Source organism: Hemicordylus capensis, chromosome 1 (assembly GCF_027244095.1).
Source record: "Hemicordylus capensis ecotype Gifberg chromosome 1, rHemCap1.1.pri, whole genome shotgun sequence".
In the NCBI taxonomy this organism is placed as follows: domain Eukaryota; kingdom Metazoa; phylum Chordata; class Lepidosauria; order Squamata; family Cordylidae; genus Hemicordylus; species Hemicordylus capensis.
Genome location: NC_069657.1, coordinates 194,966,593 through 195,110,771, shown reverse-complemented (window position 1 = coordinate 195,110,771; position 144,179 = coordinate 194,966,593). Strand labels below are relative to the sequence as shown.

Sequence of the window (144,179 nt, the reverse complement as noted above, 5' to 3'; positions counted from 1 at the left end):
GTGCTTGGAACGAGGCGGAGGTGGTTCAATGGGGGGGGGGCACTTATCTCTCTCTGCTCTTCCTCTGCCGGCGGAGGGAGGGGTTAATGCAGCAGTCTTAAAGCAGCAGCCCCCCACCATCAAACCGGCAGAACCAGCCGCCACCTCCACCGGTTCTGTGCACATCCCTACCCAGCCTACCCTACTGCTAGGATACTGCCACAGTAATAATGGCTTACCTGTCTTCATCCATCGATACTCTTCACTCATCACAGCGGCTGTTCAGGAACTGAGAAGGTGCTCTCTTGCCAAAAAATAGCAGTTGTGCCATGTGTGATTTGGCAGAGCCAAAGAGTGCCTCACGGAGCTATGGATTCTGTGGGGGTTACTGCACAGGTGCAGAACCTATTTTGTGAGGGAACATGGATCACCTGTTTTGTGAATTTGAAAGTACACAAGGCAGGGCAATAACCATTAAATGTAAATTTTGGAATTCAAAGACAGGACTTTGGGAACATTCCAAAAACTATTTGCACTGGATGATTGATTTGTTGGTCACTGAAAAGACTTCAGAAAATTGTTGGGATACACATATATAAAGCGATTAGATACAGGGAGCTAAAACAGGTGCATCACTTCCGTTAAAACCACCATTTACTCCAGATGACATATGATAAGCATCTGCCCATGCCAGAAGCATACATATGATCAAAGTAAACAAGAATTTACAACAGGATCATTCACACATATTCAAGATTTTTACTCAACTTTAGTTTAGATCCCTTCAGCTAAATCCATTTTGCTACTCCCTGTGCAGGCACTGGGCTTCTTAATCTAAAATTGTTCAGGGTTGCATTACTGAAAACCTCAGGGTCACATGGTTAACCATCACAATAACTTGCTTTTCATAAAAACTTCTGTTCTCAAGTAACTATAGTGGCTGACACGATGCACAGTACTTTCCAGAAGACATTGGAAGCAGCACTGAGAGAACTGGTGGTAGCACTACAAATGGTACCAACATTTGCTCCCATTCTTTCGAGTGTTCTGCAACCCTGTCTTGTTCTGCAACACTATTGGTGGTGTTTAAACACATGCAGAAGCATGGGCAGAGCTCCAACCATCCATATTTTGCTGTACAATATGTCGGCGACTATCAATCAACTGTCTTTCCTATGTGAAACTGCTGTCTAACCATTCCATGCCTTTACTATTCATTCCTAGTTTGCCATTAACATTCTGAAGAATGCGTATTGCTAAAGCAATATAATTAAAACTGGAAGTCTAAATGTCATATTTAAAGAACACAGTTTAGCACATTAATCAATTGGGTAGCACTGGTTACATATGTCATTTAATTGTAGTTATTGCTGAAGAAAATGCTTGCCATACAAAGTTTACATGTACATTTCCTGTGAGTATTGACAGTCGCTTCAACATAACTGTACAAGATGAGCGAGTGTAAATTTTGTGCCAGCAAAACATCCTGGAAGACTGAAGCAGTCAGTGTGTTCTGTGTATAAAAGCACAGTAAATATTCCACAGGCAAAAACCTGGAAGGACTGTAGTTTGTATTGCCAAGCATGGTTTGTTTCTTAGTCAAATTCCATTTTATTCAATGTTACAGCAGAATTTACTTCAAATTCAAACTGTTAGTAAAAACGGGGGGAATTTTAAACACCCACAGAACTTAGCAAATATTGAAGGCAGATACATCAACAATGTAATGTATAATTTTATCAGTTTTGTACAGGGTAGGCTTACACCTCAGAACTAGGCCATTAAAAAATCATTCCTTTTCGACTGTCTAAATATGCCTTTCACTTTACAGCTTTGACAACTTAAACAGATTCAGGCCAACAGAGAGACACGAGGCTCCAGAGGCATAGCGAATTTCTTTCAACATGCCACACCACTCTTTCTTCTCATCGTCATATCTGCAGGGACAAAAGTTAATATATACCAGGCACGTTAGATCTCTGAGCAAGCCAGTCCTCCCCTCAGTTATTTTTAAAGCCTTCCTCAAAGAGTACATACTAATAAGCTGTGTGTTTCAAGGACCTCAGGGTTTCTGCTCTAGCCTTCTATCTTACAGCAAACACAGCATGCCACCCATGGAATGGGGATGCAGGTGCGCTGGCTCCATGTGGGTTCAAACTGTGTCCTTGCTTCCACTGAGCTTGCAGAGCCGAACTTCATCGGAGCTGCAACAACCCTGCTCCCTTAATTCCCAATGGGGACAGGGTTGCTGCAGTTGCCAGCCGATCGCCACCGCTCTAGGTGGCGTGGCTCGTTTGCCCCAGCCCCCTATGGAGGAGCACGTGACACAGGGAGCCAGCTCCCATTGGTCAGGCGTTCCTCTGGGGGGCGGGGCCAGAGCAGGCCTATGGCCTGTGCACTGGCACCCGCTCAGAGCAGGGGACGCCAGCCCAGCTATGTGTTGTGGACCGCTCACTGGCATGGGCTATATATGGGGTGCCCAAATGTAGAATAAGTTTAGACAGGGCAGAATAAGTTTAGATAGGGCACGCCACACTACAGGGGTGATGGGGTACTCCGTTCACCCGAGGGGATGTCGGGGAGCTGGGATTGGCAGTGGTCCGGAAGGGCTTGTGGGGTGCGGGGCGTTAAGCTAGGCTAACGCCTGCAGTGGCAGGTACAGTGCGTGTAGAAAACTCGAAAATTATCGGTGCAGCACCTTAGGTAAGCGTTTGGCTTCAACTAGGAGGCGCTGATCCCCTGAGGCTTGACAGATCGGGGATGCAGCTCAACTCCTACCCCGCTCTAGGTGGCTTCCTTCCGTATGGCTCGACAGCGTCGGATGGATAGCGCCTGTAGCAGGGACCTGACATTAGGTCGGCTAAGAAGGGTGTTCCCGCTTGTCAGTGGTCGAATTGCCTCGAGCCAAGGTGCCAGCGCCATAGGCCTTTGGGTAAGGCGGCCACGCGCGTGGCCGTCCTGAAAGTTCCCGCACTGTGGGGGTGGAGCGTCAATCCCAGCTGAATTCCTCAAGTACACTGCAATTTGAAATATTAATAAAATGGCCAATTTCACCAAAAAGTATCTGTGTCCGTGTCTCCTTGGGTCTGGGTGCAATTGATAATGGTCACGGTTTTAACTCTGTTGGAGCTAGAGCATGTGCATCCCCTTTCCATGGGCTATGCTGCATGTAAGCCCCAAATTAGTTGAAAACCGCCACCTTGAGCTTGTTGAAAAGGTGGGATATAATTTTTTTTTTTAACATAAGCTTGTGAACCCAAATGTGTTGAAGCATGATACTGCACAAGATAGATACTGCACAATATCATGAGCAAGGAGAAAACTCAAGGATGCCATTTTTGGTAGCAGCCCATCACTTCCATCAGATGTAGCTCCACCCTAAGCTTTCTTCAAATTCACACCCTCAATCCCTTTGCTGCTGCTTTTTTTCTTGCTAGGGTAGTATGACTGCTTGAACAGGATAATCAAAGGAACTCTGAGAAGCTCTCTGGTTAATGCATAGCCATGATCTTAAAACTTTCCAGAATCAAGGAATGCTTCCTACATTGACTTGTCTGCCACACGACATCAATGCATTGGAGAGGCTTTGGGAGCATGTTCCAAGTTACATAGTCAGTGCAGGTGGAGCAATGGCCAGGCTTGTTGGGTCTCATTGTTGCTCTATATGAAGAGCAATTTTAGAAGACACCCACTCAATGTGACCCTACAGACTTTAGGGGAAGATCTACAGTGGTGGGCACAATGTCTGTCTTTCAGGAAGCTAGTCCTTTATGACTGATCATCTCCATGAGGAAGTTCCCTGGAACATGTTTTGAAAACCACTGGCTCATATCATGAGTCCTTCTGCATTTACAAATACCAAATACCAATAATGAATTAGGGTCCAAATATAGAAGGTCAGTTGTGGTGCTGAGTTTTATTCATGTTGTTGACTGAGTGCTTCATATCACTATGGCCGATCTTAGCCCTGGAACTGTTTGCTGTGTCCTGGATGCCCATGGTCTTTTCCCTTTAAGTTTTCATTACCCCCAAGATCCTCTATCTTCTCTTCCATGACTGACTACTCAAATCAGCTCTGTGGGATATTCCATTTGTAGCCTTTTTTGTCCAAAATGCCAAAAGCAATGCCAAAATGGACTAAGACAGTCTAGTATAAATCCCTGGGCAAAAGACAGAAATATCTATCACCAGCCCCACCAAATATCTATCACCAAACTTGCCTCTCTGCAACCCAAATCACAATGTACTAAAAGCATAGAGACAATGCTAGCTCAACCAACAGAGCTGAATAAACCAACAGAGTCTGGGCTATGTGTGAGGGAAGAGGTTACCCTTCACTTAGATCTAGAAAGTAATTTGAGTGTTCAGTAAGTGACTTCATGCCAGGTTATTAATATGGGCTGACATGATGTGCAGTGTCTTAGTGACACTATGAATCACGCTGGGGCTGCTGTGCATGCGTAAGGCAGCCCTAATGCTGTTGAAGATGAGTGGTTGCACAGGCAGTACTCCTGCTGTTACTTGCATTGCAGGGAAGTGGAGTAACTGCAGCAGTGCTGCTTGTCCTCAACAGCACTGGAGTTGCCTTTAGTGTCCAAACCAGCCCTGATGCCATTTGTAGCACCACTGAGACACTGTACATCATGTCAGCCACTATTAAGCAATCTGAAATGTATCGTATTTTGAAGCCAAATAAACTGAATGAGCACATTTCATGTGAGGGATTGGCATGACTGATTTTTAAAAAAAAAATTAAATGGAATGCATCCAAAACTTAGATCTGTGATAACAGAAGCTGCTTCAATGAACAGAAGTATAGTTACTATGAGTCCTTGTGAAAGTAACTCTCTTTCCATTCACAAAAGGAACATCTGTTGTGAGTGCAGTGATAGGTTTGGAAGCCTACATCATTTATAAAAATTGCTGTTCGTCACTGGACAATGCAGATGATCTCACATTAGGAATACTATTAAATATTTGTCTCCCAAGTTAACAAAAATAGTAATATTTAAATAGAACTTACTTCCAGATGTCATTAACCTCGTTAGGTGCAAATTCCTTGGATTCAAGTTGAATCATAGCAAAACCACCAATAGCATACAAGGAGCCAGCCAGTTCAACTAAATTGATAGAGCTTCTCTCCTGTGGAAACTCTGGCATAACCTCCCATCTGTAATGTAATAAACATGATAATCTGTTTAAAACTATGACTTACTCATACATAATCCCAGAAAGAAAGAAAAAACAACTTTGAGGTATGCTGAAAAAAATGTAGTAAAGGTGGAGTGTATTTGTACCTCTGGTGAAATTGCCTTACAAAAAATTTTGGGATGCAAATTCACAGATAAAATTGTGCGTGTCACTTAGAAACCCTGCTGTTGACATTATTGTTGGGCTATATTAATGTGAAAGAAAACTTTGTTTTAAGAAAACATGCAAAATATTTGAGTACCTAGAATGATTACAGTTCAACTGTGGAAAGAAAGACTTTAGGTATAAAACAAAATTTAAAATATGGGGTTCAGTTACTGGCATATGGATTCAACTTGCTATTAAAATGACAGATACTGGGGCGAAAGCATCTTAAGCTCCAACTGTTGTAGACCTAATAAAGAAACACCCATATGCTGTGTTAGGTCAGTGAATTAGAATAAAGTATTTCTTTTCAGAGATGGCCAAGGTATCCTTCCTGATTAAGTGTACCCTGAAGTTTTGGGAGCTTGGCCAAGGAATTCATTTTATAAGTGTCCCAGTTGCATTTTAAGCTATTCGATCAAGAGTGATCTATTCACTTTTAAAAACACACACACACACACACACACACACACACACACACCCATTTAACTTTGAACACAAGAAAGAGTTCCCTCTAATAACTCAGTATCTCTTCGTAGTTAAGGCATAACTAATACTGCCTACAAGCCTAAGTTGTACATATGAACAAAAGAGGAGGAAGTGTGGCATGGGGAACAGCAGCTATAAGGGAGAAATGAGCAGTGTCTTTTGCTCATGCAAGAGCACCTTTGAATCTGAACCACTGAAGATACATCCTTCATTTCTACTTGGACACCAAAGAATGGTCTTGATTTTGAGAGTGTCATTCGGTTTATAACAGGAGAAAGAATAATATGTAGGATGATAATATTTGCAAAACTCAGAATCTGATATTGTGATTCTAAATACAATCCCTACTATCCAATGAAATTTAATTGCTTTTGCCTGGTTGATTTCATCACCATTTAATTGAAAGTAACAGAACACTTAAGAAAAATACCAAATAGCAAAGGGAATAAAAATGGGCAGTATAGTATATATTGATCCAGGGCAGCTCCACAAATGGCCCTCCATAAGCCTCTCCTACTTGGATGGGTCTGAACAGTGTAGTTTCTCCTCCACCACCACCACCATGCAAAGGCACAGAGATTGCATCAGAGATAAGCAATGAGTTTTTCTGAGGTTCCTGGCAGCTGCCCAATGATGCTAATCATGACATTGGCCCTGCATTGTCCACTGCTCTTACACAAGAGAGAATGTATAAGCACACTAACTTGTTACTGGTGAGATCAAATGCTTCAACAGAAGCCGAGAGGCCATCTTCAGTAACACCTCCTGCGACCACAATTTTGCCTTTATACACAGCAATACCAAACATAGAGCGAGCCACTTTCATGGGGGGAAGATCACGCCAGTCTCCCCTCTTGGAATTATATATGAATACTCTATTAGTGCATTTTCTGCAGAGTGAAAGAAATAACATCAATAGTTTGCAGAAATCGGCAATCACAATAGAAAAATATTAAGCAACCAGTTGCTAGACATTTTAATTTAGATTACCACAGCTTTTCGGACTTGGAAAATATTTCCAACAGAAAACCTTATCTAATTTTGATACACTAAAAACAAGATAACACTTCCAGACAGGGCCAGCCTTAGGGTGGAGGCAGAATGGGTAGTTGCCTCACAGTGCCTACCTGAAGAGGGCTCCAAGCTGGGCTTATTCAATAAAACACAACCAAACTGGACCTTTATGGATTGGAACATGCTAGGAAGGCACTAACCCTCTTGTCTTGCCAGGGTCTCCATCTAATTCCCTCTTCCATGGCTGCTATTTGCTTTGGAAACATATTGATAGCAATGGGAGAAAGCGGTCATGGGATAATGGTGAGGGCAGAATGTTAAGCCTCCTTCTCTTCCATGATGGTCCCAGTCAGGCTGCTATTTACTGAATAAAATACAGGCACACCTGCTCAATAACATGCTTACAAGTAACATCTTGTTTAAGCCTCAGCCTACAAAGAGACTCTGCTCACAGACATTCCAAGATTTTGGCTACTATACAAATAATGTTCTTTTAAAATGCTAGGATTTTCAGGATGCCAAATTATGTGTTTAAAATGGGACTCCAGTGCAGACTGAATAGAGTCCTCCTAAGACTTTCAAATTAAGAAACATATAGTGCTTAAATATTGCTAGGTGTTGTACAACCTTAAAATGAGACAGCTCACAACTGAGATAAGTGAGAAGTGATTAATTCTTCCATAACTTTAACTTAGTTTTAAGTGAGATTTATTATGTAATCTATTCTATACACAATGATTTTTTTAAATCCATGAACCCAATTATCACTTTCCTTCTGTGAAGTGCTATAATCATTCATTCATCAATGAAATATCTATTCTTCTTTTAAATGATGCCTTATTTAATTGGCTTGCAAGTGTTCTGCCAAACTGCCTTATTCCCACCCTGCCATGTTGTTGTGATTTATGACACATGGTTTCTTAACCTGTAGCCACCCTACAGTTCCATGGTCTTGCATACATGTCATTCTGCACAGTCAATTTAGTCCTGAATAATCCTAAAACTATGGGCCAATTTAGGTGCCACTTGTTTTCTAGTACAGTGACACAGTTCCCAATCCCTTAACCATGGTTGGGGGATCAAGAGTAGGCCATGGGATCATGCACTCCTTTCTTTTCTTCTCTGTTGCAACCCCTACTGAGCTTAACTACAGGTAAGTACACTAGCGCAAACCTTAACTATGGTTAATGCTAAATTTAGTGTTAACCCCAGGGTATTGAACAGAAGAAACTGCCTTATAGTGGAGTCAGACCATTGGTCCAACTAGCTCAGTATTTTCTCCACTGTCTGGCAGCTGCTCTCCAGGGTTTCAGGCAGGAGTCTTTCCCAGCATGACCTGGAGAGAACAGGGCAAACTTGGGGCCTTTGACATGCAAAGCTACAGCCCCATCCCAGGCAGAAGTGCAAACTTTTGATAGTGATTTCTTTTCCTGGAACTTGGGATACCTTTGAAGTTCTCAGATACTCACTTATCATCAGTCTTTCCCCCAAGACAATATATCATTCCATTATGTGAAGTGGTAGCATGACCGTACACTTTGAGAGGGAGCTTTTTGACCTCACTCCATTTGATTGCTCTGGAATGAAAGAGGACATCAGGAGGGCATTTTCAGCATAAATAAAATGAATGAAAAGTCTTAATAAGTACAAATGTCATCAAGCCACCTACATGGGATCATAGCATAAGACTGAATCCAAAGACTCCTCAGTTTGGAGGTCCTTGCCTGCAATGACATAGATTTTGTTCTCCGATTCCCCCAGTCCAAAAAGGCATCTGGCTGATGGCAGCGGAGGAAGACCAATCCATTCAGAAGCAATGGTATCCAGCTTTCAGAATTCAGAATAAAGAAGTGTTAGCAAGGAGGTATGTAGAGCAAACGGCTCTTTGAGAGCAATTCCTAGACATCTCACCCGTTTTAAAACTTCCATACATATGACCTGGAAGTGAACTCATATAATCCCACTACTGCCACCTTCATGAAAAACCCTCCCCTGCAGACCTTTGTAACACATTTCTGAAACACATCTTTTAAGAATCATTGTTCTGTGCCAAACATCACCAATTGACTTTTGTTTGTTGCTATGCTTTTTTGCTCCTTCCTTGCACTGGCTAACTTTGTGTACAAGAGCACATTAACCTGGTAAGGTTGCATTTGAGGAATTTGCATGAATTCAAAATTAGTACAAATTGTGTTACACAAGAATAAGCCCTGTGGAAATTTAGTGAAAAGGGACCTCTTTTCTGCAAAACATTTTACCCACTGCAAAAGAAAGCCTCCTATTATGGCTATATGTCATGGATGAAATATAGGGAGACAAACAGGGATGAAAATGTTTGCTCCTTTAAACAATTACCTTAAAACCCAGTATATATTACCAAGTGTTTTGCCAAAGAGAGAGGTTAGAGATTTTGCCACAAAAGGTGCCCCCCCCACAAGGAAGCACTGTTCTTTCAGATAAAAACACGATGTTCTCCAAAATGTCACCTTTTGCTGTGAAAAATGGATACCAAAAGATCCAGAGCAGCCTTCCTTGGAGGCTCAGATTACAAGAAGAAAGGGTTTGACATAGTTTTCTGCCTGACACCCATTTTCCTATGTTCAGGGCATTTTTTGTATGGGAAGAGCATTCTATCATGTCAGCACCATGTTGCTGGGGGTTAACCCTTTCCTCCATGCCAATTTCTCAATTTAATTTGCCTCCCAAAGCTATTTTTCCATGTGTGCAAGAACATACAGCTACCCTTGTACAATACCTTTATATTTTATTCTGCAGAGTAAATAGTAAATTTGGGGAACATTTAAATCAGGAAAATGGCGGGGGGGGAGGCTTAACTAGCTCCCCTCACACAAGCCCAATTCAACTTTAATTAACAACAAACTTGAGGAGTTACTGTTCACAGATCTCCCATCACATCTTGTTTCAACCCGAGAACTAGGTCTAAGGCGACTTGCACATACAATTGTAAGCATAATTATCAAGGTGGGCCAAAAAGATTCTCCCAGCTGAAACGGAAAATAAAAACAAAACCATACTTCTCATAGGGACACATATTGAGCCATGGATGAATTGACTTCAGATAGATGATAGTCAGGGCAGTGTATATATTGTGCTACAGGTCTGAGATTGGTATTAAGCTAAACCATGTTCTGTTCTGAGAAAAACTTAATTCTGTGGCCTGTACCAATCTAGAATGAATAAGTTTGCATATATGGGTCTATAGCATAATACATCCTACTTCTGATATCAATAGGGAGAGGTAAAGAGCTATGCAGGTCACACAGCAAAAATCTAACTCACCACCCACCCTTGGCTTCCTAGATGCGAGCTACAATTTGTGACAGGGGAACATTTTTCTCACGTTGTCCTGAACTGAATAAAGATCACTCTTCTCCTTGTAACAATTGCTTCCTCCAAAGATGTTACATGTATAATGTTTCCACATCTCATGAGTTCATTTCTACACCTAATTAATGGGGTGTGCAAATGTAACACACACATCTTGACCAAGAGGCCCACATATAGCCTAACTACTCATCAGTGGAGGAAAGGAATTGAATCCATGTGAGCAAAGGAATGTCCCTACAGAATCTAGTTCCTCCACTAAAATAAATGGGGAAGCCCTTGTAATTAGAAGTGCAGCAGAGCAGAGTGTGTCAGGGTGCCACACTATATCAGTCAGTGGGAAATATAAAGAAGACATGCAGAATAACTATGGTACTAAGGCTAACATTAAAAATCTCTTTATGAGGTATAGCATACATCATGCCACAGCTTCTATCATCAAATAGATGCAATTTAATTTTCATGACATGTACATTTCATAGGCCAGCCCATTGCATCTGCAGCATGAAAAGGTACTTTTTACTTCTTCTTTTTTAATATAAAGTTGGGGTGGGTGGGATATCTCACTTTGAAATTAGAGCTTACAAAGAGTTATTGCACTGAAGGTAATCTAGAAGGAAGGATGAAATAGAAGAAATGTAAAAATTATGGACTAAAAGGTTAACGGTTTAATACTATGCATGTTTACATGGAAGTAAGTCTCACTGTATTCAATCAAGTTCACTCTCTAGTAAGTGGTTGACATCCCGTGCAACACTCTGTCTGCCCTGGAATGTAGTGTTTATGCAGTTGCCCAAGAGCACTCTTGCACAAGAACACAAAATGGTGCAAACTGAGTTTCGTTATAGAGAGCCATGATTTCCTGTGGCTCTCCACCATGCAACTCCATTGGTGCAATTTTGTGGTCTTGTGCAATTTTGTTATCAAAACACTTAGCGTGGTCCTGAACTAGAAAGAGACTAGAGAATGTACAACCTCTAGAGATTGACAAGTGGCGCACCAAAAAAAGCTGCTTACCAAAGATACAACATAAAGCTATGTTTGTTAGCACATGGAGCTAAAAAATGATCTTATATTATCTTCCCCACTGAGGTAACCTAACAAACAAGACGCTTATACCTGGAAAAAGTATGACTGGAAAGGTTGCTCCTTGTTCTCTTCATCCACATACAAGCCTCCTACTACAAAGACCTGTTTTTGTTTAGTGACTATGCTGGAATGATTTCTGGGAATCTGTTCTGACAGAGCTGCCAGGTAACATTCATTCTCTGTGGGATCATAAGCCACGGAAGCAGTATCATTGATGAGAAGAATGAGGTCTTTGACAAACATTCCATGCCTTGGAATATCATTTAGGTAACCAGGGAGCAAATCTTCATCTCCTACATCACCATTAACCTCTCCTTTGGCTGATTTTCCTGCATTTTTGGTAGGCTCGGGCAGTTTCCCAGCAAAGGCATCTTTAATAACCTTGATTTTTTTCATAACATCTGGGTTGCTTTTGATGATATCATCCTTCTCAACATGATCCTTGAAATACTTCTCCTCCATCAGGCGAAAGCGGATGCAGTCAAACACTTCTCCAAGACCTTTCGTTCGATTCTCTTTATCTGACCGCACCCATCTCATCACAGCCTCAAAAACCACTTCCTCCTTTTCAACGTTCAAGCTGTCCGGAGAAATAACTGAGATGAGTTCATGGGGAGCAAGTTGGATGAAGTCCTCCTCTTTGCAAATCTGCACAAAGTGGTCCGACACAAAATCACGGGCCGACAGTGCAAGTCTTGGGCAGTCAAGGAGCAGACCTAATCTAAGGATGGCCAGGCAATTACCAACAGCAAGTCTCTTCTGAAGGTAAGAAACACACACAGTGAAAACAGAGGGAATCTGAAAACGGCTTGCCAAGGCAAAAATATCTTGTACATTCGAATCATTGAGGTCAATGCTGGCAGAATAAAGGTACTTAATAATCATATCCAGGACGATAGGGTCAACATTGTCTAGAACGACCTCCTTCTTTTTCTCCTCACTTTGCTCAGACAAGAAGTACTCACGGAAATAAGGACTACAGGCTGACAGAATCAGTCTGTGACAAGGAAGACTTTGATCCCCAGCTTTTAGGGAACAATCGATAAACTTTTTTTCTTCCAAAAGCTCCCTGAGGCCATCCTGAAGAAGAGTGGATTGATAAAGTCGAAGCTCTTCAGTAAGTTCCATTTTGTGGAACGCTTGGGCAAGGAGGTAGAATAGAAAGCCCTCTTGTCAGTACCTAGGTTTGCCTGAAAAAGGCAGATCAACGTGCTTTGCCCAGCCCGAAGCCTCTGTAATATAATCTTGCCAGCTAAATATAGGTACAGACTTTCACAAGCTGGAATTTAGGATAGATGGTGTGGAAAGAAGAGTGGAGCTTGCAGCTGTCATGGGTTGAAAGAAGCAACTGTTGTATTTAGTCACTAGGGAATCAATTTTACTCGGTTACACACACTGAATCACCAAGATTACTTGCAGAATATAGTTAGCACGAGTGGCCTAATTAGGCCAGAGACGTTCCTATGACATAAGTCTCTAATACATTCATGTTATTTTCCAGCTCTCAAAAGATGGAAGTCAGCATATGGAACTATGATGGCCATTCATTACAGATTAACTGAAAACCTTTGAAAGAAGATTGTTTCACAGAAATTATGCTAGTGCATATGTCTAAGAAAATAGGCTCCCATTAAATGTCTGTTAGACATATGAGAATGTTATTTTGGTTTGTTTACATACTCACCTCTTGTACTGCTGTCTAATGTTCACCAGCATTTCATCGAAAATATTCTCAACATTTTAAAAACAGTGTCAGTGACTCATTGAGTGCCTATATATGGACTAGAAGTGCATGTGTAGGCAGGTCAGGCATGCATTTCTTATAATTTAAGACTTTAAAAAGGCTTGTTGGAGATAAAGAATATGATCTAGGGAGCATACTACATAATGGCCAATGGGCACAATCCTGCTACAATTCAAGTCAATACACAGTTCTGAGTTCCTAATGGATCAGGATGGCGCTCAAAATTTGTAGTTTGATACAGTTCATTGAAACTTACCTTTGTAAATTCAATATAAAAGAGATTTCACAGACATTCTATGTTTAGAAAAGTGTAAAGGGGTTTCTGCTTAATGTATATTCAAAAGATTAAGTGCTAAAAGAACAGCTGGATGGAGAGGTCATTTGACATTTTTCCATTTATAGAAATCATGCACAAGGTCTTATCACACTTGAAAACATAGCAGCTGCTACCCTCAAACAATAAATGACATTTAATTTTGCATGCAACACACTGTTGACTCACTGAATGCAAAAATCATGTTGCAATACTTTTATTTCTATTCCTTTTTGTAAAGGGGGTAAACGATTTTCACAAAAACAAAATTGGGCTTGAGTTCTTGGATGAATTATAGTACTGTGAAAGCTGTTTGATACATATTGAATTCTGCTTGGGACTCCCGCAAAGGCCAAAATAAATGACTGGCATCCTGAATACCTCCACAGAGTTCAGCAATGCAGAATCGCATTGCATACCCTAGGGACACAATTTTCACCGATCCTCCCATGGACCAGAAACACTTCTTGAGACCTGGAAGTAGGTCCCTCAGGATCATGTAGCCTTCTTTAGGGTTACTAATCTGGATCGCAGGAGGTTCTTCTGGGGAATGATGAAAATCACCCCCCACTGCATATACAGCACAACTCTGCAATAGTAAACGCTGCGGAGGCAGTTTGGATGCTGCACTTCTGCTCCATTAGTCAGGATGTCAAACAATGACAGCACATTAAATGTATATCTGAATTCAGCACATTCCCATGTTATATTCCTTTCCAAGACAACACTGTATGACTGACCCCATGTACTCAATCTTATCAACTTATCTGAATACTTTGAACATCCCATTGACTTGAATTAGATTAAAAAATAGAATGAAAAGCAACTATATAACACATCATATTCAAATTCAATAAACATTCAAGTAAAACAGTAAAATACTAAATTCCCAAAACCCTCTACCAACATAGCTGAGTAGAATGAACTAAGAATAAAAACTATAAAAGCCAAAAACAAATATTTCACAGCAAGTATTTTTTAAGAACGCAAAAAAATTAAAATTAATTACTATAATACAAATACAAAACATGTGGTTGGCTGAATTATCAGTAGAAGAGAATTCCAGAGTTGTGGGACAATTACTGTGTGTGTCACCCAGAATTCTCAGTATGATGTGGTGCACAGATAATGACTTCAAGAGGGTGCTTCTGAACAATCTTGCATTCAGATCATAAGCCACACTAACCTGGAAGTAAACAGCACTGAAATAAATCTGACTGATTTCTGGGTTAATAGCTTCGAATATTCTGAGTGTTTATCTTTCTATATTTACCAGTGGTTTTTAGATTGTTTATAGATTTGTTCTTTTATTGCTTATTTGCTTTTGTGAGCCATCCTAGGACACTATGACATTGCAGGATATAACTTTTTAAAACTAAAAAAAAAGGGTTGTGGGGTGATGGTAGTTTTCAAGATTGCAACAGGACATAAAAGTGGAGGTGAAGTATAAATATTCATCATCATCTACCACAACTGACTAAAGCTGATAGATTTGGTGGTGTTGGCAAGGCAGAATCACCAAATCTATAGGTCAGTGAGCATCAGATAAGCATCTGTAAAAGAGAATCAGAAAAATATTTTATAGATAAAAAAGCTACAATGACAAGACAAAGTGCAAAATTTGTCAAACCACTGGCCAGATTTCACAAAAATAAAAGGAGTGCAGGTCTACCTCATTTCTGAGCAGGTATCCGAGGTTAAGAATAAGATTTAATGACAGAATCACAACTGGAAAATGTTTTTGCAGAGCACTATTGGTACCACAATGACAACAACTGTTCAGAAATACACATTATCTCATTTTATTCACGTAATTGACAGTGATGAGCAAAGTAATACACTTTTCTAAGTAAATAAATCATTTCAGATTAAGAAATCAAGTACTATAAACAAATATAAAGACATTACATTGCATAAATATGTTACAAATATTAGAGACTACCACATGAGAACTATATACTGTACATCATTTGTCCATTCCTACCTTTAATAGTTTATTCTAAATTAAATAATTTCCATAAAATAGATTGCTGTCAAAAAAGTAGTGAGGCATGATTTGTAGAGCTTAAACTTATTGTTCAAATTAATGTCAGCCCATTACTTCCCAGAGTCCTTGCAGTGTGAATCCATCTTTTAGTCTTTCTATAGCAAGTCCTAGCTCTTCAGAAAAAACAGGTTCACGGTCCTGTTGCTTTTTCAGGAGATCAGGAAGGAAAGAAGAAATGCAAACAAAGAAAGTTATGATTGTGCATGATGAATTAATATACCATTACATTTTACTGAAAAGAATAACATTCTTACCTTGTTCCCATCAGCAAAATAAGCCTACAACAGAAAAGTAACAAAACGTTACAAACTCTAAGAAGCTAAATATTTTCCTCATTTACTATCAAAAGTCTGATATATTCCAACACAAGCACTAAAAATCTCAGTTCATTAAAAAGCCTCCCATTATGCTATATCTAAATTGTTTTGAAAACCACATTCCATCTTGCTTTTACCTTAGTACTATAGTATTACCTTCATTTTATAATTCATTAAAAAGTTCTTCTCCGCAGCAACCTGTCTTTTTGACATAGTATTAAATCAATTCAAGTTTTTCTATTCCTTCAATACAGATGTTTTTACTTGTTTGTTTTGATCATGGTTTTTGATTGAGGTTCCAATTTGCTGTTTACCTTTGTGGGACTGCCTCCTCTTTTGTGGTTGGTCAAGTGAGCATCAAGCAAATATTACATTTTTACTAATATTCCCCTCCCCCCCGTAGGAAATATCTATTCTGCTTTAATGAAAAAAGAAGAGAACCTAACATGCACTTAGCAAATTCATTAAGCATTTTCAAAGTATATCAAAGTAAACTGGACATGTGACCATATTTTGATATCTGAAACATCTCCCATGATCATGTAGGTAGCCAATACTTGGCATAAAACCTTTTTGTACATATTATTATGCTTTGCTATACTTGAATTTTAAAGTATTATACAGTTTTATCTTGTTTGTCTTGTCATGATTAAGATAAATTATGTGGGTTCTTATCAGTTGATGATGAATTTTCACATTGTTGGACCACAACAATGGAGCAGCTTTAGAGGCGATATTAGCTCAAATGAAAACCACTCTGCTAATCACTTAACAATATTCAAGAAAGCACATTTTTAAAAATGAGTGAAACAGAACAAACACAAAATGTTCTATGAAATATAAAGTCATGTCTGATCATTCCATAGGATCAGAAATCTTGTGCAATACAAACTGACCCCATGCATTTTTACTCAGAAGTTACGACAAGTTCAATGAGACTATCTACCAAGGAAGTGTACAAAGGGCTGCAGGCTTAGACGTAATCATTAGAAGATTATTACTTTTCCATAGAACCTTACCACAAAGGCATCTGTCTGCTCATCTGACTCTATCTCTACATCATCTTGAACTTGTTCCACTGTCAGGTCTTCTAGCCGCTGAGGCTGAAATTTTACCCAAAGAAAGAAAAACATTAAACTGAATCGATTCCTTAATTTTATCACAGCAGCAGTAAATTTAATCTTTTTGAAAAAATACGACTACGTTTGGATACCTTCTCTTCCATTTCATAATCCACTCCAAATATAGGATTAACTGAATAGACTTTGTGAAGTGAATTTATTTCTTTTGCTGCTTCCTGTAGTTTTTCAACTGGATCAATCTTAAAGCCAAGCACATAGCCTCCAGTCTAAAAGGGAGTAAAATGTTAAAAACAATACATAAACAACACTATAATTATCCAAGTTGAGTAAAATATCTTTTGTTGATTTTTTAAAGTGTGCATTTTACAGGACTATAAAATGCTGCACAATTTTTACAGATAATCCAATGAGATATACAGGTTTTAGAAACTCAAAAATCTAATATGAATTTAAATCATGCGTAAGTATTTCCATTCAAATACACTGAAGTAATTTTCAGAAGTACAGCAATTGAGTGCATTTTGCATTCAATAATATACATTTATGATTAGTCATAATATTTTTTGTGAATGGTTATCATTTTAAATATAGTGTTACAAAGATGACTAAACCATTCAAGGTTTAGAGCTATTTTTAAATACTAGTCTTAGCATGGGAAAAGTAATTGGTGATGACACATTCTAAGCTATATTTCTGAAGCATTTATACATCAACAGTCCTACTCAGAAGTAAATAATGCCAAGTCTAAACTTTCACAGGAATAACATGCTCAGAAATAGTAAGTGACCAAGTTGATATGCTTATATCTCATTCACAGATTTGATTAGTCACCTGGTGTTCATTTATCATGGTCATGATTCAATACACTAACTCAGCTGTTCCACTTTCAAACATCGTATCAGCATGACATCTTAATCAAAGTAGCAATTTCCTTGGAGTTAAAAACAATAAAGTAGAGGTACTTGATTCATGACTCATGTGAGAAAGAGCTTACTGGACTTTCAAATGGCACAAATAGAGTTAAAAATGGGAGGTAAAATATGTACTAGACCTTCTTACCGCCTGAGAGCTTTCAATGACAAGCGCCAAGCCAAATCTTGAGTCTCTGATCTTTACTGAGCGCTGGGAAAAAACAAAGGTTCTTTTGTGGGTGGGGAGGAATTGCATTCATTAATCAAATGCAATTCCTTAACAGAACTGACTGAAATTATTAACTAATTCTCTGAATTACTCTGTTTCCAATTGTAATTATAAAATCACATTTTTATTAGAGAACACCATCATCACTAAAGGCTGCAATAAACAAGTGGGAAAATTCTTTTCTGTGAACTTCAATCAGAATGTGTAGTTCATATGCCAATGAAAAAATAAAACTTTTGTGCTCAACTGACAATACAGTGGCTGACCTTCTGTGCAGAGTAATGCAGGTGGTTCTCAACCACCTGCACTGCTGCAGGTATCTAAAAATACCTGTGGTGTTGTGAAAGAGAACTCTTGTTCTAATACATAAAACTACGTAATTGTACGTGTGCAACACTATGGCCGTTGTCTTAGATATCCACAGGAATACAGTCAGTTGAGAACCACCTGCATTACTCTGTGCGAAATGTCAGTCAATATTACCCCCCCACACAAAAAAAATCAACTGGCCATGCTTTTAAAGAGTTGGTGTACCATAGTGATTAAAAGTAGGGATGTGCAAAAAATTTCGGGCACAGAACGATCTGTGCCCGATACGAGCAATTTTGGGTGATTCGGGGGCCGAACCGAATCACCCCCGATGTCCCCCGATATTTTTCGGACCCGAGCCGAATCACCCGAATTTCGGGCATGAAAAATTCGGGTGATTCGGTTCATGGTTGATTTGGGGGGATTTTTTGAAGTTTTAGTGACTTTGGGGCAGTTCGGGGGCATAGCATGGGATCTGGGCAAAAAGAGTGGGGTGGCATGGTAGTGCCTAATGGGTGCAGGCTACCACCCCAATTTCAGGGGGATTGGGCAAAGGGCTGATTTTTGGGGAATTTCTGAAGTTTTAGTGACTTTGGGGCAGATTGGGGGCAGAAAGTGGATCTGCCCCAAAGGAGTGGGCTGGGCTGGTAGATAGTGCCTAATGGGTGGAGGCTACCACCCGTCCCCAATTTCAGAGTGATTGGGCAGAGGGGTGAATTTTGAGGTTTGTCTTCATAAGGTGAAGCGTGGTAAATTGATTACTTCCTCATATTCATAGTAAGTGTGAAAAAGTGAAAGTGGGGTCATGAGAGTTGTCTAATTGAAAAAAATCTCATTTGCTATGATAGAATGAGAATTCACACCTCAGAAGTTTTTTCTGAGGTGTGAATTCTCATTCTATCATAGCAAATGAGATTTTTTTCAATTAGACAACTCTCATGACCCCACTTTCACTTTTTCACACTCTCAATTACTATGAATATGAGGAAGTAATCAATTTAGCACACTTCACCTTATGAAGACAAACCTCAGAATTCACCAAAATTCACCCCTCTGCCCAATCACTCTGAAATTGGGGACGGGTGGTAGCCTCCACCCATTAGGCACTATCTACCAGCCCACCCCACTCCTTTGGGGCAGATCCACTTTCTGCCCCCAATCTGCCCCAAAGACACCAAAACTTCAAATATTCCCAAAAAATCAGCCCTTTGTCCAATCCCCCTGAAATTGGGGTGGTAGCCTCCACCCATTAGGCACTACCACCTCACCCCACTATTCTGCCCCAGTCCCCACTTTCTGCCCCAATATGCCCCAATATGCCCCAAAGACATGAAAACTTCAGAAATTCCCCCAAAATCAGCCCTTTGCCTAATCCCCCTGAAATTGGGGTGGTAGCCTGCACCCATTAGGCACTACCACACCACACCACTCTTTTTGCCCAGATCCCATGCTATGCCCCCGAACTGCCCCAAAGTCACTAAAATTTCAAAAATCCCCCCAAAATCAGCCCTTTGCCCAATTCCCCTGAAATTGGGGTGGTAGACTCCACCCATTGGGCACTACCACCCCACCCCAAAATTTTGCCCCTGGGCCCCTTTTTTACCCCCGAATCGATTCGGATTCAGATTAAATCCGAATCCGAACCGAATCAAGGGTGATTCGGGTGGCCCATATTCGGGCACAAAACAGAACAGGGGTGATTCGGTTCGGGTCCCGAACTGAATCACTGAATTCCCGAATTGCACACCCCTAATTAAAAGCCCTAAGCTAAGTTCAAGTATTAGCTTAGCTATAAATTCACTGGGTGGTCTTAGGTGAGCCACTTTCTCTCACCTCCCCAGCTGTAAAGTGGGGAAAATACTATTGGTCTACCTTACAGGCTATTGCAAAGATGTGAAGCTCACCAAGCACTTAGAAGAACAGTGAGTGTTCTCATACTCACGAACAGTGAGTATTATTTGATTATGGATAATCTGTAATTATTGGGATCTTGGAGGAAAAAATATCATCCATGTTTTCTCCTGGAGCCTCTAGCTCAACCAAGCATCGAATCACCAGTTCAACCGCTTCATCATACTGAATATGAACTACATAATAAGCCAATTTAAAATACATAATGCAACCCACAGAAAATTCATTCAGGGCAGAACTTTTATACTGAAGACACCCAGGGGCATCTTACTTATTTTATTTATTTATTTATTTGATTTCTATACTGCCCTTCCAAAAATGGCTCAGGACGGTTTACACAGAGAAATAACAAATAAATAAGATAAATAAAATGGATCCCTGTCCCCAAAGGGCTCACAATCTAAAAAGAAACATAAGATAAGACACCAGCGACAGTCACTGGAAGTACTGTGCTGGGGGTGGATAGGGCCAGTTACGCTCCTCCTGCTAAATAAAGAGAATCACCACGGTAAAAGGTGCCTCTTTGCCAAGTTAGCAGGAATACTAACTTCCCTGATGAAGGAACCAGCAAAGAACAAGTCTACTGGGTAAATTTAGGCCAAGGCAAAGATAAACTGCACTGTCACTCAGTTGAAAAACTTTACATTCCAATCACTTAAAGAAGCACACACATTTCCAGTTAATGTTAATATTATCAAGTTACTAAATACTCATAAACATTTGTCAGGTAAACTATGCTATCTGGATAAAAATATTTAAATCATGTAACCCTTTAAAATTAATATTTAGGTTTGACAATGTTCATTTTAATGTTACAATACTTACAATTTGTAGATATGGCATACTGACATTAAAGCTGTCATTCATATTAGCATGCCAAACTATTCTCACATTTGTAATGAAAAAAGTACCCAGATTTCCCTAAAAAAAGAAAGAAAGGTCAATCACTACATTGGTCATGTTTTATTTATTTACACTAAAATACAACACCACATTTCATTTAGTAAAACTAATACTGAAATAACTACAAGATAGACCTGCAACAAAATATTACAGTTTATCCCTTGTGTGCATGCATGTATTACTGAGCCTGTGTATGAACATGGTAAAAGTTTTAGATATCTTTCATCTCTCAGAAGCAGACCACGAAGATGGGCCTGCCATGTGGGCAGCAGACAGAGCACACGGTGCTGGAGTGCATTGTTCTGGAGGAAAAGCTTTGAATGTCAATGTTGAAGGAGTACTTGTCTCGGAATCTAGTATGGAGAGCAAGGCGCAGGCAGTGGTAGGATCCAATAATGTCTCCCTGTTCTCCTCTTTGACATCAAATGTCAGTATTGGGGCTTGACATGGTGGAGACACCAATCTCAATGTTGACAACACTGGAGTATGTAAAGTAGAAACTGTACCTTGCACGGCCAGTGTTGATGGAAGACACGACAACGTCGATGGAGATTTTCAATGTCCACTGGGGTGGGGGCTGGAGATAGAGAACGGGCCCTTGATGTTGACAGTCTTGGTTCTAAGGGAGGTCGACATTGAGTGGTTTCTCTGAAGCCAGTCGCGTCTCCTTCATCATTGTCCAGGTTCTTGATGTCGAGCGGTGGCGATCGATCTCAACTGCTGGCACCAAGGATTTTGGTGGCAAGCTTTGTAAACCTGATGGGGATTGCATTCTCTCTTTCGTCAAATCCAGTCTGACTTCTTAGGTTGTGAAGAAGGCGAATGGGTATCTGACCTAGAACACTTTTCCTTTGACTTTGGATGTCTCTGTTGATGTTGGAGTTGACTTCGACGGAGCCTTTGGGCTTCTAACAACGGTCCATGTCGATGGTAGTGTTGGTTTCAAGGAAGACAGCCTAGGAGTCGACACCAGATCTTTAGAAGCCAATGTCAAAGTTGCAGGGTGGGGTTCTCCAGGCGTCAAAGGGGTTAACACCTAGTCATAAATGGCGGCACAAAGCTGCAAAGCCCAATTTTTCCACATCTGCTTGGAAAATGACAAGCATATCTTGCAAGAGGAAACATTGGGTTCCTCTCCTAAGCAAATCAGACATAAATCGTGATGTCTTTTGAAGGGAGATTGGCATTACAGCCTGTACACCTTTTGAAAGTCCGTTTCTCCTCAGCCATGTTTAGATATCCAAATTCATAGTTTAAGTCAATTCAAAAAGGTCGTATTAATGCCAATAAAGTCCAGAAGCTGTTCCAAGTCAAATACCAAAATTAAAAGTCCGTTGCTTGTTTTAAATAGATGAACTCACATGAAGAAATTTACCAAGGAGTGACAGCCTGAGGACTGAATGCAATGGCAGACGGAAAAGAATGGAAGAACATGGTGTACAGCCCGCCTTTCAATAGCATGCTGTAGCTCAGTTGCCTTGATGAGCTGCAACATGCAACTGCGAGGGTCCTGCACAAGCGCATTACTCATTCTTATGGATCTCAATGGATCTCAATCCAGATTTATGTATTACAAATAATATTCTGCTGAATAATATTCTGCAGTCAGTTTTGAGAGGTGGTCTAGAACCTTTTCATCACATTTTGTAAAATAATAATCACAATAAAGCACATTCTTTATACCATTTAATGTTTAGTTGTTTATTTCGGCCCAAGGCCAGCATATTAAAAAAACAGCAAGAATAAATACATAAAATAGATTAAATACATTTAACATAAAATGGATAAAACATTAATGGCTCCCGATACCGCACATATAGTCAATTCCATTCAAATAAGCCAGTCAATCTAAAGTGCACAGCCCAGCATCTTGTGCCTCCATCATTTATACCATTTAATGTAAGTACTACCTTGTCTTGCACTATACCTGATCACTAGATAAATTCCAGACTCCGTTTATTTTGTCATATACTTGTTCTTTCGGTAACAGTCTCAATTGCTTGTTTTGAATTAGTGCACACCTCAGTTTAAGATCACGGTACATTTTTGATGTTTCATAAGCTCTAGGAAGAAGGCAATACATGTAATTTTAAGATTTTTAATCTTCCTCACAGTTTATTTAATCAAGCTATACAATATTAAATATTTCTTTTGATGTTGCTATACAGTACTGAAAAGTAATTTGAATAATAATTCTATAGCTTTTCAAGAAAAAAAAAGATGAAACAAATATGTTTGACTTTTGAAGTATGTTTTGCCACCATAATATAAAATTACTGAAAATAAGTCTAAAGTCTTATTTTCTAAAGAAAATAAGTCTAAAGTCTTATTTTCTAAAGAAAATAAGTCTAAAGAGATTTACATTAAAGTCTAATATAAATTTCATTTACATTATGGGATCAACTACTCTGTTATGGAATCAGCTACTATATTCTACTCTTTTGAAGTCCCTTCAAAAATTCTGAATTCCAACTAAAATGTTTCAGTGCTTGCAAAGCCATCTTCATTATGATAAAATTTAAATTAGATCTTCATCACTTCTCTTCCTTAGGAGAAGGAGAGTATGGGCATTTGAATTGTCACCCCAATCCAGTCCTCTTCCTCTGTGCACATTGTGTGTTTAGAACAATTATCAGGGAAATACAATATTCTAGGAGATTCTATGGGAGCTCTCTGTGGCCAGAAAAGAAGATGCACTGCTCTACCTTCCAAGTGTGGATAACTGCACAGGATCAGAATGTGCACTGGTCACAAAATTATCTTGTATTGACTGGCACAACAGATCTTTTCCAGAAATGTAGCGTGCAATACAGATAGGAGTAAATCAGTGTTCTCTCTAATTTTTTCCCCATCTGTGTGTGGAATGAGTTTTGTTCTGGGCGGCAGTATCAAGGCAGTGTGTGCAAGTGAATTCAGAGTGGGGCTTTCCTGATTCAACCTGAGCGGGATCTTAAGAGGGGACACTGGAGTAAATGCATATCTGCACTTTAATACAAATGCAAACACATACCATCATCAAATTACTGTGCATCATATGACTTGCCCATATCTTTTGAAATGTGGGCACTTCTGGATCAAATCCACTGATATTTTAAGTCATCTATAAAGTAGCTTTTTAAAAACAAATAGGATAATACTAAAAAGTTGCAAATAAGGCAAAACATGCTTTCCCAGTCACAAACAGGAGCTGACCACATGAAAATCTAATCATTCGTTTTTTAGATCTGGTTGGATCTCTTATAAGGAGATTTTTTTTAATGATTTTTGTTGGGGTAGCTTAGTAGAGTGGCATGACTGCAGAGATAAAGCTCCAGGATTAGGCCTTGTATCTCCGCTTAAAACGCTTCAAACAGCAGGGTTAAGAAAACATTCTGCTCAAGACTCTGAAGAGAGAGACCATTGGACTAACACTGTTCCCACAGTTCTTGTTCTAGGGAATAATCCATGACTTTGTGCAATGGGAAACGTTCCTGTTGGTCTGTGTTCAAAATGAATTATTTGCAGTAAAAGCAGGATTAAAAAGGCCCCCCCCTTTGCCCCCGGGAGGACTGCTGGAGCCAGAAACCTCAAATCCTATACATAACACTTACTCACGCTATATTTTAAACAGAGCTAACAGAGCAAATTCATAGATTAATGTATTAGGGACAAATATTCATATATTTTAGGAAAATGTTTCTGAGGTTAAACCCAGAAGATATATTTGCAAACTAACTTTTTTTTAGCTCAAGTACCTGTGTACAGCAATAACTGAGGTGAACAGTCTGGGGCTTCCAAGAACCACATTAGTAAATATGAATTCAAAATGTGTATTGTTACATTTGGTTAATATATAAAGTGCTTCTGTCTGGCCTCTTAATTTCTGTAAGAGAAAAATATGAAAATGATACTGCAGGCTTCAACATAAATCAAACATGCAAATGAATATAACCATTTAATATACAACCATTTCCCAAACTTGGAACTGCTTTGGTTGCCCTGTGGGATGACCTATGCAGAGAGAGAGACAAGGGGAGTGCAACCCTGTTAATTCTCTTGGATGTCTCAGTGGCTTTCGATACCATTGACCATGGTATCCTTTTGGATAGGCTGGCCGAGTTGGGTGTGGGAAGCACTGTTGGAGGTGGCTTCGCTCCTACCTTGAGGCCGGTTCCCAAAAAGTGATGCTGGGGGACTACTGCTCAACCCCTTGGCAGTTATGCTATGGGGTTCCACAAGGTTCAATTCTTTCCCCTATGCTGTTTAACATCTACATGAAACCATTGGGAAAGGTCATCAGGAGATTTGGCGTGAGCTGTCATCAGTATGCAGATGACACTCAGCTGTATCTCTCTTTTTCATTAGACGCAAGTGAAGTTGTGACTGTCCTAAATTGGTGCTTGGATGCAGTAATGGACTGGATGAGGGTGAATAAGCTGAGACTCAGTCCAGACAAGACAGAAGTACTGTTGGTTGGTGGTTCCTCTGCCCGGGTGAAAGATGTTCAGCCTGTTCTATTTATTTATTCGATTTTATTTATTCAATTTCTATACCGCCTTTCCAAAAATGGCTCAGGGCGGTTTACACAGAGAAATAACAAATAAATAAGATAGACCCCTGTCCCCAAAGGGCTTACAATCTAAAAAGAAACATAAGATAGACACCAGCAACAGTCACTGGAGGTACTGTGCTGGGGGTGGATAGGACCACTTATTTTCCCCCTGCTAAATAAAGAGAATCACCATGTTAAAAGTGCCTCTTTGCCAAGTTGGCAGGGGTTGCACTCCCACTGAAGGAACAGGTTTGCAGTTTGGGGGTGCTCATCAATCCAGCACTGTCACTAGAGGCTCATGTGGCCTCTGTGGTTTGGAACACCGTTTATCCACTTCAGCTGATATGCCAAGTGCGACCTTATCTAGACAGAGATAGCTTGGCCACAGTTACTCATGCTCTGGTAACTAAGGATATGCAAACCAGTCCGGGGGGTCAGGGCTGAACCGAACCCTCCGCCCCTCGTTCCATCCAGACCAGAACTGAACCCCCAGACAAGTCCGCAATTAAAAAATTTTTTTAAAAAAGAATTTAATTTACCTTCAGCCCCTTTGGGGGGCTTCCTGTAGGCCGCGGGGGGTGTCTGCCAAGGTTCCCCCTCCCCCCACTGGCCTCTCACATCACCGCCATGGCGGTTCGGACCTCCATAAATCTGCACGGCAGCCATTTTGGAGGCCGCCGTGCATGCACAAATGGCCTGTGTGAGGCCTGGCATGGCCCAGGGCCTCACAGAGACCATTTGCGCATGTGTGGTGGCCATTTAAAAAAATTTTTTAACTCCCACTGCCTCCATGAACTCCCCCGAGGGGAGTAAAAGGTTAAAAACAAAATTAATTTGTAAAAAAACAAATTGCGAACCCCCTGAACTTCGGGGCGGGTGTTTTTCGGTCCGGGCCGAACTTGGGGGGGGGGGGCTGTCGGTTCGACCCCAAACCATCGAACTCTTGAACCAAACCCCTGAACTGGTTCGCACATCCCTAATCCATACTGGGATTGCAGTGAGGCTTTGCCCTGCAACAATCGCAGTCTGGATCACACCCCACCTCTATCACTGCTATTTGTTCCAGGAGAAAAGTTTATGTTAGCACCAATTTTCTATTTCTAACATTCTATTTATGATTATATGAACAATCAAGTGCCCTATCATGCAGCAGGCATATTGTCTAGTGTGGCAATATTTTTAAAAGAAAACAAAAAGTCAAATTTACACTAGCTGGAAGATGGTGAAAGGAAGAAAATAAGAGAGAGTTAAATACAAAAATTAACCTAGGAGTAGGAAAAAAACAAAAAAAGTCAAATCCTACATGCAGAGAGAAATTCAAGAGTGATAAGCTGAGTTTTAAATAATTTCTTCAGATACAAAAGAGGACAGCCATATATTTAAAGAGACAGAGTTCTACACATATGGGGCCCACAGGTCAGAAGACCCCCCAGATGATCTGCTGACGGTCATTATTTCAGCTTGCTCCTGTTCAGTCCATGGCCACTGCCAAACCGTAAGAACTGGAGCTGATGTATCAGGCACAGCAGTAACATTACTGAAAAGTTCGCTAAGACTTGTGATGTTGCACAAGTATGTATATCCCACCCAAAGCATTTTTATGAATATGTATATCCCACCCAAAGCATTGGCACAGCAATTCTTAAGGATGGGCTGCAAGTCTCATGTCATAATACACAACTTTGTTTCCATGAGCTATATGCAAACAAGAGTGACCAGGAGGAAGGTTGTGAAAAGAGATTTCCCATCTCCCTCCTCTCCGTGACATCCATGGTCCTCCATGGCAGGACCATCCTGGTCCTGAAAGCTCCTAAACTTTAGAAACACCATTTTGTGAAGTGCAGAGGGATGCAAAGGGAAGGGGCTAGAAAGTCTTGTTTCATGACCTTCTTGCCACTCATGATTTATTAGGATAGAACCCAAAGTATCTCAAGTAATTTCAGTATGATTGCATTTCTATGACCAAAGTACATTTGGAGACTGTTACTTACACTATGATCCTAAGTACAGCTTTCTTGGAAAAACCACTAGAACCCACAGGACGTGTTTAGAAAGAAAGACAGGTTGCTCACCTGTAAGCATTGAGTTGGTAGTGATCCATTTCAGTCGTAAGAATGGGTTCTGCGCCGGCTTGGGACCATTCGGGCAGAATTGACTAGCTCCTTGAAGCGCTTAGACCTGCCCCCTGCATGTGGTGCACTTGCTTAGTTTGGGCAGGCTAGTGTTTTCTCCTCAATTCCTGAAGGACCGACATTTGGATGCAATCATCATATGGAACCAGTCCATAGTTCAACAAGGTAAGCAGTACTGCATGTTCTATAAACATACGTAGCAAATAACTTCACATAGTGTAGCAGGGCGGGCAGGAGGGTCTTATGACTACAATGGATCACTACCAGATCAATGGTTATAGGTGAGCAACCTGTTTATCTGGATCGTGATCCACTGCAGCCACAAGAATGGATGACTAATGAGGTGCCAGTCTGGAGGTGGGTGTAGTATGCTAAGATAAGACGTTTTTCAGCACACCCCTCCCAGAATTGGCTTGAGTTGCAGAGCAAAGGTCCAAAGTGTAATGCTTGATAAAAGTATGCTTAGAGGACCAGGTAGCTGCGGTCCTGAGCTTGATGCCAGCCATATGGGCCGCAGAGGTAGCGTAAGCCCTGGCAGAGTGGGCCTGTATAGTTTTAGGGGGCTCCACCTTCTGATGTTTATAGGCCAGGAAAATGAGTTCCACAATCCAATGTGATAGTCTTTGTCTAGAAATCTGGCAACCTTTCACCTTGCCCTTGTAACCCACAAAGAGGCATTTTGTTTTCCTATAGGGCTTGGTCAGCTGCAGGTAGAACAAGAGCACATGCCTCACATCCAGGGAATGCAAAGAACAGCTCCAGAGTTGTCCAGAAGGTAGGCAGAACAATGTCACTGTTGATATGGAAGTCAGTAACTATTTTAGGCCTAAATTAATGGTCTAGGCAAAGCACTACCCTGTCCTCATAGAATTTAGTGCAGGGGACATCGATGCAGAGGGCATTTAGTTCGCTAACTTGATGAGCTGATGCTATGGCTAACAGAAAAGCCATTTTTAGTGTTACAAGTTTAGGAAGAGCCATAGCCATGGGCTCAAAGGGAGGCTCTGACAGAGCAGACAAAATGAAAGACAGGCTCCATTGTTCAGTGGGCCGTCGAATAGGAGGGTAGAGGTTATTGAGTCCATTTAGGAATTTCTTAGAATCTGGTTGTGAGAAAACCATCTTTCCATCCCATCTGCGGTGACGAGCAGAAATAGTGGCCAGATGAACTTTGATAGAAACATTGGCCAACTTCTGCTAGTTCGAGGCTGTAAAGTACAAGTAGCACTTGGCGAGAAGTGGCGGAGTACGGTTGAAACCCATGCCTCTGTGCATACAGCCTAAATTGCTTCCATTTGCTGTTTTAGTTGACCTGAGTGGATTTTTGCATTCGTTGGGTAGGCTATCACTTAAGAGCCTATCCTCCAGGCAGTCAGACTGAGAGTTTTGAGGTCAGGATGATGGAGCCTTCTGTCCTCCTGCATTAGAATATCTTTGCGTTGATGTAGATGTCTGTGGTAACCCTTAGACAGTCTGAGTGCCTGTTGAAACCATGCCTATCAGGGTCACCACGGAGGTAAGGTCTGTGATTTTGTTGGATTCCAATATGAAAAAACACATCCCGTAGATCCAACATCACAAACCACTCCTCCCCAAGGAGGAGAAGGATGCTCTGTAACATTATCATGCGAAACTTGCATATGTCCACATTATGATTCAGTTGCTGGAGATCCATAATTGGCCGTAGGCCACCGTCCTGTTTCGGGACCTGGAAATAGCAGGAGTAAAAACCCTGCCACTGATCTGTCCACAAAACAGGCAATATTGCCCTTTTGTTCAAGAGAGACTGAACTTCTTCCATCAGAAGTGGGGGAAGCAGGAGTATATTTGATCCCACTGAAAGATGGCTGGGACGTGAATTATATCACATAGCCCATCTGGACTATGTGTAGGACCCAGCAGTCTGATGTTATGTTGCACCATGCGAAGGCACAACTTGCCAGCCTGATGCTGGAGGCAGCTAGGATGGAAGGCAGCAGAGGAGTTGATGGCAGTGACTCTTGGGCTACAGAATTCAGTGGACTGGTCTGATAATCAGGTGCTGCTTGCCTGCATTGGTGGTTTTCAGGCAGGAGCCTTGGGTGTTTCTCGTTCTCTGATTATAGGACTTTCTATTAAAACACTGGTACTGTTTGCGAAAGTCCCTCGTCTGTTTATGTGTAGGAGTATTGCCTCTTGCTGAACTGGCAGTACTTGGAGTTGTAGGGCTATGAAGAGACCGAAAAGGTCTTAGCCGTAAATTTAGACTTTTTAATGGATTGCAAAGTAGTGTCTGTACTCTCACAGAAGAGACCCTTTCCATCAAAGGGCAAATTCTCCACACAATCTTTCATATCAGGCTGAAGCACAGTGGAGTGAAGCCAAGCATGTCTGCATCATGTGATGGCAGTCGCCAATGTACAAGATTCAGTCTCTGTCAGGTGTCTGACATTGCTGAGCTGTTGTCTAGTTAAAAGAGTGACTTTGGAGTGGATATAATTGAATTTGGCTAGAAACTCCACTGGTAAAAAGTTATTTTGTTATTGAAAAAGTTCATCCCGGAGGGAGGCAGTATACTTAGCAAAGCTGGCAGTGTAATTAGCAATTTTAACTGCCAGGCAAGAGGTTGAGTGGATCTTTCGACCCAAAATGTCCAAATTCCAAGTCCTGGTGTGGTATGACGCCTGCTGGTCTTAGATGATGAATCACAGTCCACCACAACAGAGTTGGGGGGAAGGGTGTTTAAGAAGAAAGTCATTATCGTCCTCCTGTATCCTGTAAAAAAATTCTAATCAATTAGAGATGGGAGCAGAGGTCTGAAGAGCTTCCCACACAGATTTTGCAGCCTTGGAAATCATCAGTAGAATTGGCAGGTACACGGGTTGAGTGGGGGCAACAGAATTAAATAATTTGTATACAGGGTTGGCTACATCTTGAGGTTGCTTTTTAAACTGCATGCCAAGTGCAGAAGCCACTTCAGATATTTGTTTGTGATAAGAAACATCACATCGCATCTCCTCATTTGGCAACCCGTTATCACCCGGCACCAACTTAACTGGGGCAGGGTTCATCAGGATGATAAGAAGAAGAGGTGTCACTAGAAGACAAGTAAGAATCATAATCATCTGTCAAAATGACAGAACAAGGCCCCGAAGGGGCTGATCCCTTGTCCCTAAGGGCTGTTTGAGTCATAGACATAGTCGTGGTATGTGCCGTTGTTTTGGTGGGCTGGGTTTTTTGAGGACGTGGTTTAGGTACTTCAGCCATTCCTGTAACAATACATGTCAAACAAACAGGATGCCTAGGCATTGAGGAGTCCTCCTCTATTCTTGGTGGTGTAACCTGTGTTGGCATCAAACCCCCACTGTGGTCGGAATGGGTGGAGGAGTGACTTGGGTTGACATAGAGACTATAACGGAGGCAGGCTTAGGCAACTCTGGTGGAGGGGTCATTTGTGTAGCAATAAGGGCCATCGACACCAAGGATTGATAGCGGGTTTTCCAAAGTCTGTATTCTTGGTAATCGGAGGGAAGCCCAGAGGGGCTATGTTGAGCTTGCAAAGCATCACCCCCTCTGAACACATGAGCCAAGCCTTGTGTGGACACATGGTCAGGACTTTCCATGGATGTGGACAGGTTTGCATCTGGAATGGATGAAAAGCCGATGGCGTCGAATGAGTGGAGAGTCAAGCTCGGGGTGGCGAAGTTGCTAGGGTCCTTGGTATTGAGAATGAAGTCTCAACCTCATCGGCATTGAGCCTGTAGCCTAAGCATCTGTAAAAGGTCAAAGCTGATGGGGTACTCTCAGTGGAGTCCAGCATGTGTAAAAGACGTTGAGCAGTACCCTGTCCCAAGTCTGGGCCGAGTTTGACACAATCAACCTTCATTTCTAAAGAAACCGGGAGTGGGCGACAAAGTGGCAAATGCAGTTCAATGTTGGCAAGTATAAAGTGATGCACATTGGGATGAAGAATCCCAACTTCAAGTACATGCTGATGGGATCTGAGCTGTCGGTGACTGACCAGGAGAGGGATCTTGGGGTCGTGGTGGACAGCTCGTTGAAAGTGTCGACTCAATGTGCGGCAGCTGTGAAAAAGGCCAATTTCATGCTAGGGATCATTAGGAAGGGGATTGAAAATAAAACAGCTAATATTATAATGCCCTTATAAAAAACTATGGTGCGACCACACTTGGAGTACTGCGTACAATTCTGGTCACCACATCTAAAAAAGGACATTGTAGAACTGGAAAAGGTGCAGAAGAGGGTAACCAAGATGATCAAGGGCCTAGAGCACATTTCTTATGAGGCTAGGCTACAACACCTGGGGCTATTTAGTTCAGAAAAAAGACAACTGCGGGGAGACATGATAGAGGTCTATAAAATCATGCATGGTGTGGAGAAAGTGGATAGAGAGAAATTCTTCTCCCTCTCCCATAACACTAGAACCAGGGGTCATCCCATGAAATTGATTGCCAGGAAATCTAGGACCAACAAAAGGAAGTACTTTTTCACACAACACGTGATCCACTTGTGGAACTCTCTGCCACAGGATGTGGTGACAGCCAACAGCCTGGATGGCTTTAAAAGGGGGTTGGATGACTTCATGGAGGAGAGGTCTATCAATGGCTACCAGTCGGAGGGCTGTAGGCCATCTCCAGCCTCAAAGGCAGGATGCCTCTGAGTACCAGTTGCAGGGGAGTAATGGCAGGAGAAAGGGGACGCCCTCAACTCCTGCCTGTGGCTTCCAGCGGCATCTGGTGGGCCACTCTGTGAAACAGGATGGTGGACTAGATGAGCCTTGGGCCTGATCCAGCAGGACTGTTCTTATATTTCCCTTAGGGGATGGAGCCACTCTAGGAAGAGCAGAAGTTCCCAAGTTCCCACCCTGGCATCTCCAAGATAGGGCTGAGAGAGAGTCCTGCCTGCAACCTTGGAGAAGCAGCTGTCAGTCTGTGTAGACAATATTGAGCTAGATGGACCTATGGTCTGACTCAGTATATGGCAGCTTCTTATGTTGGTTGAAGGGCGTGCTGGGTACGGAGAATGGCTGGAGACAGTGTCTGCACCGGAGTCACCGCAGGCGATATGGAGTGTTTACAGCCTCAAGCAGTTGGTACCATAGTCAGTATCGAGTGTGCCGCTACTGATGTCAAAGTAAGTTGTTGAGCTGTGGGTGAAGAGGAACTAAGCTCCACAACATCCGATGTCGATGGATGAGATCGAGGGGTAGTTGAGACCGACTGCAGAGTTGTTGGAGAAGGCATTGCTCATGAAGGGGCAGGTAAATGATCACAATCAGTCTTGGCACCCTTTTCACAACGCTTCTTGGGAGGTGGCGCCCTTTCAACATCAGCAGCCCTATGCCATTTTTGGTGGGTCGAATCAGAGGGCGGCTTAAGTGTTTTAAAGTTATCGGGTGATGGCGTTAAGGCAGTTCGCATCGAGGTTTTAGATTGCATGGCAGCAGATCCTGACGTCAACTTCAACACTGAGCCCAATCGACCTCGGTACCATACCTGATATCGAGGGTACAGGCGTGTCTGCTGGGGACCCTGGCATCGGCGTCCCAGGGCACAGGGTGTCATCGTACAAGGCAGCTCACAAACAAAGGGCTCTATTTTGGGAGGGTCTGATGGGAAAAGGTGAGGCAAATCTTACAAGTAGAAGTGTTGTGCTCTTCACCCAGACAAAGTAAGCAGAGCTCGTGGTCATCTGCTGAGGGGAGTTTTGAATTACAGCAGAGACAGCATTTAAAGGTCTTTTTCTTACCCATAATGAGTAAATAAAGTAGAAATAATACTCAGAGCTGAAGTTAATTCTGAGAACAAATTGATGTAACAGTCAAAAGTCGAATCCGAGAAATCCGTCCGTATGGTAGAACAAAACTGAAACGTAAAGAGTAAGAATAGTCTGGTCCGCTCCAAGTTCAGAAGCTAATAATAACTGTCCGTTTTCTCTCTCAATATTCACAGGAAAATAATCGATCCGAGGAGCAAACTGTCCAAGGTGCCTACACAATGGCAGTCAGAAAGGAACTGAGGAGAAAACACTAGCCCGCCCAAACAAGGCAAGTGCACCACATGCAGGGGACGGGGCTAAGCACTTTGAGGAGCTAGTAAACTCTGCCCGAATGGTCCCATGCAGGCGCAAAACCCATTCTTATGGCTCCAACAGATCACAATCCAGATCAGTAAAGTTATGCAGTAAACAAGAATATAATACAGATTTTGAAAAATGTTCTCATCGATTTAGAATTTACTTCTTAAACTTACCGAGTTGGCAGTTCTTGTTGTCAAATTCACAAAGCAATTGTAGCCAACAGCTATGTAAACAGGGAAAAGTAAAGTCATATTTATAAGTATAAAGTTACAGCTCATTCAGTTCCACATCTTGCTTTCATAGAGCATGAAGTCACTGTATATTAGTGAAGTATTAACAAAGATGTTTCATGGAATGTGTGTTGTCTCTCTGAAAGTTCTGGAGTATTTGCTTCTTGGGAGATTTCAACTTTAAAGTCTCTTTTCTGTTGTGTCAGGAACTCCAATAAGAATGCAGCATAGGGTGCATAAGAATCAGGATAGGATAGCTATTGAACTGATTCAAGATTAGCATCCAACAGTTGTATGATTCAAATAAAGGCCAGGGTATTCCTTCCTGATACCAAATGCTTGTCAGTGTTCTGTCTCCTGGCCTCAACAGGAAGCCAGAGTTTCCTACAAGGGGGTGGGGAGAGAAGAGGCTGTCTGCTATTATGTAATCCTTACAGCTTGACAGCATTCAACATGCATTCAACATAGATGTGCAGATACAGCCTTCCACTTGGATCCTAAACTTGGAAGTAAGCCCCAGTGAAACTGCTGGGATTTATTTTGGATCAGAGTGTTAATTTATTTCTCTTAAAGCAGGAGTGTATCAGGAGTGCATAATGTATACATACATACACTACATATACTTGTATCAGGAGTGCATAAGCAAAGGAGATCTTTTGGCTGACTAATAATTTTTTAAATGGTACAAGGTTAGCATTCAACTAGAAAGGAACACAGAACATGCATTATGGAAGAAGCAATACTCACAGAGGTTGACTCTAGGCAGTGCTATTGAGTGCCAAATAATTCGTAAATTTGTTACTAAGAGTCTACCTGGAATTTTTAAAAAAGAAGAAACATTTACCAAATAATTTATAAGAACACTGGAAGGTCAGAAGAGACTTAAAGGCCACCTAGCTCAATCTAGGTCACCTACCCCATATATTCCAGTATGCCCCAAATCCATAACAATAAAAACATATAACAACGTGTCATAAATTACATATCACGGAGGATAATCAATAGTATAAATTATTAACATATTGCTAAAAAGAAATAGCATAATACTCTGCATGAAAAAAGCAGAAGCAAGCTGTAGTCCACTGCAAGTGCTTGTAAGACAAAAAGTTGCACCACATGCAACATTTTCCAGGGTCTAGGTGTCAGTCAGGAGAGGAAAGGAAGAGGTACAGCTAGATGGTTGGTGGGGCATGCGGGAAGAGATTTAAAGACTACTCCAGATTCATAGCAGTCTTGGACCTCAGCACTTGCACATCTGCCTTGCATTCACGATAACTCAGCTGGAGATCTGGAGAAAGACATTTGGGTACTCTCTGTATAGCAAGACATGTATGCTAGTGGAAAACAGGGGCATAGTTACAATTGAAAAAGGTGAGGAAAACAAATATCCCTGGGCACCTAAGGTGTGTGGGCGCCAGGCTGGGAGACAGCTTGCTCTTTGCTCCCCCCCACCTCTCTGAAAAAGGTGGGGAGTGGGCTGGGGCTCGTCTTCACTTTTTGTCCCAGTGCCCATTTGAACCTTGCTACATTCCTGGTGGGAGACTACATATTTCACCCCACAAAAGGCAATGTTGTGATGGCTGCTTGTATACAGAGATGATCTCATTCTCAGGGCTCATAATTATGGTAAATGAAGACTAATAGGCTACCTTTGTATTGCCATTGCTGTAAGCAGGTAGTGTCAGAACACAATGGAATATGCTGCTGGAGTTGAAATATACTACACAACACATCAGTAACTCACCTGTCACTCCAATTCTACTGAAGTACGAGACAGGCAAAGAAGCACACATAAAGCTAACTGCAAAGGCTTATTCTGAAGATTTTCTTCTATTGAAGAAATGAGACCAAAAAAATCAGGCTCAAAAAAATGCCTGATGTGAAAAAGTTTTATTCATCAGAAATAGGTAATTGCTTCGTCCCATATTCTTATTATTAACATTTATATCCCGCTCTTCCTCCAAGGAGCCCAGAGCGGTGTACTACATACTTGAGTTTCTCTTTCACAACAACCCTGTGAAGTAGGTTAGGCTGAGAGAGAAGTGACTGGCCCAGAGTCACCCAGCTAGTTTCATGGCTGAATTGGGATTTGAACTCGGTTCTCCCCGGTTCTAGTCCAGCACTCTAACCACTACACCACACTGGCTATTCTCTCAGTTAAGTTCAAGTGCACTTGCTTAGAACATGTAACGTGCATCTAAACCTAGTATTTTGAAGATTGAAGAAATAGATATACTGTTCTATGTGGGTTTTCTTAGTCTTAGATAAGTGGCTGAACTTTAATGAACCTAAACCTTTCCAACTTGAAAAAGCAAAAAAGAAGAGGACAACTTGGTTGACAAGCCAGTAATACAAACTATAATGTTCATAATCTAGAAACCTACAACTCCAGAATTACCTCTGTCTCCATTGTTTCCTTTGGTATCTTCAATAGAATCCAAGCAATCAATAAGAACTTCTCCTGGTCTCATTTTCATTTGCCTACAACAATATTACATGTTTACATGCACACTTGTTGAAATGGTTAAGCATCTGCAAAATGAACAACTGTGCCCCAAACAACTGCTTGTTCTCCATTCTCATTCAGACACATCTAACATTTTAAATATGGTTTAAATTTTTAAGAGAAAAATCAAACTACCATACAGATGGCCTAATAACCCACGTATACCCATCCCTATCCAAGACAGAAAAATCAATAGATAAATAAAAATAGAATAAGCAGAGTAAAAGATTTTTTAAAAGCATCAAGCATGAAATCCACAAGGGATCTGAACATGGGCACTGAAAGATAACCAGAGGAAGCAAGTGCACATGTAAGGACAGCTTATGTAAAATACTGTACAGCTTTTGCTAAACTACTCTTGGGTTAGGTAGCTGAAGTGCAGAGAAGACGTTCAGTGTTCAGGGACTGGAGATGGTAATGCCTCTTAGGGCACAATTGTATGACCCAGATACGTCGTCCATTACAAGTTACACTACACATGCAAAACATATATGAAAGTGAACAGCATCCAGACTAGCTAGTCATGACTATGCATCACTGAAACCAATGAGACAAGTTAATCATGCCTAACTTAAGCCTCATTAATCCTGACCCATATACTTATATAACAGATATACATACACATGCACTTACACAAAATCTCTATATCGATTTACCTATCTATATATACATACACAAATGACCAGGCTCAAACTATCATACTTCGGACATATTATGTGAAAATCCAGCTCCCTTAAGGAGTCCTTAATGCTGGGAAAAGTTGAAGGAAAGAGAAGAAGAGGATGACCAGCAGCAAGGTGGATGGACTCGATTACAAAAGCAATGAATGCACCACTGAGGGACCTTAAAGGCCAAGATCATCCTGGAGAGAATCTATCTATGTGGTCGCTAAGAGTAGACACCGACTTGACGGCACTTAATCGATCAATCATACACACACACACATCTCCGCGACCAAGAGCCTGCGAAAGCCCAGACTTTTTAGGGGTTTTAAGCCTGGAAACTGGTTAGTAACGGTCCTGGGTGACCAATTCCATCACACCCAGGAGGGCGTTGGTGGGCTGAAAGAAAACGGAGCACCCGCCGCAGGAGCGAGGGGTCCCTTTTCAGCTCGAAGGCGGGGCGGACCAGGCGCCGCTTGGCGCGGGCCGGCGACAAGACCCGTCTCGCGACTGCCGCCCAGGGGCTCCCTCACGCCAGCGCCCCACTCACTGCACAGAGATGTCGAAGCGAACGTCCCTGTCCTCCCAGAGCGAGTCCGCAGTCGCAGCCGCCGCGGCGGCCATGACGACGGCGAGCCACTTAGCGGCGTCTCTCCACTCTCTTCCTTGGCAACTTCCTGACGTCAGGGCGCGAGGGGGGACGAACTTCCTCTGCGCGCCTGCGTCGGGCGCCTCTTTGCCTGGTGGTGGCTGGGAGGAGGGCGGTCGGGGAGTGAGGCTGGTTTCGGTGCTGGCGGCTCTGCTCGGCGTTTCCCGAGTCGGACGCCCAACCCGGCCAGGCTTTCCGTTGTACAGAAGGGCTTCTTCTCTTCCTTCTCTTTGCCCGCTTCACCCCCCCCCCACCCCCGCTCTTTGCTTGTTTCCCCTTCATCGCGCTCCTCTTTGCTTCTCTCAATGGGCCGTAATGTAGACATCTCTGCCCTGCCCTGCGCTGTCCAAGGCAGTGAGTTACTCCCTGAGAAGTGCGAAGCGCCGCCATTCGCTTCGTAACTTGACAGGTCCCGTTTCAGGGGCACCACCAAGTTGTGTGTTAAGCAAACAATTCCTCGTCGTATATCTCTGTTCAGAGGGTGGAAGCCCCTTCCCGGAATCCCAGCGGCATACCGCCGAAAAACCGCCTTCTGAAATCTCACTGCCCTTGAAGTTCCATTCAGGGCAACGGGCTTCGGAGTGTGCGTTTTTCTAGTCGAAAGCCGCTGAAAACAAGACAAAACAATGGAGTCGCTCTGAAATTTCAAATTCTCTCGTGTTGTGTGAAATATTGCCCCTCAAATCTCTATCTCCCCCCCCCCCCGAAGAATTTAGTGTACATGAGCAAACTTTAAGTTTGGTATCTAAGTGTATGACAGCCAGTTGGGTAGAGAAGTGTGAAAGTTTAAGTTAAAAATTAGTGAAGCAGATCTAGCAAAATATTCGATCACTTACAATGTGCTTAAAGTTAAGGCTCTTGCAGCCCTGTGACTCCTGCATACTTACTGAAGTCTCGTTGATTTCAATGGGACTTAACCCCAAGCAACCAAGCACAGATTGCAGCTGTAATGTTGTATGGAAAGCCTTAATACTGTATTTGTAACATTATTATTGTTAACCATCCAGAGACAAAAGTTTGGGGTGGTGTACAAATTTGATAGATAGATAGATAGATAAAAAGCACTGAAGGGCCTGTATGGAAGAATTAAACATGGGCCCCATCAGATAATTTCTGGTGTACAAATTTGATAGATAGATAGATAGATAGTTAGATAGATAGATAGATAGATAGATAGATAGACAGACAGATAGATAGATAGATAGATAGATAGATAGATAGATAGATAAAAAGCACTGAAGGGCCTGTATGGAAGAATTAAACATGGGTCCCATCAGATAATTTCCCCAGAGGGATCAATGTGAAACTCAAATAAAAGATAATTATCAGCACTCTCTCTCCAGACTAGAATTCCCAGGATACGGCTGGTATAAAACATACATACACATGCACACACACACACAATTTGTAGTGTAGGCAGGTGCCCACCAGTTACATATGAACTCAGTGCTGAAGGATGACACTTTGCCCCCACTTCTGCAGGTGGCAATTATGACATTGTCTGTGGTTTCCCTATTATGATGTGCTTATTGTCTCCTTGGTGATAGCTAAACCTTTAGCCATCAAGTTTTAGCCTTCAAGGTGTGGAGAATGCAGGAGAAGAAGCATCTCACAGGGGTAGCTTGGTTCTCCTCCTTTCCAAAGAACAGATGGGATAATCATGGCAAAACAGTGTCCCTTTTAAATATACAAATGAGTAGCAAGGCTGCCAGGTAACAAGTATCTTTCTGTTCTAGAACAGGACAGGAGTTTGTAATGGCTGGAGGCAGTTCAAAACCAACTGATCCAGCAGATGAGCCAAGTAATTTAGCATCTCTAAATGCCAAATGTTTCACTTCCTTTTTGTTGTTGTTTGGGTGTGTAAATAACATTTGCCAAGCTTCATTCTAGAGACAGTAGGAGAAAAGATACTATGTTGCCTGAAGAAGAATCTTCACCCTGGAAGTAGAGCAACTTGAACAGTAAATGACAGATATTTATAAGACAACCTTGGTTTTGAGAATCCTCTGGAAAAGCTTAAAAAAATATTCCACCAAGTTTAAGAAAATAAACTCATTACAAAAACTGGGACGCAAGGTAAGGAACATAACTTGTTGCACTGTTTAAGGAAGCAAAACACTTTAGATATTAACATCACCAACACAGAGGTAAGTGTTTTATTGCTAAAGAAAGCCGTCACAGTTTCTTTCCTAGAGAATGAGAGGCAACACCATCACAACATATTTTATTAGCAGGAAATGGCTTGGCTGGAAATGCATGGTTTTCAGTCAATTTAATTAAGCAACAAACTCATGACAAAAAGTCTGATGATACACATTGTTGCACTGCTTCAGGAAGGAGGAAGTGTAAAAAATCACGTGATCACCACCAACATGGAGGTAAGTCCTTTCTTGCCAAAGCAAATGGCTACTTGGTTTCTTTTTTAGCCCACTGGCCTTTTCAAACTAATCACAGAAGTCATCTATCATGGTTAAACGTTGACCTGATCATTTTGATTACTGTTTTGAAGACAACAAGATAATTTTCCAGTTTACAAGGAACTGCAATCTATCTGTTTTTTCAAGGAAAAAAAAGATACTTCAAGGAAAGTAAAAATATACCTTTGTCTTGTATGGGAACAGACTTGCACAGAGAACTGGGTGGGGGGCAAACTTTATTTGCAGGAAATAACTTGGCTTGGCTTGGAAAGCATAAAGATATTCATAGTTTCCCACAAGCATAAGAAAGCAACAAACATAACAAAAGGTCTGGTGTAAAGTAAGGAACATCAAAATTGTTGCTTTGCTTAAGGGCATGTGAAAGATCACGAACATGGCTCGTTTGGTAGTGACTCAAGACTGGGCCTTTTCTGTGGCTGCCCCAGGGCTTTGAGATATGCTCCCTGTTGAAATAAGAGTTTCTCCTTCTGTTTGCTTTTAGTAAGACCCTCAAGACCCACCTGTTTTTCCAGGCTTTTAACTGAAATTAATTTTGATAACTTGTTTTTGTTGTATGAGATTGTTTTTATTGTGGTTTGTGGCATTTTAACTGTGTTTACTCTTTTAATATTGTGTTTTAAATTTTGTACACCACCTAGAGAGGTACATATCAGGCGGTTTAAAAATAGATAGACCGATAGATAGATAAATCCTTAAGAAGCAAGTCATTTATTGCTTATGAAAGTAGCTGCTTGGTTGCATTTCAAGACCACTGGTCTTTTCAAGACCACTCCCTGAAGTAGACTTTCAAGGTATTGGTTTACTTACTTAATTTTAATGATTTTTAAAAAAAGTTTCTAAAATTGTTTAAAAGTGTCATACTCAAAACTGCTGTGTATCATGGCAGAAAGTTACAAAATGTTCTGGCATTTAATCTCCCACTCTGTCCATCATTCAATTCTCATTTGTAGGAAACTGCTCCTTGCTTTCATATAAAAGTAGTATCCTCCTTTTTTGGTGTATTATAAATCCAGAATGGCTGGACAGAAAGTTCTCAAAATTCATATGGGTGTAGCACATGATGGTAGCATTAAATGTGTTGATGTTGAAGGAGATCGATCCACTGTTCATTTTTTAATGAATTTTTAAAAATTCATTTAATTTTTAAAAAAATCATTTTAAAATGAATTTTAAAATTCATTTAAAAAATAGCTGACTAGGAGCTCCTTTCCCTGCTTTCTCGAGAAGGCAGGGAAAGGAGCTCCCAGTCAGTGATTCCACAATTATATTAAAATTACTTTAAAAATCAAAAAGTGGACTAATATCCTTGAACATCCACACATTTAATCAGAGGAACATAGGAAGTTGTCGTATACTGAGTCAGACCATTGGTCTATCTAGCTCAGTATTGTCTACACAGACAATCCTACAATAATATATGAACACCCAGGGATGTAGGGAGCTTGGCCATGGTTGAAGTCCTCTGGTGGCTACCCCGCCCCTAGGATTTACAATAACAAGTCATGAACTCTGCATCTTATATCAGATGCAAGGGGCGGGGCCCGTCGGCCCCAGCAGAATTTCCCTTCCTCAGTCAGCTGTTAGTGGAATAGCTGGCTAGGAGCTCCTTTCCCTGCTTTCTCAAGGAGGCAGGGAAAGGAGCTCCCACTGTTTCATTGAAACACTGGCTGTGCTGGGAGAAAAAGTCCAGCCAGCCAATGTTTTAATGAAATGCTGACTGGGGATGGATGGGAGAGGGTCCGAATGAACTCTCTCCTGGACATTGCCCCCGCCCCCTGCATCTGACATCAGACATATGGGGGCAGGGCCAATGCTGAGGATAGGGCCCATCAGCCCCAGCAGAGCTTCTTGAAACACTGGCTGGGAAACACTGACTGGGAAGAAGGGTGTGCCTCGTGCTCCCAACCAGCCAGTGCTTCATTTACCTGCTGGTGGGGGGCACAAGGGGATGTCCAGGGTACTGGGGGTGCCTTGGTGGACCCCCAAACCCTGGTGGCCAGAGAACAATAATCCCTCCTTGTTCCATGGTTCCTATGCCCCTGGGAGCATCATGTGAAATTTTAGAGCTTTTTGCCCAACCATTCAGGAGTTCTTAATATCTTTTAGTTTTCCATTGATTCTTATGGGGAATTTATGATTTAAATAGGAAATTCTCTTAGTGGCTGCCTGTATTCATTGCACAAATTTGTTCAATTGTGGATCTACTCTGAATGTTATATTGGATCAAAGAATGGTATGTTTCTGCTTTTCCACACTGGAAAAAGTTGTATGGCCATAGGGATACTGTGAATTGAACAAGTACATGGCCCTCATCACATTTCCTCCTTGAAAAGAGGTGATCATGTTCCACTTAAAAAAAATTACTTTCAGTTCTAAAATCTTTCCACATGAGACCTGGTGAAAAGGAACACTCTGATTTTTAATTATCATGGTGAGAGAAGACATGCATTTTGCAACACAATTCTCAGATTTTTTTGGCTGGCATAGAAAAAACAGAAGTCTTCTAGTTTATATATTTAATAAACGAAAATACATCTCACACATTTAATGCAGATATACACGAGGCTCTTGCAAAAAACCAGGAAAACAAAAAGGTATTTAAGGGCCTATGCTGCATTTAACATTATTAATAGAAATTAACACCCCATTTCTAATTTGTACTAATGTATCTGCTTGCAGTGCTAGCATACCATCATAGTAACACTGGCCAACATCATGGTTTTGTGATGCTATACAGTGCACACCTTTTTAGTCACTCACTTGCTGACTCAGCAAGCTTTAGGATTGAACCTTATTACTATGCAGTTTATTTAGGCATCTCATACATGCCTTGCAGCTAATGGTGTTTAGCTGCAAGGCATGTTTCCTGCATGCTAATATTAACACACAGCACCATGTCTAAACTGGTAAGCCTTCTGATCAGACATATGACTTCTGTTGTAATTAAAGAAAAAACTTTCATCTATTTCATCAAGTGCCAGTGTCTACAAGTAAAGGGAATGACATTGTTTTGGCTAAAACAACAACACACACCTATGAAGCATTTGAAATCCACAGTTGTAAAAATTCAAAAATTGTTCCATAGATGAACTAGTTTATGAGCCAGTATGCAAGGCCTTTGTCCAAAGCATTGACTGTGTATGTTAATTTTGAAGGCCATGCATAAAAGAAGAAGTTGTTAATAGTTTTGGTAATGAACTAGTATGTCTGGGATAGGAACTGAAGTCACATAACTTCTGAATCATCGTCGTGACATGGTCTCATAACAATTCTTTGTGGAGAAGAGGTGTTATCCCATTTTAGCTATGGGCTGCTGTCAGAAGTCACATTTATTTAATTGCATCAAGAACCATCATAGCATAAGTAAGTACTGCTTAGACACTTCATGGTGTACACATTAGGACACTATCATGGGCTTCATTATGGTTTCATCTGCTTTATTAAGGTCTTTCACAGACTGAATATCTGTGTCAGCGTTTTGCACTCTTTTCTCTCATCATACAATAATTCAATATTGTTCTCTCTCTTTCCTCCCACCGCCCGGAAGCTAATATAATAATTATTTTGAGACAGAAAACGTATCTTAGTTCTCATCAAGGGGTGGCATAATTAGAACACTATGGGGTGTTTCACTATTAGTTTGTCATGATATAATTATGATAACTGAAAACTGACAGTTTGTATCAAAAGGAGGCATATAACATTCCCGAAGTTATGGAATAATTAGTTTTCAAAGTGATAAAAATGATGCTAGTTGTTCTTTGCTAATGTTGTAAGTTTTTCTTATTCCACTTGTAATACAAGAAGGAATAATTGTGAAGGAAGTTCCATTTTGTCCAGTGATGCTTAATCCAAGTAAATGTGTCCATTGTTTTATGCATATCTGATTTCTGTCCCTGAGATTGGAAATTCAAACATAAATGACGATTCTAAACCACTTACTCCAGAATAGTCACAAACAAAAACTTGTAATAATTGTGGAGAGGCTTTTTGTGTATGTGCCTGGAAAAAGGAGGAACCACTCTTAAAGTGCTGCACCCCTATTGCAATAGTTCGGAGACCCTCCCATACAATCTATAACATCTCCTGTAGCTTTCCTAGACAACAAGCTTTAACACAGGTTTACTGCGAGGCTTTATTGCAAGTTTGAATTTCCCCAAAAACACCACTGCAAGAAGCGGATTTTTTTTTACCCTGGACATAAATCAGGCTACATTCCAATGTGTAATAAAAAACCCAAATCATGTGTGGAGTGCTCCCCAATAGCTTGCAGGGACTTGGGCGTAAATATAGATGATTTGTGAACACACACCTGCCCTTTAGTAAAACTGCCATCTGGGAATGCTCCTGGGAAACCTAGAACCAGGGCAGCTTCCTAGATACCTAAAAGGGAACAAAGTGTTGCAAGGAAAATACAGGGTTCCTAACCTCATGCTTCCCTCATAAAACAAGCTCTTGCAGAGGCAGATGGAAAGAGAGTGCTTAACTCTTCCCTCTACCTGCTAGTTCTTTCTTGCAAACACCATGCTCCATCCATTTTTAATCATTTTCACCAGTTGTGGGGGGCGGGCTATGGAACTTCAGGTAATTCCAACTGGAGAGAAGCCTACCTCAGTGGCGCAGTTACAAGGTGGGCATGGGCAGGGTTAAGCACTTCTGCTAACCAATTCTTTCCTGAAAGGGCTGATCATTATCCCTGTTTGCTGGGCAGCATCCAAAGTAAATTATTCCTGAGTTGTCCTCCTGAAATTAAGTAGATCTATAGAGTAATTCCTGAGTAGTAGTTCTGGGCAACTTAGTCTGGATGCTGCTCAAAGTTCCACACCTTCCCAAAGCTCCTGGAGTGGATTTAGCAAACTTCAAGTTGGTAGTCTGCCTGATTTTATGTGAGTGAGATGCAACTTAATCCACTGAAAGCCCTTTGGTGGCGCACCTAAATTTGCAAAGGATTAGGCTGTAAAGGAGCTAACAGGTTCTGGGAGTCAGAAGATTGGCAAGAAGTGTGTTGATCCTTTTTGAATGTGCTGGAATATGCACTCTTCTTCAAGGTTACTTTGCTGGGCATCTTGCTCACAGCCAGGTTAGCATGCAGCTGTTGCTCCTGGCTTCTGCTTACCAGGTGGGTTTGCATATTTGCTACATCCCTTCCTCCTCCTCCTAATACAGTAATCTGGTTTGTGAAGCTGAGTGAGAGAAATGGATCACAATAAGCACATGCCCCACTGACATTTGATTTGAGCTCCCCCTGCTGGAGTTTCTCTTACTGGATCTTTAGCAGAACCCACCTTTGATCACTTCAGCTCTCTCTTGCAACTCACATGTCAGTTGTCGTCTCCAATTCCGAATCATCTGATTCTCATGAACCATGGGCTACTGTAAGCTTACTTCAAGTGGGTATGTTCATACTCCAGCAAGAGCTGTGCTACTTATTGGCCCTTGAGAATGGAGCATTTGCTCTTTTGTGGGCTGTAGAGGCATATTTGACACCCACTCCATTTTTTTCCAGTCTACAAAGTATGACATTTTATTTTAGCCCCAAACCCAATCTGTGTGACTGCAGTATGCATTTTAAGTTTGCATCTGCACATAATCTTTCAGCTTCAGAAATAGAATTATAGATTGTACTACAGGTTTCGGTAGGAATACACTGGAATAAGTAGTTTGACAATAGCAATTTTTGTTTTTGTTAACCAAGTAATTTCAAAATATAAAAAGATCTTTATATATATGCATAAAAATCTCTCCTCCCTTGGCAAAAAAGTTTTTTCTTTTCTCCTTAGTGGACATCTCTGTTAACGTTGTTCTTCAGACATCTGTAAAACAGGGCAAATTATGTAATTGTAACCAATAAATTCATTTTGTCAAGACAAACTAAACCCAGCGGTGTTTATTAAACCTACTTAGGAACTTCCAGTTATTATAAATATAACTACTTTTCTAATGTAACCCAGTGAGCTATTAGAATCCCATTTATAAGGGATTCTAATCACTAATCTGCTCTAATCACTTTGGAAATTTTCTGCTGACATTTGGTCTTAAGAAAAAATTGATAATGTAATTAAAAGCCATGGCCACTAATCAGCAATGGCTGAGTTCCAGATCCATCATGATTAATCTAAAAATTTTATTAACTTTTTTTGTCCCACCCCCTCCAGTGCAATACTGCGCAGGGTGGCTCACAAAAGACAATACAACTATATAAATAAATAAATAAAATTCAGTTAAAAGCAAGACCCAATTAAAATGAGATTTGCAAATACAAATCTATTAGAAACAAAGTATAAAAACCAAAACACCTCTCTTAAAAATGGGCTTATCATGATGTTTCAGCATCTCCCTGTATTGAATATCCAAACTGCCTTTTACCCTACACCAGCCTGGGAGTTCAGCAAGGGCAGTTTTTCGTGGGAAAATGCCTTGATAAAGCCTGATCCAGGTTATCACTTGTATGCATATATAAGCTACACACATTAGATCAGGACCAATGACTATAACTTAGTAGCCAGTTATGTGTACTTAAGGCAGTTTCCCCTTATTCTTTTGAAATTAGTTCTTCCTTCTAAACATGTTAAGCTACCTGTATTAATGTTTTGGCTGTGCTTTTAAAAATATTTGATTTGAGACCTCCATATATATATATATATATATATTCTTCAGAAGTTATTTAGAAGAATTGATTCTGGTTTTGGTGAGCCAGGTCGAAGACCTCAATAACATAAGAATTTACAACTTGACAAAGGAGACTTTGTTTTCCCAATCTTAAAGCCTGGCTTTACTGCAATGATTCCTTGCTACCTTACAGCCCTCACCACATTTTAGCTATGAGACCTGCAGGGGCTTGAGTGAGACTTGCAGTGAGGAGGTGGTAAAGGGGACTCACTTGTATGGCAAGCTAAAAAGGGAAGGAGATAATGAGGGGAAATGGGACTGCCACCAGTGCCAGGGGAGGAGCTCGCAATGCCCACTTGCTTGGAGGATTTGGGAAGTGAAAGCTATCCTGTCCAGGTATGCTGTGCAAGGAGGGGAGGGAAGATGAGAAGAAGTTAACAGGACAGCTCAGCATGTTGAAGGCATTGACCCAAAGGACAGAGACAACTCCTCCTTCCTCCAGAGTTCCTGCTTGGGGGTGGGGGAGAGAGAGAGCTGCCAGATAATAATCTCCAGCCACTGTGTGCCTTCTGGATCTCAGCACTCATGAAGCCCTTAAGTGCTTGGATAATTGGGACTGTTTTAACTTTCAGCATAGCTTGCTTTCAGAAAATTCAAAAGATTTACCCCCTGCTCACCAGACAAAGAGGTACCTCTTAAGGGCTGGCTATTTAGCAGGAGGAGAGCAACCTTTGCCTAGTCATCCCAGCATATGCCACTCCCAGTGGCTGTTGCTGGTGTATCCCTTGTGTTTCTTTTTAGTTTGCAAGCCCCTTGGGGATGGGGAATCATCACTTTCCTGTGGTTCTTTTTTGTATCCACCTTGGGGACTTTTTTTTTCTTTTCGAAAAGCAGTATTTAAATATTCTTGGTAATAATAGTATAATAGTTTTAACTGTAAAAATGGTTATTGATTCTTACCTCCACGGAAAAATACACAGGTTTTTTTACAGTCATCTTCACTATCAAAGCGATTTTCATTTCCATTGCAGCCACCGTACCAAAACTGAGCACAAGAATTGGCTTGCTTATCATAATACCATTTTATTATATACACACGGCATGGACCTTGATCTAGTCTTAATTTACATTGTGGAGGATTCAGCATATTTTCTAAAAACAAACAAATATCATTCTCATTGTCTTTTACAACAATAATTGTGGCAATAGACCTCCAATTAAACACGTTTGAAGTTAAATATATAGAATTGGTGCCAGAGGCTTAAGAATTAAAAATAGAATACCGGGTCTAAGGCTGGATTCAAATGTAACATAAAGCCATAGTTTATTTGACTATGCCATGGTTTGTTTCAATGCCTGAATCTGAGCCTGCCCAAAACCATGGTTTGGGGGGGTGACAAACCGGAATCTGAAACCACAATTTGAAGCTATTTTGCAAATCACAGTTTATGCTAATTCTGGTCTGATTTTATTATGAATTCACAGACTATCAACAAGCCACAATTAAGGCCATTGCTTTGCCTTAAGAGGCACAATGTAAATGGGAGTGAACATCTGAGGTTCACTCTGATTCCTGAGCTGAAGGGGAAGAAAGGTTACTTTGGATTTGCTTTTATGCATTTTATGATGGTGATGGGTTTTTTTTTTTAATATTGTACCTTTAAATGTTTCTTGTAAGTCTCCTTGAACTCTTTTAAGAAAGGCAGGGTATTCATTTTTTAAAATACATAAAAATAGTCAAAAACCTTTAAGACATGGCTTGCCTGTTGCACACCTAGACTGGAAGCTCAAACCATGATGTGGATTCTAAATGGTGGCTAGCAAAATCCATGATTTTATGGTTGGTTGTCTCCAAGTTTGAGGGCCTTTGGCAAGATGGTAGCAAAGTTCTTCTTGATGTTTGCACTTTTAACTCCCAACACCACATGACTGGGTTGCTTCATAGGATAGGGGAATGATGGGTAGGAAAAGGTGGTGGCCACAAGAACAGCTCTGCTACCACTACTGCTTTGTCACCAAAGCACCTCTGAACCTTTGAGGGGACTCATCTTTGCAACAAGGTGGAAGTGATAGCAAAGCTCCTCTTGGCATCTTCATTGCTGACCACCATTTTTTACACCCACAATGCTCTTGCGCCAAAGCAGAGTCCCATGCATGTAGCACTGAAGGCACTGTAAAAAACCTTGGTGGCCACCATTGTAGCCACTGAGAATAGCATGACAGTCCAGTCCTCCCTAGGGAGGTGAGATCTGGAGTCTGGTGCCTCTGCCTGATTTCTGGGATATTCCCTTCCTCATATGCTCTGAGATACTCTCCTCCACCTCATTCTATCCTGTTCCGGAGTATTCCCAACTCTCTGGAGAGGCTTTCCAGAGGGTCTAGGGCACTGCTGTCAAGAGGAGAAGTGGGGTAATTTCCCTGCAGGAACTTGCTTTTACATATGATCCAACCCAAAGAGTTTGCTTACCTCATACAACAACCAGGGATAAAAAATCACTTCACTCTGACTACACAAAGTAAAAAAAGTGATTCCTGCCTCTTCTGTTCTCCCTGTTTCTAGACTATTTTAAAAATTTATTTTCAGTGCACTTCGGCACATAATAATATAGATGCTAGATCAGTCCCAATGTGGAAGCTGCCAGAGTACATGTCATCTTTCTCTTATGATTGTTACATCTCAGAAATGCCTGTATGAATTGGCTATGAGTTACCACAATACAATGAACACCTAACTTGTCTTTTAATTTCAATGGGACTTCTGAGTAAATTTAGTCAGGATGTCAGCCATTGTTTCCACATATGCCAGAGTATCATGACTAGGATTCTAAAATGATGAGTTTGATCAATTTGCTTTCCTATAGACTGCAGCGTTACTAAATTATGCAAATATAAAATTGACTGTACACATAATTAGACTTTGTTTACTTATTTTAAGTTTATATGTATACACAAAGGAAAAATGTAGAACGTTGATGTGTGTAACAACCTGGTCTTGGTGTAGGTGCTATGGAAGAAGCTGATGAATTAGAAGATGAGAATGCTTTTCCTGCTGATAGAGATGGCAGCGGTGGTGGTGGTGGTGGTGAAGATGATGATGGCAATACTGATGGAACTACTGCAGGATATAATTTTAAAAAGAGAACATTTAAGAAACGGTTTTTCTCTGGTCTGTAAGATGTGGCCCATTAGAATCAACAAAATGATGAAAAATTGTTACCTTTGGTATTTACTGGAGACAAAGATGGGAGATCATCTCCATCAGGTTCCATGTGATATTCATTACGAAATATCCTGGGTGATTCTTTAGCCTGAAACAAATTCAGTTTTGTCAGTTTTAAATTCTTATGAACTAACCATGTTTCCTTCGATCAGTAAAGGGCATCTCTCCTCATTCTTACACAGATGTTTAACAATCCCCCTCAATTTTATCTCCATACTCAAAGACCCAAATTTCATGTGTAAGAATAGTATTTAGAGCCCATAATTTTGGAATAACATTTCCGTGAGCTATAGAACCATGAATATTGTTAAACGTGTTGGAATTAACTTTGATCCTTTGTTGGCATAACTTTATATCTAACAGTGATGTACAATAAGAATATATATTCAGATTCAAAATATTGGGCTGCAACGCCCAGTCTCTAGACAACATTTTTAAGGGCAACCCATTACTGCAAGTAGAAAGGGGAATTCAGAAAATACCCAGTTTTTTCTAATGTGTACCGGGATTAATGGTTCAGAAAGCTGGCCAAGATTTATGGAAACCTCTTTCACAGATGTTTCATATCCTTTTGATGAAACTGATGGTCCATTATTACTGTTTGTATGCAATACGTAATGTGAAGAAGATACTGAGTGAATGGACGGTCCATTTATGCTTCCTCCATTTCCAATGCGGTTATATATTAAGGCGCCATGTTCATCTTCGCAAAACTGGTTTACAAGTTTAGACTCCAAAGCTTTAAAAAAGAAGGAAAAAACCCACAAAATGTAATATGCTGAAAACATGCAAATGTTGGGCAACAAATAAGATTATGTGTAAGTATTTTACCAAGTTTTCAACAAACATAAAATAACTTTGCTACAGCCACCTAATGGCTCAGCAGGGAAATGCTTGACTATCAAGCAAGCAGTTGCCGGTTTGAATCCCTGTTGGTACACCTATATTGGGCAGCAGTGATATAGGAAGATGCTGAAAGGCATCATCTCATACTGCGTGGGACAAGGCAATGGTAAACCCCTCCTGTATTCTACCAAAGACAACAACAGGGCTCTGTGGGCACCAGGAGTCGAAATCAACTTGATGGCACACTTTACTTACCATCTTGCCAAGGGCCCTCTGACACTTGGGGACCATGAAATCATGGCAACCATTGCCCAAATCTTGGCAACCATGAAATTTTGCTAACTATCGTTGAGATCCACATCATGGTTTGAGCTTCCAGTCTAGATGTGCTACGTATAAGCAGTCTTAAAAGTGCTTGACTATTTTTATTATTTATTTATTTGGTGTCTATGTAGCCTTTGGAATCTTATTTTCTTCACCTCTGGCACACCGCAGCACAACTATTTATGACGTATCTGGTTTGTAAAGCAAGTGCAATATCCTTGCATGTCAGATTTTATGGTGTTGTGCTGGTGCAGTAGTTGTACATTCTGTTCTAAGCATTTATTTGCTAGTGCAGCAAGTCTTAGGATTGCCCCATAATTCTAATTCTTATTTGTATCCTCTCTAATAAAAGGCTTGGTGTCCGTCCGTGGACGGACACCAAGCGTGTGTCCGTGCCTCCCTGGCCTCTTCTGGGCATGCGCGAAGCGCATGGCCAGAAGGAGCCAGGGAGGCAGGACCGCCAGCACCCGGCGGCCATCTTGGGCGGCCAGAAGCGGCCGCCCCGAAGAAGCCGGGTAAGCGGCGGCGGGGGACACTGGCCGAGGCGGCGGCAAAGCCGCCGCCTCGGCCAGAGGAGGCGGCGCGGCCGAGGAGGCGGCAGAGCCATGGCCGAGGCCTGGCCGTGCCACCACTTACCCGGCTTCTTCGGGGCGGCCGCTTCTGGCTGCCCAGGATGGCCGCCGGACGAGGCGGCAGACAAAACAATGCGGCGGTGGGCCCGGGCAGCGGTGGCCCAGGCCGGAGCCGCGGTGGGTGGCGGGCCCAGCCGGAGCCGCGGGCGGCGGTGAGTGGCGGGCCCGGCCGGAGCCCTGGGCGCCGGGGGGTGGCGGGAGAGGGAATGGCGGCGAAAGTCTGGAGCGCAGAGCTCCACTAGCGCCCGTTAACCAACGGGCTACAAAACCACTAGTTACTAATACTACAGAACAGAGTGTTACATTGTGAAGTGTTACATTGTTACAAAGTGTCTCTTCATTCTATGCCCAGGTTGACAGAGGTTTAATTAGTATTCTCCCCTTTTGCACCCTGGCTTCTAATTCCTGGAAGTTATTCAGACATGCCTTCATGCCACAGGGTATTTGAAGAGCAAATCTGCTTCGCAGCAGATTCACAGATGTTTAATTTGGGGGATGAAATGGACAGTTCACATAGGGTTGGCTCCTCTCCGCAATCCCTGCAGACCTTTTTCCTGTGTGCATTCCCACATCTTGCTTCGGGGTTTTTTGCCAACCAATCACATTCCAGAGGAGGAGGTGAGAGACCTTTTTTGTTTTTGTTAGTTTGACAGTTGGTTACAGAAGACTGGCGAGACAAGCTGCCAAGCAGCCGAATCAAAAAACAGAATGTTTAACCTGATCCTGCCAAATCTGACCCAAATCTTTGCTGGTTTTTATAATGAACTTGCCTTTGTGACTGCCTTCACCACCTCATGTCCCCACCCCCACCCCAGACCATTTAAGAGGCCATAGGAGTTTAAGGAAGAATCATTGCTTTCTCTCTACGATGAAGGGAAATGCAGGCTCATGCACAAAGGGCTCAGGTTACATCAGCTTCCATGAATCCTCCAACAATATCTGCATATGTAAAGTCTATGTTCCTATGGTGACCAGTGTAAATTTGCAAAAAAGCCAAATTACTGGCAATGATCCCAACACACATCAAGGAAGAAGTGGCGGGGCATACCAGAAAGCTTGGATTTCACCCCAAAAGCTGCCGCAAATGGAAGATTTTTTAACCCCAGTCATAATCTGAGCCAAGCTAGAATGTGCAGCAGTAATTTGAGGGAAAGCAGAATCACATATGTATTGCTCCCTGATAGCTCACAGGGACTTCAGGGTAAATCCAGCTGATATGTGGGCTCACATCCTCCATTCCAGAGGTGATGCAAGCTAAAAGCCATGTGTGTAAAGCTCCCTGCTTGCCTATATACTGGGCCAGTCACAAACCAAGAACAGTAAAAAGCTGGCCCAGTATATAGGCAAGCAGGGAGCTTTACACACATGGCTTTTAGCTTTGGTTAAAGTTTTTAACCAAATAACAGATACACTGCTTTCCAATGGTAAGTTGTTCACTAGAGGCGGGCCACACAAAGGCATGAGAATGAAGTAAGAGGAGGTTCCTTAGGAACAGATGATCACTGGATTCCAGCTGGAAAACCCTGGATACTGTATGAAGTCCCTTGGCAGCCAGTTACCTAACCCTGTATTAGGGATTGCTAATTTAGAATGGAAGTGCTGTACCAGGATGTACAACTGTGGATTAGAGATTAATTAAATCCCAGGAGTTTTCTGGGCATTGAGGGAATGAGTAGCTGCAGTCTGGCAATGAGCACAAACAGCTGCTAGCTGCTTTGAATCTTTCGTTTTTGAAGGAGCAAAAACTGTTTGCTCCCACAAGACCTTGAGATATGGTTCCAGGAAGTGGTAGTGACAGGGTCCCAGCAATTTATTTATTGACCATGAGTGATAAGGAGGCATGCCTATAGACAGACATTCTAAGTGTAGTGGAAGGCATTTGAACATACATTATTTGTCCTTCAAAGTAAAAGCTTCACAATGCAGTGAATGTGTATTTAAACCAATTCCACTAAACTGTAGAATGTATGTTTGTATTAGACTTGTTGTATGAGGCCTATCCATCTGACAAGCATTTGTTCACTTTCTCTAGGCCTTGCCTGGCCCTGCACTTGGATCAGACTGATAAAATGGATACAACTCAAGTTATACAAAACAATTTTTTAAAGTAGCTGACTGACATCCTGACTAACAAAGCTTGTATGTTTCAAATATCTGCAGGCACATAGCAGGAGTCCCCACACAACCTCCCCCGTCCTCTAGCACACATGCTGTTGTGCAAGAGCCTTAATGTATTTGAGCTCTCTCTGGAAGCACTCAGTAAGACCACAGATGTGCTGCTGAGGGTCAGTGGGTGTTTGCGATCTTACAGAGCACTTCTGGAGCACAGGCAGCACTCAGAAGTATTAGGGCTCTTGATCAGTAGTGCATGTGCTAGAGGACTAGGGGAGTTGTGCGAGGGCTCACACTGCATATGCACAGAGAATCGAAGCGCACACACTTTGCACGTTAGTAAGTCAGCCAGTGTCTTCAGTGTAAATTTCTGTTCTGCATGCCAGGTTCCTGTTATCCTCAGCTAGTGTATGCAATAGATGGTATTCACTTTACATACAGTGCATCTGCTCCTGTCTATACTGTTGTGATAGTGTTTAGGTGACTTCTACTGGTAGCAGTTTTGCTCAACCCTGTGTCTCCCTTCTAGTCAGAAATGCTTGATGGTAGATATGTAAAATATGCACTTCAGTTATGTATGACCACTGAGGTGCTTTGAAATTATGGACACACTACCTCCATTGTGCCTGTTTCTAGACCTTAGCCACTGTGAGGGGTATTCTTTGAATGGAGGCACCAAAGCACACTGGATGTCTTAACTTAAAGAATAGATAAATATTTTCAGGGTCAGAGTTATACACTCACCTGGAAGAGTATTAAAATCATCGATGAGGTACATATGTTCTCTGTCTGGGTCTGATGCAATTAGATTCAGCTCACGTAAGAATTCAACTTGTGTTGGGTCTGAAGTGTTCACAATTCCTATTGCGTACATTTCAATGTTGGCTGCATGAGCCTCTCGAACAGCAATGTCCAGCTTAACTGCTTCTCTCTTATCTGCTTGGCCATCTGTTAAGACTATTGCAACTTTCCTCACACCAGTTCGAGCCCCCAAAAAACCTTCTTGTGTTGCTTTGCGGATGGCAGTTCCTGTGTAAGTGCCTTCTCCCATATATAACATTTTCCTGATTGCTTGTTTCACATCCTGTTGGGTTGTATACCTATTAAGTCCAAATTCAAGCCGAACCTCCAGACTGTAGAGGACAAGACCAATTCTAGTAGCATTTCTTCCTACAGTTACTCTGTCTACTAAAGCAGTGACAAAGTCTTTGATTATTTCAAAGTTTTCTGGGCCAACACTTTCAGAGCTGTCAATCACAAATACAAGCTCCATAGGTATCTCCTTGCATTTAATACCACAGCCTGCAAAGGAAAAATAACAAACCAAATTCAAAATATTTAAGATAAAGCAACCTATTTGGTCAACCTTCACAATATTTAATGTATATGAGCACCACATTGTAAGTAAATCACATAAAATAGCTATTATGAATGCCTTGCACTCTTTATGGACAGGACAGAAGTATGGTAGGGGAGGAAACAGAATTGGGCAAGATAATTTTTGGTTGCAATGGAGGACTTCATATTGACTGAAATGTACAAATCATCAGATGCTAATCCTAGACTTACAGTGGGAAGTGGAGCTTTGGGCATTGCTGGGGGAAGTGCAAGTTTGTTTGTTTGTTTGTTTGTTTGTTAATTAAAATTTCCATATATACCACCTCCTCCAAAGACTCCAGGTGGTGAACAACAATACCAATACCAATTAAAATAATAATAATAATAATAAAAGGGCAAATGCCTGGCGAAACAGGTGGGTCTTAAGAAGGGCCTTAAAAGCAGCCAGGTAGGGGGCTGAACGAATCGGGGGGGGGAGTGTTCCAAAGAAGGGCAGCCACAGATAAGGCCCTCCTATGGGCCCTGGCACCACTCACTACACACTACACCAGTAGAGACACTAAGGAGGGCCAGCTGAGAAGACCTCACAGGTTGGAATACAACTGCCCAAGAAAGGTGACCCCGGAGATATACAGGTGCTAAGCCCATAAGGGTTTTATAGGTGAGAACCAGCACTCGGACCCGGAAATGAACAGGCAACCAGTGCAGTGACTGTAAAAGAGGTGTGACACTATCAAATCTACAGCCACCCATGAGGAGGTGGGCCATTCCATTCTGGACTAGTTGAAGCTTCCAAATCATTTTCAAAGGCAACCCTAGGTAGAGCACATTACAGTAATCAAAACAAGAAGTAACAAAGGCATGAGTTAACCCCTGCTAACTTGGCAAAGAGGCATCTTTTAACGTGGTGGTTCTCTTTATTTAGCAGGGGGAGAGTAACTGGGCCTATCCACCCCCAGCACAGTACCTCCAGGGACTGTTGCTGGTGTCTATCTGATGTTTCTTTTTAGATTGTGAGCCCTTTGGGGACAGGGGTCCATCTTATTTGTTTGTTTGTTATTTCTCTATGTAAACCACCCTGAACCATTTTTGGGTGGGCAGTATAGAAATTGAATTATTATTAATAATAATAACAATAATAATTAATGAGTTACTGTTGCCAGGGCCTGCTGGTCGAGAAAAAGCCGTAACTGGCGAACCAACCAAAGCTGGGTAAAGGCACCCCTGGCCACAGCCTCCACCTGCTGTTCAAGCAGGAGCCGCAAGTCCAGAAGGACCCCCAGATCATGAACCATCTCTTGCCTCTGGAGGAGGCAAGTTCCTACTCAATCAACAAAAACGCCTTATCTGCTCCACAGACTATCTCAAATGATTTTGGGATCTAGAATTAGCTGTCTGCTAGTATCTGCATCTGGACTGAGAACAGTCATAATTGGACAGGCTCAACAATCTCTCCAATTGAAGCTGGGTGGCTTTGCACGCAGAGGCACCGTTAGGCCCAGACCTCTGGTTGCAAGTCCAAAGCCCTGGCCTCCCCGCACTCCTGGAGGACCCCAGCAGTATGCCTACCAGCGGTCAGTGCTGGGAAACTTCTTCCCGGACAGCCACTGGTGCAGGCTCTGCAATGCCTCTCCTCCATGTCCCGCACACAAGCTGCCTGGTGCTGATAATTGAGAGAGACTGCTGCTGCTCCCCCACTTGCTAGCTGTTCAGTAGGTGGTCAGGGCTAGCACAGAGGCCTCTGCCTGCCTCTTGGCTTTTCAGCAGCATAGGATGGAAGGCTGCCCAGCAGCAGAGGGCTGAGCTTGGGAGGCAGCAGGGCAGTGCTGCCAGCCCCTAGACTTGTGCAAGCCCTCTGCTCTGCCTCCTCTCCCATTGCCTGCTCGTCTGCTGTGCCTGCCTCATTGTGGGAGCCATCCACAAGGTGGGTGGGATTACATGGGGCTTGCATGGGTTATTTCCCTCCCCTTTATGTATTTTTGAGATGCCCTGGCTTAGGGATTTGATATTCAGCACAGATGAAGGGCAGAATGTGAAGGCTCTGAATATTTAATTTGAAGCAGATTGCTCAATCTATTTATTTTTAATAACGGGGGGGGGGGGATTAAGCTTTTAAAAAGTCCTATAAATGACTTGGGGTTTGGCAGATAATTAGATGATTACAAGAACTTCTGGAACTAACCCCCCCCACCATCATTCCACCCCCATGTGGAAGAATATGCTCTTTACCTTCATAAAAAAGGGGGAAGGTACTCCACTTTCCTGCCCAGCCCTTTAGATCTCCTGGAATGGCTTGGCCTAGGACTTTGAAATTGGGTACAGATGTAGGGCAGGATGGAAGGGCTCTGCATATTTAATCTGAAGCAGATTGGTCTATCTATTGATTTTTAATAATTTTTGAATGTGTTGTAAACTTTTAAACAGTGGGAATTGTGTGCTCAAATATGCTGTGTGAAACCATGGTGTGTGTGTGTGTGTGTGTGTGTGTTTGTTTAGAGGATGCTGATTTTGCAAGGGAGATCCCTGTAAGCCCACTAGGTCCAGGCTCCAAAATTACCTAGCTGCCCCTCTGTTTGCATGATCACTCTTATGCACAAAGTAAGTAGGAGGGAACTGGAAGTTCCTGTGATGTGTGCACTCCTGGTGGGCATGTTGTCCAAACCTGCCAACACACCCAGTTACCCACTTCTGCCCAAGATTCTCCCAAGAATGTTTGCCCAACTTCAAAAGTTTTGAGGTCAGGCGGAGAGTCTTGGTAGAATCTTGGGCAGAAGTTGGTAAGTGGGCATGTTGACAGGTTTGGACAACATGCTTGCCAGGTGCACACACATTGTGAGAACCTCCACTTCCACTTATTTATGGGTGACTGTATGAAGTCACCCTCTCTATCTTAAGTTTCAGAGTGCCTGCTATTTAAAATTAACATTGTCATCCCACCTTTGGGGTACTGAGCAATCGGCAATTTAAATGTGTATTTCTTTAAGTAAATTTGGCATCTGAAAATGATCAGTGACCTTTTAATTTTCTTTTGGAGTTGCAGTTTCTGCATTTGGGAGAGAAGACATTTTCATCTTTGGGAGATGAGTAAAGGGTCAGAATATATTAACAGTCTGAAAGATAGGTTTGCTAAAAAAACAACTTACCGCATATTTCTTTAATTAACTTAATGATATCTTCTCTCTAAGTTAGAAAATAAAATTAATTGTACATACACATAATCTAACAACTGCTTTTTCTCCCGCCTTTTAAAGCATGGTCTCTGCCAAGAGCATCTGAAATTCCACACATATGTTATCCTTAGAGGAGTTCCTAATTTCTTTCATGTAACTCAGTTCATGAGTTACACTGAAATATTATTCCATTCAATCAGTGTTTTTTTAGTGCATCCTGGCTTGAAAACGTTAATAGTGCATACAAAGCACTCATAGGATGTGTACACACTGACTTGGATCCAAACTTACTGCAGAGCTTGTGGAAGTTCCTTCCATTCAGGATGGAGAGCTGCATTTATGAAAGGGGACCATCTGTGAGTGCAACTCTCCTTCCCTGAACAAAAGAAAGAGTTTATGTGAATGCAGTGGTAAGTTTAGATCCTAGGCAATGGAATATAATTCCAACCAGGTGTAGCAACACATTTCTAAACATGTTTCCCCTTTTAGTGCAAGCACCTCACATTTCTAAGATTAACTCCACTGCAATAATTTCTGCAAGACTGCATGTGAGAACAAACATTAACATTTTGTGCTTTAAGTTGCTCAAGAGTAGAGGATGTCTTTGTCATCCCATTTATAGAGATGTATTAAGGCAAAGGAGTAGGCTAAAGCCCAGCTGTGGAGCCTTGTAGGTGAAACAATGTAGGTGAAACAGCAAACAGTCAGCTGTGGGTGCTGAGGACAAAGCAATATTAGCAACTAAGCCCCTATATCTCTTCTCCATGCTTTGTGATTAGCCAATTCCTCAGACCTGCAAAATTCCATTTGTGAGCCCCTTCATATGACAAGATATTATCTGTGCTTACCTTCTATTTGCCACAAAATGACAAAAAAACTTACTCAAAATCATGATGTGGTAAATATCAGTACTCCCTCTTTATGCATTTCTTACTCTTATACATTGATTTTTCCTTTCACAACAAGCAGCACATGGAGAGATTGATACAAAATATTGCACTATTTCCCCAAAATATTATTTGCTTACTGTTAGACCTTGTTCTCCCTTTGGTCCAGTTTTGCCCTGAAATGACAATCATCACTTTAGTTATTCCCAATTCATCAATAACCTTTGATGCGGTTCAATGGTTCATTTGAATATTCATTTCAGCTACAGTACAAACTATTGTAAAATAACTGCACTTATAGATATTAGGATACAGTTCATCTACAAATATTTCTTGCTTTTCTCAGAAAGGCAAGCTTAGGGGTTAACTACATACTACATTGCTAAAATGTGAAATAAGGCATGCACTTTTTTTGTTGATTTTTAAAAGGGGGCTGGAATTTTGAAGAGTAGAAGTATTCATCGGGGGTGCTCAATGCTTTCCTTGTCTAGCCTGCTATTTGTTTGCTATTTCTCTGCTCTAAATTGCTTCTCCACAAGCTTTCCTCTTGTAGTGTCCAGAATACACATAGAGCATTTAACACATAATGGTGGCAAGTAAGTACAGAAGAATCCCTGGCTCCCACTGAGCATGAAATCCCGGGCCATCTGAACCCACCAATGTCAGGTGAAGAGTGTTGGTAATTCCCTTCAGCCTGACTTTGTCAAGCCGAATTCAAATGTCTGGCTCCAAATGTTGGGCTGATGTGGGTTACCAACATTCCCCACCTGACACTGGCAGGTTCAGTTGTTATGGAAGTGGTGGCAGAAGCGGGACCGCATGCTTGGTGGGAACTGGTGCATCTTTCATACTTACTTACCATGATTATGTGTAAGCTGCCTGTTCTATTTAGAGATTAGTGTTTTTTCACCGTAAGGCCCAGGGGCCAGTGGTGACCCTCACCAACCCTAAGTGTGGCTCCCTGGCTGATTGTTTATTGGGCCTATGCAAAACTTAAGCCAAAGCTGAAAACTCTGCACAGACCCCTTGGTACCATGCGGAGGCTACCATTCCCACTGTGCAATGCTGTGCTTTGCCCAGTGCCAGTGGGATTCATTTAAGGGAAAGGAAGCCCTTTTGAGTCCTTGTAATGTCTTGGAAGGCGTGCACAGAATGCCGGGAAGTGTAATTCTTCCCATTGTTTTCCTCATAGAGCACTCTTAAAGGGCCCTCTAAGCACAAAGAAAAGTGCAGTACAGAGAGAAAAATGCAGTGAGAAGGTCAACACAGTGGGAAACTCCTCTCATGTTTAAGGGTGTTCTTTGGTTTTGTTTTTGCACCAAAGTGACCCCTGCTTGAATAATAGTGAAGATCACTGATCTAGATGCTCTTAAAGAAAAGAAAAACTGTAATGGTTTTCTTACACATTACTATGCAATGCATAACTAGCCCTTTAGGGAACCTGTAGCTTTGGACAACTTTGTTAGGAGGATGGCTGCTGGCTTCTTAAATGAATACTAGAAGCATTCAGATGCTTGTGGATTAAATCTTGTGAATTACAAGCTTAGGCTCATTGTCTTCCTACACATCAGATAGGCAGTAAATCCAGTTTTTTTGGTAAGTGTGCATTATAATATTCTTTTAAAACATCCCTAATATAACCAGGTAATTTCTGAAGAAAATGCATCCAATTGTTCTTTGGCAGTCAGCTTCATCAGCTGAATATGATATGCCAGTAGTTTGTATTTTGGGAGTATTCTGTACTTTAGCAGCAGCACACACACTAAAGCAGGGCTTTCAATCATTGTATCAAAGTATGATGGATGGTAGTTAATCTTGCTCTCTGGGAGCCGCGTCTGCCTGATCCAACTTTGCTGGAAATAGAGATAGCTGGGGTGGCAGCAAGAGGTGGTTGTGCATCAGCCCCGCCCTTCAAAAGAGGCATGGGCTGGGCAAATAAGAGGAGGATTCAGAGTGGAGGAGAGCTCAGGAGGCAGTTGCAACCTAAGAGCCTTCCTTCTTGCTGCAGGAGCAACTGTGCAGGGAGCTGTCCATTCCTCCACTCCGTGGAGGCAGTGGTACCCACCAAAGCAATACCCGGAAAGGTGGTACTCGGGGTGTGGGTGGGTGTGTGGAAAAGCTCAGGACTAAAACACAGAAGGTTTTGGAAATCAATCACTGTCAGTTATTATATTTTCTAACAAATCCTGTAAGGGAGAATCCCAAATTTTTCCCCCACCCCTAAAGGTTCTTAGTCTACACACAGCAGAAAGGCCCACAAATGCATGCTAAATAGATGTGCTTCCAACTGGAAGTGCTTCTTTGTTCAGCCAAAATAGTCTCTCTCTTTAAAAAAATTTTTTTTATTATTTTTCCAAGATAACAGAAACAGGAAAGAAACACAGAAAAAGAAGAAAGACAAAAGTAACTTTACAGTTAACAAAAACCTTCCATGTGTAAGCCTATACATGGTGAGAAAACTGATCGCTGTGCTCCAAATTGAGACGTGTTTGCACCAGAGTAAAACCCTTTTCAGCCCCGCCTTTCCTGAGTTAAAACGCACTGGGAGAGGTTTATAAAATGCAAAGAAGAAGAAGAAAAACAGTTTTATTCAAATGTGACTGACTGCTTCTGGCTGAAACTTTCTCAGCTTTTAGTTACAGGTAAAAATACTCAGTAAATCACAAGAATACTTTAAAAACACCCCAGATGATGTTAGGGTACCATACTTTAAAAATCATGGTTACTCAGTTGCAAAGAACATGTGTGTATCACAAAGCAAAAGCACACTTAGAACAGTATCAGGGATATACCAAATGCACAGAAAAGAAACAAAGTCTAACATGAAATCTGACTAAACAGACTTTCCCCTAGACTGACTCCCCAAAGCAAAAAGCCTTGGCTTCCTTTTCTTGAACTCACCAAACCATAGTAGAGGATTCAAGCTTCCTGCCCTCCTGGCTTCCCTGGGACCTGCTGAAGAGATATTCTCCTGCAGCCAGCCTTTATAGCTGCATGTCCTCCTCTGCTTCCCGGCCAGCTTCTTCTCTCACAAAAAAACTCTTCTCTTCCTCCCAACAGTTCTCTAGGTCCCACCCACCTGGTGTGCTGATTGGGTGAGCTCTGGAGTTCACCAGCCTGTCAGTCAGGACAGGATTCACTTCCCATTAACTCTTTAGGTTACCTAGGTTTTGATTACCTCATGGCTGTTTTGGGTGAATGCAGAGACACTTCCAGATAAAAGCATGTTGCTTTTGTATGCCTTTGAATGCTTGTTTAATCTGACCATAATACTTTAAAGTCCAACTTTCACCCTCTAGTTTTTGTTGGACTATGACTCTCATCACCCCAGGCACAGTGGTCAGTGGTCAAGGATGGTGGGAGTTGTAGTGGTCAGGGATGGTGGGAGTCCGCCTTAAGGTATTCCCTTGTAACATATAGCTAGTTTATTGACTAGCATGTGGAAGAAGACCATCAGAATACCATCCATGAAGGTTTCCCATTGTCTGGTAACATCTTCTTACAATTTGCTTTGGTTTTCTGAACCAGAATCTATGCATATTTTAATGTTTGAGCATTTATGTAACTATAGATATCTTTATAAATGAGAAGTTTATTTAATATGTTAATGTACAGTTACAATGATATGCTAGGAACAAGTGCTAATAGTAAAAATGAACATATCTGTAGGGATTTAGAAGTATGTTTAAATACAAGGCAGTAATACAGGTGAAGTACTTACAGGTTCTCCCACGGAACCTGGATCACCCATGTTGCCTTTCTCTCCTTTTCTTCCTCTCTCACCTGCAGCTCCACGATCACCCTTGAAATTAAATTGCATAACATCTGTAGAGCAACTTATTGATATCGAGTTACTTCTGTCTGAAATCTCACACATTGCTGGAAAAGACAAAGTTGTGGGACTATTATGATGTAACACTAAACCATGGCACCAATGGGAAATTTTGTGCCAGTAGTGGTGCAAATCTCTTTGTTGACTTGTGCTACCACTGCCACCGATGTTGGGGGTTCAGGAGTCGACCTGGCTGGGTAGGCATGGGCCCCCAGCCAATGCTTGACCTGCCCAACTTTTGACACCACCCCTGAATGTCCTAAATGAAGGCAATCTGATTTCAAATGTGAATAGAGAATTATACAGAAGTGTAAAATATATTTAGGGGGTTCATTTTGAGAACAAACTGGCAAATGGAACATGATACTTCTTATCTAACAAAACTGTTCACTCTATTAATAACTTTAGTTAGTCCACAATATTAACGAGTATTATGACATATTTCCCCATCCTCTTAACACTGTGGTATTTCATTTTTTCTTTATAGATTACAAGGAACACCAGAGAATTCAGATGGGCTGGTGATATAGCCCTTCCTTTGTTTACATTTTGATATCATACCTTTGGTCCAAGAAGCCCTTCCCCAGGAGGCCCGCGAGGTCCTGGCATTCCTTGAATTCCTTGCTCACCCTTATAATAATTAATTTAAAATATTGAGCTTTTAAACCATGCATTAGTCTTAATTGTTTACAAAAAATAATTAAAAGTACAAATTAAACAAGAAAAAAAAGAAAATCTTTTGATAGATGAACTTGTATTGGGACACAACTGTATCTATTTATACAGACTGAGTTCTACATATGATGTTCTTGAAAATAATATTTAGAAACTTTAATAAAGTGTAATGGAACTAGAAGACTTTAGATATATATCAAATATAGTCATGAACAGTGAACACATGCAGGTTGACAAACCGGGATTCCACATGTATTTCACCTCATGGTGGATAAGTTTTATGATTCTATTAGTCATCTAATCTTTTGCTGCTGCTGCTGTTGTTATCTTTTCTCCATTGCTTCTTTATTATGAATGTCAGCTTTCCCCCTAACATCTGAGCACAGTATACAAGATGTTTTGATACCTTTGGTCCTTGGATACCTTCACCTGGAGGTCCCAATGGTCCAGGTGCTCCTTGTCGCCCAACATTGCCCTGAAGGGAGAATGAGCATAGTACCCTTAGAGACAAACACCTGCCCAAATTGTGATAAATACCATCACAATTTCACATTTGAAGTATATGACAGATAAAAAAATATGCTCTTTGAAGTCAATGTATCTCACAAACTGGTTCTAGCCATATATACTAAGTAGTATCCTCATTAGTATCTAAGGATACTACTTAGTAGTATCTGTGGTACTTAACTTTCTAGTAAATTTAGGATAGTAGCCTTAAGCTACAACCCATACACTACTTACTCCTGGCTATTCTAACAGCTCATTGGTGAAAGTGATTTGTGAACTACTGACCTAGGCTTTTGGTGTTTTTTTAAAATCGGGTTCTAAGGGAAAAGTCCAGCCTGATTCCAATCACAAGAGAACAGTTTACCAGCTCAAACATCTGATGGCTCCCCAGAATCAATCAACCTGAAAAATGGTTCAGGAAGAAGGCAGTAAGCTGCAGAAGCCTATTCCTTCTCTGTCCCCACCTTCAGCCTTCCCTTTTATCTTTGAAAAGAGTTCTCAGCCCTCCTTCCCTATACCTATTTGCCTTTTTGAACAAACTCTAGTTTGCAAAATTTCCGGAATTTAACATAGTCAAATTTCACTTTAAACAAATTTGAATACACTAAATTCTGTAATATATAAATCATAAAACTGTATCATTTTATTTCATATCTGTGCCATTAACTGATAAGTACTTGGCTTAGCTAAACTTTTTGTCTTAGTCTTTCCATTAACAAAGTGTGTTATTTTTGAGATTACTTATTTCTAATGTAGACATTAAAAAGATTTTGTATACCCCAAAGGAGGAAAGGTATCACTAAGTCCAGGAAGATGCCAGCATGGCTAACAGGTACTGTCAAGGAAGCCATAAAAGGGAAGAAGACTTCCTTCCGAAATTGAAAGGCCTGTCCAAATGAAGAGAACAGAAAGGAACACAAACTCTGGCAAAAGAAATGCAAGGCAACAATAAGGGAGGCAAAAAGAGAGTCTGAGGAATATTTAGCATCAAGGGGAATAACAAAAACTTCTTTAAATACATCAGAAGCAGGAAACCTGCCAGGGAGGCAGTTGGACCATTAGACAATGAGGGAGTGAAAGGGATTATTAAGGAGGATATGGAGGTTGCAGAGAAGCTCAATGAGTTCTTTGTGTCTGTCTTCACGGCAGAGGATACTGAGCATATACCTGTTCCTGAAGCAGGCTTTTCGGGGATGGAGGCTAAAGAATGGAGTCAGATAGAAGTGATGAGAGATGATGTTCTAAACTGCCTGGAAAAACTGAAAACTAACAAATCGCCAGGGCCGGATGGCAACCATCCAAGAGTTCTCAAAGAACTCAAATGTGAAATTGTCAACCTCCTTGCTAAAATATATAATGTATCCCTGCAATCAGGTTCTGTACTGAAGGATTGGAGAATAGCAAACGTAACACCAATTTTCAAAAAGGGATCCAGGGGCGATCCGGAAAATTACAGGCCGGTTAGCTTAACGTCCATTCCAGGCAAATTGATGGAAAGCATCCTCAAGGATGAAATTGTAAAGCACATAGAAGAACGTCTGTAAAGATAAATCTTGACTCACCAACCTTTTGGAGTTCTTTGAAGGTGTCAACAAGTGTGTGGATCGAGGTGATCCAGTTGGCATATTATTATTATTATTACATTTATATCCCGCTCTTCCGCCAAGGAGCCCAGAGTACTACATACTTGAGTTTCTCTTTCACAACAACCCTGTGAAGTAGGTTAGGCTGAGAGAGAAGTGACTTGCCCAGAGTCACCCAGCTAGTTTTATGGCTGAATGGGGATTTGAACTCGGGTCCAAAAAGCTTTTGACAAAGTTCCTCATCAAAGACTCTTGAGGAAACTGAGCGGTCATGGGATAAGGGGACAAGTAAATGTGTGGATTGCTTACTGGTTGAAAGACAGGAAACAGAGGGTAGGGATAAATGGAGAGTTTTCACAATGGAGGGAAGTAAGAAGTGGGGTCCCCCAGGGATCTGTACTGGGACCGGTACATTTTAATTTATTCATAAATGATCTAGAAGTAGGGGTAGGCAGCGAGGTGGCCAAATTTGCAGATGATACTAAACTCTTTCGTGTAGTGAAATCGAAAACAGATTGTGAGGAGCTCCAAAAGGATCTCTCCAAACTGGGTGAATGGGCGACAAAGTGGCAAATGCGGTTCAATCTTGGCAAGTATAAAGTGATGCACATTGGGATGAAGAACCCCAACTTCAATTATATGCTGATGGGATCTGAGCTGTTGGTGACGGACCAGGAGAGGGATCTTGGTGTCGTGGTGAACAGCTCATTGAAAGTGTCGACTCAATGTGTGGCAGCTGTGAAAAAGGCCAATTCTATTATAATATTAATAATGCCCTTATACAAAACTATGGTGTGGCCACACCTGGAGTACTGCATACAATTCTGGTCACCACATCTAAAAAAGGACATTGTAGAACTGGAAAAGGTGCAGAAGAGGGCAACCAAGATGATCAGGGGCCTAGAGCACCTTTCTTACGAGGCAAGGCTACAACACCTGGGGCTTTTTAGTTTAGAAAAAAGACGACTGCAGGGAGACCTGATAAACCATGCATGGTGTGGAGAAAGTGTATAGAGAGAAATTCTTCTCCCTCTCCCATAACACTAGAACCAGGAGTCATCCTATGAAATTGATTGCTGGGAAATCTAGGACCAACAAATGGAAGTACTTTTTCACACAACGCATTATCCACTTGTGGAATTCTCTGCCACGAGATGTGGTGACAGCCAACAACCTGGATGGCTTTAAGAGGGGTTTGGATAACTTCATGGAGGAGAGGTCTACCATCGGCTACTAGTCGGAGGGCTATAGGTCACCTCCAGCCTCAAAGGCAGGATCCCTCTGAGTACCAGTTGCAGGAGAGTAACAGCAGGAGAGAGGGCATGCTCTCAACTCCTGCCTGTGGCTTCCAGCAGCATCTGGTGGGCCACTGTGCGAAACAGGATGCTGGACTAGATAGGCCTTTGGCCTGATCCAGCAGGGCTGTTCTTATGTTCTTATTACACAGATATAGAGAAGTCATTAATCATTAATTATGAAAAGTGATATTCCAATCTGAGATCTCATCTGAGACGCAAGTTTTGGGCAGTATAGAAATATTTTAAATAAAGAAAATTGTAATTTACCTTTGGTCCTGGAAGGCCTTCTCCTGATGGGCCTGGGAGACCAGCTGGTCCTCTACCACCAGGATCACCCTAAACATTGACATTTAGAAATATGTCATTGTGGTGAAACATAAATGCAGAATGTTGGGGAGAGGGAGTGAGCAAGAGTTGCCATAGCAACCACACATGGAATGTTCAGGGAAGGATTTAAATAAGAGTTGGTGACAGGGAGTTGGTTAGTTAGTTGGAGATGGGAGTCAGAAGAGAGAGTTTGGACAGAACATAGCTGAGATAAAGATTGATTTTGTGTGGTAACTGAACAAGGGAGATTGTTCAGGGGTTTGTGAGAGACTTGGTCGATGAATGTGTGGAGACTGTCAGACTAGCAGTACACTTGTGAAATGCTCTATAAATCTGGCATGTTAAGCCTGGGGAAGAAATCTTGAGTGGGAAAGGTGCCCAGAAGTGAAAACTCCTATTAACAGACAGAAAGGTCTGGGTTATTTCACCAAATCTGCAAACCAAGTTTAAATACCTCTGTCCCAAGTTACAATTATAAAGAAGGAAAAAGCACTCTGGCAGAGTCCAACAGCTGTCTTATTTAGCAACATTGTAGAGAGGTTGATGTGCCTTGCCTTCCAGAGATTTTTATTTCAATCCTTTGTAAACAGTAAACATATTTTTATTTTGCTCTACATTTTAAGCCTTGTTCCTTTTATACACTGAACATATATACCTATCCTGCGGTTGCGAGGCTACGTGACCAAGGAGTTAAGTACTGAGAGCAGGGTAATAAATAATCATATGGTATGGTGGCAGTGAAAGTGTTTCATATATATAAAACGCTAAGGGAATGCGTGGCATGCTGGAGTGTATTGGAGTGGGTGTGGTGAATCAGGCCTTAACTTGAACGTCATGAATCCGCACATCTGTAGGGCTGTGGATCTCCAAGCCTGGTAAGCCTTGTGTTAGCCCCCAGGACTGGGAAGAGCTGCAGCTGTGGCAGAGATGGCGGCGAGGGTTCCTCCCATGGGCTGCCTGCCTCCCAAATGCCCCGAAATGGCCCGACCTGGCATTTGGGAGGAAGGCAGGCTCAAGGAAGGAGCTCTCATCACCATCTCCACTGCCATCCCACTGCACAGTGGCGGTTTTTAAACGGTATTTTTTAAAAAATCTCTCTCTATAAAACACTGTCATTTGACTCTCTAACTATTGGATCAGCAAATCAAGAGATCGAAAATTGTGTGTATACAGAAATTTATGATACTAAGCAATAAAGTACTAGTGTGCAGATGTTCTGCGTGTAAAACTAATAACTTAATAAATTCCCAGAACATAGAGACCAAGTTGATATAATATAAAACAAATCACCTCGCTATACTTGGGAGGGGCATCAGGTTGGGTGCCTGACAGTCACAATGTCCAGTATTATTTACCCTTTTCTTAATTATTAATCTGGAAAAGATTCAGGAGAAGGGGCTGAATAAAAGCACAAAATTCATGCCCTAAGTTTTTAAAGTTACTGCTATCCATCTCAAATAAGATAGGAAAGAAGCTAGCATAACTAACAAACAAACAAACAAGAGTTCTGTTACACTGGAATATGCTCAGTGGAAATTTAAATATGGGGTGGCGGTATTTTTTAGAAGATCAATACTGAATATCATACTTCCTGGTTACCTAAAGATACCAAATTTTGTATGAACAATCTTGCCACTGAAATTAGCAGAATGCACTACTTTTTACACCAAAATATGCTGTGGTAAAGGTTCACATTATTATTTTTTGGTATTTTAAAGAATAACTTCTGAATATAATCATCATAATTTAACTGTTAATGATAACAGATTTTTAATGCTCAATCAGATCAATAATTCCAAAACATAATGTCCAAGAGAAGCAGAACTTTTTCAGATTCAAATTTACTATGATTCAAAATTACCATATATAATAATTATTTAATAAAATGGATAATGTTTGAAGGTGAAATTATAAAAATTCCAAACTGTTATTTTGCTTCCCTTTTGCAAGTACATTAATAAAAATTATATGACTTATACAGGTGGCCCTTGAATAGCAGTTTCACCCATTCATGGGCCACCTCCCTATATACCAATTTAATTATCACAGTTTTGGGTATTCATGGTTTTCTCCCCCACCCCCAACCAAATCGGTATACAATTTAAATAGCCATTCTCCCCACTTCTCAGCTGGCATGAAGGGAGATTTTTAAAAGCGACACAAGAGGCACAGGCTGCTCTGTCCACGCTTGACTTGTGCGCCACTTCTTTAAATCTCCCTGCGCATCACCTGAGATGTGGGGAGAGTGGCTAGTTAAACTCTACACTTCCCTGAGCTTCTCAGCTGATGCGTGGAGAGATATAAATAGAGATTAAATAGCCACTCTTCCCACGCAGGCTGCTCCATCCACTCTCACCATGAGAGTGAATTATTTAGCTATGGAACTGAACCCCATTTTTGGGGTTAGGTCAAGCACTCTAATATTGCGGTTTCCGCAAACATTACCCCCCATGATGTTAGAAGGCCTCCTGGATTTCATTTTTTGAACTTTCTTAGCAGTGCAGTCTACACAAATCTATATCCTTAGACGGTGTGTATTAACTGTAATTGCAGACAGATGAAGTATCATTAATTATGGAATGCATTTGTACTTGTGGAATGCATTTGTTAAATAATGAGTTTCCAAATGAAAAATTGTTAATTGACTATCAAACCAAACTGGGAATTATCTACCAGTAGCTTACAAGTGGTTTGTATGTCAGGCTATGGGCAGGTGGTGAAGTGGACAATGAAGGATGAAGGTCAGTCAAAGCGTAAGTCATTGTTTGTACAGGGGAAGAGGTACAGTTCCTTCCAAACAGGACTGCACAGATTTTGACTTCGCTTACTAGCCAGATAGTATTTGTGGTTGCCACCAGCTTCTCTCCTCCCCTGAATCCTGAAGAGAAGTCAGAGAAAGAGAGAGGTGTTTTCTATGCTTCCAGAAAAGAATGAGTTTTGCAGGAAGGTGCTGTTCCTGCCTTCTGCAAAAGACCAGAGGGAAGGGAGAAAAACCAACTCTCCCCTCCCCTAAGGTCTTAGTGAACTGTAGAGAATTCATTGGGAAAGGAGGAGTGTTTTTTTGTCTTTATTTTGAACTTTTGTAAAAGACACAAGGAGTTTAAACTCATAAACATTATAAGTTAAAAATAACAGCAGCATTTTGGGGTCACAGGGTTGCTGTTTTTTATCCAAGCATGAACAAAAAGCGTTTCCTAGACATGCCAGCCCCTCCCAACTGTTGAGTCGTGTTGTGTCAGGCTGGTGATACAACAGCCCTGTGAGACCCTGTCCCCACTTGCTACCACCACCACCTCCTCCTCCTCCTCCTCTTTCCCCTGTGACTGGGTGAGGGCAAGGGACAGGCTGTGTTGCTCCTTCCAGAACAAAAGTGAAACATGAATGCACAAGGAGCTGCCTTCTGTGGCCTGGGGTTTAAAAGGGTGTTTTGTTCCTTTCCTCTCCTTTGACTTTCCTTCTAGGTCCTGTTGGTGGTGCAGGTGCTTCTGGGTAATAGAGCCCCCCCCCCCCCCCCGAAGCTGCAACCTCAGAAAAAACTACAGATCCCAGTAGTGGGAGGGAGGAGCAGTGTGGGTCCAACAGAGCTGTCTGATCGCTGGCAGAGTTTGCCATGACAGCAGGAGCCTCCCCATGATATGGACTATTGGGAGGCTCCCTCCCTGCTGTCATATCCAGTGGAGTTCTGCCAATTCCTGACAGAGGACAAGGTGGGTCTGACAGATCTGCCAGACTTGACACGATGCACAGCCCTACTGAAAGGTGTTTGAGAAGGAGCAAGTGGTTCCACAGCTCTGATGTGTCCAAATGTGGCCCATATCATCTTCTTCATTGCACAGTCTGGTGCCGCTGGGCTCTGATTATTTTTTGTTGCATACAAGCCAAGTGCTTACCAATCTTTGGGTACCATGCACTTCTGCACAAACCCCAATTAAATGAATGACAACTGTGCAAGAGCAGCAGCTCTCACTCATTTACATTAGGCTCCCATAGAAAATGTCTTGGTGGATCTGTGTGCCTGTTCTCATTTGCATTTGCAGTGATTATGTGAGATAGAACACAAATGTGCCCATTTTCGACTGGGAATTAAGAGGTGGAGATGTGTCCCTGGCTGAGTTGGGATACGAACCCAGTTCCAGTGTCACCTTCATAACTGGAAGCTTTTTGCACTGTTTGGATTAATGGATGTGGAGCCTCAGTTGTCCAGGCCTTTGTTGTATGGGGCTTCTGCTTGTCTAGGTTTGTCATGGGATCATAGACCACGGACCCACAAGTGAATCAGACTGAGAGCAAACTGCCTTCCCCTTCTCTGAATGTTTTTAAGAAGGATCTGAAAACATACCTGTTTAGTCAGGCCTTCAGTTTATAGTTTTAAAGCTTCGGGTTTTAGAGTTTTTATTTGTATTTTAAATTGTTTTAATCATATTAATGTTTTAATGGTTGCTTTTAGATTATGAACCGCCCAGAGACTTTTTTGTATGGGGCGGTATAGGAATGTACTAAATAAATAAAATAAATATTCTCTCTCTCTCTCTCTCTCTCTCTCTCTCTCTCTCTCTCTCTCTCTCTAATTTACTGTTCTCATAGATAGGGGGTCCTGACCTTGGACCTTGGATTTCTAGATGTTATTGGACTACAACTCCATCTTCCCCAGCCATACTGGCTGGCCAAAGGGAAATTGTAGTCCAATAACATTTAGGGACTCAAGGTTAGGAACCCCTGCTCTACTGGACTGGCTCTCTTGGTAGTTACCAGCATAAACTGGAGGCGCTGTATTATTTTTCTTAAATGGACACGTGTGGAGATGTGTGGTTTTGTTTTGGTTTTCAAACGATATACGCACGTATACATCCACCCACCACCCAGACAGACAGACACACACTCTCTCTCTCTCTCTCTCTCTCTCTCTCTCTCTCTGCAGGAAAGTAATTCTTTTTAGGGGAAAAAAGAACAATTAATTAGAGCAAATATTTAGTAAAGAACTAAGTAGTGCAATATATTTAGAGGGAAAATGCTGTTATAGGATATATCCCACTTTAGATGTCTCATGTCTCTTAAGTGCATACAATTAGCCAGAAAACAATACTTTTATATATTTAATTTAAATTAGCAGTTTGTACCTTTGGTCCAGGTAATCCAATCCCTTCAGGGCCTTGATCCCCAGGAACTCCTGGAAGTCCTGGAAGACCCTGAAAGTAACAAACAAATAGATTAAATGTTATTCACTGAGATGGCATTCACACTATCTTTCCTATGAAGGAAGTATATCTTTTGTAACTTTCTCTTTGCAAAATGATTCCATTAACATACCCTGTTAAGCTAGGGCAATAAGAAGAGCTTACTTTCGTAACAACAATCTTGGGCGGGGGAGTGGGGCAGGAATCTTGACTGTATAGTACATATGGAACTCTTGAAAATGGATCTGAATCAGACTTTGGCCTGGTTTGAATATCTCCCATCCCTCATGTGATGCGATCACAAGTGGTGCTCATGCTCATGTACTTTCTCCCCACTCTAGAGTGAGAGGTTCCCTGTTCAAATCATTACAGGATTTCCCAGTTTAGAGTTACTGCTTATGACGGGGGAATGAGTAAGGGGTTGGGAGAAATCACACAAGAATGAAAACAACTCCCAGCCTCACCACATGCAGAGGTGAAGGGTGGGGAACATTGTCTAAATAGGCATATTAACTCATGGCAGGATGATCCAAGATCCTGAGCATCCAAAAGAGAAGGTTTTTGTTTTTCTATCTGATCCTAGAGAGCCCATTAGGATATAGTTTTCATCGTTAAGAAACTAGCTGTCCACAAATGACATGTCAAAAATGTCTTTTTATACTTACAGGTGGGCCTGGATACCCATCTCCCTTTGGTCCAAATGGTCCTGGTGGGCCTGGATGTCCCCGGTCACCCTATTTGCAAAAATAAAATATCTGCATTCTCCTGATTTTGGACAGCATCCAGACTACGACAGTGATGACCAAGTTACTTTGAATGGCTTTACTAATTTGGTGATTACCTTAGCTCCAGGAATCCCTACTCCCTGTTCTCCAATTGGGCCAGGAGGGCCAGGTAATCCAATATCACCCTTCAATGAAAGAAAATATGTATTACATATATACTGTATTTACCTGAATACAAGACTAGGTTTTTTCCAAGTTCTTTCATGTTAGAAATTGGGGGGCGGGGTATCATTTTAAATTCAGAGTCATCTTGTATTTGGGTAAATACAGTATAACCAAAATAGTGAAATCATGACAAATATTATGCAGGCTTATCTCCTCCCATTGAGTGCTTGCCACTTCCTATATTCTATATAAATGAATGACATCAAGAATAATTTACCTGAAAAATGTTGATTTCATAGCAATTTCAAATTAAAGAAGTTTGGTGTCATTTATAGCAAAAATGTGAATTATATACTATGTTTTAGAACCAAAGAGCCCCGATTTCAGAAAATATCTTAGATTTGCCTTCTGAAAGAGAACTTCATGAGCTTTTTCAGATGTGACTCAATGCCTTTATGAAATTGTTTTGAGATGGTGTGGAGACAGTTCTGGTCTCTCCTCGAAAGAACTGAATTAGTGTCATTCCCAAGTTAAAATACTTGAAACACATTAAGCAATAAATGATCTTCTTTGCATGTTAAAGTCTTCTCCATTTTTGTTCATGGGTTGATCACATATGCATTTATTTCACTGTCTGGGCATGCATTGGGAAGCTTTGACAGGCTGTTTCCCCAGTGGACATATGGCATGGGCCAGTTTGGATGATACTTCCTAAGGATATTCACACAACTGGAGCTGGGGCGGGCAGGTGGATGGGTGGGGGAAGGCTGTGCAAAACATACCTGTGCAAAATGTTCTCCCACATGATCTGCGCGGCTTAAGGCAGCGCGGATCTCCAGAGGCCGGGACAACATGTCCTGGCCTCCAGAAATGTGTGTGATGCACTGTGTGATGAGCGTGGTGCATTGGGGGATTCCCCCGAGACGCTCTAGGCACCTGTCTGTGTGCCCGAACATTCAGATGGAGCTTGCATCCTTAACCTCAGCTAAAAACCAGGGTAAAAAGCAGGGTTTGGAGGGAGGGCAGTGCCAGACATGGCCTCACTCCTGATGCTGCACTTGAGCAGCGTAGCCCAGGCTAGCTGTCCTAGCCTGGGCTAGCCTGCTCATGTGAATAGCTTTCTTCTGTTGATCCCTGAGGAAGAATGTGTGTGTCCTTCCCTCCTCTCAATGGGCTAGGGTGCCTTTCCATAAAAGCATAGGGGAGGCAGAAGCTAAAACTATGAGCTTGGACAAAGGGAAATGAAGTACAAGCTGTGGATTCTACACATGGAAATCATATGATGAAGCCACTGGGAAATTGTGAAGAAAGAAATAATAGACCACGGTTTCTCAACCACCGGTCCAGGAACTGGTGCTGGTCCACAGAGGATTGAGTGCCGGTCCGTGCCTGGGATCCAACACTCCCCACCCCCCCCAACAAGTGCCCGATAAAATCCTTCCATTTTTCACATGACACACAGCAACGCAAAGAGGAAGAGGAGGAGAGTGATGAGTGATGCAGGTGAGGGATCTGGCTTGCCTCATCTTCGCACTGCTCCACGTGCTGCTGGGATTGAAGTACCGCATGCACTTGAGGCTACTGCTATTGATTGATTAGAGCTAGAATCGGGAGGAGAAGGTGTGCGCCAGTTAATTAATGAGGGTAGGGGTGGGAACTTTGCTTTACGTTACTTTACTCTAACTATCAAACTTTACTTTACATGAGTGCAAGCTCTTTTGTGATGGCATGTCCAGGAACCAATGCCCAGCTCTGTGCTTTTCCTGCTCTGGTGCAAGAGCTCTGCGCTCCCCCAGAGGCACAGGGCAGGGGACTTACCGGGCTCTCTGGCCGGCTGGAGCGGTGGCTGCCCCCGAGGTTGCCTTCCTGCTGCTACCACCTCGGTGGTGCCACAACCCAGGACAGACTGGGAGTTGCCCCGTCTCGGGGTGGAAGGAGGGGGTGCTGTGAGTGGGCTTGGCCCTGGTGCCGGCGGCTCGCTTAGGGCCCAACAGCTGCAGGGGCTGGTAGTAGTTCCTACCATCAAAAGCTCCCGAAGAAGCAGAGCAGCCAGGAGTTGCGTGCACCTGGTGATGTCTATCTTGAAAAAGCTGAAGGGGTCACAGTGTTATTTGGATGATATAATTGTGTTTGGGAAAACAGTGGAAGAACATGAAAATAATTTGAGGTCAGTTTTGGATTGCATCGAGGCAGCAGGGTTAAAGCTTAATTGGGAAAAATGTAGATAGGCAAACAGAACTTTCCTTTTTGGGACATACCATCTCAGTACAGAGTGGACACCAGAGAGATAGGTTGATCTGTGGCTAACAATTCAGTGTGCTGCTGAGGACACCAGAATCAGAGTGGCTGCTAACCAGAATGTTGAAATTAATCCAATTTGGGAGGCCACAAAGCAGGCCTTCTCAACTTCGGCCCTCTAGCAGATGTTGGCCTACAACTCCCATAATCCCTGGCTATTGGCCACTATGGTTGGGGATTATAGGAGTTGTAGTCCAAAAACAGCTTGGGGGCCAAAGTTGAGCAGGCCTGCCATAGAATAAGACAACTAAAACTTGTCATTATGGGTGTTCACCTAATTATACAGTGCTGCATTTTTATGACCATATTTTTCACTCAAAATAAAAAAAAAATGTGACTGGTGGTGCCACCATAGTTCAGTATACTTTGGTCAGGTTTCCTTTAAAGGGTTTTTTAAACATAGTTTTGCACACAAAACAATAACAATACATTTTAAAATATGAATAATATAAAGAGGTAGTTTGTTCTTTATTGGGTAAGTGGCTATAGATGATGGCTGTTGAGGTGGATGTGACAGTGGCAGCTACCATGGTGAATGCCTGCACTCCTGAATGTATGACTACACCACTGCTGAACATTATAAACCAAAAGGAAACACAGCCATTACCTTTGGGCCCATGATGGCTCGTCCTGGAAGCCCAGGCATTCCAAGTCGTCCTGGTGCACCAGGTTCTCCCTGCCATAAGAAACAGAACAATGGCTTGGATCTAAAGATGCCCTTCTCTTAGAGGAAAGCGCTGTCTGCTCATGGTGGACTGTGTGTCTTGTGAACTTGAGCTGGTGGACTGTGTGTCCAACTTAGAGGAAAATCACTGCATAAGAACAGTGACTCCAAATTCAGATAAGTTCTTCTGTTTGCGCAAAATCTTTTCAAGACCTTTTTGTGGTCTACTAGAGCTTACATGCTTCAGCTTGTATGTTCCTCATTCAACATGTATCTTGTACCACATTGTACTCCCCAATGCATTGTAGTGCTGCACTATGAGAAGTCTTCCAATAGCAATCATGTGAGAATTCATGGAACAGCACTAAATACAATTTCTCCTCCCACTCAGTTCTGTGGATCCAAGCCAATGGATTTTCAAGGGAGTATTATAAAATTAATACAAAACAAATTATCAAAATATGAAGCTTTTCCAAGGCTCTTGATTTCCTAGGTAGGAGCAGGTGAGCAGGGATGTGTGCTCACTGCAACCTTTTTCAAAAACGTTCTGAACCAAAGTTAAATGCTCCAAGATAACTCAAATTGTTTGTAAAGAATAGGTAAATTATATAACTGGTATAAACAAATTTTGATAAACCCCCCCCCCATTTTTGGTCACGTGGATATTTTGTTCTGTCTCTGGTAAGGATTTATTCAGAACGAAAGCCCCACATCTCATCCTTAGAAATCTTATTCACTGACATCACAAGGCATTTCCCTCACACTTCCAAGACAATTTTTGCAGCCATGACATCTAGATATTGTTTTAAAAAGAAAATGGAAGTTGAGATTCTCAGGGAGCGGAATTCTTCAGCCAACACCACTTTCTCTGCTTGTGTAGAATTGCAAGCTGCTATATCCTTGGTTATAGGTTGCATAAAGAAAGCAAGAACAAACTGGGCATGGACAACTCTTCAACTTCCTTGCCTTGTGATGAAAAGATTCCAGTCAAACTATTGCCTTTCATTCAGTATTGGAGCTGCACAAACACTGTGACCTTAACCCAGCTGAATATGACTAATGGCGTCATGCTTCAAAATGACAGCTGGAAATGACATCGGAAGGCATTTCCAGCCACTGAGGAACCACAGATAGGCAAAAATCACCTATATTTCATGCCATGGATAAAGAAACTGGGTGTCTGGCCCATCCTCAGACAGAGTTGCACTAACCCCTGGACTTTGGAGATCCGGTCTGGTCTTCCAAGGTCCGGGGGTGGGAGTCTCCAAACGACTGGGGCCAGGGGCCTCCAGCAGCCACCCCATGGCCCACCCCGCCAAACCTGTGGTGTGTGGAGGGGAGAGAAGCAGTACTTCTACCTTCTCCACCCCTCCCCTGGTGTTGGCGGGGACTGGGAGCAATGCTGAGCCCGTCTGTTCAGGCCAGCAACTTTAACCAACTGCGAGACACGCCTGCGCAGTTGAGATTGTTGCAAGCCTGTGATGTCACGGGCTTGCGACAATCTCTAAACTGCACAGGCGTGCCTCGCAATTGGTTAAAGACGCTGGCCCAAACGGACAGGCTCAGCGTTGCTCCTGGTCCATGCCGCTGGGCGGGGGGTGGGGGAGGTAGAAGTACTGCAGCACTGTGTTGGCCTTGTTGGTCCTACAGCAGAGCTGCCAAGGAGCAATAAGTGGTAACACTCGCCGGGTTACAGGCAGTGAGAAACAAGACATTGGCTCTATTTTGTACACCTCCTAGAGATGTACATATCAGGCGGTTAAAAAAAATATGATAAATAAATATTTCTCAGCGCATGGGCCCCAGCAGCTGCTGAATCTCAGCAGCCTCTGATTCCAGCTATGAAATAACAAGAAAATAACGATACTTTAGCTCCTGCAGGCCCAGGTATTCCGGTTGGTCCTGATAATCCACGTATACCTCTTTGACCTTGATCGCCCTAGACAAAATTTTAAAAAGGCAAGGATGGGTTGCTTTGGAAAGTTACATTAACATTTTCATAGAAACCAACCAAAAACATGTGGGGTACTGCATTGCCCAAATTGTGTGTCAAATCACACTTGATTATTACTTAGGTGCAGTTCTATTTTTGGACAACTCACCGGCTTTACATGCTGGCCCTGATCCACCTAAAGTTGGTTATAACTAAGTCCAATGATGTCAAACAAATAATAATAGGCTATAAATCAAATATATCTGCTTATATATAGTAGGACTTTAGTTTTTATAATTCTCAGTTTTTAGTTTTTTAAATGACTTTTAATTTGAAACTTAAAAAACAACTGCAAGTCTCATTGTGGTTTTAGCTTGAATTAACTTGTTTATTTTAATTGGGTTAATTTTATTAGTCTTATTTTGCATTGTATCTATTTTATAAATGTTGTGAGCTGCCCCAAGCAGTCATGAACCGGAGGGGCGGGGTATAAATATTTTAAACAAACAATAAGAACAACAGGTTTTAAGAATAGGTTAAAAGTCTCACCTGTTTCTATTCAACAGTAGCAATAGGATTCAAGTCTAGTTGTGACCAGGGTTCAACACCAAATTTCTCCAAAGTAAAATCTGAAAGCGAATGCCAGGGTTCCTCCAAGGAGAAACTGAAATTCATAGAGGAATTTCAGGGTTTACATCAGAGAAATTTCTCAGTTTCTCCTGTGATTTAGTCACAACTAACTTAAATCCCATTACTGTCAATAGGACTTCATCATGACGACTAAATGGATCAGGCTACTGAGTTATTAGAAGTCCTTCCCTGAGTGCTACAGGCCATCCCATAATCTTTCCTTCCCAAGGCTATTTTTTTCTCCTAGTGGGCTGAATTCCTGTCACAACATCCAACTAGAAGAAAAGTATCCAGGGGAGCAGGTTGTGGGAGAAAGCTCTAGCACCTCTATTGCTTGCTGCTTCCCCACTTGACATTCCACTCGGCCCACCCACCACTTCACAGTTGTTCTATGCAATCCGTATTCTAAGACAAGTCATGGTTCTAGTCTTGGTTTGATAGTTAGACTCTGTTTTGGCACAATCATCCCATAATCAAGTCTTGCCTTTTCGCCCTGTATTCCAATCCCAGGAGCGCCTTCTGGACCACGGAGGCCGGGTAATCCTGGTTCTCCCTGCAATGAAAATAGTGCTGCTAGCATATTGTTGCATATACGAAGAGCTGGTATAGTAGCGCAGTGGCCAGAGACTGTGCTGTGAATCAGAAAGACCCCGTTTCAAATTTCCCTTCCATCAAAAGCTCACTAGAAAGTCTTAGGAAAGCCACCCCCTCTCAGCCTCAGCCTAGGGTTGCCAACTCTGAATGGAGCTATTCCTGAAATATTCCCCCACCCATATGTTTCCCAACATCAAGCCACTGAAATCTCCAGGTTTGCTTTGCTTTCAGTAGTCACCTGGAGATTGATACCAATTTCTGGAGATATCAGTGCAATCCTGGAGTGTTGGCAACCCTACCTACTTCAGCTCCTATCTATATGGAGATAATACTGTTAGGTAAATATCCCTCCTGGCTGAATTATTGTATGTAATCATAACAACACATCATGTACTTATTAGTTGGAGTTTATATTCCCCCTATCATGCAGACATAGGGCAATAACATTTTTAAAAAGCAATAGTGAATTAAAATGACTCCCACATTTGGTTAAATCTACCACCAAATGCAACCCTGAACAGAATGAGCCCAATATGCAGTTGGCCACAGCTGTCCTTCCAAGTGTGTAGATTATATTGTTGATCAGTTATATTCATACCAATTGTTATAAACCTAAAAGGCTGAGTCTTTCTTTCACCAGTTGTGGTTAAATGACAAATACGAAAGTCAAGCCACATATGATATGGGCAATTTTGTATATGGATTAGGTAGTCATCTCATCACAACATACAGAATTATCCCCTGGCTATGGATGAAACTAGCCAAAATTTACCAGGCTTCTAGTACCTTGAAAAGTCTGCTTGATGGCATATTGCCGAATTCTGACAATTTTAGAAACTGGCAAATTGGAAACAAACCAACCTTTTGTCCTGGTGCTCCATCTTCTCCAGGAAGGCCAGGTAGGCCTGCCAGTCCTGAAGAACCGGGCTCCCCCTAATATAAATAGAAGTGAAAATATTGGGAAAGTGTCTGGTTATTGGCCTTGCTCCCAAAAGGATGATGTGTGCATTTCATACTGGACTAGGAACAAAGTCTATAGTTCATAATGCTGGATTTCTGAAAAGAGCATCTGGGGGTATAGCAGCACAGGATCCTAGGAATGTGACTTCACAAATGATTAAAGGATTGTTCAGTTTCTTTAAAAATTGCTTTATTTGCTAAAATTAATCACTGTAATTAAAATGAAAATTGTGTTGTAACCACTGTGTTAAAGGAGACTTTAATTCCACCACTTCCTGATGTAACTGTAAAAACAGTGCAGAGCATCGAGACTAGTTAGCCATGGCCATTGAAATAAATGAAGAAATTAGTAATGACTAACTTAAGTCCCATTAATTTCAATGGGACTCAGTCTTGACTAACTTAGTCTGGGTAGTGCCCATTCCTTCTATCACCCTTTGCTGCTGTCCCCAGTATCACTCAGGCCTCCTGAATACATAACGAACCAAACCCATGAGGTTTCAACAGTGAGGGCTGCTCATGCCATTCCTGGCACTGAATGGTTGGCAGGCACTCAGACTTGAGGCACTGAAAAAGTGGTTGGTGCTATCAGTTTTGACAGGGTCACTTACAAGTTTGAAAGAGGAAAGGATGCTTTCAACTGCCTTCTCCCTTTCTTTCCGATTGGAGAAGGTGTGGCTGGACTGAGGCTCCCCCCCTCCTCCAACCCACTCTCTCTCGGGCCCCTTCTCTAAGTTATCAGAACTAAGTTGTCTAGGCATGTGCATAGTATTCTACAGACAGTTCACTACTGAATGCATACCTTCAGACTGGGATCATTCTCTGTTACTAGAAAGGGAAAGTATTGGGTTCTTTAGAAAGTTATAAGGTGATGCCCAGAGGGAATTTCACTGCAGAAACAGAGCAACTCTCATGAAGACAAGATCAAGACAGTGTCTGTGTCTAAGATAATGTTTGGGCAAGTCTGTCAAAAGCCAGAGTTCCAGGAAGGAGGTTAGGGGCAGGAATTGAGAGGCAGCAGGGACAAAGTGACCATCAAATTATGATCTTACCTTTGCACCGGGTTCTCCAAGACCCCTTTCTCCTGGAGCTCCAGTTTCTCCTGGCAAACCTTGATCACCCTTAAACAAACAATATCCTTGAAAAGTGTTAATGTCAAAGACATACAAACATTTGCTCAACATCAGAGCAGATTTTTGGAGAGACTTGGGCAACACCTCCATATATGAACACCTTCATATATGTTGCAAAATTCAAAGGATTTGAATTTCTGAGCCCATTGAAATTGATATCAGGATTCTCATTGCCTTTAGTAGATTTCTATGCTCAAATTTTGGATTGATCTTCACAGAATTAGTCATTACAGACAGAAGCGCTCAGCAGTGGGTTACTGACTCCTGAAGTTTTATCTGACTGTTTTCACTGTGTTCAGAGTCACTCTCTATATTCTTAGAACTGAGGGCAAGTTCTCATAGGCATGCTCATTATTCAGTCAGCTGGGCCATTCCCAGATGGCAAGTTTACTTCAAAGTACCCAGGGAGTGATGGGTATGCATTCACACATCAGGGGGATTTACCTCCAAGTCCCTGCAAGATATCAAGGTGCACACAATACACAATTTGGGTTTTCTCCTGTGCGCTGGAGTTTAGCCAGAATTATGCCTGTGCTATAACTTTCACTTTCTACATGGTTTTTTGGAAGTATGGTGAGGCCATAGTGGTCTTATGGAAGTAGATACTAAATAAATAAAGAGAAATAAAAAAGGATCCATTGACACCAATGTAAATTTCAGAGTCAAAAGACCTAGAAGATGAACACCATTTTAAAGGCAGACTTTATATAAGGAGGGAGAGTTCCCTATGTTAGCGTTGAGGTTGCAAGTTGGCAGTCTTGCAGAAGACTCCCTAAAAACAAGTAAAAATATTTTATTGAAAAAATGTTTTTTATTCATTTAAATGAAAGTTTTTAGATACTCAGACCATGCATGCGCAGTGCGGGGGGGGGGAGGTGTGGCATCCTGCCAACTCTAGAAAACCATGGGCCAGAAGGGACCTGAGAAAGACCTGGGAGCAAGTGGAATGAATGGTCCATGGAAAAAATTCAAAAGGAACAGAGGGGACACCGCATCAAAACAGCCCTGTGCAAATACCCCCAGAATCTTTATATATAATTCCGGTAGATGGTCCATGTGCAGCGTGTTCCAATGCGAGGCAGGGAGAGTTCTACAGCAAGCAGATTGGCCGGGCCTGCGGCCGGGTGGAGGCTGGTGCAGCAAGCAGATTGGCTGCGTGAGCCTCCAAGGACGGAGAACAAACTGGGACTGTTGTGGCTGGTGGCTGAGAAGGGGGAGAGCGGAGGAGGAGGTGGATGGCAGGGTGAGGAGGCGGCGGCGGGTCTTGGCAGAGGCGGCGGCTCTAACCTCAAGTGGGCTAACTTGTAGACCACCTAACCAATTTAGAGCAAATTTGGTGCAGCTGTAGTGAGCAACACAAAGGGACATCTCAATGGCATAGTTTGTGATGATGCCACCCACCCCAGTTCAACGTGGCAGATGCATGAATGTCTGAGGTGCAAGTGGGAACCGATTGGGACCAAATTTGGTACAGTTGTAGGGACACATAGAAACACCTCAAAAGTGATGACGTCATCCACATCAATTCAAGATGGTGCACGTGAGCTAACCTGTGAACTGCCTAACCAATTTGGACCAAATTTTAGACCAGTTGTAGGGATAGTAAAAGGAAAGTAGGCAGATTAGTTCTTACCAGAACGACATGTTATTGACTTGGGTTAATATTTAGATATTTGATGGGGAGTGCTTACAGTGTGGCTCTCACCATAAGGGGATAGCAACAGTTCCTGTTTATACCAACATAGCATCCCTCCCAGTGGCTATTGCTGGTGTCTCCTTCAAGTTTATATTTAGATTGTGAGCCCCTTCAGAGACACTGAGCCATTTTCTTAATCCATTTGCTATGTAAAATGCTTTGAGAATGTTCTTATTAAAAAGCTGTATACAGATATTATTATTATCATCATTAATAATAATAATAGTTATTGTAAATATTAAATGCTGCTGAACTGCTGTTTTGTATAGTTAAATATTGATATTACATAACTGAAATGCTGGTATTCTATTTATGATATGTTTATTGAAGTGCTTTACTATGTTATGTATTATTAAATTATATTTTTATTCCTGCTATATGTATCATTATTTTATATTACTGCATTGATTGTTTTGGTCCTCATTATTGTTCCAAGGGTTTTTCTTGGAAAATAAGAAAAATATGCAATGAAACAAAAATATGTTATGTGCATCTTTTTGCTCAGTCAGACAGTAGTGAAGACATGTAATATGGGCAATAATGTGGGCAACAAATACTTATTTTATGTTCTAAATGCTTTATCATGTGACTCATCATGTTTTGGATTTTCAAACAGAGGACTTTTGGGAACTGGAAATGATAATTCTGTACATTAAAAAGAGACCTCAGGCCAGGAGGACAACAATTAAGGCATTACATTGACCATAGCTGGCTTAAATGTTGGCACTGCTAGTGGCCATGCCTCTTACACTGGCCAAATCCCCTAACACAGACACCAACTTTAAGGGGCTGGGTCAGTCGGGGCAGCAGCACCCCAACTCCCTCTTCTCCCTCTGCTCAGTGGCTCCTGGGCATGTGAGGATGGGATTTTAAAATCTCATCAATGATTCTGAAGCCAGTGAGCAGCAGGAGAAGGGAGAAAGGGGAGGTAGCATGCAAGATATCACCTCTTCCTCCTTACTCTGCTAGCTGGCTTCTGCACATGTAGGAATGGGGTTTTAAAACCCCATCCCTAGACACAGGGATGGCGGTGGGTGGCACAGAGAGGCAGGTGAAGTGATGCCCATGGGCAGCAGGAGCAGGGTGCCCAACTCACCGCACCAAGGTTGTCTCACATTGCCTCATTAGCAAGCTGCCTCTGACACTGACTCCCAGTGTTTATTCATAACAAGTAATTGCCAGTCAACATGTGCTTGGCAAATAATCTTTTTTAAGGAACACAATGAAAATAAGCCATCTTTAGAAAATGACATTTGAGATCAAAAATCAAGCAGTCCATTTGTTTCAGCTAAACAGTCTCACCTTTGGTCCAGGTAGCCCCTGTCCAGGAGGCCCTCTTGGCCCTGGTGGTCCTTTAGGGCCTTCTACTCCCTTGAGAGGATGACAGAGTATTAATCTTATTAGCATATATTCCTCCAATAAGACATACATATTTCTTTTAAAAAGAAACTACACACATAATAACTCACCTTCTCTCCTTGAATTCCAACACCAGATAATCCAATAGGCCCAGGCAAACCAGGTGGACCAATTTCACCCTGATAAACACAGCACGGTTACTTACTGCCTCATAGAGATACATGGCGTATCTTGTAAACTGCTAAATCTTTATTGGGTACAATTCGATACAGCTCATTTAAAGCCAATGGCATAGCCTCAGTGCAAAGGAGTTAGCAAACTTCTATATTTTTCAAGGACCTGTTTATATAGCTTTATGTATGCTGTCTCAACCATAGAAAGGAACATGTACAGTTTCTATTTTTATTCATTTCACAGTGTAACTTTCCCACAGAATCAAATGCTTTTTAGTTCATCTCACGTTTTACCATGAAGGAAAGTTAAAATGGGCTTGAGATAGTTTATTGGACATAAATCTATCCACAAGCGACAGTATTGTTCAAGGTCCATTGAAAGAAGCAAACTCTTGCTTTTGCTTCATTACATCCTTTGTAACTAGTATCAGTCACAGGGCATTCAGGTTTACTTGAGACTTTGTAAACCCCCTGACATATTTACTGCTTACCTTTTCACCCTTGATGCCAGTGCCTGGTTGCCCACGCGGTCCCTTTGGGCCATCAAAGCCACGATCTCCCTGTGCAAAAACAAGATCACATGGCAGTTAGCAACTGTGATCAGTACTTTAATCCTGGATTCTACTGAGCTCAAATGGACTGACTGCTATGTTGTTCAAAATACTAAGAATGCAAGTGCTTGATGTTTTTTTCTGTGCTTGATGAAAGTGCTTGATGTTATTTTCTGAAGAGGGCTTTTTGAGAGCACTGTTCAATGTACAAGTAATCACAGAAACATTAATACACCCCCACCCTCCTTATTTCCACTTCAGATGTGTTGGGTCCAGACCTGAGCTTTCCATGTCAGTGGAAACACTTCACTGCATGACATATGGCCTCCTTGATCCACATAGATCTAAATGTTGATAGTTCTTTGCCTTCATTTCAAATACTCTGCAGCCATGTTATTTTATAATTCTATTACAATAGAAAGTATGTATGTATGTATGTATGTATGTATGTATGTATGTATGTATGTATAGTATTTACTATCTGAGAAAGATCTCCAAAATTTCTCCTTGGCAGAAATGCTGACTTCTATTCAAATTTCAATTTCTTCTTAGGAGGAAACCAAAATACTCTTCAAATTCCTTCAGATTGCACTCTGGAGAAATTTCCGTTCTAGTCCTACCCCTTTTTGAAATAATTACAGCTTCCAATACATAGGATGTCACTGCAGCTTTAACATAATTAAACAGAGCACCCTATTAAAACAAGGGACTCCAATTCCATGGGATACCTCTAAAAATGCCATGACTTTTTTGTTGTAGGAATGAAAACAGAAAACTTCTCAAAGGAAGAAATTCCAGAGCCCTGGTGCCACTACTGTAAAGGCCCTGCTTCTTACTCCTACTGATGTCTCTTTGGAAAATGCTCACAGCAGACCCTCTTTTGATTATCTGAACAAGAAAAGGATCATACAGAGAAACGTGTTCCCTAAAGTATGCTCGATCCAGCATGTATGTATGTTTGTTTACATTTACTTCCCACTCTAAGCAGAGATTTACATGGTTATGCTTATTCTCACAACCACCCTGTAAAGTAGCTCACTCTGAGAAATAAGTGACTGACCCAGAGTTACCCAGTGACTTTCATGGCTAAATGGTGATTTAAACTTGGGTCCCCCCAGTCCCAGTTCGACACTAAACAAACCACTAAACCATCCTGATTCTCTGTTTAGGGCTTTAAAGGTTAAAATCAGCATCGTGAATTGTACCTGGACTAACTGGAACCAAGTGTCAATCCCTCAAAATGGGTGGACTATATGTTCATAGCTGATCCAAAGAAACTCACAATCCAGTGGTGCACACATGCAGCACAGGGCTACTATATGTTTCTAGCTTCCCAATGGATGGTCAGTACTGCCAGCTCTGACTGAATCAATCACCCACTGAAGGGCTGGGGTGCCTGAATGTAAGCTCCCCTTCCACTTTCTTCATTAGGCCCTCTCCCAGACAGGTGATCAGTGCAATCGAAACAGAAAGCATGCACTGAGGCTGTTCTCACGAGCAGCCAAGCCTGGGCTTGACTGCCCGTGAGAACTGCTGGGATCCACGCAGATCCTGGCAGTGCTAAACCCAGCCCTGAAGCCTGGCTCTCAGTCGAGGTTCAGGGCACAAATGCACCCTTAACCTGGCTCCTGGGGCTGGGATCATGTGTCAGCATGAGCTGCTTGATACAGAGATGGGCGCCTAGAGCACCATCTCCTGTGGGAATCCCCCAGTGCACTGCACATGGTGTGTGGTGCACTGTGGGATTCTTGGAGGCTGGGGCAATGAGTCCCGGCCTCTGTTTACCCGCGCTGCTCCCGGTTGCACTGGTCATGTGGGCATGCCAGTTGCACGCCGCAGGGACTCAGAGCATTCATCTGGGGGAAAGTGGGTTGAACCCTGCTTTTCCCCACCCTCCGCCCAACCATGCAAATGCACGGTGTGAATAGTCCAACTATCTATTCAGCATGGTGTGCTGAAAAATGCAATATTTGCATAGTCTGCAAAGATTAAAAAAAAAACTTGGACACACTTGTGTGAATGTATAAGTGAAGTTATGCAAAATGTGTTGGTACTTGTTTCCTCTTCTATCTTCTGTTGGAGCAAGACTGAATTCTAGTCACTTTGGAGTCTGGGCTAAATTCCAAATTGGTTAATCACATTCATTCTGCCTGTTTAAATCTCTTTTGTAGTTTCAGTGTGTTCTTAGCTTCACTAAGCTGTCGTAAAGTGCTGCTGTGTGTTCACTGGGAAGCAATTCATTTCATCCATGGCATGGCTGGATTTCTAGAAGCATTATCCTATCAGCATTTTTTGCCTTTACATATAAAATATGCTATAAAAACACATCATCGAAAGCATTAGAAGCATGATCCTTCTGACGTATGTAGAGCATCCTGGTGCAGAGAGTTTCCCATAGGGTTTAACCCAGTCCTGTTTTCCCTACTTCCCATCCTGTGTGCAAACAAGCTTTGCCTCCTCCTTCTCCTCAGTATTTGTGCCAGGCTTTGCACCAAGCCGTTATAATGAATGGGAAACTTATGAACACCTCCCATAGATCCATCCTGCCCACCCCTCTGCTTGGGCAAAGTGTTGTATCCTGCTCTCCCATGGAGACAGAGGCAAGGTGAAGCCGCAGGACCTCAGAGAGATTCAAGATAGCAAGTTGATCCAACAGCTCCCTAGCTCCAGCTGAGCCTTTCTCTGCCATGATGTTCCTCTCTCAGGCTCCACCCATCTGGTGCAGAGGGTTGATCCTTAACGACTTAATCTGATGCATTGGGTGCCTGCCCATGCCATGGTGGGACAGTGCAAACAAGGCTCTGTTACATGCCCTATGAATATTCCTTCATGTTCAGGTATGGCTACATGTGGGGAATGGTCTTGCCCTGTAGACATTATTGTGTTTTCCTTAGCACATTTCAGAATCTATATAAAATTTTAGTAAGAAAATGTTGCATATCAGCTAAGGTCATTTACCTGGAGATTTTCTTAAGATGAAAATCACCATACTTTACCATTCGGGTCATGCCACTAATGGGTACTATTTCATGATATGTTAAATATCCCCAGGATCAGCTCAGCATAATGACTCTTAGGGTCAATATCATATAATAATTACGATGGCAGTGTTAAGCTCACTATGCTGACTACTGAATGTACAGATTTCTCGGTTTTGCATTCCTTTGCATTTGACATTGAAACGGTCTTAACTTTATGCCTTTAACTTGGCACTTAACTGAGGTTTTTGCCATTACAGTTCTGAATATTTTTTAAAGATACTGATAAGATAACTAGTCATGTACTAGTTGAAGTGCACATCATGATCAATAATGTCTAAGTGATACTTGCTACTAAATAAGAATTATCTTATACTGGAATATAGTATTCATCATGATGGTTCCTCTGCCAATCCTCCCGAATCTTAAAAAAATAATTTATTGTCCATATCTAAAAATAAATCTGGCCTTTTGTTCAAAATTTCTCCCTTATCTGAATAAAACATTGCTTCTTAAAGAATAAACCTTTTGGGGAAGGAGGCATATAATTCCGACAACATGTTTATAAAGAACCCTAACGCTTACCTAAAAAAAAAGTATTATCTGCAAATATATGGAAATAAGCCATCCACTTTCTAGCTTTCTGTCTCTACTAGTTCAGGCTTATTGATTTGTTCTTAAAAGCACTAGGAAGACAGAATTCTTAGAAAACAACCATCTGCTCTGACCTTAATTATTCAGTGTCACCAGCCAGAAAGAACATTTTAAACTTAAAACAGAGTTTTAACAGAGTTGAAGAAGTTTTGTGTAGGATATACATTAAGTTAAAATATGCCCATCTCAATTTTTGCATAGGAAAAAGTAAAATTCTAGCCCTCATTGTTCCATTTCTGAATAATAATTTTGAACATTTGAGGCTAACCATACAAAGGCTCTTATTTTGCCCAGGAGGGTAAAACATGCAATCAGCAAAACAGCATCTATGCAGCATACTAATGCAAATAATGTTGTGCAAACGAAATACACTAAGAAAATTAGCAATCTTCCAACTGTTGTTCGTGTTGCTTTTAGTGCTGAATAGATTGCCAGCCAGTTCCATAGGTTCTAGAGCCTGGATTAATTTTTAAAAAGTGTGGTCTGCAGATACAAGAGGTGGGTACCCTATTAGCTTGTAGCAGCTTAGTAGGTGTGGGTTTATTCAGTGGCTGGCTGGGTGACTCCCTGAGAACTCGAGGTTTATTGTTTTGAATTCTATGATGGAAGAAAAGTAGGAAATAAATGAAACTACAGGAAAGCATTTCTTTTATGTTTCAGTCGGACAAAAGTAGTTGTGTGTAATACCATAAGGACGAACACTAAATGAAATGACAATGATTGGTTAAGCACTAAGGGCCCTGGATTTAAATACCATAGCAATTCTTCTTCTTATTTTTTACTTTATTATACCTTTGACCCTGGAAGCCCTTCTCCTGGTGATCCCCTTTCTCCCTGGATCCCCTGTGGTCCTTGAGGCCCCTGTAAAACAGTTTGAAAAGCAGCTCAGGAAACTATGGGAATCAATAGCAAATCAATCAAAGTGTGATCTTTATACACCTTTGTAGTTTGGAGCTTTGTTTCAACCTGCCCCAAACTGCTAAAGTCAGAAAACTATATCCATGATACATCAAGAAGCAGACAACTAAGCACGGCAGTTATAACAAGTTATGCAGGATTGTGATAGCAGTCTTATTTCCCCCCAGCATTATTGGCTAAAGAACTTAAAAATGTGAGCCTGCAAAGTTCACTCTGTAATAAACAAACCAACAAAGCAGTCAACTTCAGTTTTAACAACAATGGATCCTTATGGGATCGCTCACAGGTTTAAAGTTAAGCAAGTGCTTAAGATTCCTTGCAGGAAACTTTAAAAGAGGGAAAACCAATGGTGTTCATTTCACCTTTAGAGACTCAGTAATGGAGCATATAAATCATTATAGCATGGTCTCAGGATATAAGATCAATACAAACAAAACACAGATTCTTAAATGGAACTTGTTAGATACAGAATTACTGTATTTGAAAGACAAGATTGGATTTTAACTAATAGAAAAACCAATCAGATACTTGGGGAATAATTTAGCAGTGAATAATAAAGACCTGTTTAAGAATAATTATTTATTGTCGTAGAGCCTTCTTTTAGCAGATCGAATCAGGTGGGAAAAAATTAAATCTTTCTTGGCTGGGAAGGAGAGCATCTGTTAAAATGGATATTTTGCCAAGAATGAACTCTTTATTTCAAATGATCCCTATTAAAATTGAAGATAAGACATTGAATATGTGGCAGAGGTATATAAATTCTTTCATCTGGGCCTATAAAAAACCAAGAATCAAGTTCAGGATTACGCAAGACGCAAAAGAACAGGGAGGGCTGGCGGTTCCTAAATTGAAATGATATCATCATGCCAGCTGTTTGACATGGATTTTGGACTGGATTAGAGAACCATACGGTTTGAAGGTGGCGATGGAAGGATCAGAGCTTTTAGAAGGGTTACATAAGTATTTATGGACTAATATAAACAGGAAAGATCATGACATAAAATCCCAAACAATGAGAAGTCGTTTAAGGCAGGGAAGAGTCGCTCCTGGCTGCGCTGCAAATGTGGCGCCAGCCTGGCTCTAACTGCCCAATTGAGCCATGTGGCTCCATTTGGAAGCCAGACCACGGCTCCTGCATCTGACATGGGGGCGTAGCTTGCCCCCGCATCTGATGTCAGATGCGGGTGTGTGTGAGAGGGGCCGCTGTGGGCACGTGCTGCTCGCGTTGTGGTTCTACATCAGGGCACAGCATCCCTCCCGTGGCTGTTGCTGGTGTCTGCCTTCTGTTTCTTTTTAGATTGTGAGCCCTTTAGGGGCAGGGAGCCATCTTATTTATGTATTTGTTTCCCCCCTATGTAAATTGCTTTGAGACTTTTGTTGAAGAACAGTATATAAATATCAGTAGTAGTACTAGTAATTAGCAGAGTTCATCCTCAGTTCCAAGGATTATTAATAAATGTTTTAACTTGTCATGGCAAGTCATTAAATGTCCAAATAAGATCTGCACAATATTTATTTGTTTGTTTGTTTGTTTATATTTACATTTATATCCCGCTCTTCCTCCAAGGAGCCCAGTACATGGCTATGACATTTACTAGGAAAAACATGTCCCAAACCAAAATTATCTGGCTGATAGCTAAATTTCATCCTCATGTCCAGCATTTACCACTGAATGTAGTATCATAAGCCGCATGAGAGAAACATTTCTGACATTTGTTTATGCCTAGCATTATCACTAGCTGCCACTGTCCAGAAGCAGCCTTAGATTGAAAACAAACACAACTTCTAAGCAGTTTGCACAAATACACTAATTCTGCCCTGAAAACAAATGCCACATAATGCAGCAAATATGTCTTCAAACCACTTCTATCAGTCCTTAGGATATATTTCTTCTTCTTCTTACACAGGAACACAGGAACATTTGGATGAAAATTGCCTGCCTTAATAGTTTTTTTAAAACTTTGAAATGTTATGTTGCTGGTGATTTTCTTCTTTTTCTACAGATTGATTCCATTTATCCCTTGGGCTGTGTTTGTAAATCTATATTTTATATTAAATCTAATAACACCATTTCTAACTCATGTAACAGCTAAGCATTGTTTTAAAAGAGTGTGAAAAGACAGACCTTTCCTACAGACACTGTTCTCAAGTGCAGCCTAACCCAAGCTAGGGAAACCCAGCTTGGATTAGGCTGCGCATGGAAACTGCTGGGATTGGGCCCAATTTTGGTGGGGCGGTGCCACCTAGCCCTGCTTTGGTACCCAGCTCTTAGCCGGGGTTAAGGGCTCAAGCAAGTCCTCAACCCAGGCTCCAGGATCATGTGTTTGCTAGGGCTGTGTCCCCAGCAGACACAGAGATGCCTAGACCACCCGTCGCATGGTGCATTGTGGGATCTGCAGAGGCCAGAAGACACACACAGAAAGGGGCTAAATGAGAAGCCAGCTAAGAAGGAAAGGTTTCGTGCAAACAGATAATTTTGATATTATTGTTAAATAGAGATAGCAACAAGGCTGTCCAAATGTCAGCTGGCAGAGAATTCCAAAGACAAGAAACTGTAAAATTGAAAGGGTTGATTTGTGGAGTCAGGAGCATAACTAGGGAAGTAGAGCTCTGTGTTTGCCACTCTCCCTGGCAGCCCTGCTGGGTTTTTTGTGCATGCACCAGTGATGTCCCTTACGTGTGATGCCACACGCTGGGGACATGGTCAGAACCGCCAGAAGGGCTGCGTGATCTCTCTGGAGCTCATTCACAGCTAGCGCTTTGTTGCTGGGTGCTTGTTTTTTCCTTTCTTTCCCTTGAGGGTGAAAGAAAATAGCACAACTTGGATAGATTAGAAAGCTGAAAACAGAAACTGGCAGTTGCTTGTATTAAAAAAATGGGTTTTGGGGGGGGACCAAACCAGAAAAAAATCCATGATTACTCTGAGATTATGCATCTGAAAAGAATATAGCAAAGCCTAATAACAACCCCCAAAATGGCAGAAGAACATAAGAAGCAAGAATACAAACAAGAAACTAAATTTTAGATCACAATTCAAGAAAAACCGATAGAAGAAGGAAAACAAAATAACCAGAAAGAGAAGAAGGTGAAAGATCTGAGACGGAGAGATAAAGTTGGAGATCATCTTCATAAGAATAATCACTAACTTGAAAATAACTTATAAGAAAAACAAAATGAGAAATAAAATAGAAAAGGATCAAAAACTGAATTTTGAGATAGCCCACAATCAGAACACTCCGAATACTATCTTTTTCTTTATTCCAGCTTAGAGATTTTTTCCAAAAACAAGAGGGAGATAATAATGAGATGTTTTCAGAGGGACACCAATATTATCCCTCCAATTTCTAAGGGATTCCCTTTACCCATGTAGAATACATACCGGCAAACCTGGTTCTCCTACTCCTGGCAAACCAACTGGGCCTGGTCTTCCGGTTAAGCCAATGTCACCCTTCAGAAAGAGATATAGAAATGTTTGGATTTTAACAAAACAAAATAAAGAGGCAGCATTCTTTGATTTGACATAATGTGCTTGAGAACATTACAATATAAGGAAGTGAAGCAAGTCTTATCTTGGACTAAAACTTTTTTTAAAAAAAGTCAAATTCTTGTATCAATGAATTACTGAGAGCTATACACTGATTCTTTTTTTTAAATGGCATGAATGCACTTGAATCGTATCCAGAATATCTTTCAGGTTTTACAAAGACGTCATTTATTCTTGTTAAGTTTTGATCCGGTCATATATTATTTCAGCAGCTGTTCTTCTTTGTTCTACTGCACAGAAAACTCTATATGATTGGCATTTTTTTTTACCTTTGGGCCAGGCAATCCCACTCCAGTTTCTCCAGTCAATCCCGCAGGGCCAGGGAGGCCCCTTTCCCCCTTTCAAAAAGGCAAAAGAAAAGTGTGTTCAGCTTTTTGGTATTGCTCCTTTTGTCTTAGGTTGACATCTTTGAATTATACATACATAATAGTGTTTTAGTTATTTAACTGCTTGGTGTGAGGATGGGAGTTAGGAAAGGTTCAATGTAGCAAGAATGGGAAAATACAAATAAAAATGGATGAGCAGCTTTTGATTTTGTTGTTTTTGCTCATAGCTTCCCTATATATTTATTATGGAGAGTGGCCGCAAGGGCCCAAGGCTGAGTGTTCTCCATCAGGATGCTCAGGAGCAGATTCTGTTGGATTCTGCTCATGGGTGCATTTGAAGATTCTCCCCCACCTCTTTTTACTGAATTTTCTCCCGAACCTATTCCACTCCCAAACTGTCAGGGAGAGAACTTGAAACCTTCTGCTCTTCCCAGAGTGGCTCCATCCCTTGAGGGGAATATCTTACAGTGCTTACATGTGGTCTCCCATTCAAATGAGGATTTGTTTCTCAAGCTTTCCCTCTGTCTGCACCTCTCTTCTGCTTACTGAAGTTGACTTTCCAATATAAAGTACTATTTGATACAAATTGGGGTTTAGGCTCCATCTTCAGCCTTCACATATCTATGATAGATTTGATAATGAAAGGCATCACATTTTGGGGGTCTTCAGGGCAATTAATATTGGAGTTAGGAACATAGGAAGCTGCTGTATACTGAGTCAGACCATTGCTCTATCTAGCTCAGTATTGTCTTCACAGACTGGCAGCGGCTTCTCCAAGGTTACAGGCAGGAATCACTCTCAGCCCTATCTTGGAGAAGTCAGGGAGAGAACTTGAAACCTTCTGCTCTTCCCAGAGCGGCTCCATCCCTTGAGGGGAATATCTTACAGTGCTTACATGTGGTCTCCCATTCAAATTCAACCAGAGTGGACCCTGCTTAGCTATGGGGTCAAGTCATGCTTGCTACCACAAGACTAGCTCTCCTCTCGTATGTACAGAGGGGTTAGATTGTTTATATGCCCCACCTGTAGCAGAAGTGCACAAGTAAGAGGAGCACTGCTAATTAATGTTGTCTGGAAAGATAGAGCTAAAGTTATAAGTAAAGTAGTTTATTTAGGAAATACATCAGACAGACAGAAAGCCTATGCGGCTAGCTGCTAACTACATCAGGAGTGCGGGGGAGGAAAAAGGCACAAGTCTGTCTCTCAGGTGAGAAAATAAAACCCAAGACTATCAGTCTAACAAAGAGGAACCAGGACAGAGACGGTGTGGTCAGAGGAGATTCCCTTACTAGCTCTAGCCCAGTTTCCCTAGTGGCCAATAGGGTTGCTGGTGCTAAGAGTTGATCCCTTCGGGAGCTACATAATGAAGACCAAGGGCTGGAAGTCCAGGAGGCTCAGACAGCCTAGGCTACAAGGTCATTAACATGAAGGGGGGGGGGAATGAGGCTGTATGAGGATGTTCATGCAAATTTATTTCCACATATCTATATGGGATCTGAACAGTGAGCTGTTAGTCCAAGCCTTCCTCTGGAACAAAGAGTGAGAGAGAAAGAGTGCACCAGTAATGGAAACTCTAGGGCTTCTAGTTTGACAGAGAGAACTGTGCTACCCTATGTGCCATGCTCTCTGAAGAAGGATCAATCCCAGAGTTCTATTATTATAGGTATTTCCTGTGCACGGGCAAGAGTTGCTAAGAGGATGTGGCATCTGACTGGCAGCAGAAGGGAGAGACAAGCATTATAATGACTGGGGACAGAGATCGGAAAGATGTTGGGACACAGAGCTGCTGACAGAACGGACAGGCTCAAGAACGTACATGAGTCAATGGGTCGACTTCTAATCTCCATAGACGTAATGAGAATAGATCCCAGGCACAAAGAACAGGGGCTAGAGGGCATGAATCAGTGCACGCTTGTATAATTAATATGTATATATGCCCTACTGTCATGTCTAGCTGTAAACACTAATCAGGCAGCCAGAAACATAAGAACTTTTTAAAAAGGGAAATAAAAGATAACTATCTTTTAGATTATTTAACCAAACAATAAATAAATAAAGACGCTTAAAGACACCAATCAATCCTTTAATCTTTTTAAAACAGACAAGGCATTTTGTGGGTGAGAGGGGAAATGGACCTGGAGAAATTATGCATGGTTACTGATGAAGACGTCTAGAGATGCCAAGTTTGTTAATTAGACCTTATATCATGTGGCACTATAATTTTAATTGGAGACGAACACATTTAGTGTTAGTCCTCATGGTATTTCACACAACTATTTTTGTCCAACTTCTAATATATTTTATAATCAAGCCAACAAGCTGAAATCCACTTGGATATTGACCTTCTGAAGTTGTCTAGTGTGTTTATTGTCTTAATTTTTTTAGTTGTTGTTTGTTCAGTTGCCAGGAAATCAAATGAACATTGAATCCTTACAAAAGGATGAGCTCCACATGGATCTCAGCCCAGTGCGGCAACAAAAATCATTGTGACATGGCAGAAAGCAGGTTATGTGGATTCACTAATCAGTACTGCTGTACGGGGTCATTCTGGAGAGAGATGACCCTGGAGGAAAATAACTTTCTCCTCCACAGAAGAAGAAATTGAAGTGTCATATAAAGTCTCAACAAGATGTTATTTATGAGCTATAATTTAATGATTCCCTGCGGCTTAAAGCCATATAAAGTTTTTAATGGGCTGAAGTGCCTTTAAGGGGGATTTTGTATCATGGAATGCCATGGCAGTTTTCACCTTCCTAGCCTGACACCATCTCACGGCTAAACAAGAACAGAGGAGTTGGTTCTTGCTCTTTAGGTTTTCATTTGGTGATTTTGCAGACACCCTTAGAAGGTTATTTTTAGTACAGCTAACATGGCCACAATTCATAACAAAGAAAATGTTTGAAAGCATTGTGATCAGCCAGTTGCATATCGAACAGTCACATCTTTACATTAATATAGCCATCCCAACAAGTATAAACAGAGCAGAGCTATTTATGTTACTAACAAATATAAGATCTGACTGTTATCACTGCAGAGCAATTTATCCATAACATTAAAAAAGTCTATGAAACATATAAGCTTGACTTAGAATGAAAATGTTTTTCTTTTAGTTGTTAAATAAAACCCTCATCTCTGATGGATAATAAACATTGCACATTCTGGTGCTGTTTTGACAGTGTCAGTTTTCAAAGAATTCACATACAGTGAAGAAGCACAAAAGTTGACCATAATTTCTAATTACACTGCCCTATGGGACACAGTAAAATAAATTCTACAATTAGCTTTGAGGGTATGTTTTGAGGGTTCTCTGCCTTTGATTTTCTTTAATCTAAGCACTATGAATTAAAGCACCACTTTAATCTAAGCACTATGAATCAAACTAGGTATAAGGGAAAGCAAAATATGAGAGCAAAGTTACAAATGCAGCAGTGATATCATCTAAAATTTAAAATAAAATCAGTATTATGATACTTGCCTTTGATCCCTGAACTCCTTCAGGCCCTTGATCTCCAGGCAATCCTTGGGGACCCTGTTAAAACATGACTTGGTAAGAATATTTTAGAGTTTTAAGGTAAAGATGTTCGGATAAGCAAGTGTATGATTCATGCATTGCAATCAAAACATACAATTGTATATTCATTGGTAATGATCATATTTGGCTATATTCTCGAAAACTGATTACATGCCTACTGAAGTGATACCTACCACCTAGCCATGCCTGGTGATAGTTTCTGGATCCGTCTCTCCTAGTCTGTGAGTCCATAAATAATTTATCTTGACTTGAGAATGGCTGTTAATGGATGCCAACAATTGTGGAGTCCTTAACAAGACCAGTCTATTTGTATTGATTAGATTGCTGCTGTGGGCTTGGGTTAAAACCACTGAAAAACAGGAAAGCAACATCTTCCTGGTGAAAGAAAGAAGTGTTTGGGAGGGTACACCCAATGGAGAAAGCAAAGAAAGAATCCATAGAGATGGGGAACCCACTGGGGAAGATACAATGAGGTGGGATGGGACTAGGCCGGTTTACATTTCCCTCAGTTAGTGCTCTTTTTAGACAATTTGTGGAAACTATGATTGGATTAACCTTTTAAATTCAAGTGTTAGTACCTCCCATGAGAAATAGAAGCATGGATTATTGAAGCTAGTTTTTGATAACAGAGCTAGGCTGTTTTCACTGGTTTTAGGAATTGTTTTGGCAAGCTTTTTAAAAACAAGTATAGCCTTTGGCTGAATTCACAATATTGGCGCACCTGAGGTTTCCACCCACCCCGGAAACACCCTTGGATTGCAATCCTATGCATACTTAAATGGGCATAAGCTCCACTGAACACAGAGAGACTTCTGATTGCAGAGCATTGTTTTGTTTCCAAATACAATTTAAAATGCTGGTTATTACCTTTAAAACCCTAAATGATTTCGGCCCAAAATACCCAATAGATCACTTTCTGCCAGCTGAACCTGCTTGCCTGACAAGATCTGTCAGACGGGCTTTGCTCCATGTGCCAACTCCTGGTGAAGCACATTTGTCATACACATGGGACACGGCCTTCTTGGTGATAGCCCCCAGACTGTGGAACTCCCATCCAGGAGAGATTCATACTACTCCATTAGTCCTGGTTATTTTGAGGCATTTGATGACTGCCCTTTTCATCCGAACTTTTGACTTACAGGACTGTGAAGTTATTGCCTATGACTGATTTTATTGCTGCTGCTGTTTTTAACTGCTTGAATTGTACAATTTTATTAAGTTTTGTTTTGATATGAAGTTTTCATATTTTTGTACATTGTTCTGGGGTTCTAGGATGAAGAGTGGTATAAAAATGTGAAAATAAATAAATTCAGTTTATGAAAACCCTTTCCACACATGAGTTTGAAATCCCTATGTGGAAGTTATTTTCATGTAGGAAAATGTGTACACCATTAGTTGTGAAGTGTGGCATGAATGTTTATTTTGCCATGAGCATATGGATTGAGAATCTCCTTTGGTTTCCTGCTGTAGATATTTGTGGCAAAATAAACTTGCACTGTACTTCGCAATTATGGTTCATGGTCCTCCCAACACGGGAATGATCTATGTGTAAAAAAAACATAATCACATAGGCAGGGGTGGGGAACCTTGGCACTCCAGCTGTTTTTGGACTACAACTCCCATAATCCCCAGCCACAGAGGCCAATAGCTAGGGATTATGGGAATTGTAGGCCAACATCTGCAGGAGTGCCAAGGTTCCCCATCCCTGACATAGGGTAACATCCATACCAGTACTTCCATGAACATAAGCTGTTCCATTCACACAAATTGGGAAGGGTGATTTGCCAGTCCCCCATTTGCTCTGCAGCTGACTGTGTTCCCCCCGAAATGTCCTTGAGGGTTGGGAGGCCATCAATTTTTTTGAGGGGACAAGAGGAAGCAGAGGAAAGAGAGGATCACTTGTGTGAGTAGAGCTTTTCTATTTGCAAAGGTAATAGTTTGGTTGCTAGCCATTGTGTGTGACATGGTCCACAGTTTCAGGTAACTATTGCTCACCAATGGTGCTGAGATGTAGGTTGGCATGACTGTCAAATGCTACTTGAGTAAAACTGGATGAACAATTTTGCTTTAGAAAGATAGCTAAAGCACTTTCATTATCTTACCTGAAGACCTCGGAGACCTCTTGGACCACCAGGACCTTCTGGACCCTGAATGATAAGAGGGAAAATTAACCCACGTAATCTGTCGTTTAAAAGCATTCGGATACAACATAAAATACAGCAACTCTAAATAGGCAACAACTAGCAAGAAAATGCATTGAACATGTTGTAACTGAAAAACAGACAGAAATGTTAACGATATTTAAAATCCAGATTCTATGATTATGCTGACAACACACACCCCCACTGCAAAATGACCCCACCTTTAGCAAGCTTCCCTCCCTCATCATATAGAGATTGCACTACTGCTGAGGGATTTGGTCTAACAGCTCTGTTATATATGCTGCTGCCGATTGTTTGCACAAGTAATTTTACTAGTAATTTCCTCCTTTGCAGTTAACTGTGAGATAGTTACTTACTCTGTCACCTTTTATTCCTGGTGTTCCGCATTCTCCTCTTTCACCCTTAGATTAAAACAACAACATAAAAAAAAGCATAGCTATACAGTTATATGATATCTCTGCATTTTATTTATTTGCAAATGTTCTCTCCAGTGTTTTCTCCCATTCCCATTTCAGTTATAGTCTGTTACTGAAATATATTTTAGATGCTACTACCTTAACTCCACCAAATAAACACGGCTATATTGGGTGTTGTAACAAGTTGATCAAAGAAGGTGAAAAATCCATACCTTTTCTCCTTTGTATCCCGACTTCCCCTAGAGAGAGGAGAGAAAGAGAGCTAGTACTGCTGCTGATTAGCAAAGATATTTGGGACCAGCAGAAAGGAAATATTTATTTATCAAAACTTACTAGGGATGTGCACGAATCATGATTCATGCATCAATTTGTAGCACAGACTTGGCAGCTTTAAAAGTGAGGAGAGCAGGTCCATACCTGCTCATCTGTCACTCTACACAGCTTCCTGCTGTGGCAGAGCACACACACCCCTCCCCAGCTGCACTTGCATGCTGGCAGCATGCACAGGCCTTGTGTGCATGTGGAGCGGCCATTTGCGTGGTCAGCAATGCTGACCACGCAAATGGCTGCTGTGCATGAATGGAGGCCATGTACACAGCACATGAGGGCAGCTGGGGTGTGTGCCACCACAACAGGAAGCTGCGTGGAGTGGAGGAGGAGCAGGTTTGGACGTACTCTCCTTACTTTTAAAGGTGCCAAATTTGTTCGACAAATCAGTGCATGAATCCCTAAACTTATTCTGATCTCCCTAAAATTTATTCTGATGTCTCCTGGCACTGCAGAAGTCCACTGAGTATCACCGTTAGTGCTACTGTTTGACCATTCCAGTCCTGGCACACGTTATGTAGAGTTTTAAAATGCTAAGTGGCTTGTTTGGTTTGGAAGTCTGTTCTAACAGCTGATGATGTGGAAATACATTTAAAAGGAAGTGTTTATATATGACTTTAGCGAGGTGGAAGCAAGCATGGCAGCAGCGGCTCCCACTTTGCTAAATTGCTGTTCAGTGAGACTTACATTTCTTGTTTTTAATTAATTGTAGAGACAAGTTGTATTCATCATAGTTTGTGTGTACAGTTGGAAGAACATAGGTACAGTATTTTCCTCAAGCAAATGAACAGAGAATAGAAGATATCAAAAATGTTACCTCTGTTCCATCTCTTCCTGGAATTCCATTTAAGCCTGGTTCCCCCTAGAAATATAAGAGTATTTTAAATGGACTAATTGAACACTTCTATCTGTATTTACTTGAAAGCAAAAGCTACTGCATCAGAAGGGCTGATTCCCAAGCAAGCGTGTTCACAATTACAGCCTCAAGAAATAAATCTTATTACTTTACAGTGCAATACAGAAAATATAATTTTAAATCAGTCAACACTTTGCCCTTCACTTAAGATCTGTTTTCCTCAAACCAAAAAGGGAAGATGGAATTTCTAATCTAGTCTACTTCCATCTTCCAGTTCAACATAAAGCACTGGTGATTAAAAACATTCATAAATTTGTCTTATGGTTTTAATTTAGAATGGCTTATGCATTCTCAGCTACTGTGTTATGTGGTGACTAACATGCTTTGATTTCAAACACTCTCCCTTCTGAATTACTAATCCTAAACAATGGCCATTTTAATCAGGCCTCACATGTCATGTTACCTTTGTTCCCTTTGGCCCAGGAGCTCCATCATCACCGGGGCGGCCCTTTTTACCCTGAAAACAGCAAAGGTCAGACAAACCATACAGAGAGGTTAATGTTCTAAGAGAACCCTATGTTCCAAATTCTTTGATTAGTTGCTCTTTTATTTTAACACCTTGATATATTTTGTGTCGTTAAGAAAATTATTAGATGAAATGGTCAGGGCGAAAGGGGATCAAATTCTCAGGATGCATATTTTTTCACATTTGAAGCTTCAAGCAGTTCCTCCGTAATTGGATTGTCATGAGAATGTAAGCATTTTTTGGAATGCTCATTTGCAGTCTTCCTGGACATTAGACATATGGGTGCCATTCTCACAGCTTTCAGACAGCTTGACAGGCAGATAAGATTATTTTCATGAACACTTTCTTAATCCCTTTCTTCTAAACCCAGCATGGATTTCTTCTAAAGCAAAACGGGCGAGAAGGAACATGCTTGGATATTTTGGCAGAATTAAAAAAACAAAAACAAAAAACCCCTACTTCTTTGTCCTGAGATTTTATGCTTTTAACACCCCACCCCCAAAGGTCCATGTTTTTAATGTCATTATGTTTGGGACCAAACTACTGCCCAGAGCTCTGGATGGGGCGGTTTATAAATGTCATAAAATAAATAAACAAACAAATAAATATACAAACAAACAAACAAACAAAATGACATGCCTGAGTTGGAATGTATGAGAGAAACATCTAGGTATAAGGAAGGCTGACACTAAGGTTGCATTCTATCCCAACAGCACCAATGGGAGCTCCCTCCACCGCAAGTTAAATAGCAGCTGGATCATCCCCTCTGCAGATTTGGACCACAGTGAGGGTGGGTGGTAGGGGGTGTGACTCATACTCTCCATGGTTGTGATCTGTAGGAGTGTTGATCTGACCATTATTTAACACGGAATAAAGCTCCCATTGGCATCAGTGGGATAGGATGCAGCCTCAGTGCCAGTCTTCCATATATCTATGGATTTTTATGCATTCCAACTCAGGAACAGCCTTTTTATGTGTTAGAACTGACTCACAAGAAACAACCTGCATTTGGGTATGCTTGAAAATCAATATACAAGTCAACTGTACCACTACAACAATTGGGGAATAATCAATAGGTGTACTGAAGGACTGAGGTAAAATTGGAATATAGGAAGCTTCCATATACCGGGTCAGACCATGGGTCCATCTAGCTCAGTAAATGTCTACACAGACTGGCAGTGGCTTCTCCAAGGTTGCAGGCAGGAATCTCTCTCAGCCCTATCTTGGAGATGCTGCCAGGGAGAGAACTTGGAACCTAGATGCTCTTCCCAGAGCAGCTCCATCCCCTACGGGGAATATCTTACAGTGCTCACACATGTAGTCTCCCATTCATATGCAACCAGGGCAGATCCTGCTTAGCAAAGGGGACAAGTCATGCTTGTTACCACAAGACCAGCTCTCCTGCACTGGCTGAAACCACAACAAAGCACATGCATTAGGAGCCTCTGCAGGGACCTAACAAGGCATCCGTGCGCGCGCGCACACACACCCACACACACCCAATCCTCCACCAACATGTGCTGTTGTGCATCAGAAGGCAAAGCTTCCTAGCTGTGCCCATAGTCTGAAAGCACTCTGCAAGAGAGGAAACAGGTTGCTGAGGGTGAGAGACATGTTCCCTCTCTTACAAAGAACTGCTTGAGTACATGGAGAGCTGGGACATTTTGCCCTCTGGTGCAACAGTGCATGTGGAGGAGAGCGGGTGGAGTTATGTGCAGGTCCCTGTTGCATCCCCAGCTACACTCACAAGGATGTAGGGATGTAAAACAAGTATATTCATGCAAATATGAATTAGCAGGAACATTTCAACATGCAACATAACATATTTCCATTCCAGATGTTTCTGGGAAGGGCGCCCTTGCCCAGAAGTATCTCCCCTCTCACCCCCCACCCACTCCAAGACCCCAACTCACAGCATAGCGTGAGAACTCAGTTGACTCAGTTGACCTGTTGTTCTCGCTCACACATTTGTGGCCTGGGCGTGTGTGTGTAGTTGGCAATGACAACCCAGCAAGGGAGGCATGTGCTGGCCAGCTGGCTCACTATAGTCGTGCCGGCTGGGTTGGCCGCTGTGCTGTGCCTCTGGTTGTCATGGCCACGGCGGAGCCTCTGAGTGGGACGGGAGATTAAGTGCCTCAGTGGCTGCTGCTGTGGCTGCCTGCTCACTTGCTGGGCCGCTGAGAACACCCAGCCAGCCTCACCCTAACTAGAACCCTGCCCTGCTCAGTGCTCATGCGCCGCAGCACCGCTCCCTCGTGCCATGTGCTGGCTCATGAGACGCTTCATGAGTGCATCATGTGCTCACTCATAATGTGCCAGTGCGCTATTGGCTGGTGGGGGAGTGACTCAGGCTGCTCCTACTCACCCAGCCAGGCACAGGTGGCCGGCACAGCTAGCCGTGCATGGCCCTCAGCCAGACTCTGGCCATGCGCAAGAGGAGATCAGGCAGTGGCAACACAGTGTGGCCACCCAGTCCTGGGACATTTTAAAGACAATTCGGGGGGGGGCAGTGGGTGTGGGGGACTGGAATTCTGCCTGAAAGAATGGGGGGGGAGGGTACCACTGAAAAGTAACACTGTACTTTAAAAGAACTTTCAAAAACATTGGCGGGTTAGGGTTAGGGTTAGGCACTGTCGTGGATACTCTGTTATAAGTCACGTAAATCAGCTGGATTTCAGGTCTAATTTTAGATTCATTTTTGACATGCTGAAGTCACCACAGTGTGACTTAGCCATGCTTTCCCACACTGAACATTCCTGTTGAACATGTCTTCAAAGAATGATATCTAACACTTAACCACAGCCTGGCGATATTCAGCTTTTTACTTTGGACATGATCCAGAGCCCTTCTCCCAATGCGCTCTATGAAGCTGAGCTCTACAAGTACACAAGGCTTTGATAATTATTTGTGCATGATGAGCATTTTATCCATGTGTTGTGTCATGTCTCGGATCACAGCCATTATGTCTACATTTTATGAAATAGCAAGGCTGCCACCCAAAGCAATCCCTGCTCACAATGAAAATGAAGCATAAGAAGAAGGCAAATGAAAAGAAAAATGCTACTTACAGCAGGACCAGGAAGGCCTCTTTCTCCTTTTTCACAGTTACATATAGGAGGCTGGGGACACTTCAAGCAAAAACAACAATACCAATTAATCAACTCAATCCATCCAGAAATATCTTAATCTCTTTTATTTTCTTATGCTATATTTCTTTAAATTCAAAAATGAAAACTTGAAACCACATTCTTTAGGTGCTTTGTGATAGTGAAACTGCAGTTTGCTCTCAATTATTTTTGCTTTGTTACCACATGTTCCAATTGTTTTTTCTGCAACATTATAAAAAATTTTTTCCTATCCAACATTCTTCTTCATACTTCAGCTTTCTAGATGGTGTGGAACTGCCTTAATAATTCAGGGTACCTGCAAGTTTCCTCCTTCAAGAGAGAAATGTACACATATTCCAATTTGGGACTTTTCTAGTAGTCAGGGTGTCCTGGAAGGACTGCTTATAGCAAACAAATATCTACATGGTTTATTGTGGTCTTTGCAATCTTTGATCAAGTAAATATCTGCATGATATGGAAGTATCCTAACCACTGGGATACCTGTGAGTTAGTGTTGGAGATGGAGTTCCAGTGCATCGCCCTTTTGCATCAACTATCCTAATGATCACTAGGGGCACTGGGAGCAGACAGAGGTAGCTAGTGAGGGTCTCCTTTACTTGTCCCTGCTTGCCTCTGCTCTATGACCCCTGCTTTGACTCCTCAGGTACTTCCTGTTGTAAGTCAGTCCTCTTCCTTTCCTCCTAGAGAGATGATGAAAACATCTCTCTCTCCCTACCTTTTCATCATGTAGCTGATAAATAGAATAGGTCTTTCCTATCTAAAATGCAAAGTAAAGGTAAAGTTGTGCAATCAAGCTGAATCTGGCAACCACAGGGCCATGTGATTTTCTTTGGTAGAATACAAGAGGGGTTTACCAATACCATTGCCATCTCCCATGCATTGAGAGCCAGCGTGGTGTAGTGGTTAGAGTGCTGGATCAGAACCGGGGAGACCCGAGTTCAAATCTCCATTCAGCCATGAAACTAGCTGGGTGACTCTGGGCCAGTCACTTCTCTCATCCTAACCTACTTCACAGGGTTGTTGTGAGGAGAAACCTAAGTATGTAGTACACTGTTCTGGGCTCCTTGGAGGAAGAGCGGGATATAAATGTAAAAACAATAATAATAATAATAATAATGAGATGATGCCTTTCAGCATCTTCCTATATCGCTGCTGCCCAGTATAGGTGTTTCCCATAGTCTGGGAAACATACCAGCAGGGATTCGGACCAGCAACCTCTTGCTCCCCAAACAAGTTACTTCCCCACTGCACCATTAGGTGGCTATCTCAAATGTACTTCATAAATAAATCAATTTACTTTATACTCTACAGTGATCTCCATGTGCGTTACTTAAATAGCTGCAACCACTAAACTCTGCACTCTGTAACTGGAGTGGTAGCTTCCTTGGTGCTTTGCGAAATAATCACAAACCCACAACAGTTAGTCCCCTATGTGTTTTTATATATAATATAGATTTATTTGTAATATTGCAGCAACTAGAAACTGCAAGGTGTACACCATGCAAAATACACATTGGTACTTTTTAGCAATGCCTGACATTTAGACATTGTCTGACATGTTCTTGCTCTTTAGAATTTTCAGTGAACAAAATAATGACAAGATAGTTCAGTAATTGAGTTGTTTAGTTGAATTTACAAGTTTGCAAGATAATTTACTTTTAAAATAATCCAATATTTTTCTACCCACAAATACTTACCCCTTCTTCTGCCAGAACTTTCTGTGGAGACAAATAATTCAAAGAAAATTAGAACTTATAGGTCATAAAGTATACTCTTAAGAAAAATAAAAAAGACTATTTTGCTAGCTGAAAGAATAAGCAATAAGATCCCAGACCTGAAACTTGTGATACCTGACCCCATCATTATTTTATTTTAATGTGCCTTTACAAGCAAAACAGATAGAAATTAACAGGCAAAATCAGCATGCTGAGAAGCTTCAGCTGTTGCTTATTGTCTATTATGCACAAAGGTTCTGCCCAAAAGAAGATGCTAACCTTTCTCCTAGGCTCATGATCCATCCAAAGAGCTTCCACAGGTACTCAAGCCATTTGACTAAGCATTAGTTGAAATAAACGGAAGTGTGTAATATGGTTGAGTCAGTGCTTCACGTTACCCGGAAGGGAGGTTGTGGTAGTATACAGAACCAATTGGTAGTAGACAGAACGAATGAATAACTAAATGAAACAAAGTGTTAAAAAGGAAGCTCAGTTTGTCTTGGAGCCCTGCCAGGGAAAAAAAAAGTGGCAGCCTGCTCACATTCCACATGGAAGGCACTATGGCAATGGATTCATTGCCTTGGAGAAGTATCACACTTGCAAAACAATGACCTTCAATGGCTTGGAAAATGTAGCGTGTTCACAACAGAAGCACAATCTCCAAGGAAGTCATCAGAGGAATAACAAAAACAAAGATGAATAAAGGTTCATTTGGTGTATAAAAAGTACAAGTGCTAGTGAAAAATAACCTTCTAGGCCTACCTAGCTCATGGCAAGAGACTGCTGCACAATGGATCTTAAGTACGTGCCACTAGCCATTTAGATTATTTCCATCGATGCCCCTCTTATCCCTTGACCTTTCCCCATATCCTGCACCAGCCACTGCCCCTGTTTTGTAATTCTGCCAGGGCGCTTTCCAGATTAGACCCTGCAACAGGGTCACGTTGGATCTCGGAATGTGTGTGCTTTCACACTTCCTGCGTTGTGACACCACAGTCTCTACACGGATAGCAGGGTGCCATTCACATTGCCAATGCCTTGTCTCGAATTTAATCGCTGCGACATAGAGCTAGGACATCGTTTATCTGGCGTAAGGAAGTTGCTGGTATTTTTGGGTTGTTAGTTGCTGTGAGACTGCTCCCCCTGGAGGTTTTACAGACAGGGCTTTCCCAACAAATCCTCTCCAGATTGGAGTGTGCCAGTCCACATATTTTCTGGATTTAACCCAACCTCCCTGCGGACTATCAGGGACCAGGACGGACAGGGCTTTGTTTTCCCCCGAAGGGAGGCTGTGAATTCTGGCTTAGCCTGAGGTATGTCGGACTTAAAATAATCCCCTGTTTCCAGCGGCTTTGGGGGAAAAAACCTTGATGTTTCTGCTAAGCTACGATGCTTGTCTTTGATGTGCATAGGGGAGCAGCCGAGGGCTATATGAATGTTCCACCTAATCCCCCGGATTAAACTGTCTTGAAACTGCTACGAAGTAGATTCGCTCCTCGGATACCCCACAGCATAAAGCCCGGTCTGTAAAACCTCCTGCTGTTTACATTTTCAATGCGACTTGCCTGAACGGAGGCATTTTGCTGCTGTTCTAGCAGCTAGTCTGGAAAGCGCCCAGGTCAAAGAGAAGAGGTGTTATATATGCTGCGAAGGAACCCGCAACCCCCAAATAACTCCAGAGGGACCTCCAGTAGGTGGTTGTGGGTTAAGTAAGAATTCACAACTGTGACATGTGAACAACGTTTTTTCCTTTGTAGGTTGAATTGTCTAGTGGGGTTTCAAAATGAATTGCAAACAGAAACAGACCAATTCTTCCCACATTCTGAAATTTAATGTAATACAGCCATGGTTCTCTTGGAAGAGATGGGCAGAGCTAGAATTAAAATCCGCAATGTCAAATGTAACTATTAATCTGTATCCTCATGTGCTCTTGGCAAGAATTACAAGAGAAACAAAAAGAGGATGTTTACAATGGGTTTTTGATGTCTTTGTCAGATGCTGTTCATATTGTATAATCAAACCTTAACAGCTCAGCACTGATTATGTGGCCGGAATTAAATTAAAGTGAATATAAGGTGTGCTTCATAAAAGCACAGGTGCCTAAACTTTGCTTATAACAAGCTACGGCAGCTTAAATAATGTGGAAACACTCAAATGTAATATGGGTTCTTCATCCAATGTCTCTGATTTGGTAGTCTCCTAAAGATGAATGTTAATCCAGATGCCTTTAAATAGAGCCTTTCTTCCTGTGAAATACAGAGATGGCTGAAGCAAAAGTGAGTGAGGAACTGGAAAAATAAACATGCTTTCAAGCTGACAACCTAATGATTGCATTCCAGCCAAAATTAACAAAGACCACTAAATATTCAAGCAACTTGTAATGCAGGAAAGTGGTTACTCCTTAAAAGCATCTAATTAACTGGCTTATTTTGATAACATCATTCTTTATAGCATCACTGCAAGCTTGTAGTGATATATTTTGGCCACCATTTTAAATTTCCTCCAGATGGCAGATGCCTCAATCTGAGGTGCTGTTCATGTGCTGGAGCTCACCATGTGTACTGTGTGATCTCTCCAAATGGTCTTTAATGAAGTGGTATAAGGTGAATTTAAAACAGTACATGCTTTTAGGAGGTGGGAGGGGAGGGGAGGTGGAGTGGAGTGGAGTGGAAGTAACAGGAAATTATAGCAAAGAGTTGACATTATTGCTCTTATACAAGCATAGTCCCTCCCACCTTCTTTACCACCGGTGAGATAAGCCGTTTACATTTTTTTAAAGCCAGCACAACTGAGAACCAGACTGAATATCAGATGAGCTAAGATTTTGCTTGGAGAAGGGATATCAGGGGGAATATTGGTGAATAACCTATATTAGATGGTGAGCCCTTTCGGGACAGGGGGGAGCCATGTTATTCCTTTTTCTATGTAACCTGCTTTGAGAACACTTACATTGAAAAGCAGGATATAAATTTGATAATGATAATAATGGCCGACATCCTAATGAAGTGCCCGTGGTCTTTGAACAGAGCTGCTGCTTCTACACCACAAACTAGCAGTGCTCCACAGTCGGCATGGTCTGTGTGTGTATGTGTGGTGTGCGTGGTTTTAGCCCATCTTCCCCATCTCTGAAGTGCTCCATATGATTAAGTGGAGTGCACAACTCTCAGGGACCCTCTTCCAAGTTGCAGGGAGAGTTTCTGCAGGTGGAGGAAATTGGCAACAATCACTCTGGTCTGTGTTGCCTTAGTCTGGAAAGCAGTAGCAGGACCTATGGAATGCCAGTATGTCATTAGAAGTGCTGGCACTCTGTTAGTCAGAATGTCAGATAATAATAATAATAATAATAATAATAATAATAATAATAAAAAATCGTCGTCGTCATCATCATACTGTAACATCAAAAACATAATATAATATTTTCAGCCTTCTGGAACCTGCTTTTATGGTTGCTATTTATGAGGGTCTTAAGGAGATAATTTTTATTCGATTCTCTTGGTTTCGCTTCCAAGAGTACCTCTCAGTTTCAGAGTATTTCCTTGCAGGTGGCATTGCCCATTAAGGCAAGGTGAAGCATCACCTCCGGTAGCAGATTATTGGGCCACCAGCAGGGCAGCAACATGCCTCCTGCCCTCCACTGCTTCCTCTCTCACCTCCACCAGAGGAGCAGTACTTCTCTTTCACTTCTTGCCTTTCTTCTCTTTGTTGCCCCCAACTGCATTGCTTTAGGATGCATTCACCCTCCTCTGCCCTCGCCCTCATGCGCTGCTGGGCTGATTATGAATTCTGCTTCCTCCCCCATTTCATAAGCCCAAAGGTGCAAGAGGGACGAAGTGGAGGAGGATGCATTCGGTGCAGTGGTGGCTATCACTGCTACAAAGAAGGAAGAGGAGATTAGTGAGTTAGTGCTTGTGTGCACATGTGCACACACAAAACAAAGTGATGGTTATTACTGCTGCCGCTTGAAAAGAAAGGAAAAGAGGAGAAGGAGGGCGGAATTTGACACCCTACTTCAGTTCTATAGAGGCCTTGGGCTGCTAATGGATGCAACAGCGGTACACCAAGGGCTATTCTAGAACCAGGTCCAGAGTCTTTGCCTTGGTCTACTTCTGATTGCTGTCCCTGCCATTGTGCACCCCAGTTCCGGTCTGCCACTGTCTCATCACTCTTGCCTCCCATCCTAGTTCCCACGCCAACCTTGACCTCCAAACCAGACCCAAACTCTGAACTGTGTGTGGTCCACTTAGCTTTCCTCAGGCCAGGTATGGATGCCCTGCCTTGAGACCCTGGAGACCCCACTGATGACCAGAGCAGACAGTTTGGGGCTAGTTGTACCAACATTCTAATGTACATAAATGTTATAATCCTTCTACTTACATAAGCTTGTATAAACAGCTGTTTTCTCTCTTCCCTCAGCTTTCTTCCTTCCACCCTTTGTATTTAGATTGTGAGCATGCAAGCAGGCACCTTTGTATTTAAAGTTTTGTACAGTGCCTAGCTATTTTAAGTGCATCATCATAAATTTTAAAAAGTATTATGATCCTTCCAGTAGTAACATAGTTCATTGTAACGTCTAAAGATACTGGCCCACATGTTGTGCAGTGTTAGGAGGGCAGAGTCTGCCTACCTGTGCTGCTGCAGGCTCTCAGTGGATCCACTCATGCTGCTGGGGCTTGCAATAAAGCCTGGATCATGTGAGGTATTTGCACAAGAGCAGAAATGCACAGCTGCCCATGCTCTGGAAGCGCTAGTTAGATTGGAAACAAACAACATGTTGCTGACAGTCAAGCAAGATGTTTGCAATCTAACTAGCACTTTTGGTGTGTGTGGACAGGCTATCTGAAGTATTTGTGATCTTGTGCAAATATCCAAAGCTGCCAGGTCTTTACTGTGAGCCTGCAGCAGTGCAAGTGGATCCACTGAGAGTCCACAGCAGCATGGGCGGGTTGGCTCTGCCCTCTTAATACCACAAAACATGTGGGCCCCTATTCACAAATCTTATCATTAAACCATCATTACATTAATGTATTATAATAATTATGTAATCATAATAGCATGTAAAGACAAATATAACATCTAGCCCAATTCAGACATTATGCTGTATGAGTGTACAGATGTCGTACATTTGTTTGTGTGAATGACTGTACCTGCGTCCATTTTAAAAGGGAACCTGGATACACGCCCTTCAAATGCATGGTACAGATAGGAAGCGTACTCCTGTAGCTGCATTCAACATAACATGTGAATGTTTGTACCCTAGTACAGATCTGTACCTGTGTACACTGTATACTCATTGTATGAGTGTTGAACATAACGTGTGAATGGGCCGACTATAAGTGCAGTATATGCTTTAGACAGCTCCCCCTGAAACTTTGGTCCCTACCATTTCCTTGAGGATTCTTTCCACGACTCCTTTCTCCTGCAGATTGAAGACAAACCTGGATGCTGGAACACTGGCCAGAAGGCGGAGCTTGGCTGCATTGGCCACCTCCTCAGCCACTCTGGTCATTCCGACTGTGAAGAACACAATACCTTGATGTTTAGCATCAGCAGTCGCTGAAAAAATGTCTGGGTTTCTTGGATGGTCCACTCCGTCTGTCAACAGCACAGCTACCTTCACACTCCCATGAGTCCCTTCAGTCATGTACAGCTGGGTGAGGTTGGTGATAGCATAAGTGGTGTAGGTACCGTGGCCTATGTATGTTATAGGAGCGATACGAGATTTAAAAGCGTCTGGGCCTTTCCAGTCTCTGAAGGTTTGCTCTATAAGGACAGTGCTGCTGTACTGAAGCAAGGCTGTCCTCCAGCTGAGGGTGCGGCCGGAGCTAAGTTGCAGTCCTTTTAGTCTGTCCACAATCTCTAAGACAAACTTCTTCTGCTGCTCATGGTTGAAGTCTTTGGCACTCTCTGAGCTATCCAGGAGGAAAGCCATTTCCAGAATGCAGTCTTCATCTAGAAAGAACGCATTGCCAGGTAAAAGTGGTTGCATTAGGTGAGTAGCACGGCCAACATCTATAACATCACTCATACTAGTTGTTCATTTGTACATAATTCAAGACTTCATATTTCAAGGTGGTAGAAAGCATGTTAGTTTTCTGTTGACTTTGTGAGCATCTTAGCAGCTTCCAAGAAGCTTTTAAAAAGTGGAATCTCTAGAAGACTTAATGTTCATTTTGAGGTCACATATGTTAATTTCTTAACATTCACTTTAATTTCACAGTTGTTCAATTAAAGGAGGGGAAAACAGGTTGCTCACCTGTTAACTATTGATCTGGTAGAGATCCGTTGATATCCATAAGAATGGGTAAAGCGTCTGCGCAAGACCCACTTGGTAACATGCCGCAGCTTGTTGCAGCGACCAAGCCCCACCTCCATGCCTTCAGCGTACTATTTAAAGGTGGGCTGGGTGCCATGTTCTTCAGTTCTTGGACGACCGCCATGGAGGACGATCATCCGGAATCAGGTGAGTTTATCATCAAAAGAGAATAGCTTGCACACTAAGTACACACATAGCATAGCACTACTGCAGAGGGGTGGTCCGGGTGTGTTTATGGATATCGATGGATCTCTATCAGATCAATAGTTACAGGTGAGCAACCTGTTTATCTGGATTGAGATCTGTCGACATCCATAAGAATGGGTGTTTAGCTAGCTCCCCAAAGGAGAAGGGTGCAGTAGTAGCTGTTGTAACATCTGCTTCAAAACACTTCTCCCGAAGCTTGCCTCTGCAGCAGAGCACACAACTATGGCGTAATGCTTAATGAAAGGTAACTCAGTAGACCAAGTTGCAGCTTTGCAGCTGTCCGTGAAGGTTACCCCCAATAGGTGTGCAGCTGAAGAAGCATAGGCACGAGTAGAATGGGCTTTGGTTGCTTCTGGCGACTGAACGTCCTGTTGCTTGTACATCAGCAGGATGAGTTCTACTAGCCAAGGACATCCTTTGTCTAGAAATACAGGAGCTCCTTGAAGTGCCTTTGTATGCTACAAATAGGCGTTTGGTGGACCTGAAGTCCTTAGTCCGATGTAGGTAGTACAGCAGCGCTCTTCGTACATCTAAGGAGTGCATTGCACTTTCTAATGGAGTTGTTGGATCTCTGAAGAACGTTGGTAGGACAATGTCCTGGTTGAGGTGGAAGGTGGATACTATTTTCGGTAGAAAATCTGGGTCCATGCGCATCAAGACTTTGTCTGGAGAGATCCTAGTGTATGGTAGATCTATTCTCAAGGCCGTTAATTCACTTACTCATTTGGCTGTAGTGATGGCCAACAGGAAGGCCATTTTCAGAGTCACCAGTTTGATGGAGGCCAAACTCATAGGTTCAAAGGGGGCCTTGGACAAAGATGAAAAGAACAGAGATATACTCCATGGCTCAATTGGTGTGTGAATTGGTGGGTACAGGTTTAAAAGACCCTTCAGGAAATCCTTACTTTTTGGATAGGAAAAAAGGGTTTCCCCCTCGTAACCTGGATGCCTAGAGGATAACGCAGCTAAATGCACCTTGAGAGAAATGTTGGCCAAACCTTGAGACTTCAGATCTGTAAGATATCGAATGTCAGTATGTTGGTGGGACATTGAGGGGTCTCCAGTCTTGAAGTCAATAAGACAGGCGTATTGAGAGTTGAAACTGCAGGTCGAGCGATCAGCATTGAAAGGGAGCGAGTCAGTGGCATCTCTTGACGTCAATCCATAGGAGTTTGCGAAGGAACCTCTCAATGCCGAACTTCAGGTGTCGATGCTGGTGAAGAATCTATCGGTGTTGGTGCTGGTGATAGAGATCGAGTCCTTGATGCCGTGGGTCTAGGTGTTGACACATGTTCGACATCGACAGACTCACTAGTTGCTAAATCCAATCCCTTCAATTTTGAAGCCTTCGACATCGACAGTTGTCGACTGCTGCTGAACGTCTGTAGGCTGGAGGGAGTCAGTGTCCTTTCTTTCATAAGATCCACTGTTTTAGGCATTTTTGATTTATGGGAAAACTGAGGATCCTCTGATTCCGAATGTCGCTTAGGTTTCAAACCCTCTGATGTTGAATGCGTGGATTTCGACAGACGTTTAGGGATATGGTATGAGGCCAACGCACTCAGAGTCAAAGGTTTCTGGATCGATGTAGATGCCTTTGTGGTTGATGCCGAAGCTAAAGGGTGGGGTTCTCCCGACATCGAGGGACTTAGCACCTCGTCATAAATGCGGCATGAAGCCGCAAAGCCCTTCCCCCCTTTGTTTGTTTCGAGGACAGGCAAATCTTGCAGGAGGAGACGTGTTTTTCTCCCAAACAGATTAAACACAAGTCATGCAGGTCCTTCGAAAGGAGTTTGGCATTATAGCCAGTACATCTTTTGAAGGTCCGTTTCTCCTCAGCCATGTCCGCATGATCCAAATCGTCGTCAAAGTCCATCCCAAATAGTCAAAATAACGCCAGCAAATTTAGGAAGCTGTTCCAATATAAAGGTCACCAGAGTAGTCATTAAGTTCCGTTCCTAGTTGAAGCCAATAATCAGTCCACTTTTCTTTTTTGTTTTAGATAAACTCACAGGAAGAACTAGTCCAACAAGGAGCGACAGCCCGTGGACTGCACGCAACGGCGGTCGGAAAAGAACTGAAGAACATAGTGTCCAGCCCACCTTTAAATAGCATGCTGAAGGCGTGAAGGCGGGGCTTGGTCACTGTGATGAGCTGCGGCATGCTACTGAGTGGGTCCTGCACAGGCTCATTACCCATTCTTATGGATCTTGGTGGATCTTAATCCAGATCCTTTGATTTACAGAGACAGTTATGGATGTGGGAGCTCCAACTGAGATCCAAAAAGTGAGGAAATTCAAGGGTCTGTGATGTTATAGCATGAGGGTATGAGATCTGATGTCCAGTTCGAGGTATTGCACAAGCCTACACATTCATAACTATAGAAACACAATTTGGCTAGGTCCCCCATGCTCTACCTGCATGGCCTGGTGGCAACAGCAAAAGCTGGAGATTAGTGTTACAGTAATGTTTAAGAAGAATTTGATAACTTGCCTCTGAGCATATGGTGAGTGCTGTTTTGTTATGGACAATACCTTTTAGGAAATAAATACTTTTGCTTGTTCTTTAGCTAAATAAACAAACATTTAGGAAAAGTTCATTTTATTTCACATATCTGACACTGAATCAATTCAAAAGCAACATAGCTTTTAGGAATCCTCTGATTCTGAAGAAGCTACCATTGATATAAGTGATTTGTGGATTTGTGGAGGAAGGGTGAAGGAAAATATACAAAAACATTTTGTGGTCCTGAATTTTTAAGGAGGGTGGACTTCTAGGTCTATTTCAATAAAAGCAAAGGATTGTGTGCAACTGTAATTGAACTCTGTGCATATCAAGCAACTCTGCATTTCATTGGTTAGTGATGGGAAGTGGGCAGAACTTAAGGAGGCAATAGATCAGGGGTGTGTAATTCAAATGCCCTTGTGGGCTAGAACCAACCATGATATGGTACGCAGAGGCCAAGGTCAATTTTCAGTGCATTATTACATTAAAATTAATTAACAATATTAATGAAAGCAATTATTAGCTCCTTGACGATCTTTCCCCTCAATAAAGAGACCCACAATTTTAACCACGATGGTGACCAGAAAACAGGCCCCTTCCCTGCTCACTCAGTTGGCCATCCAGAGTGCATGCCAGCCCCAGACAAATGCCAAGTCCTCTCCTCTCCCTAAATCACTGTTGCTTTCAGGCTACAATTCTAGGCATGCTTACCTGAGAGTAAGCCTCACTGGGTACCCCATGGAACTTGTTTCCAAGTAAATATGCATAGAACAGGGTGCAAGGCAGCTACCAAAGAGGATAGAGGATGTCCAGTGAAAGTGAACTGACCAAAAAAGTGACCCTCTGTCTTCTGGGGTGTGCTCTGCCTGTGCATGCCTGAAACTGCTGCCACTGTTTCAGCCCACAGCAGCAACTGGCTCATTCGCTCTTCAGTCCATCGCTGTCACATTAATCTCATCTGGTCTCAGATGTCCAACTGTATTGAGCCACTGCTGCTCATCAGTGGGACAAGCCAAGATATCTTCAGGGCTCCTGCTGTTGCTGCAGGATATTCCTACCTGGGGCCCAACAAAAAAGTAGAAGTATAGGACCATTGGTCCATCTGGTTCAGTATTGTCTATTCAAACTGGCAGCAGCTTCTCCAAGGTTTTAGACAGGCGTCTGTCTCAGTCCTGTCTTGGAGGTGCCGGGGAGGGGACTTGGAACCTTCTGCACACAAGCATGCAGATGCTCTTCCTAGAGGAGCTTCATCATCTTACAGTGCTCACATGTAGTATCCCATTCAAATGCACACCAGGGCAGACCCTGCTTAGAAGAGGGGACAATTCATGCTCACTACTACAAGACCAGCTCTCCTCCCTAGTGGGCTGGATCTGGCCCCCTGGCCTTATGTCGTGTGGGCCTGCTGTACAGTCTCATGGTCCTCTGGCATGTTCAGATGAAAGTTCTCATCAGAAGGCTCTACATAAACAGAAGGGCTGGAATCTAATGAATCATTCAACTAGTTATGTGAGCCCATGGTGGCTCTGAATTTGTGTTTCTCATACTGCACACCAACACCCCTCCGTTATCGCAGAGCAAGCCATGAATTTGTCTGTGGGAGGTCTTTTCTGTTCAAAGAAAAAAGTCAGACATTCCACTGGGCCCGAGTTAACTCTTGGACATGTCTACAGTAGTCATTTAAATTCTGGTCAACATTGACAAGCACATAGGAGAAAGAACCAGAAAGAAACCACCTTCTGCAAAAGGCTAATTTAAAAATGTGTTGCATGGTACCCCGAAGACCTCTTCCAGTCCAACGGATTGAGCTCATGTAAAAAAAAGGGAGGAACTGGCATAGTTATAAAATTATAAAAGAATTATCTTCACCATCTTTTTGGTAGACATTACAGACTCTTGCATAGCCTAGATATTTCAAAGCAACAACTCACCTCCTGAAAGTGAAAACAAATTCCAGCATCAGACATTACATTGTAAAATAAACTGTTAAAATACAAATAGTCACCTTGGTGACTTGAACTGGCATATTTTTCTACTGCATTTGATAGGAAAGGTTTGGACTTCTGTTTTCTTACGCCATTTCTTTTTTCTTCATGGGTGTTCTGTGCCAAAAGCACATGGTTCAGCAGTAACAAAAGACGCCATAATCTGAAGAACATGGTATGCTTTGTTTTTCCAAATGACACAAGAAGAAATGGTGTTCGCAAAAAGCTGATTTTGTACTTGCAAAGAGAATGAAACACAGATCGCCTTTGTTAACAACATAGCCAAAGTATGTGTACATACTTTACAGAGCAGTAATTCAAGCTTCTCACAGTAAACTATGCAATCAATTTATCCAGCATTTCCTGGCAAATTAGACATTTAGCAGTCACACTGATAGCATCACATACGTTAATAGTTTCTGCAGTAATTTACTAAGCTTAACCTTTTATAACTTAATATTTGAATTGCTTTTTGATATCCTATCCTGGAGGAAAGGATAGGCTATAAATTTGCCAAATAAAATATTAAACTATAATTTCTAAGAGGAACTCAGGACAAATTTGTGAAGTTTTATTTTGTCTTCAGTAGACTGGAAGCTTTCAGGCACAATTTGTACAATGCCAAGTTTTCGAGCATTTTATAAAGAATAAACATTGTTATTGTTATTGTTATCACTGCAACAGCTCTGCAAGATACATGAGGCTGAGAGATAGTGACTTGCTCAAAACCACTCAGAGAGTTTCCTGGCTGACCAAAGATTTCAATTCTGGGTCCAGGAAGTACAGTATTCTAGGCACTGTAACACTCACTTATTTTCATATTGCCAAACACTCTAAATGGAAAGAAAGAAAGAAAGAAAGAAAGAAAGAAAGAAAGAAAGAAAGAAAGAAAGAAAGAAAGAAAGAAAGAAAGAAAGATGTTCAATTATTAAGGTTCTAGAGTATGTGTGAGAGGCAGGTGGGCACAATTCTGAGGCTATTCATACTTGCCTTCAATCAGATGAGATTTTAGCCCTGGTTTAAGCTTGCACTACATCTATAGCCACAATTCAATAAGGTCGTCCAACTACATCTGCACATGCATTTGTATATGTCTGATATAAAATGCATGCATTATGTATAGACACATCCATAAAAGGCCTGGCAATGTTAATTAAACGATGAATGATAAGTACCTGAATTAATGATAGTAATTTTGATGGTAGATTTCCCCCCCAGAGAGCTGTTTCTAAACACAAACGACATGTACGCAAGAAATATAAACAGGTGTCTTTGCCTCTGTCCGTCAATTACAGTTTTACAGCTTCCCTTGCTGTCTGTCTGTGTATTTTGCAGTTTGCTGACAAGAGTTTCTCAATCCCACCATAACACTCTACATGCACAGTCCCAGCAAAACCCAGGTTAAGAGCCTGTCACATGAGAAAAGTTAGCAACAATAAATCTCACTGGACACATAAATTGACTTCATGTCTTTTGTGTAATGGTTTCAGACATTCTGCTCTCAGGGCAAAAGGAATGACTAATAAAAACCTACAGAAATCCAGCTTCCAATTAAATGCTGGTGCCTATAAAAGGCATATTAATTAATCTTATTCTTAACCTTAATAACATGCATCTTGTACTCAAACCTTAGAGGAAAGGGACTCTTACCTCTGTCTGGATTAATGAAATCAAGGATGAGTGCTGCGTCTGGGAAACAGAGTTTCTGCCTGATGTTGCTGCCTTGGCTAGTACCGGCTAAAATCCCTTCACTCTAGCAATGAAGACGGGAGAGGCTGGGAGGGGGATCAGTAGAAAGGAGAAAGTGGGACAAAGAAAATGGACCACTCCCTCAATCAACTAGACCCACCCAAAGCTCCATCCACATTGAATCAAATTTGCTTGCAAGCACATTTATTCAAACTTCTTCACTGATGCTGAGACTAAGTAAATGTGTAATTACTGGCAATAGTCCTAAGGCTCTGTTTTTCCTCTGATGATTGTAACAAATGCGTTTAACTTCTTGGGGTTTGGGGAGCTTGTATGTTTATGTTTCAGCTGTGGTGAATGTTGTAGACAACCATTTTTCTCTCTAGCATAAAATGAGAAACGTTGGGAAACAAAGGCTGATGTCTAATGTGCACCGCTCTGGGCTCCTTGCAGGGGCGTAGCAAGGTTGGAGTGGGCCCAGAGACGAGATTTTAAAATGGGCCCCCCCACTCAAAGTCCAGGGCCTCCGCACACCCCAGGCCCCCAAGGATTTAAGTCTGATATTCCAAAATAAGTATGCTGCCTGGAAATACATTTCACTGAATACACACACGCACACATCACAATATATAGTGATATACATTGAGTACTATACATTTGTTTTACTTTTAATGCCTAGAACACACTAGAAAGATGAATGATTAAAATGGCCCCCTCGCTGCAGATTAGCAAAGGAGACTTTCAACCATGCAGGGTGAGCCTATGTTTGTTTTCTCAGAATTCTGAACAAATTCAGTCAAGTTCGATTCCAGGAGGTTTTTCACAGGAGGCTTTTAAAGCCCTTTAAGACACATCTCCTCTGGAATAGAGGTGCTGCATTCACATGTTGGCGAGATTTACCCTGAAGTCCCTGCAAGTTATTGGGGAGCAGTTCACACACAAGAAAAATAAAATAAAATAAAAGCACAAGACATGCTTCACAGTTCTCACTCAGACCTTCTGGGTTGCAAAACAACTTGAACATAAGTGCATTTATGAATGAATGAATGAATGAATGAATAAAATAAATATAATACTGTTTCTTCCAGAAGTTTTTGTAATTTTTTGCCATGAAACAAGCCACTTATAGGACTTTTTAGATAGTTTTTTTAAAGCCAACAAATTTTCCAAGCTGTTTAAAAATAAATATTCAGAGACTTCTCAGTCCCTCCCCCCCCCATATCCAAGCCCTATGGCAAGCAGATGCCTATATATGGGGGGGGGGGGAGGAAGGTAACCACAAAAAGGAGTTCACACTCTACCTGGCAGCAGGGGGTCTTCTGCTGCAGAGAACAGTGGAGGCCTCTCTGGCTGCCTCCTCCTTCCTGGCTGGCTCGGGCCCTACTGCAGTTCAGGCTTCACAGAGGCCTACACCAGGCCTCCGTGGAAGCCCCGCCCACCCGCCGATCAGCTGAGAGGCGGGAGAAAAGCAGCTCTTGGCAGCTTGTCTGCTGCTCGATTGCTGGCCAGGAGAACAAGCTGGAGAGACGGCGAACAGGGCAAGTGGCTGAGGGGCCTTGGGGCTGGGCAGGGGGCCATGGGGAGTCACATGAGGTGCCTCTGCGGGGCCCCCCAAGGCAGTGGGGCCCCCAGACAACTGTCTCCCCCTGCCCTATCGTTGTTACGCGCCTGGCTCCTTGGAGGAAGAGCGGGATATAAATGTAAAAACAAATAAAATAAATAAATAATGTATGAATGGAAATGTCAAACGTGCCTGTGCTCCATTTTGGTTGTGTGAGTTTGAAGTCATTATAGCAAAACTAACATCAAAAAATAATTCCTAAGTAGAAATCCTGGTAAATTTGTCTTATTCCAGGTGGGATTCCTGTGTCTTTAAATAGCTGCAAAAAAATGGAGAATAGCTGCCCGTTCAGCATTATGATGGAGAAGCTCTAAAACTGGTTCTCAGAGCTGCCACATGACTGAGGTCTGAACGAGTCGCTTGCAGGCACATCACTGGAGCATCAATGACAGTTTCTCCTACAGCAATTCCATTGATTTCTAAATACAGACAATGTCTCAGAGCCCCTTTGGTACATCGAGAGACGTACATCTGTGTCCTGGGGCATTCTAATTTTATTTCATAAGAGTAACTCCTCACATTGTGAAGGAAATCACTTTTGAAACTTCCCATATGTGGCTTGGCAAGTGGCAGAAAGGAAAGTGGTTTAATAAACAGAGAGACAGAACTATATTGGTTTATGAGATGCTCACAGCTTGGGCCTCCATATCACAGCCATGTGCTTTAATTCAGAGGGGAACTACATGTTATAACTGCAGTTGTTTGTACTTTTCCCACCATGGAACTAATACCACCCAGAAACGCCACTTTGGGGCAGTATACAAATGTGCTAAAATAAAATAAATAATAGCATCTTGGGAAGTGATTTTAATTTGGAAAGTGGGAGAGGAGAAAAGTTAACATTCACTCAAAATCATAATCTTTAAATGATTCACTAGCATCACCCTGGCTGCTATTCAATAAGGCTATTCTCATGATCATAATCCCCAGGGGCTAGGGCGGATGAGGGGGGTGGGGGAAGGCAGGGTTGGACCTACCTTCCCCCAGACAATGGTCACTGTTTTCTTTGGTGTGCTGCTGCGTGCCTACACTATCCATGCTGCTCCCAACAGTGTGGATCATTGGAGGCCGGTAAAATGGGTCCCGGCCTCCAGGAATCCCATAATGTACTGTACAATGAGTACAATCATTGGGGGATTCCCCTGTGAGTTAGGCACTCTAGGCACCCAACTCTGTGTGCACTTGGACAGCATGCAGCCCAAGCACACACATGACCCCAGCCCTGGGGCAGAGGGTGCACTTGTATCCTCTAATCCTGGTGAAAGGCCAGGCTTCAAACTGGGGCTTGTAGCCGAGTCGGTTCCGGGATCGGACTCGATCCCGGTGCAACACTAGGTTGCCCCAGCCTGGGTTGGGCTGCTCATGAGAATAACCTTCTTATGTCAGAACCATGGAAGATCCGTATAACAGATCTCACATGTTGTGTCTGGTTATGCTCTTTACGTTTCAGGTGCAGCTGTGGTTTTCAGCCTCTTCTGATCTTAGCATTGTTAAATCTAGACTGATTCACAGTTGGCAGATATAGGGCCAGTTCAGATGAACAATGGCCTCTAGACGTGAGAACACACCTGCCTCAGCATCACTAAAGGATGTGTCGATGCTGTCTTACCATGTCCTTTAATCATGTGTAAGAGATGTTCTTCTGAATTGTTCCTCTGCATGCGCTACAAAATACTGTTAAAACAGGGTTTCGTAGTGCATGTAGAGAGGCAATTCCAATGGAACCCCTTACACACCATTAAAGGTTGTGCCGAGATTGCATTGGTATAACCTCTAATGATGTCAGGGTGGGCGCATTCTTGCCATAAACCCAATATGATTGCTTAGAGGGGCCATTGGTCCCTCCAAAAATGTGTGGGATTTATTACAAGATTATATTCTTTATATCCAGTGCATTTTGGCTATTAACCTTCTTCAGGAGCACAAAAATAATATCTTAACAGCACAGAACCCTACCTGTGGTGATCCTTGAAAGTACAATCATCTGAGACAACATACTTACCAGCATCACCACAGCTGGCGGGGGGGGGGCGGATTCTGTGCTACTAGAAGATATTGTTTTTGTGTTCCTGAAGAAGGCAAATCGCCAAAGCTCTTTCAGCAGAAACATAATAATCTTGTAATAAATCCCACATTTTCTTCTTCTTCACAGTTTTCATCTCCCTCCCTTTTTGCTAGCTAGCCCCTTCTACATGAAGCATCATATGCCTTGTGCTACAACTGTTGACAGAAAAGATTTGTAGAGATGGGGTATCTTTCAGGAAGGTAGAAGCCAATGCTTCTTCCCCACCAAGCAGAAGGTGTATATTTGCTTACTAGGTTCTATAACACTGGGCTGCCTATTTTGCCTAGTTTCTTCTGCCCAGTCATGGGAAGCATAGTTCAACAAGCTGTTTGTAGTCTGGCTTCTAAGGTTGAAGGGTTGTAAATTTTAATCTTCAAAGCCGTAAACAGATAGGTCTCTCATAGTTTAGCAAATACCTCTGCCCTTTGCACCTATTTTGAAATCGCAGTTTGGACCCTAACTCAAACTGAGGGTTCACTCACCAAACTCCAATTTGAACCCTCGGTTTGAAGTGAGACTACCTCTACTGTATTATGTCTGTATGCAGAACTGGAGGCAGCCTTCCCTGGAACAAGAGAAGAGGGAAGGAATCTCCTCTCTCTCTCCATCCTGATTGGCTGCCACCATTCAAAGGAGGAAGCCTGAGAGCCAGCATCCTCTCCTCTCTGCAGTCTCACAGATTGCAAAGAGGAGGCCAGGACTGGGGGGTCGCACTTCTGTGTTATGTCTGAACTCGGCCTATGTGTTTAATGAAACAAGTAATGTGGTACTTACCTGTGACTAACTACATTCATTTAAAAAGTGTAAAATCCTGATATTCAGAAATACATTTCACTGTTTGTCATTGTCAAGAGCTGCCTTTTGACTTCTAACTTGTACTGGGCAGAAGTTTTACTGATGATTTTTGACAGCGTTTTATGATTTGTGATAAGAATAGACCCTCAGTAAATTGTTGCAGTACATCCCTGGTGTGCAAGTATTACCTGAGGCTGTGGCTGAGCATGGTGAAAAAACAGAAGATAGCAACAAAGGCAGGAGTGCCTTGGGTCTTACTTCATATGCAGCTTTTACTTTTTCTGTTTTCTGGATGTCTATATGGAGTGGAGGGAGGGGGGCTGGTACTCAGTCCCAGCTCCTTGTTAAACTATTTGCCCCCCAGAAAAACAAGGGATCCCACATGATTCTTCTGTGAAAGTTTTGAGGCTAGGGGGAAAGGAATAAACTTTGTGGCTAGAGGAAAGGAACATACCAGAGCACACAACAGAGGTGTTTTGTTTTTTTTACTGTGGCAGAAATGGAATTTTCCCAGGAGGCATCATAGACCTGTCAAAGGCTGAAATTGGGATATATAAAAACTCTCATAAATTGTGTATGCTTACTGTTATTTAGGGCTGTCAACTTTTGAACTGATCTCTGTGGCTGCCTCTTTAAAAGCAACTTGATCTGCAGCAATTAACAGGTCATACTATTTAGCTCCAAGCCACAGAAATTTGCACCTGCCAATAATTCCTGCATATCAACCACAGGTATAGAAAAAGAACAGAATTTTTGTCCTGGTGGCCCGTTGGCAGACCTGCCACGATCACTGCTAACATACCCTGGCAAGCATTTTCCACAGATAGCAAAAGGTTACCATGTATGTCAGGGTTTAGAATTCCTCTGAATCAGGGCAGGTTCACTTCAAGAAGAATCTGTTTGGGGGTGGGGGGTGGGGCAAAATGGGACGGGCTTATGGCCAACACAGAATCTTGAAACATTTAAAGAGGGGTGCTTCTGAGAACATACAGAGTGCTGTTCCCTTACTAATGTGTCATCACATCCCTGGTAGCAAGACTTTGAGATGAAAGGGCACAATTTCTAGGTAGATTTGCTCCTTGGCATTTCTTTAGTGGGCAGTTTATTGTTGCCATCTTTTATACTGGACACATTCAAAATGACATTTGTGCCAACAGTCTGGTGAATTTTGTCTTGTTGCTAAATTCTGTGTAACTGTTGTTATTTTTTAATTCTGTATTAAGGTGTGTGTATGTGTGTGTGCATGTGTCTGTGTATTAGGGTTGCCATGCCTCCAAGACTGACCTGAGTCTTCCAGAAATCAGCATCCATCTCCAGGAGCTTTTTCAGACAACAGACTTTACCGCGGGTTTACTACGAGGCTTTACTGCGAGTTCAGGGCATAATGGATACTCTGATACAGAAAGAGGAACTTTTTTTACCTGGGACATAAATCAGGCTAGGTTCCAATACGGAGGCAGAAACCCAAATAATGTGTGAAGTGCTCTCTGAAATATCACATGGACTTTGGGGTAAATCTGGCTGATATGTGAATGCACATCCACCCTCCCAAAGTAAGGTCGCCGTCTGAAAAAGCTCCAGGTGTCTATTGAAAGCAATCCTGGGGATTCTAAATGGCTTGACATTGTGAAAAATATTTGTAAGAAATGGGTGATGGTGGCGGTCCAGGAATAGCTTCGGTCTGAAGTGGCAACTCTAGTGTATGTGTATCCAGTTGTGAAGGTTAAGGTTTCTGGGAAAGTGCTGATCAGACACCTCCTTCAAAAGGTTTTGGAAAATGAGTTGCATTGCTGGCTACAGATGCACGAGTATACCAAATGGCAGGAAACATATGCACATCTTATAGAGCAGTCTCCCACCACACCCTCAATTAAGAAAATGTCTGTTATACTGGAGTCTGGGTCTGGGTATGTAAAAAGCAAGATTAATCTTTCATTATCCTGTCCAATTTGTATCTTCAGATGCAGTTGGCAGATGTATGTGTGTGTGTGTGTGTTTACTCAGTAGCGAATTCTTAACCACAGGGTTCATATTATTAAGCAGTGATGTTTCCCTTCCAGACAAAATGTCACTTTGCCCAGGTGTTTTCTTGCCTGGGCAGCTTAGTGGATTTCTTGGGAGTTTTGTAGCTGAGTGCATATGACACATGACAACATTCTAACTAGAATTCCTGGTATGTGACGTGTTGCATTCTATGCTGGACACTTCTAGACTTGTAGCTGTCTGAAGCTATAATATACCCCACACCTGAAGTATGCTTTAAGGTGAGTGTCAGAGTGCAAAAAGCATGGATAATTATTAGGTTTTTCCTTGGTACTCTAAAATTTTAAGTAAAAGGTTACTTATTAAAAGTAGCATGATAAATTAACAACCAAAATGTATCTATACAAGCCTTACTTACTTACTTGCAGTGTGCTATCTATGTACATGGTAATTTGCAGAATACATAGATAGTAGGTCAGCTCATGTTCCAGTTGTGCCACTACAGACTGAGCTGCTTATATGCATGCCACCATTACACACAAAACTCAGCATGGCTTGGCTTTGAGCACCCAACTGCAACTAGTCAGAAATATCTGGGTGGAGAGAATCAAGCAAATCAGCCCTTACTTTGAAGGTACAGCACCTATCCACACAAGCATTTCTCGGAGATGTGGAAAAACTGTCTGAGAAAATTCTCTGACACTTCTCCTCAGGAGGGACCCCAAATCTGCAGACAATTTTAGTTTTTACTTGGGGGCAACCTGAAACACTGGCAAGCAGAGAGAATGTCCATTTTGGAGAAACTTTGCTTGTTCTACAGTGGGTGCAGAAGGGATTGTGTTCTGGTGGGTGTAGGGACTATTTTTTTCAGTCCATGATCTGTTCTGGGTTTATCAGTGGCCACTAAGCTCAGGTTAGTTTGTGCATATGCCAGTTTGATAATATGAGACCTCCAAATAGGCTCAAATACTAATGAGCTCTATGATGCTCACACAGGGGCAGCCCTTCCATGAGGCAAGGTGAGGCAGTTGCCTTGGGAAGCAGATTATTGGGGTGGCACCAGGGGCATCATGCCACTAGTGTGGTGGCAAGATGCTCTTCTACCCAGGCATACTTTTGGCACATCCCCATTCTAATTACATAGGCATGGATGTTATCATCCAAACCAGCCCATTATTCAAATCTCTGTGCTTTATTTTTATTTTTATTTATTTTTACATTTCTATACCACCTTTCGTTAAAAAACAACCCCAAGGTGGTTTACAAAAATTAAAACATACAATAAAAAAGCAATAAAAACATCAAGCTAAAAACATATAAAAACAGGCATAAAAACAATACTACAGATAAAAACACACCGAAGCAGCAGTAAAAACGATTATGTAAAAGCCTGGATAAAAAGCCAAGTCTTTACAAGCTTCCTAAAAACCGTGATGGAGTCTGAGGAACGAATGGCCACTGGGAGAGCATTCCAGAGTCTAGGAGCAGCAACAGAGAAGGCCCTGTCCCGAGTGCACGACAGCCGGGCCTCCCTCATTGTCGGCACCCGGAGCAGGGCCCCCTCAGATGTCCTTGTCAAGCGGGCAGCAACCCTTGGGAGCAGGCGGTCCCTCAAATATCCCACAATGAGTAATTTGCCTTTTTTGTTTTAATTAAAAAGGTTTGGTGTTTTTTTTTTTAAAGGCAAAATCAGTGCTTCAGTTACTGAGGGTCAGTCTATGATGGTCCCCTAAATATGAGGTAGGGGAGATTTGACTAAAATAGGAGAGAGTTGGGGGGTGGAGCTCAAAGCTACCTACTTTCCTCCCTCATTTGAGCACTGGATTGAGTGTACTGGATAAAAGTGCTTGAGCCCTGAAAAAACTTCACATTGAGGCTACATTCGGATATAATGTGAAACCGGAGGTTGCCGGACCTGCAGTTAATTTTTCAAACCATGAATCGCATTGCAGACATTAGTCCAACCGCAGTCTGCCAACCTCCGTTTTCATGGCAGGGAAGCCCGTTCCTCTTCCCGGTCCACTGAGGCTCCATCCCAGCAAGCTCCATAGCACTTGTGTCAACAGACTCTGCGCAAGATGTCAACATGTCTCCAAGGCAGCAGCCATTGGCCACAATCTTCAAGGGGGTGTGCAGAGCGTGATCATGCCTTTTCAGAATGGTCTGCCCACGCTTGGCAGGGAAAGGGCATTTAAATCCCATGCCATGCAAGCCCTTCTTCTGACAGCGATTGCATTACCACCCTCATAAGACCCCCGAAACAACACTGTCTCGCATAAGCACAATTTCTGGTGTGTGGGGGAAATTGGGGGGCACTATTTCCCTGTTACTCAGGAAAGGGAAGGGAACATGATGACTTCCTAGGAGGGGATATGTATTTGAGGGAGGACAAAGGATCCTGGGCACTGGCGGAGGAAGCCAGCCAGTGGCCTGTGTTCCTCCCACTGGTGGCCTCCCTGCCGTGCCCCCTGCATCTGACATCAGACGCAGGAGGCGTGGTTTTGGTATTTGAGAGCAAATACTGGCCAGCGCTGCATTCACAACATGGGCGGGAGCTGCTCTCCCTGCCTTTAAAGGCAGCGCTGGCCGGTATTTGCTCTCAAATGGGGTCACACGACCACGTTTGGGAGCAAAGCCACATCCCCTGCATCTTACATCACAGGGGGCGTGGCTGGGGTGCCAGGCATGACCCCTGATTGACAGCCGCCCAGGTTCTTTGAACCCATCCGCTCAATGGTGGCTCTGCCCCTGATCCTGGGTTCTGGCCTGCTGTGTCCAAGGATACCCCTGTGAGGGCTCATCCTGGCAAAGCAGTGCATGGAGACCAAACCATACTCCTGCCCCCATGGCAGCTTGCAAATGGTTACATGCAAATGCAGCCTGAATTATTCTGTCTTCCAACCTGTGCTGAGGTAATGGCACATTGATACCTCAGTGGCAGTATAGTAATCCAGATGCCACAGTGAAAACATGAGCATTTTCTGGTATTATATTCAAACAACCTTTGTCCCCTCAGAAAATATCCAAGAATAAAATATCACATTTTTCACAAGAAATATCCAAGAATATAATATTTATTAATTATTTCTTTTATTTATTTAATAAAGAAAACAAAATAGCACATGAGACATCAACAAAAAATAGCTTTATTAACTTGACCCAACCACTTTGAGAACAAACATTGGAAAGAAGATTGGGGCCATATTCAAGCAATCTTCAACATGTGAGAGAAACCTCTGGAAACCATTCAGCCTTAGAGCAATGAGACTTTTAACATGGGGAACAATATTATATCCTGATCCTAAATACATGACTTGGTATCAATGGTTCTTGTTTCCTGTAATCTTTTTAGAACAGGGTGCCAATATACTGTACTTCTGATATCTTTATCTGAAGAAATCTGTTAATATCATTGTCAATCATTGTTTGTCCTACACTCCCAATATTTTTATGTTCTAATTTGACATTATGAATATTTTAAATTACGTGTATACATTATGTGTTGCTTTTAAAACATAATTAAGAATTTAGGGCATTTCTGCATATGATGCTTCAAGTGACTTGGACTTATTTTGAGAGTCAGTGAGGAGATTCTCACGATCCACCAAAAGCGGGCTAAGGGAGCCTAGCCAGCTTTTGGTGGATTGTGTGCTGCCACAGGAACCGGGCAGCTCCGGGCAGCAAACCCTCTTAATTCCCCCTCCTCTTAGGTGAGGTTAGCGGAGCGAGCGCTCAGCTAACCCCGTCTATTGGATCGTGTGTTGCTGTGGTGTGGCTCCGTGCAGCGGCAACACACAAGGAGACCCCTGCCGGGAGACGGAAACAAGCCTCCCGGCCCTGGGGGTCTCTCCAAGATGCCCTGCGCACTCACACAGGGCATCCTGGAACTTCCAGGGGCTGTGTGGGCCCCGATCCCCGCAGCCCCTGCTGGCTCTGTGACGGAGCCGGCAGTCATGTGGGCGGCCGATCCGGCCACCCAGGGCTGCAGCCTTGATCATCTGCGGGGAGAGCGGGCTAAGCCTGCTCTCCCTGCAAACCCCTTCCCGGTGAGTCTCATTGATCATGAGACTTGCCTCAGTGTGACATAATGGCTATAGTGTTTGGCTCAGACTGGAGAGATCTGGTTTCAAGTCCTCATTTGCCCATTAAGGTGCCTGGGTGACTTTGAGCCAGTCACTCTCCCTCTCTCAGCCTAGCCTACCAGAAAGAATTGTTGTGAGGATAAAATAGGGAAGCACATATGCTACCCTTTTCTTTGGAGAAAAGGAAGGTTTGAAATGTAACACATACATGTAAGTATTATATAACATATAACATATCGTATACAAATCAAATAGAGAGCAGAAACAAATCTGGCAGTTCAAGTACTTGCTTGGTGCCTTGGGCACGTCGTTTATCTCTGAGGCCCAGACCACAAGTTCTGAGGAATGTGTGGCTGCTGTTGAGACCATCAGCCCACCTCTATTCTCTGCCACTATTTTGTTTAAAACGGGACATGATGGGATGGCATCATGCTTAGAGTTCTCACCCCCAAGTAGAAACCAATGGAGTGGTGTCAGGGAAACTTTGGCCCTGTTTGGATGTACACGTTAACTGGAGTTAAGCATGGCCAAGGTTTCAGTTCTTGACTCCAAATTGCACCACAGATGTTCACCAAACTGTGGCCAGGCAAACTCCAGTTGAAGGGGAGGCACATCCCTGCCACCTCTATGACTGGAGTTTGGAATAGGCACACAACTGCGGTTATAGCTGAGTCAGCATTTGGGCATAACGCTTCAGTGGCAAAACCTTGGTTGTCGGCAGCGGAACTTAAGAGATAACTGAAGGTTCCAATTGGAGTTTGGCGAGGCAAACCGGAGTTAGCTTTTGGCCTGTAACCACAGTTCTACACATTTGGGCATACTGCAGTTACAAACTCAGCCAGCTATAACTGTGGTTATCGTGTACATCTGAACTCAGCCTAAAAGTATGATGAAATTATGTCACATGTTGTCTTTAACTCAACATTACCAGGGCACAGAGAGAAATGGGTAGGCAGCAACCACAATTCCTCAGAACTTTCCCCACAAGTCAGCTCTCAACAGGCCTCAGCTCTGTTTAGGCCTCACAATGTATATGTTTACAGGCATCTGTACACATGTACATGTTTTCTTGTAAATGACTGTACATTCTAAAAGTGAACCTGGGCATAGGAAAGGAAAGGTTGTGCAATCGAGTCTGTGTTGCAGTTTACAGGAGGGGTTTACCATTGCCATCTTCTGTGCAGTATGAGACGATGCCTTTCAGCACCTTCCTATATTGCTGCTGCCCGATAAAGGAATTTCCCAGATTTTGGGAAACACACCAGAGGGGATTCAATCCAACATCCTCCTGCTCTCTAGGCATATTACTTCCCCACTGTGTCATTAGGTGGCACAAACCTGAGTGTAGGCCTTCTTAATTGCAGGATACAGATAGGAAATGCATTGCTGTATACAGGTGAAACTCGGAAAATTAGAATATCGTGCAAAAGTTCATTAGTTTCAGTAATGCAAATTAAAAGGTGAAACTGATATATGAGACAGACGCATTACATGCAAAGCGAGATATGTCAAGCCTTAATTTGTTATAATTGTGATGATCATGGCGTACAGCTCATGAAAACCCAAAATCCACTATCCCAGAAAATTAGAATATTACATGGAACCAAGAAGACAAGGATTGTAGAATAGAACAATATCGGACCTCTGAAAAGTATAAGCATGCATATGTATTCAGTACTTGGTTTGGGCCCCTTTTGCAGCAATTACTGCCTCAATGCGGCGTGGCATGGATGCTATCAGCCTGTGGCACTGATGAGGTGTTATGGAAGACCAGGATGCTTCATTAGCGGCCTTTAGCTCTTCTGCATTGTTTGGTCTCATGTCTCTCATCCTTCTCTTGGCAATGCCCCATAGATTCTCTATGGGGTCAGGTCAGGCGAGTTTGCTGGCCAATCAAGCACAGTACACTGTATACTTTTCAGAGGTCCAATATTGTTCTATTCTACAATCCTTGTCTTATTGGTTCCATGTAATATTCTAATTTTCTGAGATTGTGGATTTGGGGTTTTCATGAGCTGTACGCCATGATCATCACAATTATAACAAATTAAGGCTTGACTTATCTCGCTTTGCATGTAATGCGTCTGTCTCATATATCAGTTTCACCTTTTAATTTGCATTACTGAAATTAATGGACTTTTGCACGATATTCTAATTTTCCGAGTTTCACCTGTAGAACAGAATGTGTGCATAACTGTACTTGCATACGGATCTGTCCCTGTGTACACTGGGCACAGATTGTATGTGCATTGAACATAATGTGTGAATAGAGTTAAGAGTTAAGTGTCAGTAATGTGTCATTAATATGTTCCGAGGGGAAATGTAATAAAATGTATAGCATTTCCCCCATTAACTACAATCCAGAGATAAATATGCATGACTGCCTGGCACACATGAGTGTTTCCATTCATTTGAATGTAGGGAGCCAATCCACAAAGGAACGCATGTACAAATTAATCTTTCAGGGGACTCCAGGTTTGAGGGGACTGTCAGCAAAAGGTCCTTCATGGGCCCCCTCGTACCTGGGTGGTCCCCCTTAAAGTTGTGGGAAGCTTTCCTGTTGTTGAGGGTTTGGTCTGTGTTTCCCCCGCCCCCCGACAGTCCCCTCCCCTTCCTTTTTCACCTCTCCCTTCCCTTCCCCATTTCCACTATGGGTAAAGATGGAACTCCATCGCTGCCTCCTCAAATTGGAGCTTTCCGTCAGAGACCCCTGTGTTGTTGTCGAGGCCTCTGGGGTAAAGTATATGGGGTGGAATGGGAAAGGAGACAATGTCAGAGTGACTCTGGACTGTGAGAGTTGCTCCATCCTCACACAAACGCTATGGGCATATAGTCAGGGATCAGTAGTGGACCCTCCTGAGTGCCCAGAGCCCTTGGGCAGCTGCCGATCTCTTAAGCCAGCCCTGACTAGGACTGTGGAGAGTGGCAGAAATTTCACTACTTCTCCAAGAAGGAATCAGCATCACTGGGCATGTCAGGTGCCAAAGGCTCAGGGCTCTTAGAAGGGCCCACAGTTGATCTCGGAAACCATCTTTGCACCCATCGCTTTCACAGTGGCAGAACCACTCTTAGGGGCCCATCTAGGCAGGAGGGAGCCCATGGCGGGCAGTTTGCTGCGGCCTCCCTGAAATAGTGGGCCATTCCAGGGGATCAGTATGGGGACCCTGATAGTATAACTGAATAAGTGCAGTAAAGCTTATTGCAGAAACATTGTTTGTGACTGACTGCTGGAGCGCTGGCATCAAGAATAAGATCTTCATGTGGTGGGAAATGGTGCACTGTTCTGTGGATATTTTCTTAATCCAGAGATGTAAGTGTTTGTTCAACAAGACTAAAACATTTGTAAAGGATACTGGTGGACCTAGGAAGGCCTTGCAGCTTCCGAGCTACTCATCCATTTCCAATGATGTTTAAAATTAAAAAAAACAACAAAAAACCTCACTCAGGAATGTCTGGATTGTGACATATTGATATGTTGTTACATGCAATGTATGTTTCAGCAGTCCGGGGCCTAAGGCATCACTCCATTGTTAGGAACTTTATTCAATAATATTATAGCTGAAGCCAGGCAATTATCCAGTCATAAGCAACCAAAAATATCAGCTCATCTGTCTTTTAATAGGCTATATCATATGCTCTATTTTAGATATTGTTGCATAAAATACAGTTAATTGTCCATTTTAAAATACACAAAGTGAGGAAACAGAATTTTCTAAAGAACACAGTAATTATTGATGATCTCTATATTATTATTCAGCATACAAAACAACTACACCCACCCACCCACCCAATAGCTCTGTGAGGTACATTGGGGAGAGAAGCAGTGGCTTCCTTAAAACTGCTGCACAGTCTTGCTGAGCAGCTTTTGAACTGAATATTTCCATAGCCTAATACTCAATTGCTATACTGCAGATTTATCAACATGACATCCACTACATACCCCGAAAGGTAGCCAGTGCATTGATTTAAGGGGGTTGGGGAGGGAGTCACATGAAAGCCCCCTAAAAATGACCCAAGGTTTTTCAGAGCAGATTTTGTTTGTTTCTTTATTTATTGTTGAATTTATATACTGCCTTTCATAAAGACCTCTCAAAGTGGTTTACAGCAAAATCTTTAAAACAATGACGACATCTACAACAATTAAAGAAATACACTCATAAAATACAGCACATGAAAGCAGACCAACAGCAGAAACAGCACCTTGATTAAATAATCAGGTCTTTATCTGCGTCTTAAAGGTAGCAGGGGAAACTGAGGAGTGGATGTCCTTTGGGCAACCATTCGAAAGCTTGGGGGCAATGACCACGAAGGCCCTGCACCTGTGTGCATGACAGTCAAGCCTACTTCACTGTCAGCATGCAGAACAGAGCCCTCTCTAATGATTCTGTCAAGTGGGCAGAAACATTTGGGAGTAGGCAGTCTTTCAGGTATCTAGGGCCCAAACCATTAAGGGCTTTAAAGGTAATAATCATTTCCTTGGAACTGGATTCAAAAAATCATTTCCAGAAGCCAGTACAGGTCTTTCAAAATGAAAGAATTTGCTTGAAGAGACATAGATCAAAGAAACTCCTTTCCACAAAGACAAAGGATCATATTTACTGTACTTAGGGGAGCTTTGGGATCTGAGCAGTGCAGGCTGAGGCAAAAGCAGCAAAAGTGCTCCTGCTTCCCATTCCTCCATTTATTTATTTTATTTATTTATTTTTGCATTTATATACCGCCTTTCATTAAAAAGATAACCCCAAGGCGGTTTACAAAAGTTAAAAACATACAATAAAAACACAATAAAAACATCATGTTAAAAGTACAAAAACATATAAAAACAGGCATAAAAACAACACAACAAATAGAAACACAGAGAAGCCGCAGTAGAAAACAATCATGTAAAAGCCTGGGTAAAAAGCCAAGTCTTTAAAAGCTTTCTAAAAGCCGTGATGGAGTCCGAGGAACGAATGGCCACTGGGAGAGCATTCCAGAGTCTGGGGGCAGCAACAGAGAAGGCCCTGTCCCGAGTGCACGACAACCGGGCCTCCCTCATTGTCGGCACCCGGAGCAGGGCCCCCTCAGATGTCCTCGTCCAGCGGGCAGCAACCCTTGGGAGCAGGCGGTCCCTCAAATACCCTGGGCCCAAACCGTTTAGGGCTTTAAAGGTCAAAACCAGCACCTTGAATTGGACCCGGAAACGAACCGGCAGCCAGTGCAGCTCTTTCAAAATGGGAGTGATATGTTCCCAACGGGCAGCTCTGGATAAAACCCTCGCTGCCGCGTTTTGCACTAGCTGCAGTTTCCGGATATTCTTCAAGGGCAGCCCCACGTAGAGCGCGTTACAGTAATCCAGCCGCGACGTGACTAAGGCGTGGGTAACCGTGGCCAGATCTGCCTTCTCGAGAAAGGGACGCAGCTGGCGCACCAGCCGAAGCCGTGCAAAGGCACCCCTGGCCACCGCCTCCACCTGAGCCTCCAAAAGCAGAGCCGGGTCCAGTAGTACCCCCAAGCTGCGTACTTGCTCCTTCAAGGGGAGTGCAACCCCATCCAGAACCGGTAAAATCTCCTCATCCCGATTGGCTCTCCTACTGACCAACAGTACCTCCGTCTTATCCGGATTCAGTTTCAGTTTGTTAGCCCACATCCAACCCATCACGGCCTCCAACCCCCGATTCAGGACATCCACCGCCTCCCTAGGATCAGATGACAAGGAGAGATAGAGCTGAGTGTCATCTGCATATTGCTGACAACTCAGTCCAAATATCCGGATGACCTCTCCCAGCGGCTTCATGTAGATGTTAAACAGCATGGGGGACAAGACCGATCCCTGCGGGACCCCACAGGCCAACGGCCACGGGGCCGAGCAGTAGTCCCCCAGCACCACCTTCTGAACCCTCCCCTCAAGAAAGGACCGGAACCACCGCAACGCAGTGCCTCCGATTCCCATACTCGAGAGGCGGCCCAGAAGGATACCATGGTCGATGGTATCGAACGCCGCAGAGAGGTCCAGCAGAACCAACAGGGACGCACTCCCCCTGTCTAGTTCCCGGCGTAGGTCATCCACTAGAGCGACCAAGGCAGTCTCAGTCCCATACCCGGGGCGGAAGCCAGATTGAAAAGGGTCCAGATAATCCGTATCATCCAAGACCCTCTGCAGCTGGGACGCCACCACACGCTCCATCACCTTGCCCAAAAAGGGGAGGTTAGACACAGGTCTATAGTTGTCCAGGTTGGAGGGATCAAGGGAGGGCTTTTTTAATAGAGGTCTTACCACCGCCTCCTTGAGGCATGATGGCATCCTGCCCTCCCTTAATGAAGCATTAACGATCACCTCCAGCCATCTACCTGTCCCCTCCCTGGCAGCTTTTATTAGCCATGAAGGGCAAGGGTCAAGAGCGCATGAAGTCGCCCGCACACTGCCCAGGATCTTGTCCACATCCTCAGGCCGCACCAACTGAAAAGAATCCAACACAACGGGACCAGATGGTACCAGAGGCACGTCTGCCGGAACTGCCAAAACTCTGGAGTCCAGGTCAGCACGGATGCAAGCGACTTTATCTGCAAAGCGACAGGCAAACCGATCACAAAGAGCCGTAGATGACTCCTCCCCCATTATCCGGGGGGATGTGTGGAGCAATGTTTTCACCACACGAAACAGCTCTGTTTGCCTGCACTGAGCAGACGCAATGGAGGCGGAGAAAAAACATTTCTTCGCCGCCCCCACCGCCACGGCATAGTCCCTAAAATGGGCTCTAGCCCGTGTTCGATCGGATTCGTGACGACTCTTCCTCCAGCGTCGCTCCAGCCGTCGTCCGAGTTGCTTCATCGCCCTAAGCTCCGAGGAAAACCAAGGAGCAGAACGGGCTCCACCAAGCCGGAGAGGGCGCTTGGGGGCAACCGTGTCAACAGCCCTGGCCATCTCTCCATTCCAGAGATCAACCAAGGCCTCGACAGGGTCACCAGCTCTGGACACTGGAAACTCCCCGAGGGCCGTCTGAAATCCAAGCGGATCCATAAGCCTCCGGGGGCGGACCATCTTAATCGGCCCACCACCCCTGCAGAGGGCAGACGGAGCAGTCAAACTAAACCCCACCAGGTGATGATCTGTCCATGACAAGGGAGTGATCTCAAATTCCCCCACCTCCAGATCATTTATTTCCTGATCGGCAAAAACCAGATCCAGAGTGTGTCCCGCCACGTGGGTAGGGCCTGATACCAACTGAGACAGGCCCATGGTTGCCATGGAGGCCATGAAATCCTGAGCCGCACTCACTAAGGGGACCTCAGCGTGGACATTGAAGTCCCCCAAGACAATAAGCCTGGGGGAACCCAAGGCCACCTCCGAGACCACCCCCGCCAGCTCAGGTAGGGAGACTGAAGTGCAGCGGGGTGGTCGGTACACCAGCAGAATCCCCAGCCTATCTCGGAGGCCCACCCTCAAGGACAAACACTCGAAATTCTGAGATTGCCTGACCGGGCACCAGGAAACGGGGAGGGTCTCTCGAAAGATGACCGCAACGCCTCCTCCCCGACCCTCGAGGCGGGGCTGCTGCACGATCTGGAAACCTGGAGGACAAAGCTGAGAGAGACCAACCCCGCCCAGCGCATCCAACCAGGTCTCCGTCACGCATACCAGGTCAGCACGCTCATCCACAATCAAATCGTGGATGAGAGATGTTTTTGCGTTAACTGACCTGGCATTCAGCAGCAGCACCCTAATCCTCGAAGGAGTGTTCTCAGAACTCCCTAGGGTCAGAGGGTTGGGGGAAGGGCCGGAAAAAGGAACAGGCCTCAATTGCCTGGACCGTTTTCCCCTGTAACGGCCTGCCCAACTCCCACCACCATACCTCCCTCTGCCCGCTACCCGTGATATTGCCGCCCCCACTCCAGACCCACTTTTTTGCTCTCCCAGACACATCTCCCCGGACTATTCCACCACGGCTACTTGGCTTAATTTAAAACCAAGACCAGACTCATACAGTCCCTGCTGACTTCTTGCTTGGTGGAAGATGGATCGTCAAGGCAGGAGGAGAAGGTCTTCAGGGCTCCAGGCAGCTCGCCCCACGGCTGAGAGCCACAAGGACGAGAGCCCTTATGCTCTCGCCCTTCGGCTCACGCCAAGATGTTCCCTCTTCCCTTCCTCAGTCCCTGGCCCAGCCCCAGCTTTAAAGCCACAGAGGCTGAGGGCAGATGGCACACACCTGGAGAAAGAGGTGGGGCAGAAGCCCAAACACAGTCACTGCCCTGCCAAGATGTTCCCTCTTCCCTTCCTCAGTCCCTGGCCCAGCCCCAGCTTTAAAGCCACAGAGGCTGAGGGCAGATGGCACACACCTGGAGAAAGAGGTGGGGCAGAAGCCCAAACACAGTCACTGCCCTGCCAAGATGTTCCCTCTTCCCTTCCTCAGTCCCTGGCCCAGCCCCAGCTTTAAAGCCACAGAGGCTGAGGGCAGATGGCACACACCTGGAGAAAGAGGTGGGGCAGAAGCCCAAACACAGTCACTGCCCTGCCAAGATGTTCCCTCTTCCCTTCCTCAGTCCCTGGCCCAGCCCCAGCTTTAAAGCCACAGAGGCTGAGGGCAGATGGCACACACCTGGAGAAAGAGGTGGGGCAGAAGCCCAAACACAGTCACTGCCCTGCCAAGATGTTCCCTCTTCCCTCCATATCTTTGTCATGTTTGAAATAGAACTTGAAAACACAATGCAACAGATCCAATGATACAATTAGAAGAACGGACATAAGAAATAAATGTATAAAAATTAGCCACCTAATGGCGCAGCGGGGAAATGCTTGACTAACAAGCAGAAGGTTGCCGGTTCGAATCCCCACTGGCACTATATTGGGCAGCAGCTATAGAGGAAGGTGTTGAAAGGCATCATCTCAAACTGCATGGGACGAGGCAATGGTAAACCCCTCCTGTATTCTACCAAAAGAAAACCACAGTGCTCTGTGGGCTCCAGGAGTCGATATCGACTTGACGGCACATTTTACTTTTATATTGTAAATTACAAAGTAATATAAACATGATAATAATGGATCATAAAAAGGGGGAAATGCTAACAAAAATTAATTTGCTTAATGACAATTGATCAAAAAGGAGAACTATGAAGTCTGTAATAGATATTAAAATGACAGCACCCCGATGATATGCTGTTTTGAACTATTTTGTCAAGTATCCATATGAATTCATATTGTCTTCCATGAATGTAAGTCCAATCATCATTGAAGCTTCATTGAAATCCCAGAGAATTTTGAAGAGTAAGGTTGCTGAAGATTCTGGAAGTGTTGCATCATAAGATATTGCATCATACAGTAAGTGTTGCATCATTCAAGGTTCTTTATGAAGAGGATTCATTTCATATCTTCAAACATCTTTCTCAACGTGGCTTCGAAGTTTCAATGAAGATTTGACTGATATTCATGGGAGAGAATGTGAACTCATATGGACACTTGACAAAGCAGTTTGAAACAGTATGTCACCATTTTAATATATATTATGGACTTCATAGTTCTCCTTTTTGATCAATTGTCATTTAGAATATTATGTTTTATAAGCAATTTTGTCTCGCATGATCCATTATTATCATCATGTTTATATGTGTAGTGATCAGTCACTCCTCTCCCTAAAGAGTTAACAGGGAGTGTACCCTTGTCTTGACTGACATGCTGGTGAACTCCAGGACAGCCAGTCAGTACATCAGGTGGGTGGGACCTAGAGAGCAGTTGCGGGGAATTCTGGGAACAAGAAGGGGAGGTCTTTGTTAGGAGAAGGACATGTGTGCATGGAGAATGGCTGCAGGAAAAATACCTCTGCAGATCCTTGAAAGATAGGAGGGCAGGAAGCTTGAATTCTCATCTGGAGTTTGGTGAGTTCAAGAAAAAGGGAAATTTAGTCTAGGGAAAGGTTTGTTTAGTCAGACTTTGCGTTAGAATTTATATTTCTTTGGGGGGGGGGTGCTTTTGCATATTCCTGACATTGTTTTATTATAGTTTCCCTGCAATGTAATTCAAATAAGAAACACTAGCCTATGCCCAGCCTACCTAGGGCGTTGCAAAAGACTCTATAAAAATTTAAACGTGCCTAAGATAACCTATTTTTGTAATCTACTAAGTATTCTTAACTGTATCTAAGAAAGCTAGAAAGCCGCAGACAGAAGCAGTGTGCAGTAATGGAATAAAACTGTTTTTTAAAAAGTCTTTTCTTTTTACAAGCCTCTCAAAGTTGGTTTTTAACTCAGGGAAGGGGCCCCCCGAAGGGGGTTTACTCTGGTGGAAACACGTCCTCAGCTCAGCAGCTATCCGTTTTCTCTCACCACGTGTCGGCTTGCACAGGGAACGCTTTTGTACTTGTCCCAGAGACAAATTGAGTTTTCTTCCTTCTGGGTTATCCCACCCCAAGCCCAGAGAGTTTCTGTAGACAAAGGGGTGGTAGCATCAGCTTTTGAACCTACCAGTATTACAGAATAGTTTTAGGCGAAGCCTAGGCAGGCAGCTCAGCAGGGATGATTCAGCATTTCTTTCCCTCAAGTGAGCTCATTCTGAGACAAAGACTTTAATCCACTACAATATGTCTTGATAATTTACAATACACTTCACATTTATATATTTATTTCTTATGCCCTTTCTTCGAATTGTATCATTGATCTGTTGGGCTATGTGGGCTGTGTTTTGGATTCTTAATTCAGATCCTTTTACGCTGCTTGTGGGTGCTTGAAATAGAACTTTCTACCCCTGCTAACTTGGCAAAGAGGCACCTTTTAATGTGGTGATTCTCTTTATTTAGCAGGGGGAGAGTAACTGGCCCTATCCACCCCCAGCACAATACCTCCAGTGATTGTTGCTGGTGTCATGTTTCTTTTAGATTGTGAGCCCTTTGGGGACAAGGATCCATCTTATTTATTTATTTATTTACTTACTTACTTATTTATGTCTCTGTGTAAACTTCCCTGAGCCATTTTTTGAAAGGTAGTATAGAAATCAAATTATTATTATTATTATTATTCTTATTATTATTATTATTATTATTATTATTATTAATCTTCACCAGATGGAGGAGATGCAAAATATTTGGAGTTGAAAGAGATGTGATGGAACAGGATGAATGCAGTCCTTCTGCATTTCTGCCACACCCAAGGTGGACCTTGTCGAGGAATTACAGCTTGTATTGATAGCAGGCTTTGAACCTGAGTCCCATATCCAAACCCACTATTCTGTTTAGAGACAACTACATGTTACACCCAAGCAGGGAACAATGTACACTGAGGGGCAAACTACACATTGCACACAAATACGAGTATTTACCTCTGCAAAAATATATCTGGAACCCCAGGTGAGAGAAGCAGCTAGGGAAGTATGTTTAGGAGATAAATATTGGCTGGCCTGGTGGTGAAAGAGTTAGGTACCTATCTTCAACCTCCACTGCTTTTCCACTTAAAATGGCTTTCTCTTGATGCTACTTTTCATTACATAAAATAAATGGCCATTGGGACTTCACTGCATATGTTTGAATGTAAATAGTGTTGTGCATGGAATTGGCTGGCCTGATTTGGTTTGAGTCCAGACCGGATTTGAACCTAACTGGCCAAGTCTGGTGTGGCCCCCATTGAACCTCCCCACCACCGGTCCAGTCCGGACAAGTCTGCGAATTTTTAATTTTTTTTTAAAAAAAATAAAATCAAAATACCTCTAGCCCTTTCGGGGAGCTTCCTGTATGCCTTGCGGAGCAGGGGTGGGGGGTGAGGTGGTGTTTGTCCATGAAGGTTCCCCCACCCTCCGCCAGCCTCTTAATTCACTGCCGCGGCCTGGAAAAATGCTTGCATTTGGCCGGTTCGGGCCTCTGTAAGTGCACGTGGCGACCATTTTGGCCGCTGCCACACATGCGTAAATGGCTCCTGCGAGCCCTGGCATGACCCAGGGCCTCACAGACATCATTCGCGCATGTGCGGCAGACATTTAAAAAAAAAATCCACAGACTTGTCTGGAGGTTCGGTTCCGGTCCAGACGGAACCATGTTTGTGTGTGTGTGTGTTCGGTTCAATCCCAAACCCCTGAACCTCCGGACCGGACTCCCGAGCCCTCGAACCTCTGGACCGGTCCACACATCCCTAAATGTAAACTAGCCAGGTGGGTTGTTTCACTCTGCACACTGAAGAAAACTTGTATAGTGTCTAAGTCTCAGCTATTCTGTTTATTTTTGAAAATACATTTATTTGCTTTGGGATTTTGATGCCATTACAATTTTAGATTTAATATGTAAGCCTGGAGTACATTATAGATGTCACCCAAATGCCTGCTATAATTGATACTTGGCAATGAAATTGTTTGACTTAAATACCATGTTTTGCAATTAAGGGTCAAACTAGAACAGGCAGAATCATAGAATTTGGAGCTAGAAAAGACCTTGGAAGTCTTCTAGTCTAATCCCCTGCTCAGTGCAGGAAGCTGCTACAGCATCTCTGACCAATGGCTGCCCAGCCTCTGTTTGGAAACCTCCAGCAAAGGACAGCCCATCATCACATGGGGCAGACTGTTCCACTCTCAAGCAGCTCTCACAGTAAGAAATTTCTTCCTAATGTCTAGTCTAAATCTGCTCCCTTGTAATTTCAACCCATTTGTTCTCATCCTGCCCTCAGGAGCCATGGACAACAATTCCACTCCCCTTTCTATGTGACACAGACCTTCAGATATTTGAAGACAGCCATCATATCTCCCCTTAGTCTTCTCTTCTCCAGGCTAAACCTACTCAGCTCCTTCAATCATTCCTCATAGGACCTGGTTTCCAGACCTCACACCATCTTTGTTGCCCTCCTCTAAGCCTATCCCAGTTTATCAATGTCCTTCGTAAAATGTGGGGCCCAGACTTGAGTACAGTATTCCAAGTGTGGTCTGACCAGCACAGAACAGAATGGAACACTTCTTTCTCATGATCTGGCCCTACGCCTCTGTTAATGCAGCCTAAGATTACATTTGCTTCTTTAGCAGCTGCATCACACTGTTGGCTCATGTTCAACTTGTTGTCTGCTAAGATAGGAACATAGGAGCACAGGAAGCTGCCATATACTGAGTCAGACCATTGGTCTATCTAGCTCAGTATTGTCTTGACAGACTGGCAGCGGCTTCTCCAAGGTTGCAGGCAGGAATCTCTCTCAGCCCTATCTTGGAGAAGCCAGGGAGGGAACTTGGAACCTTCTGCTCTTCCCAGAGTGGCTCCATCCCCTACGGAGAATATCTTCCAGTGCTCACACTTCTAGTCTCCCTTTCATATGCAACCAGGGCAGACCCTGCTTAGCTAAGGGGACAACTCATGCTTGCTACCACAAGACCAGCTCTCCTCTAGGAGAGGATACTTAAGTCCCTTTCAAATGTGCTGCTGCCAAAAGTCAGGTCTCCCCCATCCCATGCGTGTGCATTTGATCTTTCTTACAGGACTTCACATTCGTCTCTGTTGAGCTTCATCTTGTTATTGATTTTGGCCCCGTATTCAAGATTGGGTTGAGTCTTTATTCTATCTTCTAAGGTGGTAGCTATCTGCTCCAGCTTCATGCCATCTGCACATCTGATACGCATCCCCTCTACTCCATCCTCCAAGTCATTTATGAAAATGCTGAGCAGCACAGAGCCCAGGACGCAGCCCTGCGGCACTCCATTCCACACCTCCCTGGATAAAGTGGAGCCATGAATGAGTACTCATTGGGTACAGTTTCCCAGCCAGCTGTGCATATACCTAGTAGTAGCATCATCTAACCCACATTTTACCAACTTGTCAACCAGGATATCATGGGAGACCATGTCGAATGCTTTGCTGAAATCAAGATACACGAAGTCCACAGCATGGCCACAATCTAGTGAACTAACAACTCTATCAAAAAAGAATATGAGAGTAGTCTGGCATGACTTGTTCTTGATAAATTCATGCTGACTCCTACTAATCATTAGATCCCCCCTGCCCCAAGTGCTCACAATCCATTCTAGGATCTTGCTATGGATACCAAACTGACAGGACTGTAGTTCCCTGGCTTCTCCTTTCCCTCGCTCTTTGAAGATAGGGACAATTACCCATCTCCAGTCTTCTGGCACTTCGCCCATTCTCCATGAATTCTCAAAAGTTACAGCTAGTGACTCTGAGATCACATCTTCAAGACCCTTCAGTACCTGGGAATCTAATTCATCTGGAACAGGATATTTAAATTCC

The 144,179-nt window shown here is 42.6% G+C and overlaps 3 protein-coding genes across 14 annotated transcripts; all 3 read right to left on the bottom strand.

Moving 5' to 3' along the window:
* Positions 1 to 1,698: 1,698 nt before the first annotated feature.
* Positions 1,699 to 12,597, bottom strand: KLHL41 (kelch like family member 41). Its single transcript, XM_053265057.1, has 6 exons — positions 11,302 to 12,597; positions 8,507 to 8,664; positions 8,307 to 8,414; positions 6,528 to 6,713; positions 5,003 to 5,149; positions 1,699 to 1,916 (listed from the first exon to the last, which is right to left on the bottom strand). Exons 1-6 carry the CDS (start codon positions 12,397 to 12,399, stop codon positions 1,805 to 1,807), a joined length of 1,809 nt encoding a protein of 602 aa, XP_053121032.1. The 5' UTR covers positions 12,400 to 12,597; the 3' UTR covers positions 1,699 to 1,804.
* Positions 12,598 to 15,106: 2,509 nt separating this feature from the next.
* Positions 15,107 to 37,882, bottom strand: BBS5 (Bardet-Biedl syndrome 5). Of its 2 annotated transcripts, none has more exons than XM_053265081.1 (12): positions 37,727 to 37,882; positions 36,407 to 36,489; positions 34,756 to 34,821; positions 33,952 to 34,001; positions 24,772 to 24,899; positions 22,965 to 23,100; positions 20,960 to 21,055; positions 17,834 to 17,896; positions 16,906 to 17,040; positions 16,712 to 16,795; positions 15,630 to 15,653; positions 15,107 to 15,519 (listed from the first exon to the last, which is right to left on the bottom strand). In XM_053265081.1, the coding sequence occupies exons 1-12, from the start codon at positions 37,798 to 37,800 to the stop codon at positions 15,418 to 15,420; spliced, it is 1,041 nt and encodes a 346-aa protein (XP_053121056.1). In that variant the 5' UTR covers positions 37,801 to 37,882; the 3' UTR covers positions 15,107 to 15,417. The 2 variants fall into 2 exon arrangements, with proteins under 2 accessions (XP_053121056.1, XP_053121047.1); XM_053265072.1 differs by having other exon boundaries at positions 36,407 to 36,492; positions 37,727 to 37,863.
* A 4,882-nt stretch (positions 37,883 to 42,764) lies between these two features.
* On the bottom strand, positions 42,765 to 120,855 carry LOC128339600 (collagen alpha-1(XXVIII) chain-like). 11 transcript variants are annotated; one of them, XM_053283786.1, is made up of 39 exons: positions 120,761 to 120,855; positions 119,421 to 119,545; positions 118,946 to 118,998; positions 117,791 to 118,007; positions 112,141 to 112,709; positions 106,743 to 106,763; positions 104,986 to 105,045; positions 101,855 to 101,908; positions 101,353 to 101,397; positions 100,421 to 100,447; positions 100,149 to 100,193; positions 99,733 to 99,777; positions 97,574 to 97,627; positions 94,042 to 94,110; positions 93,608 to 93,676; positions 90,103 to 90,171; positions 85,619 to 85,687; positions 85,065 to 85,133; positions 84,898 to 84,966; positions 81,819 to 81,887; positions 80,668 to 80,739; positions 79,697 to 79,765; positions 78,517 to 78,588; positions 76,593 to 76,661; positions 73,639 to 73,707; positions 73,463 to 73,531; positions 72,741 to 72,809; positions 67,564 to 67,632; positions 64,315 to 64,383; positions 63,795 to 63,863; positions 63,123 to 63,203; positions 59,542 to 59,577; positions 58,488 to 58,524; positions 54,751 to 55,308; positions 50,575 to 50,831; positions 50,090 to 50,180; positions 49,859 to 49,987; positions 47,833 to 48,024; positions 42,765 to 46,076 (listed from the first exon to the last, which is right to left on the bottom strand). In XM_053283786.1, the coding sequence occupies exons 4-39, from the start codon at positions 117,942 to 117,944 to the stop codon at positions 46,069 to 46,071; spliced, it is 3,642 nt and encodes a 1,213-aa protein (XP_053139761.1). In that variant the 5' UTR covers positions 117,945 to 118,007; positions 118,946 to 118,998; positions 119,421 to 119,545; positions 120,761 to 120,855; the 3' UTR covers positions 42,765 to 46,068. The 11 variants fall into 11 exon arrangements, 10 of the variants coding, with proteins under 10 accessions (XP_053139761.1, XP_053139763.1, XP_053139767.1 ...); XM_053283788.1 differs by having other exon boundaries at positions 50,596 to 50,831; XM_053283792.1 differs by having other exon boundaries at positions 117,791 to 117,933.
* Between the last annotated feature and the right edge of the window lie 23,324 nt (positions 120,856 to 144,179).

Bases quoted from the DNA above. Each gene is read 5' to 3' on its own strand.
- KLHL41 (XM_053265057.1), bottom strand. From the start codon at position 12,399: ATGGAACTTACTGAAGAGCTTCGACTTTATCAATCCACTCTTCTTCAG. The intron at 8,665-11,301 runs GTATAAGCGTCT...GAATTCTGAAAG, and splicing joins TCCAGTCATACTTTTTCCAG to CTGGATACCATTGCTTCTGA. The intron at 8,415-8,506 runs GTAGGTGGCTTG...CTTTCATTCCAG, and splicing joins GTCTTATGCTATGATCCCAT to AGCAATCAAATGGAGTGAGG.
- BBS5 (XM_053265072.1), bottom strand. From the start codon at position 37,800: ATGGCCGCCGCGGCGGCTGCGACTGCGGACTCGCTCTGGGAGGACAGG. The intron at 16,796-16,905 runs GTATCCAAACGT...GTAAAATTTCAG, and splicing joins ATTATGAAATGGAAGAGAAG to CCTCAGCGGCTAGAAGACCT. The intron at 15,654-16,711 runs GTAAGGTTCTAT...TTTCTGTTGTAG, and splicing joins AGCAGACAGATGCCTTTGTG to GCTTATTTTGCTGATGGGAA.
- LOC128339600 (XM_053283786.1), bottom strand. From the start codon at position 117,944: ATGTTCTTCAGATTATGGCGTCTTTTGTTACTGCTGAACCATGTGCTT. The intron at 85,688-90,102 runs GTATAATAAAGT...GTTTTTGCACAG, and splicing joins AAGGGCTTCCAGGGTCAAAG to GGAGATCGTGGCTTTGATGG. The intron at 58,525-59,541 runs GTAAGCAAATAA...TTTCTAACTTAG, and splicing joins AGGGAGAACAAGGTCTAACA to AGAGAAGATATCATTAAGTT.